This window comes from Talpa occidentalis, unplaced genomic scaffold, assembly GCF_014898055.3.
Source record: "Talpa occidentalis isolate TD23 unplaced genomic scaffold, MPIMG_talOcc4v2.1 talOcc4.4, whole genome shotgun sequence".
In the NCBI taxonomy this organism is placed as follows: domain Eukaryota; kingdom Metazoa; phylum Chordata; class Mammalia; order Eulipotyphla; family Talpidae; genus Talpa; species Talpa occidentalis.
The window spans coordinates 17,630,263-17,774,441 of NW_023604295.1; the positions used below are offsets into that span (position 1 = coordinate 17,630,263).

At 35.9% G+C, this 144,179-nt stretch overlaps 1 long non-coding RNA gene across 11 annotated transcripts; it reads left to right on the forward strand.

Moving 5' to 3' along the window:
• The first annotated feature begins 11,116 nt into the window (after positions 1-11,116).
• Positions 11,117-86,228, forward strand: LOC119257266 (uncharacterized). Of its 11 annotated transcripts, XR_008553783.1 has the most exons (9): positions 11,117-11,336; positions 29,361-29,447; positions 35,162-35,284; positions 56,168-56,228; positions 56,564-56,730; positions 73,173-73,253; positions 78,147-78,269; positions 83,965-84,088; positions 86,135-86,228. It is a non-coding gene; the product is annotated as an uncharacterized LOC119257266 (long non-coding RNA). The 11 variants fall into 11 exon arrangements; XR_008553785.1 differs by lacking the exons at positions 83,965-84,088; positions 86,135-86,228 and adding an exon at positions 83,801-83,926; XR_005127987.2 differs by lacking the exons at positions 83,965-84,088; positions 86,135-86,228 and adding an exon at positions 13,128-13,205 and having other exon boundaries at positions 78,147-78,600.
• The last annotated feature ends 57,951 nt before the right edge of the window (positions 86,229-144,179 follow it).

Genomic DNA, 144,179 nt, shown 5'->3' on the forward strand with positions numbered 1-144,179 from the left:
AGCAAAATCACAATATTAACATTGATATAATACCATTAACTGATTTTTCAGATCTTACTCAAATTTTGTCAATTTCTCTGCTAATGCTCTATTTACTGGTCTATGATGCCATGAGGGGCAAACATTGTGGTTGGTAGTCATGCCTCCTTAGTCTTCCCTATTCTAGAAAGTCCTACATCTAGCTTTATCATTCATGTCCTTGATACATTTTCAGATTACTGGCCTGTTATTTTGTATGCCACTTCCTAATTTTGGTTTGTTTGATATTTTCTCATGATTAGACTCTGGCTAATTATTTTCAGAAAGAAAAAAAAAAACAAACCTCAGAAATGATGCTGTAATCTTCTCAGTGTATCCCATTATGAGGAAGAAGTTGTTGTTGTGTATCATTGCTGGTGATATTACCTCTATCGCTTATTTAAAATAGTATCTGCCTTTTTCTTTCCTTTTTAACTAAGAAGTTTGCTGGGAAGGGGGTATCTTACTTCATGCTCAATGTGTTCTACTAATATATTTTCAACTTTATTGATACTTTTTTCACTATTTCTCTCCAGTGTTTTTTTTTTAATTTCAACTATTGAAATTTTCAGTTCTAAAATTTCCAACTTGTAATATTTGCAGAGATACATTGTTTGCATTCACTATAAGTCTAATTTTCTTTATGCCATGGAGCTTAATTATAACTTCTTTTTTAAAGTATTTGTCAATTATTCCAACATGTGTTAACTTCAGGGTTGGCATCTGTTTATTGTCTGTTCCCTTGAGGTTGTATCACATTTTCTTGATTATTTATATGTGAATAATACTGGACTATGTCCTGGACATTCTGAATATTAGGTTGTAGAGAATCTGGATTCTGTTATATTGTTCCAAAAAGTGTTGATGCTTTTCTTTTAGCAGGCAATTAACTTGGTTAGACTCAAAGTGCAAACAGGCATGTGTGTGGTGTGCAGCAGTTTAGATCTCAGATCATTTCCATAAGTCATAACTTTAAGCTGCTTCCCTTTGTCTGATTCAATGTGTAGTTCAATGGTCAGAAGTTGCACAAGTTTAAGTACAGAAATTGATTCTCTTTCTTTGTCTCTCTTCTGATTCTCCTCATTCTTCAGTCATTCTGGTTGTCCTGTGCTTCATGCCTTACCCTATTTCCTTTAGCCAGTAGACTTCCTGTCAGAGTTTGAACCATTCCTACACAAATATCTCCTCACCTGAGGCTTCCTCAAGGCAGAACTGAGGGAAAAAATTTTGAAGTGAGGAACCCAATCTGTTCTGATTGTTTTCCCCAATAATTGCCTTTGCTCCTAAGTCTACATATCATACTTCAGTTTCCAGAACCCTTAGGTAATTATGATAATTTTTTTTCGAGTTTGTAAGTACTTTTTCCTAGGAGGATTGCCTTGTTAGATGATCATTTCTGCAGTTAACATGAAGACTAAAGAGATGAGTTGGGAGCTGAATTTTGAATGGTGAAAAGATTTTGTCATAAAAATTAGAGTAAATATGAAGAATGAAGAGATTTTTAGTCAAAACTTCACTTATATTAAATACTGAACTCCTTTGGCTATTTCCTGACTCATAATGACTTATTCCTACTTAATCATCCCCACACCCTTCAGATCCCTCATATTCATACTGTTGCACCTAGCAGTCTTATTTATACAGAGGAGCCTAGAGTTCATGGCCAGAATTGATTGAGAAATGATTGGACACCCTACTGTGTTTGGCCTCTGTTACTTCCTTAAGAAGTAGGAGTTAGAAGGAAAGGAGTCTATCTTTCTACCATGACTTGAATTCTATCATGTGTAGTGTGTACCTGTTCTTCTTCTGACATCATGTGAGTTGAATAAGAGGGAGAAAAAGCAGTCAGCTAAAATGGAGAGAGAAAATAAATGCAGAGAGAGAAGGAGAGTCAAGAAGTGGTGAGAGAATGGTCTCAGTGTCCAATAATTTTTAATATCCTTTCAGTACTCCCTGGCATTTGGCAGCACTGTTTTCTTTAGCTACTATTAGTGATTCCTCTATCCTTCTAAGAAATCTTCTTCCTCTGTTAGCTGACTTTTGCAATGGGAAAATCTAAGTATTCTACTACTCTATATAGTTTCCATAGTAAAAGTATTATGAGATTTACATAACTATAGTGAGTGGCATATACAGAACAAATGTGTCAAGGGATATGAAGGTGGCAGGAAATGGGCTACAATTCCATAGTATTTAAACTGAGATTATACTTAAATCCTATGCCAAGATAGCTATAGAGATCACAGGCAAAAATCCTGTTAATTTGAATATAATCAGAAGAAAATAGGAGCAAAAAACAATTAAAAGGTGTTAGTTTTTGCCCCATTTTTTCAATTAAAGGCTAAATAAGATAACATTGTTGACTATAAACTCAGTTCTGGTGCTCACTCCCTACCTCAGGGTCAATTCCATTACTATAATTAAGTTTCTGCTTAATCAATTTTATTTTTGTACTTAATAAAAAGAGGCATTTTTTTCTAGATGTTCTGTTTTTCCAATTATATAACCACTAAGAAATCAATTGCTTAACAGAAGTTAAAGTAATATGATTTGAGCATGAATTACTCTCTGACAGAAGGACATAATGAGCCAGATGAAAAATTAGTGCCTGTATCCCCATCCCCCCATATAAATAAATAAATCTCTATAAAAGTAAATCTTGGGATTCTTTGGATTTGTCAAACATTTCATGGATCTTCCAAAACATTTTGGCAGGATAATTCCCTAAAGTGATTCATTATCCATCAATTCATATTTCAATGTCACTTAATATTTGTTGAATATTCACAACACGCTAGCATTGCACAGCTGCTGAGAACATGCTTCTCTGTCTCTCAACCTCACACTGCATTTTTTTAAAGATGGAAAAATAACATATATTTTAAAATTTGTTGCAAGGATAAGAGAAAATTGGTCTGAAAACAAATCAGCACATCCCACCCTTTAAGAATTAATCTCCACATCCCCTTTATGAAGATAATCTTTGGTTCTGAATGCATAAAAATGTGGCTCTGTGTGTGTGTACACTTTGATATACTACACTTTAATTTTACTAGTACTTCTATAAAATTTTGTTTTATTTGCAATCTAATTTTTATTCATTCCCTAATGTTTAAACATGTATTTAGATATATGAATTTCTATTTCTTAAATACTAATTTTTTTCCTACCTTTATTTTTATCTGCTTCCTAATTTGAAAATCAGTACATACATAGTTCTATAATTCTATATTCTCTTGGTTCCCATAAGAGGACTCTGTTACTCTCCACTTGCCCCATAAATCTTCACACTTCCTTCTTACTCCATTCAAGTATCTGCTTAGAGAGTCTTTCTCAGGTCATGCTATCTAAATGGCAGACACACTCCCGGTCACATTCTTGATGCTTGGGATTTGCTTTATTTTGCCTTGTTTTATTAGATTCTATTGAATTTGTTTATTGTCCCTTTCCATCTACTATAATTCAAAGTCCATAAAACAGGAAGTTTGTTTTTATTCTTTCCTATAACTACATACAATAGAATACTGTGTAGTACCAGTATTTGTTTCCAAAGACTGATTAGTGAATAAGACTTCTCTAAGAAAAAGTATTATTTTCCTCTTTATTCAAATCTTAACCTCAAATCATACTCAATTTACAGATCAACCTACTTGCTATCTTCCATCCTCTCATTTTCCTCTCCTATATTAACTTCAGATTTATTCCTTTTTGTTCCATTTTCCCTTCTTCCTGATTATAGAAAACTTTCTGTGTCCATTTTTGTGAAAACATCTAGCTAGCTATGGTGGGAATTTAATCAATTTTTTTCTTTAAATTTAATTCCTTCACCAAGACTTTTTATAAAAAATGTACATGGTGAGTGTTAATAGTATAAGATAAATAGAATAAATTTCCCTGCAAAAGATATTTGGACTCAAGAACTTACACTCTAATATTTTGATAAATTCTAAATGGCTGCAAATAAGACTTTTTTTAAAAAGGTTTAAGAATGCTTATGTGAAATTTCTTTAGATATGAATGAAAGGTAATGTTTTGTTATATTTTATTGACCTAAAATATTATGGGCATATAAAAATGTGATTAACTAATACATGGTGCCATAAACTGTTATTTTTTCCTAATGAAAATAGACATTCATAAAGAGTATGAAACCCTACAAGAAAGTTGAAATGTAGGTTCTGGGGAAACAATGACTAAATGTATTTACTGTAGTGATTTCATGAGATAGAACAGATTCCATGTGGCTCCAGAAACCTACTTTTACCATTTTCCTTACTCCAGAATAATAGATCACCACTTCTCACAAGAAAGAAAAACAAAACAAACAAACAAACAAACAAACAAAAAACAAGAGCAAACTATGCTGTGGCAATTGGTTGCTTTCCTTTTGCTTCTTTCAAACAAAATATTATGTATTTCAGTCCAAGGTTTCCTTAAAATGCTTCATTTACCAGTGTGATTTACAGTGCCCAGCATATTTTAAATTAACATTAAAAAAACAATAGTAATGAGCATCATAATTATTCAGTAACAGCTCAAACAGCTGTCTTTCTTTTTTGTTCTTGCTTGGAATTCTTTTCATATTTTGAAAGAGTTTGGAAAAAATAACTTTTCTGATTGAAGTTGGGTGTGTTTTCTCAAAGTAGAAATATAAATCATATTAGCTAAAACTTTAGAAAACAGATTCTCACTGTTTCCTCAAAGAAGTATAGAAGAATAATAAAAGGTTAGGCAAATATATCAACACATTTTTGTTTTCCTGAAAGCAGAGTACTACTTAACAATACCCTTTTTTTGGCTGACAGAAACAAGTTAAGTGGATCATTTTTTATTAAGCAGCATAGACATCTCACTGTTTTTTTTTCTATTAATTTATTGACCTGAAAATCTAGGTAATAAGTAATAATTTGGCCATAGGTAAATATTGCTGCTCTATACTCTCATACTCTCATAACGCCTTATCAGCACCTTCTTTGTTGAATTTCATTGATTTATGAATTTAATCCTTATTAGAACATGTGCTTATGGAGGGCAGGGTTTATAGTCACATGGCTTTTTACACTGAGCACAGAAACAGAATCTTTGCTGTGAAGTCACTATATCTGAAACGGCAAGCTGAACGGGTCACACAAGTTTCCTCCCTGGTATCTAGCGACAAAATGGGTGCTGTTACATGACAAGTTCTATACCAGAAATTTAACTAACAGTTAAGTTTCTCCAAGATGCTTGCAAGCATAATCAACCATTTATTTTCTAGGATGATGTTTCCCGTATAATCTAAACATTTTCTTCAAAGTGCTCTGCAGGTTAGATAAGCAAATAACATGGGAATTAATTTTCTCTTCATTTGCATGGTGCAATACTACAGAGCATTGTGCTGAGTGTTAAAAAATGCATTTTCTCTTTTTCCTTTTGCTAATCTGCTGACTAGTTGTATGAAATTAGTCAATTTAGTCCTGTACAGTCTGGAAAATGAATTGGCTGTTTTAATTTTTTTTAATGATCCTGTTCGATTTCAACATCTCAGATTGATTTTTCATTTATCAGTTATTTGCTATAAACTGTTGCATTTGACCTCTAACTTCTTTGTAATAGATTAGATTTCTTGTCCCAAACTGTCTCTAATAAAATAATCTTATAACCTTAAAACCACTGTCTTCTTTAGATAAAATAATAGTGATAATAATAATCATAAACTACGTCTTTATCTCATTTTGTTCCTTTAAATCTTATTTGACTTTGCAAAATTAAACAGAGTAATTTTAACTGTGATTATAAGCAAAAGCTCAAAAACAAAAGCTCAATATTAATGCTATTAATGCTGCTCTTAATTGAGTGCTTAAATGCTAAGGAATGTGCAGTGAATTTTATATTTTTAGCCTCACATTTTGAGGTGCACATTAGCATTTCTATTGTTTCAACTATATACTTAGAAACCAAGTCTCAGAAAAGTGCAGTACATTACCTACATTTCCAAGGTTGTATATGCAAAAAATGCAACAGACACTAAACTTTGTTTAATTCTTAAACAATTCTTTTGTTTAATTCTTTTCTCACTTATAAGGGGAAAAAAGGCCAGACAACATTTTAAATCTAAAATATATGTGTCACATAAGTACCTAGAAGTCTACAGAATAATGATTTATAAAGGAATCACATAAATCAACACCTGTAGTCACTCAAAATTTAAAACATGAAATGGAGAGTCTTTAAAAAGTGAATTTGACAGGGTCACAGATAAATCTTTTCCCCAGGCTTTATTGTTATTTATATGTTATTGCACATATCAAAACTCTTACCAATTTTTCCACACATATCCTCACCTAACATTTTGGAGTCATTAGGAGATAATTGTGATATCATGTGCATCTTTGACAAACCCCTTTTATATTTTTATGTATCATATCATTTATATTTTCCCAAAATAAATACTTGCAATAGCAACTACTTCTGTAACCCAATCTATAAAAATAATTTTTATCTATGTGAATACATATAGAAACAATTTTTTTTTCAGAAGATAAAAAGATCACAGTACAGTCTTAATTGTTTTTGACTTTTTCTCTAATCATCTTTTTAACCATAACTCAAACAATTTAAAATAGAAATCAGGGCCTCCCAGGTGGTGCAGCGGTAGAGCGCTGGGTTGCAAAGCTGCCCGCGGCCTCTGCGGTGCCAGTTCAATCCCCGGCTGCTCCCCGGCCACTGGAGGAGGGTCCCACATGGCGCGCAGACCTCTCCTGCCGCCCGCTGCTCCCCTCAGCAGTGTACTTCGGTCCTTCTGCCTGCTCTGCTCCCTGCTCTGGCTCTGGTGAATTCTCTCACCCTCCCGCGCTTCTGACTGTACCCAGTGCATGTATAAACAAAACAAACAAACAAATAAATAAATAAATAAAACATGCCTCTATTTAAAAAATAAATAAATAAAATAAAATAGAAATCACATGTTGAACTTCAAATGGTTATTCTGTTTGTTTGTCTTGTTTCCATCCCAAAATGGGTGATTTTCCCAAATATTTCTGGAAGATATTTCCTGAGGAGCCTGAATTATACTGATGTTTAATTTTGGGATGTAACAAATTCATTAATACTGCAGTGAGTACCAGCACACTAATGTTTTTGATGACTTAGCATAAATTGCCATCCTGGGCAAGGAAGCAAGTGTGGAAGGCAAAGGAATAGGAACCACTTTGGTTGTGGACAAAGAAAATTTTGAACAGCAGTAAAAATTTCCAAAGTTGGGTTGTGTCTCTCTAATGCTTCCAATTAAAATGCAGACATCAGTGACCTTTCAGGAGAGGGATAATGAAGTGCAGACTTTAAATAAAAGACACAAATAAAAATCCTTGCCACTTATAACCTACTCTAACTCATTTTCTTAAAATGACTATCATTTTACATATTCTTCAGAATACAAGTTTTGCCATATTCTTATTCATCTATTCCCTCACGTACACTTACCATCACCTGTCAATCAGTGTAATAAAGTGGCATCAAAGAAATATATTACCACAGGGGATCAGTGATTTTCCTATGTAATCCTGTGAGCGAAAAATAAAGTCAGCTCCTTTTTGGAGTCAGTTATGCTAAATAAACCATAAGCATTGTGAATGACAATAAGTCATTCTGCTAAACTGTTGGCTCTCTGTTCACCTTTATGATCTACACTTGTTATCATTAGGAGGTCTAGCCCAGGTTGCCTTCAGAATATGTAGCTCACTGGTTAAGCAAATTGTACTATTATAACTTAAGTATACAATGAAAATCTATGCAGACATTTTAATGAGATAGATATTTATTGGCATAGGAAGATACTTATATATAATGTCTTAAGTTGGGTTCCCCAAAAACAATCTGGAAAGGAGGCATATATGCTGAGTATTTACTAGGGAGTAAAGAAATGAGAAAGGTAGGATTAGGTAGAGGGAAAATATCACCAACAATATAATTATAATTAAGCCTTAAATGATTTAACATGACATGTTAACCTAGGCTGGTCCCTCAGTATTCTAGCAAAATGTGACAAAGTGGGAAGAGATGATTGATCCCTGCATTATCTACTCATGTGTAGGGTAACTGAACAATTGTCAAAATTTTCTGCCCTCCCGCCATTAGCATTAATGATAGATCCCTGAATCCTACATTCATGCCGGATAGTGGGCACCTGGAGTAGTGTGTGAGCCTGTGTAGGGTAAGGAAAAATGTCAGGCTTTTCTGCCCTCCCGCCATCAGGATAGATGATGGATCCTTGTCCTGAATGCATGCCTGAGGGCGGGCACCTGGAATAGGGTGTGGGCATAGGTAGATGGGATTCACCTGGGCTAAGACTGGACTTTTAAGGGCAGCGTCACAGGGACGCCAGCAGAAGCCAAGAAGCCGAGAACGAACTGATGCCGAGAGAGAAGCAGAGAAGGCCGGAGAGCCCAGATAGAGTGAAGACTTGCTGGGGGCTGGGAGGCCTGCCAGTCTCCCGGCCCCCCAGCACCCCTGCCAGCTGTGTACCTGCTAAATTCCAATAGAAAACCTGGCTCAGTGTCCAGTCCTGCCCTTACAGCATGCATAGGTGGGCACACTTGGGCCGACATACTGGGCTTATAAGGGTGGCATCACAGGGACGCCAGCGGAATGAGAGCAGAACCAGCAGAGAAACAAAGACCATGAGAGAATGCCAGACAGCCCGGAAAAAGTGAAGACTCACTGGGGGCTGGGAAGCCTGGCAGTCTCCCGGCCCCCTGGCTCCCTGCCTGCTGTGTACCTGGCTCCCGCACTACAATAAAAGCCCAAGAAAGCCAACAAGGGCTCCAGGACTGTCTAGCCAGCTACCTGGATCATAGAGAACCTGCTTTGTGCCTTGCTGGTGCTACACCATGGTCTACCTTGGAAGGAAACGTAACCTTGGATGAGAGTATATCGTATAACTAATGCAATTTCCAGTTCAGAGTAGTGTTAAAACTGTCAGCAGATGATTTCCCTAATTTGAGCAAATTCTTCAACCCTGAAGTGCTCTCTGGACAGAGAACCACAGTATCCACTACAGCCTCCCTGCCACCACTGCATTGTTCAGATTTTTTCTTGTGGTAAGTTCACCTGCTTTGCAATCACTTCCAAAGGGATCCCGCTGCAATCTTCATTTGCCCTACATGAAGGGTAACAGGTCAACCAGTCTTAGGAGGCCCAACTTGCATGCTTTAGAGAGATTGCAGAGACTCTAAGCCACAGAGGCACAGCCAGAGAATGCCACTGCTTGGCGCCCATGCTAGAGGGATCAGGAGATTGAGGTTGGTGGAGGGGAAAGTGAAGAAGAGTAGAGACTGGAAGGAAGGAGTTAGTAAGGTGGTAAGGTCAGGGTACGAAGTATATCACAGGCAGGGAAAAGAGTAAGGGGTTGTCTGGGGGTTGAGAACTGCTGAAGAAGGGGTGGAGAAAAGCGTGATTGGTAAAGCAAAGACTCTGTAAAAAGCTCTGGATTATAAATAGTTATTTTGGTGTATTTGAAAACATTTTATTTTTCTCCATCACTCACATTGTGCTTTAGCTGGATACAACAGTTTAAGTGTATTCACTCAGCACATTTAAGATTTCCTTTTATCCTTCATGTTCTAAGTCTCATTACAATGTTCTTAGTTGGGGATTTATTTTTATTTATAATTTTATTACCAAGAGTGAACTTTCAATCTCAGGACTTATGCATTTCTTTTACTCTGGAGACTTCTCAGGTATTACTTTTATGCTAAGCACCTTATTTTCATTCTCTTTTTGGTCCTCATGTTATATGCATGTAACCACTCTTTGTATATTTAAACTCTTTGTCTCTCTGTGTTGAATTTGGGGTGAATTCCTCAGTTTGATTTTCCCAGTGACCAGTACTTCCTTTACTAAGTCATCAGAGTTCAGTCCATCTAGTATTTTTAAAATTCCAAGGACTAACTTTCCATTTGCAAGAGATCTATCTGGTTATTTTGAAAATTCATCTGTTCTTATTTCATTTTTTTTCCTGCTTTTCTTCCATAATGGTGAGCTCTTTTTATTAATGTTATTTTCTAATTTATCTCTTTGATCTTCTTGCTTAAACCAATTTATTACATTGTTCATTAAAATGAATTTCTTTATGGAGTGAATTCATGTTCTCATTTCATAATTTATTGACAATATTTTTTTTGGATCAGATTTCATGGATCTTGGGGTTTTGATTTGCTAGATTATTGTGAATTGAAATGCTTTTGTTATTTATCCTTTGATCTGCTTTTTTCTTCACTCCCTGTGTCTATTCCTCTATATCTATAGGTTTTGTGGTTGTCTCTTTACTTGCTCCCCTGAAATTCTATCTCAGAAACAAGTGCTATGAAGGCAGTTCAGGGATTTTGACCCTGGCTGTTTACATGCAATTGAGGGGGAATCAGGGAACCCAAGCTCTTAAGAGATGCATTCTCCATAAGGGATCCAATTACCTGCATGCACAAAGGACTATTATAGTGAATTTTTTTTTTAAATAGAATTAGTGTATATAGGGAGAATTTCAAATAATGGTTTCCCAATAAAACTAAAAAATTGCCCATCTCCTTATGGGCATATGCCCAGCCAAATAGGTTCAGCCCAAAGTAGGGCTGCTGAGACCTGAAAACTTGCCACAAGTTTAAGGCACCTTCTGGCAAGGAACCACAAGAAAGGGGTTAAGCAGAGCCCAGATGCTGGGATACAATCTACATAAAACACATAATCCAACATGAATTCAACATAACAACTGCCATTGTCTCTGTGAAGGACCAGGAGCGGCTTCCCCATGTGTCTCTCATGTCCGTGTCTTTTTTCGAAGTATCTCTTCACATATGTCCCTATATGCCTCTCTTCCACCTGTCTCTACCCACCCCCATTCTGCCTCCCTTTATATAGCTATCTCGCTCCTTTCCAGCTGCCTCCACCCCACTCAAGAAGTCCTGTTTTTGGCATGCTAGGACTTATACTTTATTCTGTTCATATAAGTGATAGCAGTGAAAATGGTCTCCATTCAATCTCCTTCCTCTTTCATGGAGATGCGTCTATAGTATGGTGACATCAGAGACATCTAAGTTCCAGTTTCCAGGCCAACATATGACTTGTTTCTTCTGGATGCAAAGCTGGCTCTGTGTTCCCTCATCTCCCTAGGTACATCTCTCCTAACTCATTGCTCAGGCAGCCTAATTCAGGTCCCTTGTCTCAAGCGGAATAGACTCCTGGTCATACTGCCATTACCACCTCAATCTGGACTGGGACACCAGCAGGTCCGTTCCTTCAACCCAACTCACTCTTTGATATTCTGATGCTTTTTCTCATCTATGAAGGTAGTAATTTCCCCCCTCCCCTTGAATTCAGCAGTGTTAGTTCTTCTTTGTAGTTTATTTTTTCCATGTGTTTGAGGGAAAAACAGCAAAGTCAAAGTGTGACCCTCCTGTCCCATCTTATTTTATTGTAAACTCTAGCAGCTGCTGTTAAAAATCTACTTTGTCATGCTTTCACTTTTCTGTGACTTAAAAGCAACCATTAATATCTAGGCCACTAATTGATGGGAATTTTATAATTAGCAAAGTTAGAATGATTTACAGATAATAAAAATAATAGGGCATGAGTTTCCCAATACTCAAACTGTTCTCACTGAATCAAGAGCTCTGTCACTGAAATTGATTTATAAATTCAGATTTGTGTTCTTTCAAGACCTCAAACCCAGAAAAACTTAGTATATTTACTCAAGTTTTTTTTTTTTTTTTTTTAATGAATGACATAGAATTTTAGAGCTTAAAGGCACACGTTTTAGGTCCCTCCACTTCTGAATCTGGAAGAGGAGTCTTAGAGTATTGAAAGGTCTTGTTCAATATTACATGACATATTGCTAGCAAAGCTAGAGCTTGAATAAATGGGTTCTTCTAGCCTGTTTTTCTCCAACAAATTTGTCTGTAGCATATATCAGAAGTGAAAGAACTAGGATGCTTGAGAAATGATTTTTAGTGCAATGCTTAATTATTTATAAAGTGGAGACATTTCGCAAAACAAATCTCATCCAGGTTTCTTAAGGTCACAATTTCAATCTACTGTGTGTTTTTCAAATGCAAATATGTGCATACCAGCACTTTTTGTTCCAGAAAGAAAGCAGAGGTGGTCAGAATGCTTCTTATTCTGTCTCTTACATGGCTATGTCCTATTAGATGTTTAATTGAGATAAATATAACAGAGTAAGAAACAAAATATAATAGAATAAGAGAGGAAAATAGAAGTATTATATATTTCAGGGTCTGTAGTTACAAATATGGATGGTTAAGCACATAAGGAATATATTGTAAGGGTTTTGTGTAGCTCACAAAATTGTGAAGGAAAATCAGGTCTGAAGATAAACTTCCAGAAACAGGACCCTCAACTTTAGAACTTTCCTGCTGACAAAACTACTAAGACTGCAAAAACTGAGCTCTCATGAGAGTTGAACTAGATGCTTATAGGAAGTTGTCTTTATTAAAACTGTCATTGCCACCAGTAGCAATGCCATTTCTGGGATGAAAGAGTTCCTTGACCTAATTCCACCATGGACAGATGGAAGCTTCCCCAGGCCAACAATAAATGCTTGGACACCTACAGCATCTTTCAGAATTCAATTCAATCTGACTCAGTTTTGATACTACCTGGAATAGTATTAGATTCCTTGGGTTAAGGGCTTAGTCTCAGACTACCCTCCACTTTATACCCTAGTTGCAAGCTCAGTTAGGTTTGCTAACTGTTCTTCTGACTGACTCTAAATCAGAGGTTCCCAGGACACTCTGCAGGTTTGATTAATTTGTTAGAATGACTTGCAGAATATAGGGAAGCCAATTCACTCACTAGATCTACAGATATATGACGAAGGTATTAATCAGGAACAGCCATTTTAGATAGAGGCATAGAGCAATGTCTGGAAAAGGGTGTGGAGTTTTCATGCCCTCTCCAGGAGTGTCATTCTCCCCAAATCTCCATATGTTTTCCCACACCCCCATAGTCCCCCAAATCCTGTTCTCTCAGTTTTTACAGTGACTTTGTTACATAAGCATGACTGAATAACTCAATTTCCATCAGTGATTGATTTAACCTTCAGTCCTTTGCCTTCCCCAAAGTTTGAGGCCAGGGGAGACACAGAAAGATTCAACTCTCTTAACTACTTGGCTGATTCCCCTGCCAATCCACTGACATGGGTAGGTGCTTCCCAAAGGTAATTTATTAATGTAACAAGGGACATGTTTATCACGTTCACAACAAGAAATTCTCAAGTTTTTTGGGAGCTGTAAGCAAGGAGCTGTTGAAGACAAAATGTATATGCTGTGAATGTGTAGTATAATGGTCATGCTCTAGCTGTGGAGCTCAAGCTGCAACCCCTACTGAAAGTCAGTCACCTCTCACCACCCCCTGCAGCCAAGTGGATTCTTGAAGAAGCTTCCTTCTTCAAGCTGGAATCTGGTGTGCTTGGATATGTCCAATTGATGTGCTCTGTCTTATGCATTAATAAGCCAGCTATAAATGAGGGGTTAGAGAAGCAAGTTTTATGTCTTCTGTCTCAGACAGGGCTCTGAACATGGAAACTTCCCCAAATATAACAACAATGTTCAGGTACCTGGCAAGTGGAAAGTTTGCCAATATTTTCTACATTTAATAAATTAATATTGGCAAACAAACAAGAAGTCGAAGTTCCCGAGGAGGTACATGTGGGGAAAGACCATTCATTATGTTAATATCCCATTGGCCCTTCTAAAGCATTCTTCATCCTTCTCACCCTGCACTGTCTCCCCAGAGGGTGACCTATAGGGTCAGCATCAACCAGTTTCTTTGCCCCCTGTCTCCAGTTGGATTTGGCTGGTGGGAGTGTGGTCAGGAGATGGGGAGGTAGCATAATGTTGATGTTTGAGCATTTATTCCCCCAGTTCCATCCTGACTGGATAGCAGGTTGTTTCTTTCTTGAAGGCACCCAATGGGTGGCCCTTGCCATTCCCTGTGGTCCTGGCTGCTTCTCCTTTCTCCTGTTGCTTCAGGCCTATTGCTTCTCATTATTAACTAGTTCTTTATCTCTTGTGGCTTCCCTTACTCTTCACCACACCTTATACATAGCTTCAGGTAAATTCTCTTCTATTTGTATACACTGTCATTTCCTCACCTGGATCCTGAGGTACAATTAGGTCCATCCCCACTGTGACAAATGTCCAGATCTTACTTTCTCATCTCACCAATCAAGGTGCTAGAATGCATTTTCTTCTCAAACTAAAATCAAACTGATTAATTGAATTAAAAAAGACATTATTTTAAAATATGATAGTAGAAGGAATAAGTCATTAACATTTCAAAATGTATTTTCTATAGTCATAGAAAATTTCTTTTTGGTCTTAGCCTTGTGTCATATAAAGCTCTTAAAAAAATCCTGAATTTGGCACTCCATGGGGAGGAAAACCAGGTCATATATATCTTTATGAAAGTGTATTGGCTGGTTCTGAGGCAAGCCACAGAACCACAGATAGATTTAAGGAGGAGTCAGAGAGACAACTCAAAGTGCTCTACCCTGATCTCATTTTTCCCACTATTCCAATGAATATATTGCTTCCTTCAAACTCAGAGAGGCTGAAATTAGTGCTCTGAGTAGATTATTTATTTATTTTTTTACACAGAGAAAAAACTGTATGTGACTGAATGCTCAGAAAACCCTAAAATGGGTTGCCTTTAAATAGCTGTTTTCCCCAGTTGTTTCTAATTGATGGATAATTTCCTCTCACCCTCTAGCAGATGTCTTAGCCATTTCTGCCATTTGTAACGTAAAATCCTCTGCACACAAAACCTTTACTAGTGAGACACAGGATACAATCATTGAAATTGTCACTGCACTCTGCTTTAAAAAAAAAAAAATCCAGGAAGGCCTTCCCTGGTGGCGCAGGCAGTTGAGCACAGCATTCTGAAGTTGTCCGCAGCCTCTGCAGCACGGGTTCCATCCTGGCCAGCCAGCGAGGGTCTCACATGGCGAGGCAGACCTCTCCTGTCATGCCTGCTGCTCCCCTCAGCAGTGTATTTCGTTAGTCTGCCTGTTCTGTTCCCTGCTCTATCTCTGGCGAATCCTCTCACCCTCCCATGCATCTGGCCTATACCCTGGTTCTTGTATAAATAAATAAAATCTTAAAAAAAAAATCTAGGAAAGCAAGGTCATATCAAGGGAAAAAATAAAAAGAATCAATTGGCAGTATAGGTTTAACCTCCTGCCCAGAATGAATCCTTGAAATTATATACATGATCTCACTGATCTTCAGAGTGAAGGATGCAGGAACTGCATTATCTTCAGCCTTAAACTTTGTGTTTCTGTGTTCAATGTTTACTAAATGACTTTTATATGTCTAATTCTTCAAGTTATATGGGGAATGAAGACATGTGATTTATGGTGCTTGCCTTTAATGAGCTAATAATATAATAGAAACAATAATGACCATTATTCACATCATGTTAAATGGTTGATTGTGTGGTATTCAGTGGAAATAAGTTCAGAGAAATCAGTATGTTCCTGTGTAGTACTGTAGGGTAAATAGAAGCTATCAGGTTTTTTCTGTCCTCCTGTCATCAGCAACTATGATCGACACCTGTGGTCTTATAAGCGTGCCTGGTGGGCACCTGGAGTGTAGTGTGGGAATGGGAGAGTGGGCACTCCTGAGCCTGGAGACTGAGCATATAAGGGCAGCAGCAGAGGCCCATGTGGGGCAGTATAGTGGAGAGCAGTAGAGGCCAGCAGAGAGAACGGAAAGAGTAAAGATTTGTGAGGGCTAGGAGGCCTGCCAGCCTTCTGGACCCCCAGGCCCCCTGCCTGCCCTGTACCTGGTTGCTGCATAACATGTTGGCTTAGAAAGATCATTAGAAACCTGAAAAAGCCCCTGAGGGCGCCAGGACTCTCCTTTACCATCTGCCCCATCCATAGAGAACCTGCTCTGTGCCTTCCTAGCACATCAAATACGTATCTCAGTGTTTCTAACTGATCAACCAGTTTAGGCCAGTTAATCTTGGTGAGTAACCCAGTTGACAACTGTGACCATCTTTCTCCTACCAAGATTTTTGTTAATATGGCTTGAAATTGTGTTCCATTTTTAGCATCCACATTACACCTACTTCTAGAATGTAATCTTTAAGATTATTTCCCATGTTTCTCTTCACTCCTGAAAATAGTTCATTTTACGGAGTATTGCACTTTTTTTCTGAAATTTGAAATTTGTTTTCCTTATTTCATAATATATTAAGAGACCCTCCCCTATTAACATGAAAAATATAACTCATCTTCTTAACCAATATCCTGCATTCCATTGTCAGACTATGTCTATTGTATGTGACTCTTTGGGTACATGTGAGTATTTCTCTAGGCTAGACACCTGGAAGTGTAATTGCTGCTTGCAAACATATGTGCATTCAAAACCTTGATAACAAATGCCAAAATTGTCCTCCAAAAAGGCCCACACTTTCAGTAATATTAATTGGGGCTAATTGCTTCAATTTTTACAATTCTGAATTGCTTCAATGTCTAATGAATTTGAACATCTTATATTTCCTCTTGTAAGAATTGCTTATTTTTATTCTTTTCATAACATTCTACTGTGCCTTCTATTGTCTTCATATGCACTACTAACAACTAAAAAAGTATTCAGTGACATGAGGATGTGTACAGAGCTACGAGTTAGAGTTTTAAATGTCTTTCTCTATCAGGGACATGGCTCCACCAACAGACAGTTTTCCCACAGTGGGGGTGAGGGATGTTTTTGCAGGAGCTTCGGGGTTTACTTATGACTTTGTAGGAGGAGAAGGGTTAAAGGGAGTTGTCAAAGGACTAGAAGAACACGTGGCTCCTCTCTGTGGTTGGGGGCTCGTGGAGAGTGTACAATCCATTATAAACCCAAATGCTCATGTAACCAGAATCCTCTAATTTTAGTACTTAAACTACTTGATCTGGCTGACACCCCATCACAATAGGTTCCCCTCTTTAAAAACTACGTATTTGGTGTTTATAATCTCACTTCTTCCTTCCTCTGTTCTGCTTACCTAATTTGTTGTTCCCTTTCTTCTGCACTTCACATTAAGCCCATTAATTTCCCTCTGTAAAAAGATAATATATTTCTGCAAAGGAATACCTCTGCAAAGGAAATGCTAAGGCAAAACAGGGGAGAAGGAAAATGAGGGCCCATGATTGACTTTCAAGGCAGAGAAGTATGCAAAACTTTTTAATTTAACCTAACATACGTCATTGTGGTTTCAAAGCTCATAACAATAGTTAGACACCTTGCCAACATTCTTGCAAAGAAGGAAAGTAAATTGTTGAAACAGGAATTGATTTTAATCAATTATCCAGTCTATTTGCTTCATTTTATATATGAGAAAAGAAATGTAGAAACATTTACTAAATTTCCTGTAGCAACACTGTCCGACAAGGAAAGAATTTTGTAATCTGAGGCATAAATTAGGATTGAGATCTGTATAGAAACTGGTAAGGTCAGACTGTCACAGTGACCTTTGGTCAGATACATAGGCCACTGAGGCAAAAACAGTGTCATGCACCTTCTCCCCTTAAAGAAGGTACAGGCAAATTATCTAAGGGACTTTTCCAAAATACATGAACAACATGGGTGTGGAGTTATATGCAGATTTTTAAAAATAAGTACAGTGGACCTTCTTATCCATGGACTTTGCTATCAGGGATTCACTCAGTCATGGATATTGGTTGATTAAATCTGCACATTCAGACTATACAGACACAGAGGGCAGCTATAAGAAACTAAAGTGTCCGTGAGTTTTGATATCTGTGGGGAACCTGATATCAAGGGATGACTGGTAGCAAGGGATGACTGGTAGTAAAGGTTTGGGGGAGTCAAAAGTTATATTTAGATTTTTCTTTTCCCAGAGGTTGGCTTCTCTTTACCTCTGCATTGTTCAAGGGCCAACTATCCACATTATTTGCTCATAGTTGAGCTCTATTCTTTTCCGATAATGTTTCTCAATTCTGGCTGTAGGGTAGACTTACCAGAAAGTTGTGAAATAACACCTAGGGCCAGCCCTCATCCCACACAAATTAAATCAAATTCCCTAAATAGAAGATGTAGATATTAGTATTTCACATCAAAGAGATTCTCATGGGCAACCAGATTTGAGAATTTGAGAATGACTTTCTAGAGCAATATGTCAAATTGTCCCCTTCTCAGTGAAAACCTCGACCATTTTGGGTCATCATTAGTCACTGAGGAAAGCTGAGCATAAAAATCTGAGCATATCACTTTTGTTCTTTAAGGATGAGGCAAAGAGTTGACTTAGAGCTAACATACCATTAAAAACACAATGTGCCTTACTATCTCAAGTACTACAACAGCAGTATTGAATAATTGTAACTACTACATTTTTCAGAAATAGGCTAAGTATGTAAACATTTGTATTTTTGTGAGAAAGTGGTCGGTTTGCAAGTAAGTAATAATTTTAATTTTGTGAAGTTATTATAACATTGTTATTGAAATTCACTTAATTTAAAAATTACAGTGATTTCAAAGCATAATCGTGACCACGGTAGTTATGCTAGTTTTAAATGTACAGAAAACATGATGGCAACAATTTAAAATTACAAAGTTCATATAAAAGTAAGATTGTTTAAAATTTACCTCTTCATATTAGGTTGGAAGCAGCAGATGTACAACTAGGTGCTAATAACTGTTGAGATAGTTTGCTTAAATGAGTTTTGTCATCATTGTAAATATTTTCTAAGCCCTAAACTTGGAAAATATATTTCAGAAACTCAGGAATAGAAAATTATCATAAAATAAAAATTATGTATTTTGTATGTTATTTTCTGTTGCCTAGTTTTATTTTTTTTCAAAGATTTATTTTATTTATTTATGCATACAAACTGGAGTGTAAGCCAGAGGTGGGATTCACCAGAGACACAGTGGAGAGCAGAACAGGCAGATTGATTGAAAAACACTGCTGAGGGGAGCAGCGGGCAAGACTGGAGAGGTCTGCTGTGCAATGTGGGTCTGCAACCTGCCCGGGAATCGAACTCCTGCTGCAGTGGCTGCCAATGGTTTCATAATGCTGAGACTTAACCCCTTGTGCCACCAGGGAGGCCCCCCTGTTTCCTAGTTTTAAAGTAGGATAGGTACTGCTTCCTTTTTGGCCACCCCTTCTATATCATTGTTTCAAAATGGAGATAACTTGGAGACAGTTCTGATTCTCATTGAGTTTGGGATCAGGAAATGGTGCTGACCTCTTGTAGGTAGAAGTCAGATGTGCTGTGAATATATTACAAGGCGTCAACCTCCCACACAAAAGAATGATTTGGCCCAAAATGTCAATAGAGTTGAAACTTAATTGTTTTAAATCAACTCATCAGAAGCATCGTATTTTCTTTAAGATGCCAATAATTATTGATATTTTAATCAATAAAGTAAATCAATATTTCTAAATGTCAGAAGGGATCAACTTGAATCTCTAAAATAATATCTGTATTTTCATATGAAACAAATAGAAATACATCAAATATCTTCTAGAATGTTCACAGCTTGTTATTGTCACAAGTCATATGTGATTTCTCTTCACTGGTAGAAAAGAACAGGAGAATACATGTGACAGTTATTATGAATAGACTCGTTCAACAAACACTCCAACCCCCTTTTAGCATATGAAACAAGCAAAAATAAATCACAAATTACATTTTTAGATAAGATTTACTGTCTAACAGTAAATATATATGCATATAAATATATATGCACATATACATATGTATATATATTTCAAGATGTGATTTATATAAATAGTTATAGGTGTAGCTTATAGAATTTAATCAGATGAATTAGTAATTTGGATGAATGAATTAGTAATCAAAATTTTGATTTCACACTAAATTATGCACCTAAGGAATCAGTAACAGAAATTCATTTTACTGGTGCAGATGCTGGGAAAATGTTGTAGCAACAGCTTCCTGAGTTCACATGCAATTTCCTGCTTTTATCACTTCACAAAACATCTAAGCTTCTACTCATCTTCTTTTTTTTCTGAATCCTTCTAGTCCCCAGGATTTTTCCTGCTCTTTTTAGCACTCTTGAACTGTAGGGTTTCATTTTTTCTACATCCTTGACAACACTTGTTGTTTCTAGTTTTTTTGATATAGGTAATTCTCATAAGTATGAGGTGGTATCTGCAATGATGATGATGGGCATTTTTTCCTTATGATGGAGGATTATGGATGCTTTAGTGGTAGATGTGATATGGCAACATACTATCTAAAGGAGTGTGAGCCTATATCTGTAAATCAGACTGCAATGGTGCCAATACCAATGTAACTAGTGTTACCTCAATTATATATATATTTGTATGTATGTGTGTATATATACATATATAATTAAAAAAGAAATAGCTAATTTCAACAAAAGACGAAATTCCCACTTAAGTTTAAAAGAAAATTCAAATATGTAATTATAACTACATGAGAACAGTAATTTTAGAGGACCTACCTATTTTTTCTTCAACAAAGTTTTTAATGTTTAATTTAGCTATGCAGAATAAAAAAATGAGAAAACAGATCTAAATAAAAAAGTTAGTAAATTTTGAAATAATAAAAAACTAAAAGAATGTCATTTTCAGGGACAGTTGAATTTTGTTGATATTAAGCTTATGGTAAATTTCTATTTCTATTTGGCTTTCACAAATGGAATTTAGAATGGAGTTCACCCACATGAAGCTCACAGTTGAATTTCTTGAATTATTTTCCTTTTTCTCCTCCAATATTCATTTTTGAATTATTTTCTAGAATTCATTACATTCAGGTATTCAACAATCCTTTTTATTACCCCCCCCCTTTTTTTTTATTTCTGTAGCATTTAAGTAAAGGGGCAGGGATATAGTAGAAACTCAACAAAATCATGCTAACTGACAATGAAAAGCACTTTCCAATTCATACCTACTCTTATGAATACTACCTTTCCTTATAATCGACAACAAACTCAATCTCTAAACAAACCAAGAAGGAAAGTTTTCTCAAAATTTCTATGGTTTTTAATTAAGCAGTCTTCATAGTTTTTAATGTAACAAAACGTTTAAAAGAGAATGTAGATGGAGATAAAGCAGGAATAGAAACCAGATGTCAACATGTAAGAAACAGTGAAAAGAAAACATATGCTTTGGATATAAAGTCTTTCAAATAATGTTGTCAGCAAATAATTCTAGTCTTTCAAAAAATTTGTCAGCAAATAATTCTATCAACAGGAAAAAGGTAGCTATTGGAAGCCACAGGTAAAATGACATTTGTTTTCAAAAAAATAGAGTGGAAGGAATAGTGCTGAACTTATACTACAGAGTTAGCAATCAACAGCATAGACACAGAATTTGAAAATGTGTAAATAGTAGAATGATTTGAAAAGAGCACACTGAGAAAAGCAGAAAGCCAGGTCTTGGGAATGGGGGAAAAGCTCCATTCAAGTGATAGAAGAAAAACAGAGATATATGGGGAACCAAGATGATTTAAATGCCTCTGAGGTCAGAAAATTCTGGCATGCATGTCATCAGAGAAAACAGAATGATTTGAGAGTTGTGGTCAGCTATAATTCTCAGGTTTAGACAATAGTTGAACAGCCTCCCACTTCTAGTTCTGTATTCCTTTTCAACTTAGAATCACATACAGGGACCTGTGTTCATACACTATGTGCCTTGATGGTTCTTTTGCTCATCCAGAGTTCTTTATTTCATCTCTTTATGCTTCTGAGTCAATTTCCAGTCAAGGAGGGGCCCCTGAGCACAGATAATGCTGTAGCATGGTACTTTAGAAGTCTGGCCAAGATCAGGATAGAGCTCAGACTGCAGAAATCTAAACTAATCATATGAGAGGGAACAGAGAAAGAAGTAACTTAGGTCAAGTCATAATCTGCTCAACTGAGTCACTGTTTGGAAGGGGCCATGCACAGAAAATTAAGAATCTAGGCAAACAAAAGGTGAAATGATTAACATAACTCAGTCATATAACTTCTCAACTATCTTCCTTTCTTCCTTATACTCCATAAAAATCAAAAATTTCTCATATTCTGTTTGTCCCAGACAGCACTGGATTTCTATTTAATAGTTGCTTTTGGTTATTATGGGTTGAATTTTGCCCTACCCCTCATGCCCACCTTGATTCATCTGTTAAAGTGCTAACCCCCAATATCATACAATGGGAACTTAGTTGAAAGTTGGGTCATCACAGAAGAAATTAGTTAAGTTAGGATGAGGTCATATTAGAATAAGGTAGGTCCTTAATCAACATGGCTGCTGTCTTTATTAATAAGAAAATAATTATAACAATAAAAATTAAAAGCCAGGTAACATGTTTGAGGTGGGGAGCTAATGAGAGACTCAGTGAAAAAAGAATTGTTTCATAAAGTATACCTTGGGTTTGCAGCATGGATATGCAGGGTTGCTAAAAGTCCAGACTGACCTGATTCCCTACTGTGTCTCTTGCTCCAAAATTATCTATTCAACCTTGCTTTTCCCCAATTATCCCAGCTTTATATTAGAAAACAACAACAACATAGGATTATCTGATTAAAATTTATGATGGACTTATCTTCACTAAGGAGCCTAAGGAGTAATTTGTAAGTTTAAAGAGAATGTTTTCTCCAAATCCAAATGAATATCTCTAATTAGCAGAATTTGTTGGAGGAAGTGAGCAAAACCCTGGTCTGAATGTTAGTAAATTGGATCAGTTAACTTGTGGATTCAATTTAAATAAGTTTGGAATGAAAATCTGTATTTTATTAGGGTAATCTGTTCTAATTTTGATTGTCTTCCACTTTAGTGCTCAGTAAAGTTATATTCAAGTTTTAACTTTTCTTTTTTATGCAAAGAGCTGATTGGGAATGGAGTTTTTATCCATTTCTGGGTCCTGCATCAAGGAGACAACTGTGTACCCCTGGGGTCTGCAGTAAAGGCAAAAGAAAAGCAAGTGGGGTGTATAAAACCAGGCAGAGGAAGTCATTCATTTACCCATGCTTTTATGCATATGATTACCTCTGTCTTAGTCTATCTACACTGCTATAACAGAAAACCATAGATGAAGTGACTTATAAGCAACAGAAATGTATTTCTTGAAGTTCTGGAGCCTGGGAAGTCTTACATCAAGGCATCAGTGGATTCATTGTCCAGTGAGGACATCCTTCCTGGTTCATAGATGATGTCTATTCACATGATGGAAAATGGCAAAGGATCTCTGGGGTCTCTTATAAGGACACATATTCCATTCATGATGGCTCAACCCTCATTACTAATCAGATCCCCACTTCATTGGGATTTAGGTTTCAACATATAAATTTGGGGGGGGGTGCACAAACATTCTATAGCAATCTTCCACATGGGTGTTTCTCTTTTCTTCACAGAGTTCTTGTGTATTTATTTCTAAAACTTGGCCCTCTGTAGTATTATTTTAGGAACCTGGCTTCATGGTCTTTCTAAAATAGAATCTCCAAGATCAGGAATCAAAATCTGCATATTAAGCTCTTCCATGATGCTCAAACTGCCAACAAGTATGCTCTCTGTGGTACAGTGAAACAAAGCTCTAATTTAGTCTGGTTTGGTTTTACATGTCCATCAAACTCTAGAGAGTTGGGAAGATTCCACTTCAAGAAATAAGACTTCAGTTATTTTGTCAGAGCTAGGAATTTCCTAAACAAAAAATAACTCCCCAACTGTTTTATCACTGATGGAAAAATTTCAAACAGTTGGTTTTTTTCCTTCTGAATTAATTTTCCCATGGTTCTTTCAAATGATAAAGAAAAGGGAACGTTAGTTCAAACAACTTGTAGCTTAGTTCAGTACTTGGTATCTGCCATGACATATCAGACATAGGAACTTGAGACTTCAGCGCTGGTAAATAGTGGATGCTCACCAAATGTTTGTATGCTGACTGATCAGAAAAAAGGAACACTCTAAGGAGGAACTGAAGACAAAATTGAATTATACAGTCACTAAAAGCAACCAATCTATAATTTGGTTCTGACCTTCACAGAAATGTTTCAATGTGTTACCTATTAGTAGCTTTCTGACATATAATTCCACTTATTTTAAAGCAAGCATATGGGTTTTAATTTTTGCACAGCGGAATACAGTCATCTTGAGTGTAAATTGTGAGACAAATACATAGACCTATGTTACCCACCACCTATCGTGTTACATAGAACATTTTCATCACCACCGAAATTTTATTCCTTCCTCTTCTCAATCAGTTAATCCCTCAAAGATAATTATTGTCTGATTTCTATCATGTGTTAGTCTTGTCTGTTGTAGAAATTTATATAAATGGAGTATTTGTTGAAATCATCCAAGTATTTGAGTATGTAAGTAGTTCATTCTTTTTTTTATTATTGAGTAGTATTCCATTGTATGGTTGTACAATTGTTTATCCATCTTACTGTTGATGAACATCTGTATTGGTTCCATCTGTGAGCTGTTATGATTAAAGCTGTTTTTACCATTCTTCTAGGGATCTTTTTTGATATGTTTTCATTTGTTTGGTTAAATACCAAAGAATGAAATTGCTAAATCAAAGGATAGATACTTTTTTAAAAAAGAAGATTTTATTTATTTATGCCTACAAGAACTGGGGTGCAGGCCAGAGGGGCGGGGTGTGGTGTGGGGAGAGAGGATTCACCAGAGACAGAGTGGAGAGCAGAACAGGTGGATCTACTGAAATACACTTCTGAGCGGAGCAGCGGGTGAGACAGGAGAGGTCTACTGCACTGTGTGGGTTATCTCCCTGGCTGGTGACCCTCTGGCTGCAGTGGCTGGTGATTGCTTGACAGTGCTGAGACTTAACCCTTTGCGCTACCAGGAGGCCTGATACGTTTTTAACTTCAGAAGAAATAGCCAAATAGATTTCCACTAGCAATCTATGAGAATTTTGGTTGCTCCAAAAAGCCAGTATGTCTCAAGTTGTCAAACAATTTAACTATAATCATTCTAGTTTGTGTGAAGTGATGTTTCGCTGTGGTTTGAATTTGCATTTTTTTGTTGACTAGTGATACACAGCACTATTTGACATGCTTATTTGCCTTGTGTTTATCTTCCTTATCCTTGTGAGGTATTTATCCCAATTTTATGCTCATTTAAAAATTTTTGGTTCTTTTATTGTTATTACTGACATATAAGAGGTCTTTGTATATTCTGAGTACAATTCCTTTGCCAGATACAAGTCTTCTGAATTTTTTTTCCCAGGCTGTAGCTTGCCTTTTCACTTTTTTATTTTTTTTTTTTAATTTTTTATTTTTTTTATTTTTTTTATAATGTTACATCTTTAAATGAAAATATTGAGCTTGCTTTTGCAAAATACACACACACACACACACACACACACGCACACCCCTGATGTACACTTCAAAACTGCCAAATGTAATTCCTGATCAAAATCTTCAATATAATATACCTTGTGGTTACCTGGGTCAGAAACTATATATTTACACAAGTGATGATGGTAAATAGCAGATTACAATTTTTTTTCTGCATTGAATGAAAACTGCTTTCTTGTCCTTTATCTAATAATTTGATCCTTGATCTTTGAATATCTTACTTCATAGGTTTACCATTTTTAAAATATAATAACTCCTTGACAAATGCAACATTAAAGTGTTCTGTGATAAGGAATGGATTTTGAATCCTTTCTGTACACAGAAGCTATTTTAGTTTTGATGGAGTCCATTTTTTTTCTTTTTGTGGTTTATGCATTTTGTGTTTTAAGAAACTGAAATCATTTGGAGAAATTCTTCAACAATTTCTTCTATGAGTTTTATGATTTGGGTGTGTACTTTTGGATCTCTAATCCATCTCAAATTAATTCTTTTGTTTGAGCTAAAGTAGTGATGTAGGAATAATTTTTCACTTCTTTCCATATGAATGCCTGTTCTTTTAGCATCATTTGTAGGAAGATTTTTATTCTCCATTAAATTGTGCTCGGTGTCTATCTTAAAAATTAATTGATTGGTAATAGAAATTGTGTCAAATTCTCAACTCTCCCTTTGGTTTCCTTGAATCTTTTTATTCATTGTCACACCAATCTAATTGTCTTAATTAATGTAACTTGTTCTAAGTCTCAAAGTTGGGTAATGGAATTCCTACAAAGTTGCCCTTAAGATTGTTTTAGACCATATAGGTGCTTACTATTTACATATACAATTTAGAATCACCTTGTCAAATTCTAGTCCCAAAATGGCAATGTTTTCAATAGAATCATATTAAGTCCAAAGACACATAGGGATTTTTAACTCCTTAACAATACTGAACTTTGCAATTTATTGTGTTATCTACCATTCCATTTAAATTATCATCAGCAAAGAGAGGCGTTGGTGTTATAGGTCAGACTGACATTAGCTTTCAGAAAGTTTATTGAAGAATCTTCTAGTGGACAAATACCAAACCCTAGTGTAGCTCCCATCCAAGTCGTGGGATCGTAATGGATGTTGGTGGAAGTTGCAGCCAGGAAAAGGGGAGGACTATTTGGATGGGTAGATTCCCCCCGGGATACTCTTTTTTTTTTTTTGTTTTTGTTTTTTAAATTTTTTTTTTAATAGAGGCATGTTTTATTTATTTATTTGTTTGTTTGTTTTGTTTATACATGCACTGGGTACAGTCAGAAGCGCGGGAGGGTGAGAGAATTCACCAGAGCCAGAGCGGGGAGCAGAGCAGGCAGAAGGACCGAAGTACACTGCTGAGGGGAGCAGCGGGCGGCAGGAGAGGTCTGCGCGCCATGTGGGACCCTCCTCCGGTGGCCGGGGAGCGGCTGGGGATCGAACCGGCGCCGCAGAGGCCGCGGGCAGCTTCGCAACCCAGCGCTCAACCGCTGCACCACCGGGGAGGCCCTACCCCAGGGATACTCTTGATGGGAGAAGAGAAGAAGGATAAGAGTTGATTGCTTTTTCCCAAGAATAAACTTCAACTCTTCTATAAAAAAAAGGAAGTGGGATTAGCCAGGAGTAGAAGTTGGACTTAAAATGCAGTCACAGGGCTTCCCTGGTGATGTGGGGTTAGAGACACAGAACTATCATGTTATCACCAGCCACTGCAACATGAGTTCAATCCCTGGCCAGGGAGATGACCCACATGGTACAGCAGACCTCTCCTATCTTGCCTGCTGCTCCCCTCAGCAGTGTGTTTCTGTAGATCTGCCTGTTCTGCTCCCCACTCTGTCACTGGTGAATTCTTTCACCCCCCGCACCTCTGGCCTGTACCCCAGTTCTTCTATACATAAATAAATAAATCTTTAAAAAAATAAAATGCAGTCACAGCAAAGGTGTCAGCTTATCTGACGGGAATAGACTTTGGTATAGACTTTGAAATTTGTCCTGAAGTGGAACAAAGTAATTGGCGTTTACAGCTTGTTCTGATCAGTAGTTGGTTGCACATTGCACTGGGACAGTTATAGCTTAGATGAGGTGGCCCTGTTTAACTGAAAGCTCACATTTGAGAGCTCATAGCCAACAACATGTGGGCAGTTAGGAGAACAATTCCATCAGTACTGAAGACCTGGGTTACTGGGATGCACAATTCTGCATCTACTATATTTCATCCTTTTTGCCACTTAAATCAACTTGCTTTATAAAATTTCTGGGAACAGATCCATCAAGCTTCTGATGAACCTCATTTACCAGAGGAAATGTGTTGAAGGAAGTTTAGTGGGATGAACTATATATAAACTATCACTGGTAGAGGCTCTTGGCCACAACTGACATTCACCATCTCCATGCTCTACTAGCCATTCAAGAGTCTGCTCACCACTGGCTATCCATTCAGCTTATTCAGGAGTTTTATTTGGTAACATTATGAAGAAGTGCATATCTGAGGGTTAAGGGACTGGTCACTATATCATTCATATAATGGTGAAAATGTGTTAAAGGGAGCACTAAAAATGTTCAAGCGTGTCTTCTGCATGCGAAACTTATTCCTTCCTTGTGGAACAGCAGTGCTGTCTCCTTGGCATAATCAAGGACAATTACCTCTCAGATCAGTGACTCCTTTGTGTTTCTGCCGGCTTCTTTGCGTGAATTCAGAGTGCCTCAGCAGTAGCTAGAGAATGAAATTCATTGAGACTTTTGCTGGCACCAAATGGAAGAGTTAACTATTTGGAAATATCTCCGAAGACCTTCATAGAGCTCAGTATTGCAAGGGCCAGGAGCCTGGGTTAAGAAAAGTGATAGTAGAAAGTTAAATCTATTTGTATCATGGATTCTGAACCAAGATTTCTACTAATTGAAGACATGGCATTACTGTGTTGGTATCTTATCCTAGCATAGCAACATGCATGAGGTGGTTTCTCAGTTGCAACTTGTACAAGTCACTTATTAGAAGGTCAGTCTGGCAACTTCTGGGGGCTGTGTATACATCAGGACCAGGGGTCCCATCATTGTCTACTCATCACCTGCTTCTTGCTATAAATAGAGTCCCTCAGTTTCATGCAGTGCTTATGCTTGTGGATATAACATTCTGAAAGCACTTGGATATTAATGCTACAAAGGTCCTACGAAGCAGAAGAGGCAAAGTTATACCGGATATATGTCAATTCCAGTTAAGATGATTCACTGTCCCTTTCAGGATAAAGGTATTCTAATGTCATCAAATTGCTGCTAAGTGGCTGTTTGGTTTCTTCCTGGCATGATGCCATGTTAAAGTAAGCATTGTTCTGTTTCTGGGAGGATGGATGTTATCTATCTGTTAATTGAAGTATTTAGTCTACTTACAGTTAATAAGATTATGATTGGGTCTAGGGCTTTTATTATGTGATTTGTTTTTCATACATTTGTTCTTTTTCCCTACTCTGTGGCATTAGGAGGTTGCTGCCTCATTAAATTAATTATCTTCAGTTGGATTATTCATGTACCTTTAGAAATTCACTTTATATTATATAATTAATTACACTTTATTTTTTAAATAAGATATCTCTTTAACTTATCACTATTGTACTAATGCAATATTCTATCACCTCTTATAAAATGTAAGAAATTAATGACAATATACTCTCCTTACCCTTCTATTTTTGTGCTGTTGTTTCATAACATTTACTTCTAAATATCTTAAAACCTTAAAAGATGTTATTACTAGTTACTTTGACAGTCAATTCTTTTAAAAATTAAGAAAGCATAAAAGCACATTTTATATTTAACCACATACTAATCATTCCTTTTCTTCAAATACGTTTGAATTTCTATATGCTATCTGTTCATTCAAGAGAACTTTCTTTAGTATTGATTAATTTTAAATCTGCTGGTGAGAAATTGTTTCAGCATTTGTTTAACAAAAATATGTGTTTTTCTCTGTTTTTTTTTTTTTTTTATCATCCTGGCTACAATATGGAGAAGGAAGACAGAGATGAAATGTGGTGGCAGCCGGGATCTGAGCAGTGGTGGTGGACATAGAGAGAAGGGAAGAGATGCCAGAACCATGTAAGAAGCTGGATCCAATAAACCATTTCTTCTTAGGTTTTTAACATGTAAACATGGGTCCTGTATGATCTGACCTGTGGATCTCATGAGAACTTTCAGTAAAGACATTTTTTAGCCTAATTGGTTGACACACCAGCAATAATATCCACTGACCCCCAGTTGATCCCTTCCTGCAATCTCTTCTGTTTAGGAGTCAGGCTTTGAACAATTAGAAATTACAACTGAAACTGAACAAATTATATAATTTTGAGGGTAGCAAATGATGCTAAAATTAAATCATGAAATTGAATTCATGAAAGATTTACTGACAACAGGAATGGGGTTGGGATTTAGGCTTCAACAAAGCTTCCACGTGCATCTAATTTAAATTTGAGTCATTTCACTAGTCATTGACCAGCTGTGGATCTTCTTAAGGAATTAATGCCTTTAATTTCAACTTCATGTGACCCATGTTTGCTCATTTCTCCTACCTCCCTTCTCATCATCTCATTCTTGGCCCCATGCCCTCCCCACCCCCTGACTGGGTTCACTGACAACCACACCTACTACTACTAGCTACTCTACTACTACTAGCTACTCACATCTAGCTACTCTCCTGCCCGTCACTTTTGATCTCTTAGCCTCTGTTGTTGTCTTTATAGGCTTATCTTTTTCTCTAGATAGAATAAATAGAGGAAGTATGTTAATTTGAAAAGCATTTTATTTATTTTTGTTAAATATATTTATTTTCTTACACCACTGTTCGTTGTTGGATAGTATTTGATTTCTACCCTCAGGTATAGTCCCCATATTTTATACTACCAAAGCACCTGAAAAAAGCATGACTATGTTGTTAAATAAATTTTGGCTTGAATCTGAGCTGTGTGACCTCAGGAAAATTTCTTTAATCTCTGAGAGCTTCAGTTTGCTCAACTCCATGGTATAGACACCACCACTAACTTTCAAGAGGTCATGCACGTGAAAGAAAGGGAAGATGAAGTACAGAGCCCAACACAGGTGTGGATTCCTGTAACTGCTCTTTCCTTGGTCTTTTTGTCTATAGTCTTAGCAAAGCATGTGCAGCTGAAATATCACCACCCTCTTGTGATTCCTACGTTTAAGGATTGAACCTTGGTTGTGTGTGTGCCCAACACCATTTTATAGCTATTTATTTGGGGAGAGTAATTCAACACCTGCTATTCCATATTGGATATAATCATTTTCTCTTTTCTTTGTAAGAAGAAATACGTACCTTTGAATTGTGGCATATTCTTTTTTGAGCACTTTCATCCGTTAACTCCTATTTTGCAAATGTATTAACATACATGACGGTAATCAGGGCAGAAGGGGAAATTTAAATTTTATTTTCCAATAAGGATTTTTAGCCTCAAGGAGAGTGATTTTGGCTTAACCATCTGGATTGGTATCTAGTTTTCAAATTTTTATTTTAGCATTCTGTCCACTGTGCAATGCTGTCTCATAGGAAAAAAAAATCTGCTCTTTAAGTATATATTTCTGGCTTTTCATTTTTGTTTCTGAAATTTGTTTAAGCATATGCTTTATTTTTGCAAGTTTCAATTTATCTGCAATTTCAAAATGTTTTATTAGTTTTTCCTTAGGCTTTTCCTTTTCTGGTTTTGTTTCTTTCGCACATTATGAGAAATTCAATGTCAGATGTGTCTATTTTTATAACAGACCTTATTAGCAAATTATATGAAAATATGAATGACCACTTTTATTTTAATTAAAATTTTGATATGGATGTTAAAAATACCAATACAATTTTAGATTTTATAATGTACTTAGAAAGATATTTCATATTGTTATGATTATAAGCTTCCCACTGTTGTTAGTATTAATATGGCTATCTCACCACAATCTCAGGATCATCTTAGACTCAAAGCTTCCAAGGACAAGTAATGACCACTTGTCTTGTTTAACCACAAGTCCATACTATAATAGTTGGTGCATAGTAGGTGTTTATTAAATTCTTATTAAAGAGTGAACCATGAATACTCATTAGCTCTTATATGGAAATCTACATAGAATTCTAAGTATCACATTTTAAGAAGGTCATAATAAATTAGACAAAATATAGATAAGTGGTGATGATGGACATAGAATGGTTGAAGTAGAGATTAAGCTAATATGAGACCCTAAAGAGGGCATATGATAACTACTTTACAACAGTTGAAGTTATGTTGGTTGGGTGGTCGACTTCCTCTGTGTTACTTCATGCTTTATGAATTATCACTAGGTCTAATGGATGATGTTTAAGAGAGGCAAATTTTGACTCGACACAAGTGGGAATTCTCCAGATAAAGATATCCAACTAGAAACAAAGGTCTTAAGGTTTTAGTGGGCTCCATAGCTTATCTTGGTTCTAGAGACACAGTTTGTCTCTGGAGCAATTTGTGTTATCATTTGGGATAACAAACAGGATGGGCTTGAAGTTTAATCTCAAATAAAATTTTAAAAAATGTGATTCTATCATTCAGCAAATGTTATAGAAATTCTGATATGTGAAAAACCCCAGTAAATTGTTTTACACTGTAAAAAGAGAGAGGACTATTATTCAAACTATCACATCGCAACAGATGTGGAAATCTATTTGGTATTAGGGATTCCTTTGAGCGATGATCTACCAGAAGTGATTGAGGCATGGGAGTACCTGCTCTGCTCCCATGCATATACACACATGAACACATGGGGAAAAAAGAACACAGAAAGCTTCAAAACACTGTTGACCTGGCAGGTTTTTGCAGAAAATTAAAATAATTCTTTTTCAAAGGACTGTCAAAGTTTCAGGAAGTAAATTATCAGAGCAAAAGATACTCAAAACAGAGACCATGGAAAGCAAAAAATACTTAGCTAAGGAAGGATTGATTGTTCCTTGTGACTTAAGCTAAGAGCAATCCACAAAACATTTTTATTTTTGTGTTTTTGTTTCTTAGGAAGCACATGGCTTCAGACTGTAGGAGATCCCAGGCCCAAGGCCTGGCCCACGGGTGCAGGTTTCCCCAGCAATCAGACATTGATACAGACGCCCTTAGGACTGACAGATGGGCTGGGGTGCACCGCCTTTCCATCTGAGGGTGATGGTTCATTGCTCCCACTCTTAACTTCAGGGCTCCCAGAGGATCTGGGTTCCAACTCTGGCCTCAGCTGCTTCTGGGACCCTCATTGCCTTCCACCTACACAGGCTCCAAGCTGGTCCCGCAGGACTGGAGGGAGAGCCAAGAAGAGCACCTCAGGGCAGCAGCATAACTATTTCCCTTGCACAAGCACTATCACTTTGCAAAATGTATGCATGTCTAAAATTACTAGTCCCAGGGAACCCTGATGGCTGATGGGCCTTGGGGAAGACCCCCAGCTCCCAGACCACCATTCCCATAAACAAAACCAATTCTGGGCCTTGAGGTCCCCACCAAAGCCTGGCTTTCTTCCTGGTCCTATCCAGGGGGAGACTGTCACCATGCTTTCTGTGATAGCTGCCCCCACTTGATGACTGCTCAAGTGGTGGGAACTGACCATTCTGTCTTGGGGAGAGAGGGCTGGGATTTTGGGGCCTCAGTAGCCCTCTTTATGAGAAGGCATCCCCATAGTGGGAGGCCTGGGAGAAGCAGGGAAAGGACCCTCTATTGTAGGACCTGGCTGGACCACCTGCCTATTCCATTCCATCTTCTGGCTTCTGAAGTTTCATGTCACAGCCTGTTCCCTGGCAGGTATTCTTCCCTGGGGAAAGCTCCAGTGCCCATCCAGTTCCTGTAAACTGGCTTCTGGGGCTTCATGAAGGAGCAACCGCCTCAATTTCTGTAGCCCATGGATACTGCAGGGCCTGATTCGCAGACATTCTTAGTTCCCTTACCATTCTGAGCTGTGGGGCCTGCCTGGATTCCCAGCCCATTCCCCTTCCCATGTCTAAATCCCAACTTTATAGTTTTATGTCCCCCCTCCACCAAAGCCTGTCACAAAACCATTTTGAACTGTGAGACCAGTTTGGGGAGCGGAGACAGGAACTGAAGTGGGGATATCCCCAGCTTCACCCTTCTACACCATGAGCCCTCTCCTTCCCTCCCACCTGCTCCATCTGATCTGGCCTGACCAGAATCACCCAAAGAACATTTTCAGAAAAAACTTTCAAAATATAATCTTTCCAAAGTTTCCTTGCCCTGGTGTGCTTTGCACACAATTTTTGAGGGCACCAAATTGCCCTTTGAACTGCCATTAGCAAGTGTGCAGCATAATTTAATACAAAATTACCTATTCATTTGAAAATGGTGACACAAAGAAATTTGAACTTTCTCAGCCTCAACAGCTTGTGAGTACACACAAGGTCATTCACATGTCTAAATTAGTAAGAAAGGTGATTACCCTTGTCTACTAATAACACATGTACTTGAATGTCCTGCAAAAACTCTGAACTAATGCATGTTGGTTTCTAAGGGTCTGTCCAATTTTCAAAAGAAAAACACTTACAGAAACATAACTCGACATTGTCAAAGTCTCTGTATGGCACCACCTCCTTGCTGTGTCCACTGGTCAAGCTGGGGGTCCTGAGATCTGGAATGTTCTGCCACTGTTTTGATCAGAGCAGTGGTCTTCTTATGACTACCCCAGTTCCACCTGTCATAGAGGGTGTATTTGCCACTCTCTGGCACGGTAGACTGCCAGCATCTCCTTCCCGATGGGATGGCTGCCTCCAGACTGACAGCATAGTGACCACTGCAGCTGCTCTTCTAGTGCCATGGCTCCTTACCCACTTTAGAATGTCCTAGCCTTGGGCCTCCCTGGTGGTGCAAGGGGTTAAGTATCAGCACTATGAAGTTAGCAGCAGCCACTGCAGCACAAGTTCAATCCCCGGCCAGGCAGCTACCCACATGGCACACTAGACCTCTCCTGTCTCACCCACTGCTCCCCCTCAGCAGTGTATTTCAGTAGATCTGCTTGTTCTGCTCCCCACTCTGTCTCTGGTGAATCCTCCCCACTCCCCTCTGGCCTACACCCCCAGCTCTTGTATGCATAAATAAATAAATCTTAAAAAAATGTCTTTAAAATGGACAAGCCTTCCTTGTGAGCTCACAAAAAATGGAGGGAACTTTTCTCCATAATCTCCTTTCCACACAACTTTGGAATCCCAGGGGGCTCAAGGAACTGCTAGATGAGAATGGCTCTGCCCAGCCAAGCAAGAAGGAAGGCACAAGTATGTGACAGAGTTTAGTAAGTCCACATTTTTAGTATACTTTGAGATTCTCTTTCCTGATTTTATGAATATGCTCTGAATATGAATATCAGATTTTTATCACAGCAGCAATGCAAAATTCAGAACATCCATTCCCTTCTGACAACTAAGGTCTTAAAAAGTTGGTCAAATTCATGGTGCCAGATCCATGTTACCTGAAGAATAGATCTTTCATATGGGGATCTTACTCTCTATGCAAATAGATGCTTATTAGTTTGGTAACATTTATAATCTCCCAAATGATCCATTGCATGTGAATGTCCAAGAGTAAACACAATATAGATAGATATGTGCTGTAGGGAAGGACAGGAACACTTTTGGAAAAAAATGTTTGGTGTTTGGAAATCATTGCTAAAGTACTTGTATTTCCTGGTATACATTTCAGAAATAATCTATAAAGCATGCTTGAAGCTCATGTTATGGAAAAATCAAATAATTGTGATTGATTGTATAAAAGTTACCTTAGCTTGACCATATATTTTTTTCCTTCTAGAATATCTGCAGTAATTTCTCATTACTGTCTAAAGCTAGTACTGATTGGCTAAAGAAGATGCTGTCTCATACCCTTTGTGATTCCTGTAATATAATTTGGAACATATACTGATTCTTCACACATGTGAGTAATGACATTGGGAAAGATTCTTATCTTCAATTAAATGAATTTCCTACTGTAAAATTTGATACTGTATCTTGATAACACTTTTTTTTTAAGTAAAACTTCAGTATTCATTATTAGGCGATCTTATATGAGTGGAATTATAGTTTAGATTCATTCTCCCATAAACATATACAGAGTGACTTTTTTAGATACTGTTGAATTTTTTGGATGTAAATGCATTAAGATGTTTTAGATTAAGCACAAATGGGACTCCTGACACCATAAAGGTATTTTCCAGGAATGGAATTTAGATAATGTCATATTCTCACTTCACTTAGGGACATGTTGGATAGGGCACATTGCTTCTGGATTCTTCTCTTCCATGTCTTATATAGTGAAGTATGACCAAATCCAAGTGATATGGACTGATGATTTGTGTTGCCCTCAAATTCATATGTTGAATTTTAATCTCCAAAGCAATATTAGGAAGTGGGGGGCCTTGGGGGTAATTAGATCACAAGACTAGAACCTGGTGAAGGGGATTAGTGTCCTTGTAAAAGAGACCAAGAGCTCTCTGTCTCTTTTTCTCTGCCATGTGAAGACTCAACAAAGTGTCTGTGTATGACCCAGGATCCAGCCCTCTGCAGACACCAAGTCTGCCAATGTTTGGTCTTGGATTTTTCAGCCTCCAGAATTGTGAGAAATAAATGTTTGTTGTTTTAGGCCTCTTGTCTATGATGCTGTCTCCTTCCTGGTCAATAGGAAAGTTCTGTTTTCCTCTGCTTTTGAAGTTAGGGGTGGCATATTTTGGGGAGTGAAGACTATGGGTGTCATTTTAGAGCAGAAATGTAAAGAAACTCTTTTGTCATAATCCCCCATTTCTTGCCTCAACCATATGGAATTGTTGTTGAGATGGTGATTTTGTCTACCTGAAACATTAATGTTCCTACAGTAACCTGCAAGGCATGGACAAGGTGAAAGAAAAATAACCCTTTGTTATGAAAAACTACCGAGATTTGGGTGTGCTTGTTAGAATACAGCCTAGCCTAGCCTGATTAGTATACTCATTAAAGTAAATTAAAAAACTAGTTTCTTGGCATATGATCCTATTTAATTTATAATCACTTATTGAAATCTTCTGTGTATAATGAACAGCACTAGGTATTTAGAATGCTGATATAGAAATTAGTAAGACTCAGTCATTACTCTCAGAATTTATTCCCAGAAGATTTTTATCCTTAATAGCAGAGTAGAGGTCATGTTATGCTAGGCAATTCTGTTCTTCATGATGGAGAAATAATAGTAAGAATTATCAAGAAGCAGGTATTTGCTCATGTGTATGTGCGTATGTGTGCAGGTATTTTTCTAGCCACCAATTCCTTAAGTGTAAAGTATGGAAAATGCAAATATTTATTTATGCATAAAAGAACTGGGTTGTAAGAGGATTCACCACAGACAGAGTGTGGAGCAGAACACAGGTGGGAGCATAGGGGGAGACAGCAGAGGCCTGCTGTGCCATATGTGGGTCAGCTCCCTGGCTGGGAATCAAACTCAGGCCTAAGCGATGATAGTGCTGAAATGTAACCTCTATGCCGCCAGGGAGGCCTTGGAAAATGCAAATTTAAATGGTTCAATATCCAAGGTATTAAACCAGTTAAACAAGACAGGAATTAACAGAATGTACTACCAAGGATTAGTTATCTACCTAGGAGAGATGATGCCAATAAAGAATCCCCAGGGGGACAGAAAGACTGAAGATACATTGGCAAAACTCTTAGTTGCTTCACCTGCAGTACTAGGGATCAGTCCACTTGTAAGTGTAAAAGGACGTCTGGGGTGAAAATCTAACATGGAGAAAGGAGGGCAATCAGAAGTATCTGTTATAAAAGGGTAAGCATTAGAAAGGGAAGCTGAGCTAAAACTCAAACATTTCAGGTATGAAAAGAGATCACAGTCCCAAGTGGAGACTGGGTGTTCAGCCAAACCCCCACAGTATGTGACAGTAATGTATAGCAGAGGGTCTATCTCGATTCTGCCATTTCCACATCATGCAAATTTGAGCCTGTTACATAGCTCCTATGTGCTTTAATTCCTTAATCTGTTCAATAAGATTAATTCAGGGTCTATCTTATAATTGCATGTGGACATTAAATAAATTAATCCCTATAAAGTTTATGTGATAGTGTATGTCAGAAATAAATGCTTAGCAAAAATAAACTATCATTTTTATGATGGCTACCATTATGTTTCTTTCCCGAATTCTAAGTGGTAAGTACATTGGTTCACAAAATTTGGGCAATTCTATTAAAAATACATATGAAATAATCTGAAGGCTTGATTTGGCAGAACCAATGTGCAAGGTTAAGCTTAGTAGCTGAATAATTATTTTCATCTTTATTTTTTTGCTAAGTTCAGTATTTTGGTTATATGAAAGCATCTATTTGACTTTCATAAGAGGACTTTCCCTATTCTAAGTGGGGAAAGAAAAAGCTTTTGGTGAAGTCATTACCAGCTGCTTTTTCTGATTTTGATCCCTCCTTTCTTAATCCATTACGCTTGTTTTCATTCATTCAGTGCACTTTAGTTAAATTTCTTTCTCTCCCTTTTCACTTTCTTCCAAAATGCATTTGCTTATTAAACCCATTTTGTAAATGTGATACATTGATATGAGTTTCCTTCACATTTTTATGATGCTGACACCAGAAAATGCTAAGAAGATCTTCAAATTGTTGGGGTTTTATGTGACTTTGATGACAGGTAGTTTTAAAGCTTTCTTCTCTGCTGTGTGATTTTAGTAGTGGTGTCTTTTTTTTCACAATGCAAAAAATAACTTTCCTATAATGTTAAGTGAAAGAAACACTGATTGTAGAGATAAAGCAGAATTCTTACTCTAGAAAATAACAACATTAGAAAAATGAAATGTACAACTTAACCAGGGATATTTCAGGGCGCATGTCTTTTTTGGTTAATGATTCTTTGGGTAATAAATACTTGATCCTCTTTTTTAACAAAGCCAGGCTTGCTTCTGAGTCAGCATTGTGGTAAACCATGAAATGTTTTTAAATATTCTTTGCTCTTGTAAGGATTGTGAACTGGGAAATGACATCTAATCTTGGTATATATTTAGTTTGAAGTCATACTACAGAAGAATAGTATTTGAAGGAAAAAAGGATTCTTACACGAGGAGGCAGAAGGGTAGACAATTACTAGGAATGGGTAGAGGCTAATTTGTGCAATAAGAAAAACACTAATATTTAGTAATGATACTCATGTTTTCAAAGCACTATTCCTCCTATGTCCATCCCCTTTCTTCTTTCTAAATATTAGTCATGCATTTTTATTTATATGCCTTTTTGAAATGCTCTCATTTATTTATATAAATTCTCAGCCCTTCCCCCACCTTTTATTTTCAATCCACTCAGATGTGTTGCATGCCTGTGAATTATACCCCAAGTGTGACAGATGATGACTATTCGGAGGATGCCAAGTAGCAGTTGCCCTAGCAACAATAACCAGGGGATGCTTCTCAGGACTTCTGCCCCCTCTCTTCCCCATCATTTTCCTGGTTTTGAGAGTTTGTTAAGATGGTGACCAGAATTAACCAAAGCTGGTTTCCCCCACCTGATCATAATGAAAGCAAGAGAACCTAGACAGGTCTGCCTTTTTTTCCTACTATCAGGGAAATTCAGCACATCTCTGCAGTCAAGACTGAATGGAGGGGGAATCTTAGAGGGCAGAGAACTGTGTGCTCTCATATGAATAAACTCTCAATAGTGAGGGAATTAATTGTCAGAACTGCTAATGCAAACCACTTGTGAAGAATGGAAAAATCATTGTTGAATTTCCACACGTGGGCTAAAAGAACAGTGTGTAAATTAGATTGCAAAATGCTTTGTCCTGTAAGTGGAAATTTTCTGGTCTGTTCAGAAACTGATGTGGCAGATTAAACTTTACTTTCTCAAAAGAAGAAAAACTAAAAAAAAAAAAATAAAATAAAAAATGGAAAAAAAAAAAAAAAAAAAGAAGAAAAACTAAAGAAAAGGGGACAATGTAATCTAGATAGTAAGATGGAAAACTTCTCATTATCAATGACTTTATTGATCTTATATCCCTTCTCCTCAATATGTATTCACATTAAGCCAGAGGATGATATTTAAGGGAAATGCTATTTGGTAGCAGAAACAGAGTAGATTTTGTGAGGTAAAAGATGTTTAAACTTCAGGGTTTCTTACTTATAAGGACTCCTCCCAAGGCTGTGTATTCAAGTTCACCTTTGAAAATATATTACTTTTATTCTTAAAAAAATACTCTCTTGTTATATATACTTTTAAGCTCCACAAATAATGGATCCACCCATGAAGAAAAAAGGAAATATAAATAATTCATTTATTCACATATTATTACTATTTTGTCACTTTTTATGGCATTCCGATTTTTAACATTGTAGTTAGAAATCTCCAGTCTGTTTTCCCTTTTTTTCTTCTCTCTCTGAGGTATATCATAGATCTTTCATTAGTCTAACTTTTGCATGTATTTAAACAAAAACAATAAAAAATTAGTTTGATACACTATTGTAGCTTCAAAACTATTTAATAAATTATGAATAGAAAATCAACACGTAGATAATAGAAAAGAACTAGAACAAGATATTTTTCCTCTTTCATTTACTTATTATTTAGTTCTACCTGTGCTATCTTACAACAAATTATTAAAGTCCAATAGTATCTGGAGTACATAAATGCTGTGTACTGGTAAATGAAATAGAGAGTAATATCCATTGTCATGGATATAAACATTGTTACTTTAGCTCTAAAATAGATTTTTTTCCATTTTGTTTCTTGAGATATTTTGGTTATTGTTTCCAGTTTACCTCACCATCTCTAAATTAGTGTCCATAAAGTGCAGGAACTCTTTCATGAATACAAAACTCACAATGAACTATATTCCTCAGTACTGTTCTCCACAAAAAAACTAGAGTTTTATCATATGTTTCAGTTGTGGCACTAAGAGTAAGAATATGTTTTGATTCATCTGGGAAAAAAAATGCACATAGCAGAAGTACAAGAATAAAACAATTAACCTACTTCAAGAAATGGTATAAGCTTCCTTTTATCTGTATGATAAAAGAAAATAAATATAGTTAAGATCAGGCAAAAGAAATAAATTCAACATCATTCATAAACATGACACAAGAGAGATCAAGTTAATTAAAAATGGATAGTAGTGTTCTATATAATTTAGAGTTTTATATAATTTCTGTGAAAAACATTTATGAAAAAAGTTTTTGTATAATCTTAATAAATATAATTACATAGGTTTCATTGAAATTCCTTGACCATGTCTTTTGAATGAATAGATTTCATCACATAGATGTAAATGATACTTGAATAATATGCTTGCTATATTTTAGGGGTTTACATAAAAAGTGCTATATTTTCTAAATAATGCACATGAAATATTAGTAATTATTTAAATCCAACACTTCACAGTAACTCTGGAAGAATTTTGAGAGATATATTGAAACTGAAAAGACTTTTTACTCCTATTAATTACCATTATTAATTTATCTTTTATAAGAATGTTTGCTTCCTCTATTAAAGAGTATTTTATTGAAGACAGGTGCTATATTTTAATTTTATATCCACAAGAACAGTAACTTGACCCTGAAAGGTTCTAATGTGTACTTTTTATACAACTTGGACTTGACATAATCAATGAATTTTTCAAGAACATTGCCATAAGAACATATAACTTATGGACTCAGTAATGAGAATCCCATAATAAAAACTACTGGGACTTTTTATCATTACAGTAATATTTAAATATTTAAAAATATATTCATATAATTCAAATTAGCAATGTACAATATGAAATGCGCATATTGAAAAAATATCCTTCCCACTAGACTTTCAGAAATATTTTAGGCATTTGGAAACAAAAATAATACATATTCTTATCATAGTATGCAAGTTTATATGGTCCTTTTTTTTTAACTTAATATTGTTTTGTAGATTGGTCCATATCTGAAAACATAAGCAAACAAACTGTTCTCATTCTCTATTATGGCTATATTGAATATACATATACATATATATGCATATGTAAATGGAATAATGAAATATATATTAAAAATATATATTGAATATATAAATGTATTAAACTGGCATTTTTGATGAATATTTAGATATTTTTCAAACTTTCTTGTTTGATAAAAACACATTGCAGTGAATAACATTGTACAAATAAGAATAAATTTGTGGGCCATTTATATTATTTCTGAAATAAGGGTCAAAATTTGTATGTTTTTGTATATTGAAAGATGTTGCCAGGTAACATTCCATACAGGATAAATTGACTTACATCTGCAATAAAATACCATTTTCCTTCATTCTTACTTGTAGAACGTGCTATTAAACTTTTTAATTTTTGTCAGTAATATAGGGAAAAAAAGGCTGTCACTGAAATTTTAATTGACATTTGTTTTATTTTTCGGAGTTGAGGCATTTTTCATAAACTTAAGAGAATTTAAATTTATATTCACTTTTTCATGACCTAGCTCCTTCTTTGCATTTTATACTACATGTAATAATTTATTTATTTGTGTCTGCACTTTGCCATTGCATAAGAATATACGTTTTCAGGATTGTAGTTATTTAAATGATTAACTATCAATTAAAAATGGGCTCCAATAATAAAATGGATAATGATATAAAACTGCTTATTTCCACAGAAAGCATCATACCTATGTTGTGAAAATTTGTTAATCACTTAGAGATATATAGCAAATGTTAAAATACAAGGTTGATTTGTAGTGTCATTGGGTGACTAATTTGAAAAATGGATAAACATTACTATTTTTTAAAGCAGAACTCAACAAATAGTACCTAGGTATTTTTGTCATGTCACTATTATGATGGTGATGTAAAGAACAGGTGGTTTCAGGGAGACCTACTCTAATACCCTAATATGATTAGAAGATTAGAGTATTATGAGAGTATTAGAAGCATAGCAAGAAGTCTGACTCTGCAGTACATCACAGTGAAAAATGTTTCAACCCAAAGTTGACTCTATATAGGAAGTGTTTGCAGTGAAAGGTTTTAAAGGTCTTTGTTAATTATATACAAGTGTGGCTTCATCCTGAGCAGGACCTCTCCTCCCAGGTGTTGCCACATTAACTTTTGGGGGGTTCACATTGAGGGTAACAGAGAAAGGAGGTTGGAGATCTAGAGAGTTGGGAGAGAAGTGTCCCTGCTTCTAGTTGGGAGATGGAAGTATGACTTGGGCGAAGATCAGACATTGGGGATTTACTACAGCATACATGCTACTTTATGAACAATTTTAAGTTTCTTTTCCTTTGTAGTTTCCTGATGCAATCCTTCAGGCTTCCATTTAATCTGTTGAACTATTACAATCTCAGGTAAACTGTTGTAGGGAAGCCAAACTGTGGGTATAAGGCCACATCTTGGGGTGTAATTGATTAGACAATACAGGCTCAATAAAACAATCGAGTGGAAGGAAGTACAGAGGCAATCACTGAAGAATCTCAGCTTTATTGTTAAAATCAAGAGGTTAGCAAGTGACGACGACCTAGATATATAAATGCAGTACACATTGTGGGACCCTCAAAATGGAGATGGGATCTGGACTTCTGGTATTAATGAGAGTCAGATTTGGCTTACAATTAAATGGTAATAAGTAACTCAGAAGACTGGGAAAGTTAGGAATATAAAATGTAGCTTAAAGAAATTGCTTATGGGTATTTGTTACAAGTCCTATGTAGTTCTAGAATGGTTCTTATCTCAAATTTCAGTGCTTACATTGTGCACTTTCAGTTACTGCTATACATTCATGTACATTAACATCTGCTGCCTAACCAGAAAATATACTCCTTGAAAAATAAGAATTTATTTTTATGTTTCATTCTTCTCTCTCATAATAACTAACTTGTTACTGAATCAATATTATGGTGCTGGCATATATTTATTAAATGGACACTTTGTTAGACAATTCTTTTGACAACTATATGGTTATACTCGCAAATGAATATAATCACATGAAATAGGATCTTAAATATGTTTTACATGTCCTTTCTTTTTGGAATGTGTACTTTTCACTTAGGATGCATTTTTTTTTAAGATTTATTTATACAAGCACTGGATACAGTCAGAAGTGCGGGAGGGTGAGAGAATTCACCAGAGCCAGAGTGGGGAGCAGAGCAGGTAGAAGGACCAAAGTACACTGCTGAGGGGAGCAGCGGGCGGCAGGAGAGGTCTGCGCACCATGTGGGACCCTCGCCCTGTGGCCGGGAATCAAACTGGTGCTGCAGAGGCTGCAGGCAGCTTCGCAACCCAGCGTTCAAACTCTGAGCCACCGGGGAGACCCCTAGGATGCATTTTTTTACCCCTGTCATTATCATCACTTAACTTTGAATGGCATATACTCCCTCAGTAATACTTTATTTTCAGGGATCCTTGTAAAGAACATAATAACTGGATTATTCTCTCATGCTAAAATAAAATCAACAATCAATTCACACCTCAAAGCTATGCTCATGTTCAGTTATAATTCATAAGTGCTAAGCAATGTCCATATGTCATATTGCTGTCCAGCTGTTCATACAAACATGAAATACAAACATGTTTTGAAGCTCTGAGCAGACCTGTGACCAGTTGACACTTCTCAAAATATCATTTTTTTCTCCAAAAGAACGTGCTCTCAGTGTTTCATAAGCTTAACTTATATAACTATTTTCAAGGTTATATAAATTGAACTTGTTTCTTGTGATGGTGAAAACCTGCAGATTAACAAGTGTCAGGAACAGCAGTGAATAAATAACACACATCTCACCCCCCAGCTCATTCTCTCTAAGGGGTGGGGAGGATCGAGTGGGGAAGAGAGGACAAGAAAGCAATCAGTAGTGCAATCACATGTGCACACAACCCTCTCACTTGTGGGAGTGCCAAGTTTGATCAGAAATCCAGCCTGCTTCAGCCCATGAGTTAAGAGAACAAACCAGTCATTTTCAGTTATTTTACTATTGGAGCTTTCCATCAGGCTGGACCTTTCAGATGGCTTCAGCAAAGTTTTGAATAGTGAGTTCCAGGCTTGGTAGCTGAGAATAGCTCTTCTCAACAACAGCAACAAAAAAATGGAATTGGGTGGGGGAGAAGCAGATTAGGGCTTAGTTGTTCCCTGTGCTGCAATTGCTGCTGCTGCTACTTCTGCCCTGCACATTCCAGGGACTGCAGTTGATGTGCACAGACTTTTAGTATTTGTTCAGGTCTGGTTTTGATCTGCAGTGTTCAGGGATGAGCAATTCCTTTCAAGTTATTTGCAAACCTTGTCAAAGCCTGATTGTAGCATGACATTGATGACAGACTGATTATTACTTGTCTCAAAAAGCTGTGTAAGAACATATTGGCTTTCATGCAAACATCCAGCTTGTCATTAGCGTACAGTGCAAATGGCAGTGGTTTTATACTGGAGTCCTGGAAACACAGGCCAAAAAAAAAAAGGAGTGTCTGTTTCTATTGGTTCTGGAAAGACTTCAATAATATTTTTGGGACAATGTTGATTAATTGGAATTCCTACAGAACCAAGACAAATGGGTTAACTTTGATAGTTCATTGCTTCTCTTGAGAGACATTTATTTCAGTGGGCAGAGAGAAAGATATTAAAAATATACATAAAGTGATATTAAGATATAAACAACTTTTTCCCCAGTAAAGCCAATCAACTTCTAGGCTTAGAAGTGAGTTGAGTTGCAATGTTCTGCCTGTTGGAAATATTAGGTACTAAGTTTTGATAATTACCCAATATCTCATATCAGCTCTAAACAGATGAAAAAAATTAGCTTCTTTGGATGTGAATTAGGCATTGCACTGGGTACTTATCCTTTCAAACCCCAGGAACTCAATTGCATAAAAGCAGCAAATGTATTCTGAAACCCTTTCCAGGAATTAAACACTCTATAATTTCAGTTTTAGTCAAGAGTCATGAAACTTACCTGCATGTCTACTTGATACTTAGGGAAAAGTTACCGGCTGGAAACTAGTGGTATCTGCAATTAAGCTCTTGTATTGCCTCCTCACATATATTCCTTCTGCTATTTTTGTGTTTCTTTGGGTAGAAAAGTAAGAGGATAATCTCATTAGGCCAGAGCTACTAACACAGAAGGAACAACAACCTCAATTTCTTTCTTTTTATAAAATATTAACTCTATAAGGAGATTATTTGTTTAAAGGTAACTGGAACTTTTACTTGGAAAAATTAATATGTAAATGGAAAAATTTAAATGTATAAATGGGTATTTGATGAAAAGACAGTCTTTCTTCCACAGCAGATTTCCAATACCTTATTCAAAGAAGCAGTCACTGATATGCCTATATGTTTATTGTCACCAATTTTGCAAAAATAAGCAGAACTTAACATAGTCTTCTTAACTGTTTTGTTCTCTTAGCAATATTGGAAGTTACGGAGATAGACATCAGGCAGTCCTTAACGCCTCTCTTATTTGGGATGGTAAGATAATAAATAAAAAATCAAAATTAACAGGCAACTATAAATCAGAGACATTCTGCAGGGGAGGGGGAGGGAGAGAGGCCAAAGGAGGGGAGGGAAGAGCACAAGGGACTGTGATGATGGTGCATAGGTGAATTGGTGAGGGGAATTGTTTTTTAATCTATGTTTTTTATTTTTTAAATTTTTTAAATTTTTTAATTTTTTTAATACAAGCACTGGGTACAGTCAGAAGCACGGGAGGGTAAGAGAATTCACCAGAGCCGGAGTGGGGAACAGAACAGGCAGACCCACGAAATACACTGCTGAGGGGAGCAGCGGGCGGCAGGAGAGGTCTGCTGCACCATGTGGGACCCTCACCAGCGGCCAGGGATTGAACCGACGCTGCAGAGGCTGCAGGCAGCTTCGCAGCCCAGCGTTCAACCGCTGCGCCATCAGGGGAGGCCCTGGTGATGGGGATTTTACAGGGACTACACCTGAGAGGAGAAAGCATGCATTGTACAAAAATGAGGAATGATGTTTTATATATATATATATAATATATATGTGTGTGTGTATATATATATATATACACACACACACATGTATATATATCCCCAGAGGTGATTGGAATTGTCATTTGATTCATGTAAGTCTGATATATTGCTCATGTATATGCTTGAACTAATCCATGTTAGTTCAGAAGCTGCTAAAAGAGATAGATGTAATTATTCCAAAAATATACAGTTTCAAGTAGGTATTTCTGGACCACAGAAGATAAAGAACACTCCACCCTTACCCTGAGCAGAACATCAGTTCAGCTTTCTAGGATCCCATATGGTCCTCGATTTCTCATCTAACTCAATCATCATTCACAGAAGGGTAAATTGTAGGGCAGAGGATCTTATATTTCCAACATGGAGACCATAGCTGAAGCTTGAGGTGTGTACAACTAGCTTTATACAACTGAAAACTCTCTTTCCCTAAATTAAAAGAGCCAATATACTTAGCCCACTGTAGTCATTTAATCACCCTTACCTTTCAAATAATAATTCAGATCCTATACATCTAAATCAGTTTTCTCTCTAATCAAAATTATAAAACAGATACTTCCAGTTCAAGATGGTGATAGTGGAGTCAGTGTACATATCTAACACCTTGACAGCTCTAAATCCAATTGAAATAAGAAATATTAAACTATCACAAATACATTTTATAGGTTGAAAAAAAGCAGCCAGAACCAAGAACCAGATTCTTTTTTTTTTTAAGATTTATTTATTTATGCATACAAGAGTTGGGGTACAGGCCAGAGGTGTGGGGAATGGGAGGATTTACCAGAGACAGAGTGGGGAACAGAACAGGCAGATCGACGGAAATACACTGCTGAGGGGAATAGCGGGTGAGTCAGGAGAGGTCTGCTGTGCCATGTGGGTAGCTCCCTGGCTGGGGATTGAACTCGTGCTGCAGAGACTGCAGATAGCTTCATAGGTTGCGCCTTAACCCCTTGCACCACCAGGGAGGCCCAAGAACCAGATCCTTTCTGAAATCAAAGTTGGATTATTTTATGTTGATGGTTGTAACAGTTAATTTTATGTGTCTATGTGATAGGGCTATGGGTCAAATGTTATCCTATGTTTTTGGATAAAATTAACATTTAAATTGGTGGACTTTGAATAAAGCATATTGTCCTCCATATTTGGGTTGGACTCATCTAATCAGTTGAAGATGGGGGGAAAATTCTTCCTTAAGCAAAGTTGTATTCTGCAGCAAGAGACCTTTCAACTTGAACTGAAATATTGACTATCCTTAATCTCTACTTACTGATCTACCCAGCTGATTTTGGACTTATTGTCATAATTTCAGGTGCTAATTCCTCATAATAATAAATCTCTCTCTCTCTCTCTCTCTCTCTCTCTCCCCTTCCCTCTCTCCCCCCCCCACACACACACTCACACGTGTTCTTTATCTGTTCTTTGCATAATCTCGACTAATACAACTATAGATTAAAGCAAAGTTAGCAACCATCTTAAGCATGCACAGTGTAAATAGATGAATAGAACATATTCTTTCATGAGAAAACTCGGTTTTTAAAGTGTAAGTTCTTTTGAACTGATCTATATATTGAGTGTTCTTTCAACCAAAATTACAAAAATAACAGAGGAATATTTTCTTTTTTACAGGAGAGGGGTCATTGACTTGCTAAATCTGAAATCTGTATGGAAATGCAGAGAATTTAGAATAGCAAGGGAATCTTTCAAAAGGAACAAATCTAAGTATATTATTCTGACAGAGATAATTGTATTTTAAGGTGCAGTGATGAAAACAGTGTGGTTAAATATAAAAACAAATAGACCAGTAGAACAGATATCCAGAAAGTGACCCTCACCTGATTTCACCTGGCTACCTGATTTATCATAAAGATGCATAGAAAGGATGGTTTTCCAATAATTGATCTAGTCAGTGGGATATCTTCAAAAATAAATTAATATGTACCCTGCCTCACAAAATTAAATGTGCAATGTGTTTTATACTAAATTTGAAAGACAAACAATAGTTCTAGAAGAAATCATAGGAGAACACCTTTATGATGTGGTAGGAGTAGTTCTTGAATTGGACAAAGCTACTAGCAATAAAGGAAAGGGTTAAAAATTGGACTTCATTTAGGTTCATTAATTCTGTTCATTAAAAGAGCATTAATAAGAAGTGGGAAAAGTCAAACTACCAAATGGGATAAAATAATAGTTATATTTAATAATTATTATGTTTGATGCACATTATCTATATATACAAAATCAAAGGAATCATATGCAAATATATAAGGAATGCCAACAAATTACTACAAAGGAAATTTGTAAATGAGCAAGATGCTTGAATAATCACTTAGCCAGAGAGAATACTGAAATGGACAGTGCATGTATAAAAAAATCAAAATCAATAGCATCAAATAAATGCATGCCTCTATAAAAAAAAATGAAATAAAAAAAAAAAAAAAAAAAAAAAAAAAAACATTATACAAATTAATACTACAATTGATAATTACTTTATTGGATATTGTTTTGTAGTATCTACCCAAGCTAACTAGTTACAAAACCAATTAAGCTCTGAGTTATATACTCAGAAATGAGTGTTTATTGCAAGAGCATGTACAGAAATAACCCCGAACTTTATTCATAGTAGCCCCCAAACAGGAAGTAATCCAATTATTTACAAGCAGGGAGATTAAATACATACTTTATGCTATATTTATATAATGGAAATCATTAGCTACAATGAATAATAAAAATTACTGTGCATACTAATAATGTAAAATGATGTAAATTACTTGATAGAAGTGTGAGAGTCTGTAGAAAGAGCTAGAATTCTGGAATTCTGATTTTTCATTTAAACTGTAGGGAGAAAATAGAGATTTCTAATATTGATGTTTCAATAAAAAATGATATTTCAGAATATTATTTAGAGTAATTTTACCAGAGAACAGTAAAACAATTGATTAAATGGGAATTTTATTGCTTCATTTCTTATTTTTAAATAATATGTATGTATTATTTCATATGAACTTTGTAAAATTATAAAACATGTTTCATATTAAGCTTAATGAATATGAATTAAAAGCTGTGGGACTCCTATTTTGCTAACATTGATGTCTAGGCAACAGCACAGCCATTAGGAATATCACAGAAGTCAAACTAGTCCATGTCAAGATTTCAAATAGAACTCAGCAGAAAATCTTCTCACCTACCAGCCTCAGTAGGACCATTCCCTGGAAACTTAACATAAACAACCATATGCATTAGTCAGTTCAGTGGGAAGGACTTGGCAGAGAGACAAAAAAGAGTCTCCAAACTTCTTTGGAAAGTGTTTTGCCACTTATCCTAAAGCTATTACTCTGCCAACTGGAGTCAGTGGGCTATTATAAATTTATATATGCATTTAATCTGCCTGGAGAATTTTTTTTTTACTTATATGGTACATCAACATTTCAAAACAACCTTTTAAGATACAAAATCTTCCAAGAGGGAGGCTCTTTACAAGTGAGAGGCAGCTTTCCTTCTGAGGGACAGCAATGACTAGTTTGTTTGAGTACAAAACTGACAGTTGGGAAAGTCTGAAATAAAATTCTGGCTTTTCTACTTCTTTAGGTTGGCCATACAGAATAAACATGAACTGGTTAAGCAAGCGGAATTTTGGAGGAGGTGCATATACATATTGCAGAAGAGCTAGGAATTTTACTGTAATAATAGTTGGGGAAATCTTTTGACCCCCAACTAAGTGACCTTGTCTCATTAGATCTGATTGCAAACCATTGGTAAAATTAGTACACAGATTTCATATAGGCTATGTGAAATGAAATGAGAGCAATGTATTTTTTAAATGCACAATTCTTTGAAATTGTTTTGCCTTTATAATCTGAAAAGATGGAAATTTAAAGTATTGTGAATGATTTGTTTTTGAAATGAGTGAAATTTAGTGAAAAAATTAATGATATAATGTAGTAATGTTATAGCCTGAAAGAAACATTCTTGTAGAATTTCACTTAGTTGCATCTTGAAGGAGGAATCCTTCAATCAAGATTATTTCCTTTGGTAAGCCTCCCATCTAGTTACTGTGCCCTACTTGGGTAGATATCTCAGAGAGATACTCATTGCTAATTGTCGATAGAGGTACAATCTGTAAAAATGACTATTTGTGGGGAATATCTATAGTCTTCTAGTTAAATTCACTGTAAGGTGACATAATTCACTGTAGAAGCTAAGGAAATCTACCTTAAATTATGTCTGATGGCAATAAAACAAAGTGACCTAAACTTTGAACAGGAAGTAACTGGGGAACTGTGGGATTAAATAGAGACTATTGTAAATGGATAAAGTTGTCAATTGAAAAATTCCAATATTAAGGCAAACTTCTCTTTCATAAAAGTGATCTGATTCCTGGCTTAAGAACTGGTAAAATTAATTAGTTTATTAGATTATGTGTCAGAAATTCAAGTTTCTTCAAATGGAACCCTGATCTCCAAAGGGATGATTACAAAGTCCATGTATACGAAATAGGATAAGAAACTGGAACCAGAAATGAAAACAGACATGATATTATTTGATTTTAGTAGTTATAAGTCCGTAACTTCAAAAAGGTACAGTTGTGACCCTTTTGCAAATCCTAAAGTAAAACATCATAATTTGATTGAGGAAGTGTACCAACTCAAAGAATCTTTTTAAATTTAGGAAAGGAAATTTGCTTGTGATGATTAGTCATGTTGTAGTCTTGCTCATATCAGAATAATTCCAAGCTTCTTTTCTTGGTCCCTATACTGTGTTTGTTGCAAAAGGATTCAGCAGAACATTGATAGCAGGTTTGAAATATTATGTCTATTTGTGAGATTACCCCTATGCCAAGATTTTCAATTTTCATCTTTTCAATGACTTCTGTCTCTGGGATGTAACCAGTAAGTCTAAGATTATACATAAAACCACTTACATCTAACTTCAGTATATCAGAGGGTTTCAGCTCATGATATTCAAACTAAACTCATATTTTATTCAAGTCTTGTCCTACTCCTTAATTTCCTGTCTTAGACTTTGGAACTGCCATTTTCCACAACTGCTTGGAGACCCTTTTCTCCCCCAGCCTATAGCTCACCTTATCCTCCCTCAACCTGTGTTCCCTTCTGTTACACTGGAAAGAAAATTATCCTTTGTTGTAGTGATAAAAGAAAGTTATCCATCTCATTTACTTTAAAGCATGATGACAAATTTTTATTTTTGGCATACACACGCATAGTATATTTAGTGGTAGAAAAATAACTAGAATACCATTAGCACAGGAAATTTCACAAGTGCTAGATACAAGAAGCCTCTCAAGAAAAATTCTAACTTGAAGAGATTTAATAATGCACATAGCATTTCAGGAGGAGAGGATCAGGTGAAGTTCAGGTCATTTCAGAGAAAGGTTGATCAAAGAGGGTTTTCAGTAGAGGAAAGAATTATTCTTGGGGAGCAACAGTTAGGGCTTAAGGTTATATGCAGAGGGGTAGGCAAGAACCTGTATGGGACATGGACATGTGAGCTCCACTAGGAAAGAAGCCCCTGGTGAATAAAGAATCACAAATAACCTCTTTATGAGAATATGATAGGCTAGCTCGAGGTGTCTGCTTCTTTGTTCTTTTTCACTTCCAAAGCTTTCTGATTTGAAATTTTCCTTGATTGTGGCTTCTACTAAATTAGGGCATGCTTGTATTTAAAAAAAAATACATTTAAATTGTTCAAATATACATTTTTTTTACAACTAAGAATCATGTTTATAAAACTTCCCCATAACATTTTAAGCAGTTGTGTCAAGAGCAGTAACTCCCAAAATAAGTGCACTGATATACTTTTATAAATGTTTCAGAATTTGCCAACAAAGCCCTCTGATATGTGATTGTACCTTTCATTCTAAATTCATAGGTGGAAAGAGAGCACAATGCCTTAGTTTCATTATTTAGTTAATGTTTATTTAAATTGTATTTCTGGTGGGTTTGGGATTAAAGTTAAGATGTTTCAGAATTTATAATAGCAAAGTTCTTGTATGTATTCAAAAATGGATATCTGAACTAGAGGAAAAATGTGCAATATGTTGAAACAATTGCAGTGAATAAAGGAGAAACACATTAAATAGAAATCTCTTAGCAACCAATATCAACACTGATTTAAAACTGGATTTCACCAAAACCTGGGATCTAGAATGAATGAGACACTGATAATTGAATAGTAATAAAGAAAACACAATCAAGTTAAAAACTGACATGTTGAATATCTGATACAATAGAGTACTGGAATGTGTCTGACAGAAGGATTGAGAGAAGAAAAATAGGAGAAAGAAATGTTTAATAGACTAACATATTCTAAATACAATAAATATACCTAAGCACAAACCCTGGAGTATTAATAGCCAGAGTAAAAAGAAAAGTTTCAGAGTAGAAGAACTATGATCTGTCCCCCTACTCTTCCATATCTGTGTTCTCTCTTTCAATTGTCATGTTTTAAACTCTCTCTTTTAGTGATAATCTCCTCATAGTCTTAAGTTTTACAGTTGTGCCTTCAAATAAAGGAATGCCATCCATCTTCTGGAATGCCAACCATCTTTGACAATTCCTTTCCACCCGCTTCATCTTGTAACATCTCAGCAGGTGTGTTAGAAAACACGAGGTTGAAATTGCTGTCAGGTGAGCACCATGAAAAAAATGATTTCTTTGCATCAAAATCACAGATAATGGAGGCAAGAATATCACAAAAATGATATTGTGTTCTTAGTATATCATATCAGGAAGCACATCATGGTATTTTGCCCATATTTAAGCCATTAATTTAGATCCTTTGACTAAGGTGGTATCTGCCAAGTTTTGCCAGATTGAAGTTATCTTTCCCTTAGTAATTAGGAATGAGTTGGTGGTGAGATTTTTTTTTTTTTTTTTTTTAGATTCTGACATGACCTCTTCTTCATCAGGTTTTATCCATTATTTTAGCATCCATTGATTATTAGAGTTTATTATCTCTATCATTCTATATTTGTTCGTTATTATCCTACTGTAAGGGAGAACTGCCTCCTGCTCTTTTACTTATCCCCGGACCCTTTCTATTTCCATTTGAACCCAAGGATTCTCATTTTATTCAGTGAGTTTATCATTGTGTATGTGGGACTCAAAATAGCCAGGTTTGTCTGATTTAAGTTCTTTGTCCTCCCAGTGTGTTCAGATAATTTTTTGAGAATTTCCTTATTTTCTAGGCACAAAGGTGTGCTAGAAAACTTTCTCCTTTTTTAATTTAAATTTTATTTTTATATTCCCCATACAATTACAACCCCCTTATTTTGACCCCAATCCCTCCTTACCCCACTGCCCACCCCCCATAGAGTGTCTCTGGTTCATAGTTGTTTGTTGATTTTGATATTTTCTTTCTTATAGTTATTCTTTTTCCTGGTCCCTTATTTAAGTTTTCTAGATTCCTGCTATGAGTGAGACCATCCGGTATTTAGAAAACTTTCTCTTTTGTGGTGTCCTGGCGTCCAGCCTGTCCTTGTCATGTGGAATGAAAGGGGATGATGTTCTAGTGGGTCTTCCTTATCCCTTCCTCCTTACTTGATGCTGTGTTCCAGACAAGAGAATACAAGTCTGCTCTTACATATCTATTGATAGAAATCATTTCCACTCAACAGTAGATTCCTTAGAGAATCTGGAAGGTTTTTGCCAGCTCTTTTAATTTCCTTAGAAAATATAGATTTTACTTGCTTTATGTTCTCTCAGCCTTTGCCATGGATGTCAAATGCTGAACAAAAGTTAGACAAACTCGCTCACAATGGCCTCCTCATGTCATTTAATCAATCCATAACTATCTGGTGTGTTATTTTATTCAAGTGACCATTACTTAGCATATAGGGTTGCTTTGTTTTATAGAGTCCTAGCAAGACACCAAATTTTTCTCAGATAGTTTACATGAAAAGTTTTGAAACAAAGAATAACCTATAGAATTGTACACAGGATGAGAGAACAAACACACATTGGTGAGACAGCAAAGCAGTAGCAAAATTAGGGAGGCTTGGCTACTTCAAGGACTAAATGGACACGGGAAAGACATATAGTGATGGTAGACTGTGGAGTAAAGACCATAGAGGGAGGACTCTGATAAAAGCAGGGAGGTAAGGGAGAGTAAATGCAGAATTTTCTCTCCTCTCATTCTCTTATTGATGTTCTCATTGGCCAAGTCTTACTGAGGTTTGCAATTTGTAGCAATCATTTCTAGGAGCATATTATTAAAGTTCTCCAGACAGAATTACCAGTAGTACTCTATAAAATAAAGCAACCCTATATGCTATGTAAATGGTCACTTGAATAAAATAACACACCAGATAGTTTTGGATTGATTAAATGACATGTGAAGGAAGCCATTGTGAGCCAGTTTATCTATCTTTCATTCAACATTTGACATCTATGGCAAAGACTGAGAAAACATAAAGCAAGTAAAATCTATATTTTGTAAGGAAATTAAAAGAGCTGTCGAGACAGACAGACAGACAGACAGACAGATGTTTATTATAAAGAGGCCCAGAAGTTTCCACAATCTGACATCTGCAAGCTGAAGTCCCAGGAAAGTAAACCTGGTAGTTTAATTTTGAGTTCAAAAGTCTGAGATTGGGGTTTGGGTGTGGGAGTGTAAGTTCTAATCTGAGTGCAAAAGCCCAAAACTCTGGAGTGGTGGTGTGTGGGCTGAAGGAGAAAGCAGATTTGTTATGCCTAAGCCCTATTGTTTTATTTGGGCCCCCGAGGGACTAGAAACAATGTCTACCTGCATCCTGGAACACCTGTATTCTTTACTCAGTCTACTGATTCAAATGCTAATTTTTCTGGAAACACTCTCATAAACACACCCAGAAATGTTTTACCAGCTATCTGGACATCCCTTAGCCAGTCAAGTGGATGCATATAATTAATCAGCACAAACACAGAGACATCAAAGAGGGGAGGAACACCACTCTTGTGGGCAATGGATGAAGAGCCGGGGCACCTGCCCAGACAGGGGTCTTGACCACCACTTGGGAGTCTGGTACAATTTATTCTTTAACGAGTTTGTAGATTCTGAGTTTCCTATGCTTAATGCCTCAAGAATATATTTTAATTCATTTCCAAAGACTCTACCATACACAAGTGGTATCATATTAACTTTATTAGAAGGAGTGTGCACCTCCCTCTGCTCTTGAAAAATCCAATTTGTTGTTCCACCGAGAGAAAGCATGTCAGGTGCATATGTGGATAAGGCAGTCATAAACAAGTCTACATTCAGCTCACACAATCTAACCCTGTTAGAAGCTATCAGTTAGGGTATTTTCAGGGGGACTGAAGTTGATTAGGAAGGAACAAAGAAGCACCAGTCATACTACATAATAAAAATGGAAATGACTTAAATTCTCAGCTCCATTTCCTGAGCCAGTGAACATAAAGTTCATGTTCGGCGCATCTGTTTGCTGAGATGGATCTGTAAACTAAAATAAACCCCAAATAGGTTTCTAGGATCATCTTCCAAACAGAAAACATACATCTCTTTCTCTCCATGGGCAGATTTAGGCACATATTCCTTGAGGTTTTTGTGCAGGTTGCGATTTCCTCACTTCTACAAGAACTATACAATTACAGCGTTTCGCATTCTGTTTTCCCTTTAAGCCCTGGCAAGCCAGTTGAACTGATCCGATGCCAACATTACCTCCATGAGACGCTTAACGCCCAATGTCTGCATTTCAGAAAATTTAATTGTAAGGAAAAGAAGAATTTATAAAAAGCCTGCTACTGATAGAAATGTTTTCATTAAATGTATTTTCATCCAATTATGAGCCAAAGCATTCTTTTTCTTTTCCTGAACCATTTTGCTGCTGTGTTTACAGCCTGGAACTGCAGCGCTGTGCAGCAAGGGAGACCAGGAAGCAGACGTGACCAGACACAAAGGTGATAAAGGCTTGTCTCATTTCAATGTTCAACCAGAGTGGAATGCAAATAGCAAGCCGTGCATGACAAAAAGTAAATTAGATCTTTAAAATTCTTCTTTTAATAATCTTACATGATATTGGCAGCTCAGGTAAGGCTTTTCTACAAATACAGGTTTTTTAGCTCAACAAAATCCCTTTAAAAAGCCAGATAAGAGGTAATCTAATTTTGTCCCTTCCATATAAATGGCATTTCTCCCTTTTCCACAATGCCTTTTAAACACACAAACACATGCCCACCTTTATTTTCTCTGATGGCTTCTTATTCTTATGTCGCTTAATTGCATTCTCTCATAGAACATGATTTGAATACCTACTGTGATAAGACACTACCCTGAGAACTGCCAGTCAAAGGTCAATAAGATACGAAATGTGTCTTCCAGGAGATCACAAGTTGCCTGGAGGAGTCATACAGGGAAACAAATAACAACCCAGCACAATCTGGCAGCATGGTTTATACAGATGTAAGTACAGAACTGTTGGAGCATCAAGGAGGGAACAACTAGTTCAGTCTTAGAGAATTAAAGTGTGTGTCCAAAAACATATGTCAGAACATGTTATGAAGAATCAAATGGAAGTAAATTGTCTGATAGAATAGAAAGAAATGCCTTCCTAACAGAACAAATAGTGCAGCTGCATGAAGTCCTAGGATTATAAAGTCCATTCAAATGGCATCGGTTTTGTTAATTTTTGAAATGACATGTACTTTTTTTTAAATTTATATATTTTTTACATCATTTTTCATTTGTGTACAATGTATGTATTTTAATCTTGGCTATTGTCTCTGTGGAATTCTCATCATCCATTCACCCCTGAACTATCCCCATGGTCCCTTGTTTTGATCCTACTCCCTTCTCCTGCCCTGCAGAATGTCTCTGATCCAAACAAGGGATCAGGAAAAAACTAATTATAATAAAGTAATTATAATAAAGTAAAAATCAAAATCAACAGGCAACTATAAGCCATTACACTTTCATTAAGAGTGAGACTTAATACTTTAAACTCTCTTGAGTTCAGATCAATGGAACTTCTAGAATGCCATTGAGATATACAGTGAGGTAGACCCATGTTTGAATTTTGATCCAGTGTTGGAGCAGCTGGCTGCCAAGAGTCTTAGTGTTCTAGGACATGGAATTTTTAGGGTAGTACTCCATTAGAGGACTCATTTTGTGTTGATTAAATGACACAGCTTGTAGAAGTACAGGGCACCCGAGAGATCCTTGCAAACTGACTAATTTATGAATTAAGTTGTAGCTTGGTGTAGTGTGATTAGCACAGGCTTTGGAATCAGATAACCTGCATCTAACTCCCTCTTGTATCAATTAGCTGAGAGAGCCTGGGCAAGTTAACTACTCTGAAGGTCAGTATTCTTATCTGTAAGATGAATACAATGGGGCTTAGTAACACTGTTGGGAAAATAAAAATATCGAAGGTGAGTCTTCCTGCATACTCCCTAGCCTATAACAGCTGCTCAATAAATGAGTAATGGGAAAATGATGCAGAGAAACATTTTTATTTATCCTAAAGCATGAGGCATGGGGTGAGGGCAACATTACATTGATATGAGAAGTCATCCATTCCTCTTCCTAAGTAATGCACACCATTCTATCTCCTGTCTAAAATACTAGTTTGTAGTCCCCAACACTTCTGGGATGGCATTAGCATCTATTGCCCACTCTATTTCAGTGTTGAGGGGAAGATGGTGATGAGCATTATAGTAAGTGCCAAAAGGATTTATCAATAAAGAGCAAAGAGTTGGGCAGGAGAGCAAGTTCTTATATTCACCATCGCTAACCAGTTTGCCCTACGCTCACCTTCAAGAGAACAGACTTAGGACATAAGAATACAACAGTTATGATGTAATAGGTTCCTAAAACACGCATCTGAGATCAATTAAAATCGGTGAAAATCTCCTCTCCTATTTTCCTCTTAGAGCAGGTTTCTTTGTCTCCTGCAGCCACGCTCAAGCTGAGCTTGTCAGCAGCAGCAGAGGAAGATTTGTGATCTGAATCTCAGCCTCGAAGTTGTTCACTATTGAATATATTCAGGCATCATTGCATTTTCTTCTCACTTTAATATATTACTGGCAGTCAGAGGGCTTAAAGTATCTCTGTCCAAATGGAAGCTTTTTTTGCTTTGTTCTGCCTTCCCTCTGCTGGAGACACATGGCCACCTGGCATATGCTGTGTGTTCTCTGCAGAAACTGCCAGCATGCAAACAAAGCCTGGGTGGACACGCACGGCCAGCGCAGTCCCAATGGCTGGGAACTCAGTCAAACCACTGGTCACTCAGTCAGACATTTAGATCCAACGGTTCCTTTGCCTGAATTAAGCAGAGGAATAGTAGACCTGTCATGTATAGACAGACAAGAGCAGTAGTAATTCACGAGGTCTCTTTCAAAGCCCCACATTGCTGAAAGGCAATTCCCTACCAACTTTGATATTTTAAAAATTCAAACTAGATCATTATTGGCTAAATACAGTCCAATTACTTTAGAATTTGCTGAGGAAAGAGAGGGAGAAAGCCAAAATACTTTAAAAGACGGTTTCCAGATCTCCCTAGAAATTACAAAGATTTTTAGAAAGCCTTATAATAGCTGTTCTGGACAGAACGTGCAGTATTCAAGGTTGGCGAATACCAGCACGCAATTTCCCTGCACATCTAAATCATGATAAAAAACCATTTGGAGAGAAGGGAGCAAACTCTCATCGAAGTAGCTAATAGGACTTTGTTAAGTGGTAACCACACATATTTCTGGCATTCTTTTTTTCTCGAGGTGATACTTTATACAGCGCAGCTTGCTTTCCACAAAGAGAAAACAGAATAAAGAGAGCATAAAAGATTCAGTGTCTTAATTCCCTTGTTACATTTTACTATTGGAAAGATAAATACAGTTTTTTTTTTGAACTGTAGATGGATGCACAATTGTTACTATTTTTGTTAAGAATAATTTGTTGGCCAACAGGATAGTCTCAGTAACTTTAGCATAAGACAGTATATTTACTGTTACAATAAGACAGTGCTTCCTCAAACTGGTACATATTTTTTTGTGTGCAGTATATGCAGTATGATTAAACAGCAGGGGCCACTGAACTATAAAAGAACATGGGAGCTGAGCCCTATAGTCTCAGTGCTTTCAACAGCACAGTGCATGGGTGTGATTTGTGGCCAGCGTTCATAAAATAGACCCCAGACAGGTAAGTGTAACAACGCCTTTGCCGTGGTTCAGGGGACGCACATTTCAAACAAAAGTCAAATGCCATAGAGAGAGAGCAGCCAGTGCATGCAAGAGGTTGCATTAACTATTCATCTGTGGTCAGATCAATTCAATTTTGTTGATCAGCTAAAATAGACCCTACATTCTGTTGGGGGAGGGCTTCAAAATAAATAGCAAATGGTCCTGCCTTCAGTAAACTTGCCTGGTTGGTATAAAGAAAGCAAATTAATAGGACGAGATAATAGATAAAAGCAGATTCTTTGACTAAATTATGTAAATTGTTCCTCCTTGTATTTTATAGACTGAATTGCAATTTTCCAAGTTTAGTTTGCCCAAACCCTTCTTCCACACTATGTCAACATTTCATTTCTTGGCCTTACATGTGCCAGAATATCATGTTAATCTCTGTATCTATGTCTACATCCACATCTATATCTATGTCTATAGTTATAACTATAGCAGTTTCATCTATTTTTTAATGTAACCATACTTTCTAGAGAAAAAACAATTGTATGCGAACTCTCATAATACCTTCCCTAACTTACTTACTGTTTAACTTATTAAAATTACTTGTGCTGGGCCTTCCCAGTGGTGCAGGGGTTGAGCGCTGGGTTGCAAGGCTGCCCGCAGCATCTACAGCACCGGTTCAATCCCCGGCTGCTCCCCGGCCACTGGAGGAGGGTCCCACATGGCACACAGACCTCTCCTGCCGCCCGCTGCTCCCCTCAGCAGTGTACTTTGGTCCTTCTGCCTGCTCTGTTCCCCACTTTGGCTCTGGTGGATTCTCTCACCCTCCCGCACTTCTGACTGTACCCAGTGCTTGTATAATTAAATAAAAATAAATCTTAAAAAAAAAAGTAGAAAAACTAAAATATTAAAAAAATAAAATAAAATTACTTGTGCTGACAGAGTTTAGGTGCTTACAGGTGTGTGTATGAAAAGACAAGGACACTTCAATATAACCATGTTTTATCCCTTAGAGAAAATATGTGAACTTAGTCTTTAACCAGATATTTATGACTTCTAACAACTAATTCTTCCAGCTAACTTTTGTTTTTCTTTTTTTTTTTAAATTCAAGTGTATAGCTGAATTTTTTAATTCTACCTCTGTATGCACTACATTTTGTACTACCACCAAAAATCTAGTCTTCATTCAAATTTGTATAACTGAGCTCCTTTGTGCATTTTATCCTTCCTAACCCATGTTCTCCCAGGTTACCACTATTCTGTTGTCTGAATCTAAAGTTTGATTTTATTTAAATAAAAGCAAGGAGAGTTTTCTACCTTATTTATTTACTACAGTATTTTTTCATTTACTCTCTATTTTTTGAATTTTTAAAATTATTTTATATATTTTTTGTATCATTCTTCATTTTTTGTACAATGTATGCTTTCTCCTCGCAGCTTATTCTCTATTTAGGCCAGTTTCTCATCTACAGGAAATTTTTTTTCAACTTCTTGGTATTGATCACACATTTCCCCAAACTTTTCTCACTTCCATTTTCTTTTTTTCAAATTCTGTGCATTGTTTTTGTGTTTCACTCAAGTACAACTTATACCATGAAACCTTTCCTGATTTTCTCAGCTTGATGTACACTGCAACTATTATAGCATTTTCCATGTGCTATTTTTGGTTATTATTTTATAAATGAATATTTCATTCAATATTTATTGAGACTGCACCAAACCTCCAGTATTACACTAAGAGCTGGGGAAAAGAGACAATAAAACTTATACTGTTCCTAATATTCCTACCCTGAAGATGTAAGCAATCTAGTGGGAAACAGACATGAGATCAACTACAACATTAGGTTAAAAGTTCTGAAAGTATAGAGCAATAGATGGTATTATATGAACACATGACTATATTTTATAATCTGCATCATTATGAAATAAAGCACAGAGCAAAAGTGCTTGGATGGACTGAGAAGGAAAGAAGAATAAGAGTTCACCTGGAGCATGCAGAGTACAATGGGGAGCACAGGGCATTTCAGATGTATGCACATGAACAAAGGACAACTGAGTAATTCAGAATGACTGGAATTTGTGCAGAGGGAAGTGGTAGTAAATAGGGAAACACAGTGAGAAAGTAGCGGGGCAGAAGACTGGTCTACAAAAGCATTTGGGGCTCAGTTTATAGGGTGCTGACAAGAAATATGATTAGATATGTGTTTTAGAAATGTCATTTTGCAGAAGCAATGAGATGAGGGAACCATCAGTGATTTAGGGGGAAACCATATTAGATTTTGACCCTAAACATGGGTAAACTATATTAGGTTTTCACCTCAAACAAGGGATAGAGAAGAGAATATGGAGAAGAAGTTAGGAAGGATGCTGTGTGGCAGGGGTTAGGAGATGCAAGACCCAGATTTGACCCATGTCAACTGAGGAAAGCTCAAATGGGTGACTTTAGTGTTCACAATTTACCCAACTCTTTGTATAGAATTATTACCTCTTTTCATAGACTATGAGGTCCTTCAAGGCAGGATCTAGAGTTTGTTCTTCTATATATTTGCACTGAACTTAATCCAGAGTTTTGAACCTAGCAATTGAATTGGGAATGAGTCAACACAGAAGAGGCTTATGCCGGTCTTAGGAGCTGTGCTGGTCTGGCTGATTAGTGTCTCTCATATCTACAATAGGCCATCTATCTCAGCAGCTACAGAGGCAAGGAAGGTTCAAGAATTTATTTTCTTCTGACTTAATACTTTTAGTTGTACTTAGTGATTCAGATGTTCCAGAAAAAGCTGTGTTCTCTTTCACACAATGTGGAAACCCCTGAAGGCATTTTGCTAATTCATGGGTCTTGTGAAATAAAAACGGTTGGTTGGTGAGCTAATGACTTTGCTAAGTCAGCTCACCACTTGCAGGGATCAAGGTCTCAGGAAGCACTAAGTAGTTTTAGTGATAACAATATTAATGTTCCAATATGTTTAAGAGTATATCCCTCTGGGAAACAGCAGGGTAACTAAGTTTAAATCCATAAATATCCTTTGAGCAACAAAATCAGGATAATTTTCTATTAAGTTGAAGAATAAAGAAGCATTAGGGATATGTCCATGCAATTGGTTGTCATGTATCCATCTTAGACTAATGTCATGATTAATTTCTGGATCTGATATATTTAATATTTTATCATTCAGTTCAACTTTTCCTGTGTTTGCTTCTGGTCTATTTTCTTAAATAACTGATTTTGGTTTTTATACCAACTTCTGTATACTTTTAATAAACACTGTAAAATAACATTTTGGTTTCAGCTATTTCTCAGGTTTAAATACAATAGTTTTTGAAATGGTGGGATTTCAATTTCCTAAGAACAAATAATCCAAATTATAATTTTAAAGCATTTTTTTCTACAAAGCTATTTATTCAAAGAAAGATATTTTCCAGTTCAATTTTATGACATACTTGAATGCTGGCAGAAAGAAAAAGAAATATAATTGAACAAATTGAAGACTTTTTTTTCAGTTTTAGGGAAAATCTTCTATAAGCTTGAGTGAAGGACAATTATTTTATCAAATCATTATTAGAGTATTATTTGTCTAGAGATTGCAACATTTCACTTATTATTCTGGTTTTCATATAATTGTTATGGGTTTTTACATGGGAATAATATGGTAATTTAACACAAAAAGAATAGAATGGATAACTATAAAGAGAATATTTAGATACCCTTTACATATCATTGATGTGCTACATGCAAACAAATAAATTCTATAATGGAAAATTAGTCAAGGAATAAGAGTAAGAAATTCAAAACAGGTGACAGCCATGATAACTGAGGGTAATGAGAACAGAATTTTTGCAAGCTGACCCACCCAAACTTTTGCTGGCTCACACACTAGTACAGCTGTTTCTGACCTACAAAGAAGTGAGATGCAATTTTATTGCCTTGACTGAATCTTGTTTTTATTAACATGATCCCTCTCTGGCTAAAGAGTGGTCAAACCTGCCCCTCTGATTTTAGGGAGAGATGCTCATGAAAAAAAAATCACAAAACACATAGTTTTATACATGGGTAATAAACAGCATATAATAATATAGGAATAGGGATATAGGGATATGTGGGAACATTTATTTTGGAAAAACTGATTCTGACTATAGTACAAAATTTTTTAAAAAAGATTATGCATACAAGAATTGGGGTACAGGCCTGAGGTATGGGGGGTGAATGGATTCACCAGAGACAGAGGACAGAGTGGGGAATAGAACAGGCAGATCAACTGAAAAACACTGCTAAGGGGAGCAGCGGGGTGAGTCAGGAGAGGTCTGCTGCACCATGTGGGTAGCTCCCTGGCTGGGGATCAAATTCGTGCTGCAGTGACTGTGGGTAACGTCACAGTCCTGTGCTTAACCCCTTGTGCCACCAGGGAGGCCCTGTAGTACAAGATTTGAAATAGTATTATAACTTCCTAGACACAGAAGGCACAGTTTCAGGAGCTCCCCAGTGAAAATGGAAGTGTAATAAGACACCCAAACAAGATGGCACACCAGTCAAATTCCATGTTTCCCAAGGACGTGTGGCGATGGTATCAAATATTGCAATCTTGCTCTCAATGACCTTCTTTCTATCTGAATTTTGAAGCAAAAGCTATTTATAAAAGTCACAGTCAGCTTTCTCTTGTCCTTAGGAAATCCCCCATGGATTGGAGAGTAAAAATCCCATTATTGTATTTTGCAACAATGCAAATATTTTCCTTGCATAAATGGTAGGATCTCCAACTTGAGACATTTGTTATCTTTGGGAAGAGGCTTTGACCTTGTAGATTGGAAGACTTTGAATACTTTGCCTAGTTTTCTTATTTATTCATTTACATTAGGAGAAAGGTTATTTAGAAGTCATCATCCTGTAAGAGGGCTGTACTGCCTGACCTTCTACCTCATACTTTTCCCTCATATCATGGGTCAATTAATATAGAATCATATCTGAGCACATATTTATACTGAAGTCTGTAGTGGGTGCATCATCAAGGAACTGAGTTCTTACTCTAGGGAATTAAATCCATTAATGCAAAGATAGGAGAAAGAATTTAGGTGCACAACTATAAGACTAACAGAGAGCATATTATAGCATGCATTGCCAAATAACATAGAGGAAGTAATATTTCACCCACAATTTTAATTGCATTTAATCTTGAAATGAATACAAAATTTCCTGGGGCTTTCCCAAAAGCCATATATCAATGTACAAAAGAATACAACATTTACATTAAGTGTAGTGTATATTTACATATTTAAATAGACTCATGATTTTATTATAATGATGATGAGCCTAAAAGGATAGTTTGGTATTATTTTTTAAGGGAATTTTCCTGTTGTCATTTAGTTTGAATCCCTTGAAAAATGCTGTTTCACAAGCCTTCTAATATTTATTCCTTACATGATTCGAATTGTATAATTTTAGAAATGGAAAAAGTTATTCATTACTTGTGTGTTGCAGGGAAGCAGAGGACAGAGATATTGATAAAAAAGGTTGAAGGATGGCTGGAATCCAAACCTATTTTCCTAGGGCACAGTTTGGTGAACACTATATTAAATCATAGACCCACAGAATATTAAAGGATGGAAGAATTTGAAGAGCACCTATTGCAGGCCCACTATTTTTACAGATCCAGAAACTAAACCCAGGGGATTAAGTTGCTTATCCAGTCATGAGCAAGATAGTAACCAAATCTGAACCAAAACCCAAATATCCTGTCATGGTTCAGTTTGTTTCCCCAAATCATGCTAGTTCTCTAAATAGTACATTTTAATTTAAAATCTTTTTCAAAATTACTATAGCCACTTGGTTCAAAATGTATCAGATGTATAGAGGTAAAAATTTGTTATTCATTCCTTGTCTCTTTTATGTACTCACCGACACCCTTCTCTCAACACATCCTTATCCAGGTAACTTCCTTCAAAACATTAAGATCTCCTTTTCACTATATTCAAATGGAAACCTATGTCTCTACTGCCCTTCCCAACTTTGATTTCTCCATAGAACCTATCAGCTGCTATCATATCACATTTTTTTTTTTTGCTTATTATTGTTTGTCTCTCCAAACCAGAATGCAAGGTATATGGAGGAAATACTATATCCCCAGTACTTTCTAGTGTTGGTTATAGCATCAGGCCTGGTCAGCTAGTCCACTATCCCTGAAAGGGTGAATACCACATAGACAAGACTCAGAGACTTGCATCCTGAAACAGAGTTGCCCCAGTAAAACTGCAGATTCTTGAGAATTAAAGAACACTGCATTAACCACTGAATTTTTACATTATTGTGGTAATAAATGGATATTTATGCATATATACATATAGAGTATATTTGTATTTTATTTGTCATCTGTTAGTGGTATTTTTGACTCCCAGGTATTTCAGAAGAGACAATCAGGAAATTTTTGTTCCAATCAGTCCTACTTTTTCTCTTATGGTCTCTTTACTATCAGAGAATATCTTTGCCTACTCTGACTTATCCCCTCCGATTTGTTTCACAGCTAAATATATTCAATGTTTTCTTCTAGTTCTTTTGTCATATTTTCAGCCATCTTTCCTTAATTAGTTGGAGTCTCTTCCTCCAGTGGTTTTCTTAAAAGGGTTTCTTGGGCATAAAATTCCATATTTCTTGGAAATTTAACACATTAACTTTTATACCCGAGTCTCACTTATCTGGATATCTAATCCAAGATTCATGCATTTTCTTAAGAAATTTTTGGATATTGTGCTCTTGCTTTTGGTGTTTTCACAAGAAATTTGAGAACAGCTTGATTTGTCCTTTACAAGTGTTCTGAAACTTTCACCACTCTTAAATGGCCAATTTTTAATTGACTAGATCTTGGCCTGTTCTAGGTCAAATTTTATGACACCAATGTTCCTTTTCACTATGGAAAGGTAAGTCCTCTTTCATAATCTACACATAAAATATGTAAACTATCCATAATCTAAACTTTACCCTTTTAACCATTTTTAGTGTATAGTGCGGCAGCACGACACATATTTGCTTTGCTCCACAGCTATCACCAACATCCCTCTTCAGGACTTTTCATCTTCCCAAACTGAAACCCCAGATCCATTACACAAAAGCTCTCCATTCCCTCTTCCCCAGCTCCTGACAGCTATCATCTAACCATTTTACTTTCTGTCTAAATTTGAATATTCTAGGTCCATCAAATAAGAGAATCATATGGTATTTACCCTTTGGTAGTCTGTCATAAATTTTTTAAAAATTATACCTTTCAATGTTTTTCTGGTTTTGGTTGTTTTGTTTGTCATTCTTTGTCAAAGATTACAATTATGTGTATTGGGAAGACCTCTTAATTTAAACAACTAACATTTGAAGTCTTTTTTTCAAGGTTTTATCTTTCATTTGTCACGTTTCTCTTCTCTATCTGTTGTCAATCCTCTTAGGAGCCTTCACAATTCCCTTTGTTTCTGCAACTGTTTTCTATTTCTTTACTGAGGGAAGATAGTTCAAGTTTCAGTTCACATTTTTTCTTGGTATTTCTTGCTGAGGAATATTTTTTTTTTCCTGGTCTAATATTATAGGGGCTCTTGTTTCATGAGGTGTTTTATTTTTTCAATTTATGCTAAGATATTTCTTCCTGATTTTCACAGGCACCTGGTGATGTGTTTACTCTGCGCGGTGCTTTATGTCTCATCTTGGGTGTTGTCTTTGTGTAGATGCTGCTCTCGTCCCCTTTGTATCACTCATCACTGAATGAGTTGGGAGTTTTCCTGGATGAGCTATTTACAGAAAGTTTCTATAACTAGTGATGCTGGAATATTCTTCCAGATTTCAAAATCTAAATTGTCTTTCATCTGTTGACAAATTCTCTCTAGACTGCTTCCTGCTAAAGTTTCTCTTCAGGGAAATTTTTTGGTGTATCCTACTTCCACTGCTTATTTCATCTGAACCTCTTCAGGTCCGGAGTGGGGGAAAATTTGTCAAGGGTGCTGCTCAGACCTGTGCCTAGTTATACTGCAAAGAGGGGGTACTCGGGCCTCCCCAGTGGTGCAGCGGTTGAGCGCTGGGCTGTGAAGCTGCCCGCAGCCTCTGCAGCACCGGTTCGATCCCTGGCTGCTCCCCGGCCACCAGAGGGGGGTCCCTCATGGCACACAGACCTCTCCTGCCGCCCGCTGCTCCCCTCAGCAGTGTACTTCGGTCCTTCTGCCTGCTCTGCTCCCCGATCTGGCTCTGGTGAATTCTCTCACCCTCCCGCGCTTCTGACTGTACCCAGTGCTTGTATAAATAAATAAATAAATAAATGTTTAAAAAAAAAAAGAGGGGGTATTCATTTCACAATTAATAATGAGTTACCACCTTCAGGAAATATACATTCACAGGTGCTTTCTGTAATATGGGCCACTGAGAAATTCTGTAACTTTCATATGATTTTCTACAAAATTTTGCCTGTAGCTTTTCCTTAGTTCATACACATCAGTTGCTTCCAAGTTTCCCTGAAATTGAAGTTGGAGAAGTTCCTACTATCATTACAACTTTCGAGTGATTTCTAAGAGGAGAAAGAGAGCTTATGGTGACTTATACAAGGATATTCCCTTAATAGTTTCTTATCTAAATTAATTATGTTTCAACAGCAAAGCAAATACAGACAGTTATAAATCAGGGACATCCTGCAGGGATGGAGGAGGGAGAGGGATCAGAGGGAGGGAGGGAGGAGCACAGTGGACTGAGGTGATGGTGCACGGGTGCATTGGTGAAGGAAATTCTATGGGGACTACACCTGAGGGGGTGGGGGAAGCAAATATTGTTTAAAAATGAACAATGATGTAAAAAAATTAATAAAAAAATAAATAATTATGTTTCAAATTGGGCAATAACCTGCATATTATAATATATACTGTTTGAGGCTAGGTTTTGTGACATTATTTGTAGTTTTCAGCATGGATTGCTTCTGATATATCTTTGCATTTAATTTTTTGTTTATTCCTGTATTCCATAAAGTGTTTATTATATAATAATAAGGATTTTACCCATATTTGTTGGACTCTAATACAAGTGTGAATAGTGGATATTACATATCAAAATAATGGTATGTTCATCATATCCAAAATATGAATAACTACCCAGGAATCTTTTGCTACTCAATTGACTCTAGTCAACACTTTATCAATCCAATGATTTCTTAAGTGATTTTTGAGTTAGAAAGCAGTTATTTCAAATATGACCATTGACACACAGTAAATTTGGACAATATTCTTGACATATAACTCCTATATACTGTGAGAAGCACATTTTACCTTACCATATAGATTTAACTGGATGTGCCAATTAAAACAGTGGTATAACAAATATTTCTAATTCTTGGATCCAAACCTCTGGATCCAAGAATTAGCATGGTTATTTATTGGCTACTTTTGAATTTATCTGTTCTCTTTTGTTTTGTTCAACAAGGTTCCATACCAGGGAAAATGAATTGACCAATAAGAATTGAGCTCTTTGTTATTTTCTTATTAGAGACACAATATGTCTTTATATGGATACATGATTATTTATTTTAGCTTTTTAGCTTTCTTGCTCTATCTTTATGTAACATTTAAATTGACATTATATTAGAGAACCAATTTGTGTAATTACAAAGAGGTTTTCTAATCTCTGGATTTATACTGATATGTATTCTTCTCAAGATGAAATAAAAGCCCTTGGTTAGTATGCTGTTTAAGAAGATGTCAATTTTCAATTATAATCCACTATAAAGTAACCCTACTGAGCATGAATACTATACTTTGTGTTAATTATCTTAATTTAATTGCTTTTTATTAATTTTAATACTTAACAAATAGTCACGTATCAGCAATGAATTTTTAAAGATGCTTTGCAGAGGTTTACTCATGCTCCTTCTTGAATTTTATTACAACAAATATGTAATATAAAAGCCTTTTATATTTAAAAACTATTTTAATTCTCATTTACAAGAATTGAAATGTTTTGCTGGGAAAGCTAAGAATATTAATTCTTAAGTGTAATTAGTAATATCTGTTATTCTTAGAACATTTACAATATCAAATACAAAGGTGCTATTAGACTCATCTCTATGTAAGAAAAAATACAGTGCTTCTATATACCCCGTATAGTCACATGGGCAATATATGCATATATAGATATTTAGCTGAACCTTCAAAGTAATATCACTTTGAACCTTCAAAGTTCAAAGTATCTATATCTATATATGCATATATTTCAAATTGAGGAATAAATAGCCCAGCTCTTATGTTAGAAATCATTAGAATTTAGGTCTCATGACATAACTGTGTGCTATAGAATACTTGTGACATTGTGTGTATGTTTGTGTGTGTAAATTTTAAAATTAATGTGACTTTCAAAAATTTAGCTGAGAGAATGTAGTATCTTCATGAAATTTATAATAATATCATTAGGATCTCTCTTGATTACTGTGGCAGACAGACTCTAACATAGTCCCTATTAATTCCTGCCTGCCAGTATTCTCAGCCTATGTATTCCCCTCCCTTGTAGTAGTCTGGGCCTACTGACTCACTTTTAAAAATTCCTGATTATAGAACTCTTTGTTTTTAAAAGTCTCGCTCTGTTCTTACTTTTTTTTTAAAGCTTTATTTATGCATACAAGAACGGGTACAGGCCAAAGGTGCCGGTGGGGGGTGGTGAGAGGATTCACCAGAGACAGAGTGGAAAACAGAACAGGCAGACTGACTGAAATACACTGCTGAGGGGAGCAGCAGGCGAGACAAGAGAGGTCTGCTGTGCAATGTGGGTCTCCTCCCTGGCCAGGGATTGAACTCATGCTGCATAGGCTGCAGATAGCTTCACAGTGCTGTGCTTAACCCCTTGCACCACCAGGGAGGCCCTGTTCTTACTTTTTCAAAAGCTAAAACTAAAGCTACTAGTACAGGTAGTGGTTTTAAAGTTTACTACACACATTTAGTAGAACCACCTTAAGTAATACAAGTACATAATCACTTAGCTCTGCCATTTTTTTCTCCTCTGTAAACCCTCTCCCAAACCTTTACTCTGGAGTGCTTAAAATTTAGGCTAGTTAAGCATTTCTCTTGCCAACAATACTACAAGTTTTCCTCATTGTTTTTAAGTTCAATAGAGATGTATTTTATTTTTATTTTTTAAAAAGCTTTATTTATGCATACAAGAACTGGGGTATAGGTGCAGGGTGGTGGTGTTGTGTGTGAGATGATTCACCAGAGACAGAGTGGGGAACAGAACAGGCAGATTGACTGAAATACACTGCTGAGGGGAGCAGCAGGTGAGTCAGGAGAGGTCTGCTGCTCTAAATGGGTCACCTCCGTGGTCAGGGATCAAACTCATGCTGCAGTAGCTGGGGATAGTTTCATAGTGCTGACGTTTAACCCCTTGCGCCATGAGGGAGGCCCCAGGATGTATTTTGTATACACATCTGATTGAACATTTTTTAAAGATATCCATCCTGGTGAGGGTCAAAAGAAGATGCAGGAAAAGAAATAAAAGCTAGAGAGAGACATTAAATATCAAGGAGTTAACTTCTAGGCTGCTTATGATTTTTTTTTTTAAATCTGTGAGGAAAACTGAATTAAAACCATGAATGTTTTTAATATTTACCCTTGAGGAGCCAAGTTCTACTTGCAAGATACTCAGAGGTTAAGGTCGAAAGACCCGTCAAGTCAGAGATTTTTTTTTGTGGAGTTTTATCCAGGAAGTAAGATTTCAAATCAAAGAGATGCTTCATACTACGTAAGCCTCTGTGCTGTACACCACTGGCAAGGGGCTCCAGTGCCATCAGGGATCTTTGACACTTATCCAAACAGACATTTGCTTCAATATCTGTAGAAATATAAGGCTATGTAAAACTATTTTTCCTAATTGCCCCTCAAAAGATTTTTTTTTGTTATTGCTGTTCTCTTACATACCAACTAGCCCTTGAACAACTATGGCCAATATCTTCCTCAATCACATAAGAGGACCTAACATTTCCTATGTCTGAGGGCAAGGTAATTTCTTTGAGTTACAGATATGATATGAATCCTTTTCTCACAAGACCATCCATAAGGTACTCTTTTTTTAAAAAATCTCTTCTTCAGGTACTATGACCTGAGCATTTTTTTATTATTTTTTTGCACTTTGAACATTTATTTATGAATCCGGTGACCAAGTACTGTAACCAAAGTACATAACATTTGTTTCTCTTTCAAACATCTGGGCACCTCTTTCACTTTGGATCAAAGGAAGGAGGCAGTTGGCAAATTTCAAAAAGCAATGATGGGTTAAACATTATCGGTTCCATCTAGTGACAAATGCTGAAAGAATTCATTGGCTAAGAAAGAATTTCAGTTACTATTTTTTGGATAAAATTTATGTTTTAATTTTATTTATCTGGACAGTTGTAAGATGCAATTTTCTTTGTGGTTCACAAGCAATAACTTTCCAATATATATGTTAATAGCAGAATGAAACATTAAAACTTATAGTACATTTTTTGGGAACCAAATAGCTGGTGTCCCGTTTGGTATCCACAGTTAGAAACCACAACTGCAAGATCTCCAATCACAAGCACAGAACAGCTTTTCTAAAAGACAGATAAAAGCAGTGCCATCATTCTAGACCTCAGCTTGCCATCTAACACAGTATCTGGAAAGCTCTAGGCCAAAGTAGTCAGCCATGTAACATATTTAAGTTTAAGTTTAATTCAAACACAAAATAAAGCAAAACAACCTCCCAGGGAGCTTCCAAATGAGTCACTACATAACATCTTCGATAGACAGGCAGTTGACTTCCTTCTGTTGTGTTTCTGGTTATATTTTTCCTCCTTTAATAAGAAGGAACATATTCATGAGCTAGAAGAAAAAAAAAGTTCCCCTTATTTAATTTTAATTAGTTGCTTTAGTAGCACGCCTGGATGTGATGTTCTATTGAAATTCACTCACAATGGTTAGATAACATTTCTCTCTCCCCCCAAACCCCACGTCTGCCTGGGAAAAATGAGTATCAATTGTTAGGTAAGCATTTTGGAGAAGTGGCAAAATACTTCATTTCCACTGTGTGCAAATTCTAGAGTTTAAAGTTCTAAGAGCCACAACAAGAGCAACAAAAAATCCAAACTAAAAGAATCTGTGCCCTCAGTTCATTTTAGAAGAGAGAAACTTCGATAGATGATACTACACAGGAGAAGATTTTACATGGTTGTCCAATTCTCTCAAACGCTGAAGGAAGTAAAAAAAAACAAAAAACAAAAAAAAAATCTATTGTACTTAACTGGCAGTTTGGTTGTCTTTGGAGTCAGAATAACCTGAAATCAAATCCTGGGTTAGCCCCACAAGCAGCTGGTATTGTCTAAGGGCCTGTTACTTATCTTCTCTAAACCTTTCTTTTTTTTACCCTTATAATGGGACTCAAAGAATGTTTTTCTCAGGGTGACTATAAATATCACATTGCTGACGTAAAACAAATTCTGAGTAACATGTTCTACACTACTAACTTTGAGTTTAAGTTACACAAGATTTCATTTAAGATGAACTGAAACGGACAACACCTTAGTGAAAATTTAATAACATCGTAATGGGAGATTGCTTGAATGTTTCCCAAACATAACTTTTGCTAAACTTAAATTGTCAAGGTATTAGAAAAAATATACAGTTGGCTAACTTGTACAAAAAATTAAAACCAAAACTTTAAAAGTGTTTCAAGATGATTGATTTTTATCTGATTGTTTCTGGGGCAATTTACAGCTACCATGGAGTGCTAAATTGAAGATATAGTTAACCAGTGACTAGTGCATGCCAACAACAGATGTTTGTAATCAAATTAAGGTAACTGCAACTTTCTGAATTTCCTGGGCTTACTGCACTTGAAAAATAAAATAATCTGAGATCTTGTTGAATGTGTGAGAATTATTTGGAGAGATATGAAAGGACTACAAAATGTAGCATAACTATGTCATTACAATTTGGATAAGTTATAGCCTGGATGTTTTGTGTATTGGTACTTAGAATTATAAGCAACATTTGCAAACTTTGTAAATACAAGACTTTGCTCCACATGATCTTCAAGGTAGGTGCTTTCCAATTGTCTGAAATATTGATTCTCTATTATTGTTAATACTAAATTTGTTGCATTTCAGCTTTAGTTATAAGATTATGCAAAACAGGTAAGAAATATCTGTGTGCATATATTCAAACTCCTGTAATGGATTAAAATTCAATATTGGTAATTCCTGTCATTAAAATAACAACAGGAAAAGCAAAATGGGGGATTGGATTTACAGAATTTTTTCTTTATATTCACTATGCTAAGTTGCACTGGGAAGTGACTGGAAGTATTTTTCAGAAAGTTTGTTCCTAATACAATAATGGTAACTAGCAGATTCAGCAGGCTCTTTAAACATATGAATCATTCTATGCTGCTTCAATCACCAGACAGAAATAATATGTGAGCATCATTCAGTAATAGCACACTACCCGTGGATACTTATCTAATTATAATCCTTATTAGCATACTACTTTTCCCCAAAGCTAGAATGGGATAAGAAACAGGGAAAGGGGAGGAGAATGACTAATGAACCATAAAAGTTCCTTTATGGTTTATTTAAATAAAATCTAATCTTATAACAAAAATTAAAGTTTTTAGATCTTTGGGGAACACTGTCATTTAAACACATGGCTTAGAGTGACAATAGGTAGCACTGGGGATAGAGAGAAAATCACTGAGATCAAAAAGAAGATGAGAATGAATTTTAAAATCTCATTAGGAAAAAGAAACAACTACTTAGAGAAACAGCAGTTCCTGACCTTAAAAACTGTCATCAAATAAAGCCCACTACTTCTAGAATTACTTACCTAACAATTTAGCACCAAGATGCTGGTTTGTTACACAACACTTCCCTGAAAGGGCTAGAATTTTTTAAATACACCTACCAAAAACAGAAAAAGAAACCAGTTTAAAGCAGATTTCCAAATGAAGTAGAAATTAAATAGTGACAAGTTGAATATTCAAAGTTTGATTTTGTCCAAAAAGAAATAAATGCTTTTAAAGCTTTGATTTGATTTATATAATGGTTGAGTTAACATTATAATATAAAATGTAGTTGTACTGTACAGAAAAGAATGTGTATAATGTGTGTACACATTTAATTAAAAAAGTAAAAATATTCTCTTATAAAATTACATTTATATCTGCTTATCAAATACAGATATAAATTTATGTGCATCTATGTAAGAATGATAAATATTCCCAAAAGTGAATAAGCAAACTAGTTCCCATAAAAATGTAGAAAATCAAGTCAGCAGAGAATAATCACCCCTGGTAGCCACATACAATAATCTGGTTGGAAAAGATTCCAACCATGTGTACCACAATGATGAGTTAGCTGTGTTAGAAAGATGACTGCATAGCTCTAGATTATCCACTATCCTTAGAGATGAAGTTCTAGAATAAGCAGGTTGATGGAGTTAAATAAACAAACTGAAATGGCCATCATTTGAGCATTTGTTGACATATCTGGCAATGACAAAAGAGTGTGAGCAGAATCAGGCAGAGAAAGTGAAAAGAGGGGCTGCTAGAACTTTGGGATGGAGAGAAGTAGGATTTCTTAGGTCAGTGATCTCAAAAAGGTTTTAGGCTTCTTAGTGGGCAAGGGAAGGAAGTGAAAATAGTTGCTGCTTCCATTTCTGGTTAGTATGAGAAGAGAGCTGACAATAAAATGTATGACAGGTGGGCCTCCCCGGTGGCACAGCGGTTGAGCACTGGGCTGCGAAGCTGCCCGCAGCCTCTGCAGTGCCAGTTCGATCCCTGGCCACCGGCAAGAGTCCCACATGGCACGCAGACCTCTCCTGCCACAACTGCTTCTCCCCTCAGCAGTGTACTTCGTCAGTCTGCCTGTTCTGCTCCCTGCTCTGGCTCTGGTGAATTCTCTCACTCTCCCGTGTTTCTGGCTGTACCCAGTGCTTGTATAAATAAATAAATAAATATTTAAAAAAAATGTATAACAGGGAAGCCATCTTGTGGTCAGGCTAATTTGATAACAGTGGTTGGAATTTTGTAAGGATTTAGTGCTGGGAAGAGATAGCAAACAAAGGAGGGTCAATCTGAGATATCATTTATGAAATACCTATTAATATTAATTCCTAGAATATGATAGCTAATGAGTATTTTTCCCTTCTCATACATGTACACATATATAATACATGTAAATATATATTCATTTATGCATATATATTCCGTTAACTTATATATTTAGCTATATATATTCATTTTGTATATTATATATTTAGTTCTAAGCAAGTCATCTAATCTTATGATCCCTAACTTACAAATTGATTATAACAATACTTATTTGTGGTCCATATTTCAAAAATCATATATATTTGGTGATTTTTGAGGCACCAAAACTTTAATTAGAAGTCGTGTGTGAAAACGCTTTATGTTCCTCCTAGGTAAGATTCACTTTAAAGTTAGCATTGTGTCTATTATATCTTTAAAGTGTCTTCTTGCCTCTGCAAGATTTTATATAAAGTACAGGCAAAAAAAAAAAATAATGACCTAATAGCAAAATAGCATTTAAGCTTAGCTCCATTACATTACTTAAGGATTCTCTAAGAATAATAGACACCAAAATAGTACAAAACTACCTTGACATTAAAGGATCATACAATATTCATTACTCTAAAATAAATGCATAATAGGAGCATTCAGCATTTTCTATCCTAGTTCACTTTTGATTTGGCTGATGGCTTTTGAGCCATTGTTTATGTGAGTGTACCAACTTCGAACAAGATAATACATATTATTAAGCCATTATTCGTGTATCTGTATGAGCCATCCACTCTTGAAAAATCTAGTAGTGCTAGACATTCCATTATTTAACCATTTTAGTCCTAATCTACATAGTAATTATTTGAAATATCAAAAACTGAACAAAGTTTTATTTAAAATTACTCTTTTACTTTAAAAACAAAGAAAGCAGTTGGGAAAGTTTTATGTTATCAATATGCTTTGGATCACAAGCTAGTAACAAACAAGAATCTAGCTCTATTCAGATACAGTGTTAAACATAAAGGAAAAAATGCTATAAATTGTTTGATCTTTACTGCTCTCTGTAATTTACCAAAAGAAAGCCATAGTAGGAGAAAGGATCATAAATGGGTTGCTGGCTTGCACAAATTGTCATTACAGATAGTAAATAATGATGATTCTTTCCTCCTTAAAATTAGAAAAATCTGCCATAATTTCTTTGTCACATACAGAATAAATTTCCTCTGCAACTACGTAAGTTCTGAAGTTTTACATTTTGTTGAATGGGTTCTAAACTATCAAACATTTGAATCTAGGTTTTAGTTCTCAGCTACAGAGATTGGAGCAGGTGATGACATAGTTTTTCTTTTTCTGAACTTGATGGAGCCCACAATTTATCTGGGTATTGCTTAATGAAATGGAAGCAGGGAAAGGACTTAAAATAAAGAGAATGATCATCTTGGCTAAATGGAAAGATGAATGACAATGTAAATACAGATGTTGGGGCTAATGAGAACCAACATAACTTAGTATAAAGAATAAGTAGGGTGCAATTTGTTGAAGTCAACATTTCAGGATCCAAATCTATGGCTTGGGGCCTGCTCTCAGTTCTTAATGTGATAGGTCTGACAGGGTTAGGGTTGTCCTGCTTTGAAGTATAATTAAATCTGTACAGAGCTAGCAAAATAAGTTTTTAAAATATATAGAGGGAGTGGGCTTCCCCTGATGGCACAGGCATTTGAGCACAGTGCTGTGAAGATGTCCGCAGCCTCTACAGCATGGGTTCCATCCCGGATGGCCAGCAAGAATCCCACATGGCGAGGCAGACCTCTCCTGTCTTACCTGCTGCTCCCCTCAGCAGTGTGTTTCGTCAGTCTGCGTGTTTGTTCCCCACTCTGTCTCTGGTGAATCTTCTCACCCTCCTGTGCATCTTGCCTGTACCCTGGTTCTTATATGCATGAATAAATAAATCTAAAAAAATTAAAACAGGGCCTCCCAGGTGGCGCAGCGGTTGAGCGCTGGGTTGCGAAGCTGCCCGCGGCCTCTGCGGCGCCGGTTCGATCCCCGGCTGCTCCCCAGCCACCGAAGGAGGGTCCCACATGGCGCGCAGACCTCTCCTGCCGCCCGCTGCTCCCCTCAGCAGTGTACTTCGGTCCTTCTGCCTGCTCTGCTCCCCGCTCTGGCTCTGGTGAATTCTCTCGCCCTCCCGGCTTCTGACTGTACCCAGTGCATGTATAAACCAAACAAACAAACAAACAAACAAACAAATAGATAAATAAGACATGCCTCTAGAAAATTAAAAAAAAAAAAAAAAAATTAAAACAAATTAAAAAATAAAAATATATATATCGGGAGATAATGTAATATCCAATGACAACTTAAACTAAGAGTGAGTTTTGTGCTCAATTTATGAAAAAATTAGGTAAAACATAGGCAATCTATGGGAGAAGATTATGGAGAAGATTATAATGGAGAAAAAAAATGAAAATTGACATGTGATATATTAGGTTAGCCAGCTTTCTAATGTCAAGATGAATTTAACTCTAATAAGTAGTAGAAGTACTGGTAGGATTTTTTCATTCATTTCAAACTTACATACCAATAGCGTGATTCAGATAAAGTAAAAAGTGTGGTAATACGTTTAAATACTGAAAAATTATATATTTTCTTAATTCTCCCTTCTTTTATTACAGAATTAGTATCAGGTCTTAGAGTTCCAAAAAGCCTATTTGTATTTGTTCAAGAAAACTCAAATTCATGACTGCTAATATGGCATGCAATTGTCCACATAAAATGGAGTAAAACATTACTGAAATGTAAGTGATACTGAAATGTAAGTGATACTTCAGATGCATAATGAGAAATATTGCTTAGCTAATAATGTCAAAGAATAGAAGATCAAAAACTCTTGGTTGAATTCAAGTGAATCTCAGCAAAGTGTTTGTTGGGCAATCTTATTTTATCTTCTTAAGTGTCTCCTTTTTAGCATACTGACCTTATATCCATGACTCAGCAAAAATGCACATTACAAAATAACATTGGCCTTCAGAGTTTGTTTTGAAGACTCCAAACCTCAAATATTAAATCAATGAGTGCTGTGGCCACTGCAAGGCATTGCATCTGAGAGATATTTAATAAAAGTCTGCTTTCCACCTCACAAGTCAGTCAATTTCTTATCAAAGTAAACATCCTTTGGGACATTTTATATTATTACAATTATAAAAAAAATGTGTTAAGTAATTACTTCCAAGAGAGCGGTGGGGAAACACTATATTAGTACAATGTTTATTTAGAAGTTTTAATGAAATGATCTGGATAACATTGTGTTTTACTTCTGTGTTCACAGTTTGGTGTTACTACAGGTACACACACACACATACACACACACACAATAGTTCTACTAAAGTGACGTTTGTTGTATGTATACTAAATAGTTTTTGTTCTCATCACATGTGCTGCCCTGTCCTTATGTCCCCTGAGTGTACAGGAGGAATGTTAGGAAGGTTTTTTAGTATTGCTACCTAGCAAGATTATAACATTTATGCCGGGTAGTTAGCCACAATAGGATAAACTATAGGAACTAAATGTCATAATCCCTTCCTCCTATCATTCAATCATCACTACAATATCCCAAGCCTTTTAATTCAACCCATGTTTGAACAGATTCAGTTTGTTTTCTCTGTCCAGTGAATCTGAAGTCCAGGAGTCTGAGGTCCAGTCACCAAACTCCCAGCTTCTGACCTTTTCCTTCTTTTGTAACAAGAGTGTGTGAGCGTAACAACTACTAAAATTTCATCTGACTCCAAATATGACTTATGAATACCTCACTTTCTAAGAGCCAGGAAATCTATTCTGTGCAGCAATCTGCACTGCTGTTGCTATTAAAAGGGCATTCCTTGGGTCCAGCTAAAACATATCCCTCTGTAATTCCTGCAAACATTCTAGTTGGCTCTCTTAGTCTTTAGAGTTTCAATTAGAGTCAGTCTTTACACTACTGAGGAACAAGTTCTAAATTCTAATACTCTTTTAGAGCCAGGGTATTCTTTCTTATGTTTAACAATGTTCTTTTGATGAAAGTGAAGTCAATCTTTGATTCTCTTCTTAAAGGAGCTAAAACAAAAGGGGCCATCAAATACACTCTGCTGGATTACACAAACTATTATGTATGATGGAGTAGACCCTCATCAGTAGGCATGGAGATCACCTGGAATGTCCAGATGGTGCCTCAGAATGGGGGTTTTCAAAAGACTATTGCTAGACATATGTGTCTGGTTAGAATGTTTAACCTTCATGGTCTTTAATCATGTAGCATTATGTGAAATGCCACTGGCTGAATGGCTTGATGAAGTGTTTTGAGGCTGTAGAGTTTCCAATCTCCTGACCACCACCAGAGGCTCTGCCGCCACTGGGAATGCAACTCTGGTCTAAGAGAGAAGAGGGCAGACAGAGATCAGCCTCTACATTATGAAGCATGGGCATAAGGAGCTGTGATCACACATATAGTGTGTGTGGGGGGGGGCAGTGGGGTGGAAAGAGAGAGAGAGAGAGAGGACTATTAGTACGACAGGAGAAATACCTGAAGTGCTATCATTCTCTTCCAATTCCCACATCTCAAAGATATTTTCCCTTCAAAATAAAATTAATGTCTAGAAGCTCCTTTTCTGGGTTTTTAATTCTTTAAGAGTAAATATATCAGCTCTCATGGAAGTTCATTGCTCTATGCTCTGAAAGTACTGATGAAACCAATAGAATGAACAACCCATGGATATTCATTTTAAGGGCAACTGAAGGATACAGAAAACTTTCACAGTAGGAGACAATAGGCATTAGGTTTTCATGACACTCAGGGCTGACTATGTCACTTTTAGTAAGTACCCAAATTTCTCTGAACTTCAGTATTTTCATTTGTGAAGCTGGAATAATTTCGGGACTGTGGTGAGAATTAGGGAAGAAAATGCAAACAAAAGGCTTATCACATTGCCCCAAACTTAGTTAAGACTCATACAAAGTGGCTATTGTTAATAATTTATAGGATTATAATAATCATATAGTGCTTATGAGGAATGTTGATAATGCTATTGCAGCAGAACTTGACCTAGGACTTTTCTCTTTGTAAATGACTTGTCCTGGATATGGTGATGATTTAGGTCATTTTGGCATTCATCTGTCTGACATGAAATTTTTCTGTTTCAGATTCTATTAAAAAACATTGGTTATCAGATTTCACTGTGGTATTCTGGAAGAGCACTAAACTGCCTGCTTGCTTTTTAGTATCCTAAATCTATCCAAAGAGAAGAGATGAGCTCTGTCTTTCATTTATTAGGGATCAGCATCTTTGTCACTTCTGAAGGCTCCGGGAAGAGCCATAGCAGGAGTTGGGCTAGGCAACTCAGCAGTCTGTTTTTCCAGCTCACTTGGCTGTGCACAGTGCTCTGACTTTGGGAAGAGCTGTCTGCTTTCTTCCTTTGTAGAGAAGGCTATGAGGAATGAGGCAATAGATATGTCTTATACAACAGCCTGGAAAAATAGGCCATGGCCTAACAAATAAGGAGGATTACATGGCCTCCTTCCAGGGAGTTCCTGGCTAGAGATAGGAGGACAGGTTGAGATGCCTCCTGATAGATTTTGCACCAGTTGCCCTCCTTCGGAAAGAAGTTCTATTTTAGATGGTAGAAGAGAGTTGGGTTAGGGAAGGCATTGGATCCTTATAGTATGAGATCGTATTAAGAATCAATTTTATGCAAATTGAGCTGTCACAGTCAAAGCATGTATCCAAAAGCACAGCAGAAAATCATGCAATTCTCATGTATGCTAGCAAAGTGTGAAAAATGGTTTGGATTGACCTAGCCCCAAAGCTCCTCATTTGAGAGTGTCCAAAACCATTTCCTAGTACTACAGGGGTTCTAATGACCACATGTGATCCCTTTTTGCTGTTTTATCTGTGCTAAACCCTTTGTCCTCGTAGGGTGTGTCTACTCCATAATACTTGTTAAATTTCTCTTCTGGCTTGCCTTTCAATCAGTGAGGAAGCCTCAGCAGCGAACTGTGAGTGATCTCTCTCCCGCTGAACTTGGCCCATACTGCCATCTTAATTGCCTTTTCCAAAGATGATTGAGTGATATCTTTTCTATCAGGCAGTCTTTGTCATTTTGGTTTAGAAATCGGGGAATGGGAGAGGCTCAATCATCAATCTCCAGAGGCAGCAGATCTGACTCAGCGACTGTATCAAAAATATTGCTGTGAAAAAGATGTGGTCCCCTCCTCACTGCTAAACACGGTCTCCAGGTTCCCTTGCATGCTGTTCTCTTAACTCCTTGCCTGCCGGCTTCCGTAGTGATGGCCAGGGACCGTGCTCCATTTCTTCATCTAAGAAGCGTGTTCCAGAGGTGCATTATGGAGCTATTCACAGCATGGGACAATAATAAGCTCAAGACCATGGCATCCTTTTCTGTATTCTGTGACATTCTCATCTCAGCCCACTGTGTCTGGCAGCCACACAATGACGCCCCACATGTGTCAGGGAGATGGATGACACCCGCAGTGTCTGCATCTCAACGTGGATTCAATGAGCTTCGCTGAACCTTACCTCAGGCTTGTGAGATTCTATGCCATTGAATTAGAAAGGCAAACTACCCACCCATCCCCTTCCATGTAATGTCTTATTTTTTCCCAAACAAATGCTTTGATGGCAATAATGACATGCATTAGGTACTCTGATGGATTACACATTGCACTTTCATCCTCCATATTGCTGGTTACAGGACACTTGTTTTTGTCTTGTTGCTGTGTCCTTACTTTTTCAAAGCTAAAACAGAGGCTACTAACACAGGTATTAGTTCTTTATGTGCCTTTCACACCTCTTGGACTTCCTCAACTGAATGCAATTGGAAAAAAATAAAATAATAAATTACAAGGGCTCTTTTTTCCTAATCAGGGAAGTGGCTCGTTCATTTTGGGAAAGTCTCTTTTGATCTTAATTGTTGGTTTCAGCATGAAATCAGTTCTGAGCTGGGCACAATTGTGCCACAGTGAAGCTTTTGGTAACAGGTTTGAATTATGAGCTCAGTGCTTGCTACTAGAGTCACTCAGGCAAATTGAATAAAGAGGGATTATATGGGAGGAAAACCAAAGGACTTTTCTGGACTGTTTTCATGGGCATATACCTTGTGTCATCACTCAGGGCTCCACATTGAGAAGAACAGTGCAAAGTTTTGCTGGCATCATCATGAGATTCTTAATAACTTGTGAGCAAGAGGGTGTGTATACTTATTTTGCACTGGTCCAGAATGATGTGATCAGTCCTGGTGCCAGGCACTACTCCATGCTTTATAAATAACAGAGTTCTAGAAGGGGATCCTGGATCAGTTTTGGGTAAGGTATGATGGCATAAATGTCATGGTAGAGGTGAGGATGCCAGTGATCATGCCCTTGTGATGTAAAGGGTCACACTGGAAGTGGCCATCAGAACCTATGTCTTTGACCCTTCAGCCAGATCAAGGGTCTAAACAAAAGATGATAGAGAGAAAGGTTTGTGAAGATTATCTTCAGAGAGAACAATTTCTTTGCTGAGTTTCTCCTTCCTTTTTTGGTTGGGAAGATAAGAACTTAAAATTGCTCTCTAGCTCATACCTAAGAAAGCTACTCTGATATAAGGGTTAGATGCAACTCACACATGGAAATCTAGAAGTTCCGAGAGGGGCTAAGTGGGGGATCAAAGGTAGGAGATTTAGTTTGCTGAAACAAGGAACAATTCATGAGAGTTTGCTGTGAGTTATCACGAAAATTCCTGGTGTAGAATTGTCTTAGGTCTCCCCACACCTAAAATGGGACTTCTGGAAGCCTGAAAAGACCCCAGGGGATGGATGTTCAGCTGATGAATATGATGGTGGCAACAGTCAAGGCCTTTGAACAGAGTTTCTGTCTGTTGGAATAAGAGAACATGAGAGAAATCAGCCAGAGTATATTTAAAAAGCCCCCACAAGGGCACGTGTCTGCTGTGACCATTTGCATGGCCTTCCACCAAAAGCTTCCAGCTTCAAGTCTTTGCAGACTAGAAAGCAAAAAAGCCACCCAATATTACTTCTTCCTCCAACTTTGAGCTTCCCTCCAACTTCGAATGTGAAATGCAGCAGAGGACTGTGAAATATGGTGAGCAAGAAGGGAGAGGTCCCTGAGTCCTTGCTGTCTGTACAGTCCAGTCTGCAACAGGTGCCAGCTGGTGGAAAGGGTAAGTTATACATTAAATCAGATTTGGAATTTTCACTTTTATATCAGACTAAACATTGTGGGACTGAACTGCATTTCTGGCTTTCAATTTTTAGTAATAGTTGGATCTTCTTTTACTTAGTGCTGAGAAGAAAAGCAGGAGAAACTGTCAAATGTTGCTTTCCTCCAGGGACAGAAGAAGGTTATGTTTTCTCCTGCTATCTCACCAAGCTCTATTCAGTGACCACAGTGCTCACATTTGTCAACTTATTGGCCACATCTTTATTACCCCTTTAATCTTTCTAGTGTTCTCTGGAAAGGACTTATCCAAATGTTTGGAAACAAGGAAAATAAGGAGCACAGAGATATAAAGTCCTTTGCAAATTAAATTATGGAGCTAGAAGTTGAAGTCTGGTTTATGCTTTTTAACGTGAGTTCTTTTAATTACTACACTGATTGTCCTCTCCATAATGAGACAATAGTACCATTTATTCAGTACTTACTATATGCCAGTAATAGTGCTAATGGCCTCACATATATTATTTACTTCATATATAAGCCATGAGCTAGATGTTATTCTTACCTATTCAATATAAGGAGAAACTGAAACCTAGGGTGATTTCAGTAATTAGTCAGTAGTCATGGGTAGGTCTTGTCTCCCTGTCCCCAAAATTTGTTCATTTATTGAGAGCGAGTAAGAGATTTTTCTTTCTAGCTTCCCCCTTACATAAAGCGAATCTTTGCTAAAATAAAGTGCCTATGGAGGACCTCCTAATTTATATAGCCAGTAGTAGGCACTAAAAACCACAAACAAGAACCTATTATTAGCTTGACTTAGGCTCATGAAAATGTTTTCATTAACACAGAAAGAATATTATCAGTCATGACTTCCTTGACCAATAATGAAATGATCAGTTATCAAGTATACATTACTCATTTTAAGTGAAATGAGAGACAAGAATACTCTGTCCTGTTTCAATAATAGTTTTATTTAAATAGACCAAAAACAGAAAGCATTCAGTTTGGGAAATGGCAGCAAAAACCAATGTCACTGGACTGGGAACAAGTACAACTGATACGAGGAGAAAGCAGGGAAACTTCTTTCAGAGATGTTCTTGTTTATTCCAGAAGGGCAGGGCATATGTTGTGGTTATACTATTTATTCAGAGAGCTGAAGTCAGGTTGATGTATGTGAGCATGAAGCAGTAGGAAATGAGAGTCCATGGCATATTCTTCATCGAGTAATTAAGCAATGAAAGTTAAATTTTCAAAATATTATCTGAGAGTGGCAAGCTGGCTGGGTTAGAGTGAAAAAGAGAACAGGATCAGTGAGAGTGACTAGAAATCCTTGTGTGATATATACTTCATTTTAGCCTTTATACAATGATATTTAGATTCTCCCAGCTTCTTCTCTACAAAGAGAATAGAAAGGAATGGGGGTGGGGGTAGAGATATCTGGAAAATAAATATCCATATCCCAGATACCTAAATTTCAGATTTCTATATACTGGAAAACTCTGAGAAGAATTATAGCTCTGAAACAATGTGGGAGGTTTTAATCATTATGTATTAAATTATGCATATAAAACTCCTAGCTCAATGAACCAAAAACACAGAGCACATGACAAATTTCCAATATTTAGAGTAGTACAGAGAAAAAAATCATTGTTGTGACTAGGAAGCATGATATGGTAGAAAACAGCAGTCACTCAGAATCAGGATTATATGTTTTCTTTTAAAGCAAAATATTGCTAAATGGAGAAAAATTATCTTTCCTTTTTTTCCTTAAACATTTAAAATCAGTATACAATTCTAGGTTGTTACTTGCTGCGCTTGTAGATGGTTAAATAATACTGGAAATCCTGAATGGACTGAACATTTATAGGTCAATGATTTCTATTTAAAATTCTCTAACGCAATTTCTGGAGTAGGAATGTTAAAAGAAAATTTTTAATCAAAAACTTTGTTGTAAAATGCCAGGGTGCCATTGAATAACGTAACATAGCAGGAAGAGGACTCTTAATTTGCCAGAACCTTCTCTCCAGTGTCTTGATAATAAGCTCTGATATAGTCTTGGCAGTGTGGGTAGAAGTTGGGTGGAGAGAGTCAGCAGTTGATGTGGCTCATTTTCCAAATCTCTTACTAGCAATATCCATATCATGGTTTCTATTTGAAGTGTTGACAATGGAGGAAACATCACTAAGAATGACTGTGATGAATCAGCCAATAAGGCAACCATCACCCCTCCCTTTCACAACCACTTGTCTAGGGTGCTCTGACATGAAACAGAAGCAACTCAGAGGGGTAAAGTAAGGTTACCTAGGATCCCAGACAAATTTCTTTTAAGTTTGGCTTATTCCTTTGAATGATTTCTTCAAAATTGACCTTTCTGTAGAGGCATTTTCTAGAACAGTAGGATGTCTTATTGAAGCATGCCTGTTGAGAGTCTTTGAACACCATTTTTTTCCCCTCACAGCTGCACATGTCTGCTTCGGCTGTGGACCAGAAAAAAACAATGTGATATTATTTTTCCTCTCTTCTGGCATATTTAATTTCCATTATCATTAACTATATTTGAAATAAAGAAATATAAATGACTCTTTGAAATTAGATATTCATTTGTGTCCTCCATTTCAAAAACACCTTTTTTGTTTCTGTATGAGTTATCAGTCAATTATAACCCTGAGGGTCTAAAGCACATATGGCTGATTTCTTCAGGGATATATATCTGGAATAAATACATGCTGCCCTCACAAACCTGCTCCTGAATTGATAATTCGATGATTTGATATAAAATGTTGTCAGGAACATCATACGGTACTTGTCAGAGAGTTTTTAGTTTGAAATGATGAATCTCTCTGAAAGCCTTCTAACTGGCTGAAACATGTTGCTCAAAATGTATTTTTTTCATTTTTTTTAAATTGTACCTTTGGTTTATGATATTTATGTTTCAAGAGTACAGCTTCACATCTTCATAAATATATATGCCATATCACTCCCACCACCAAAGTGCTTATAATTCACTATCCAAATTTGACTGTTTACCTATTCTTCCCACCATGCATACCCTTCCCTTCTGGTAACTACTGGTTTGTTGTCAGAGTCTTAGGATTTGTTTTGTATTATTTTGTTTGTTCATTTGCTTTGTTTCTTTATATTTCACATCAATGGAATGGCACAATATATATATTTTTAAAGATCTATCCATTCATACATACAAGAGCTGGGGCACAGGCCAGAGATGCGGAGGGTGGGGGGTGAGAGAATTCACCAGAGACAGAGTGGGGAACAGAACAGGCAGACTGACTGTAACACACCGCTGAGGGGAGCAGCGGGAGAGACAGGAGAGGTCTGCTGCGCCATGTGGGTTTCTCCCTGGCCGATCGGGGATCAAACTCATGCTGCAGAGGCTGTGGATTGCTTCATAGTGTGGTACTTAACCCCTTGTGCCATCAGGGAGGCCCTGGAATGGCACAATATTTATCTTTTTCTGTCTTTTTCCCCTTAGAATAATGTCAATGGTAATCCATGTTATCACCAATGGCAAGATTTCATCTGTTTTCATAGCTGAGTAGTATTCCATTCTTTATATCATCATCTGTTAGTGAGCACTTAAGTTGTTCCTATGTTTTGGCTATTGTGAATAGTGCTGCAGTGAACACAGGGGTATATATTTCTTTTAATCAGTTCTTTTATATTCTTCAGCTAGATAACTAGAAATGGGATTATTAGATCAACTTTTTTTTCCCCCCAAATGAAATGAGCTATAATATTTGAAACTTAGTATGAGGCATCTAATTGGACAAGTAAGTATATGAATGTTTTCTAAGTAGCTAGTGGAAGAAGAGAGAATATAGTAGCAGTGAAGGAAGTAATCGAAACATAAAGAGTTGATCTAATGGTACAAAAACACAGTTTGAAAAGACATATGAACAGTTATATTCATAGTAGCATCATTATTTGTTAATATAACAGTCAAGATATAAAAATAACCTAAATGCTCATTGACGGATGACTAGATAAAGAAGTTCTGCCATATATATTCAATGGAATACTATTCAGCTATTAAAAAGAAAAAAGATGAAACTGCCTTTTATGAAAACATGGAAGGAACTCACATTATTATGCTAAGTGAAATGATTCAGAAAGGGAAAGATAATTACTAGATTGTTTCTCTCATATATGGAATATAAATAACCAATGCAAACAAGCTAACAAAACACAACAAAAATAACTCTTAGATGTGGAAGAATATGGTGGTTATTAGTAACAGAAGATAGTAGAGGGAGGCAATTTGTTAATGTGAATGCAATTGAATTTTGGCGATGAATATTGTGAGGCATATAAACATACAAAGGAGGGAAACTATATTCCTGAAATTTATGTAGTGGCGAGTTATTTTAGAAGGTATTATTTTTAAAAATTATTTATATATATTTTACAGCATTGTTCATTTTTGTACAATGTTTGCTTTCTTTTCTCAGGTTTAGTCCCCATAGAATTCCCACCATAAATTCACCCAAGCACCATCACCACAGTCCCTTGTGCTATTGGGACCCTTGTTTTGATCTCTCTCCCTCCCCCTGCCCTGCAGAATGTCTCTGATTTGTAGTTGCCTGTTATTTTTTTGTTTTGTTTTGTTTTTTATTGTTATTATATTTTCCCCTGATCCCTTATTTGGTTTCACTATATTCCTCCTATAAGTGAAACCATCATATATTTTTTCTTTGCCCTTCTGATTTATTTCAATGAGCATAATCCCTTCTAGCTCCATCCATGTTGCTGATAATGGCATGAGTTTACTTTTTTTGATTGCTGAATAGTTTTCCATTGTGTATATATACCACATCTTCTTGATCCAGTCATCTATTTTTGATTTGGGTTGCATCCAAATCTTAACCTATTGTAAATAGTGCTGCAATAAACATAGGGGTTCAGGTATCTTTAGGAGGTATTAGTCTTCTATACATATATGTGTTTTATTTCTGGGCTCTCTATTCTGTTCTGTTGATTCGTATGTCTGCTTTTATGAGAGTACTGTAACATTTAGATTGCTGTAGTTTTGTAATATAAATTGAAATTAGTAAATTGATGCTTCCAAGTTTGTTCTTGCTCAAGATTGTATGGGTTACTGAGGGTCTTTTGTGGTTCCCTGCAAATTTTAGGATTGTTCTCTCTATTTTTAAGAAAAAAACTATTCAAATTTTATAGGGGTTGCATAAATTTGTAGATCACTTTGGGTAGTATGCATATTGTGACAATATTTTAATCTCTGAATACAGGATATTATTTGATTTATTCTTTATTATTTAATGTATTCCATAAATATTTTATAATTTTCAGTGTATATATTTTTTACCTTTGTGGTTAAATTTAGTCCTAAGTATTTTGTTCTTTTTTTTTTAAAGATTTATTTATTTATACAAGAACTGGGGTACAGTTCAGAGGCATGGAAGGATGAGAGAATTCACCAGAGACGGAGTAGGGAGTAGATCAGGCAGATGGACCGAAGACACTGCTGAGGGGAATAGTGGGTGAGGCAGGAGAGGTCTGCCTCGCCATGTGGGTTTCTCCCTGGCTGGCTGGGAATCAAACCCATGCTGCAGGAAATGTGGACAGCCTCACAGCACAGCACTCAATCCACTTTGCCACCAGGGAGGCCCTATTTTATTGTTTTTGGTGGTATTGTAGATGGGATTGTTTTCTTAATTTCTGTTGTGGGTACTTCATTGTTAGTGTTTTAAAGTACAACTGATATTTATGCTAGCTTTTTATCCTATGATTTTACTGGATCTCTAGTAACTTTACTAAGAATTTTTTGATTAAATTTTTAGGATTTTCTAGATATAAGTTCACATATTATGCAATCAGGCATCATTTTGCTTATTCATTTCCAGTTCAGGTGTCTCATTTCCTGGAACATGATATACCAAAACTTATGGAAAGCAGCAAAAGCAATTCTAAGAGAGAGTTTTATAGTGATAAATGTCTACTGCACAATAAAAGAAAGATCTCAATATGACACCTAATTAAACCACAAAGAACTGGAGAAAGAAAAAATATATAAGCTTACAACCAGAAGAAGGAAGGAAATAATAGCTTTAAGAACAGAAATAAGTGGAGACTGGATCAATGAAACTGAGAGCTGATTTTTGAAAAAAATCAATAAATTGGCAAACATTTAGCTCAACAAGAAAAAAAAGATTCAAAATTATAAGTGAAAGTGGAAACATTACAAGCTCATACCACATAAATATAAAGTGTCATAAGTACAATGAATAAGATATACCACAAATTAGATTACCTAGAAGAAATGAAAAATTGCCTAAAAAATACAATCTTGCAAAACTGAATCATGAAATATAAAGAACGATCAGACCAATGACAAGTAAGGAGATTAAATTAGCACTCAAAAACTGCCCAACAAAGAAAAGCACAAGACCAGATGGCTTCACTAATGAATTCAATCAAACATTTAAAGATGAATTAGCCCAATCCTTCTCAAACTCTTCCAAAAAATTTAAGATGAGGGAACTCTTCCAAACTCATTTATCTATTACTCTGATACCAAAGACAGACAAGGACACTACAAGAAATTAAATTACATATTTTCTATAAAAAGTTACTTTGAATGATGGTATCCAGCCTATGGTTCATGATCATATTAAATCTTCATTATAATCCTTGAAAAAAAAAAATAATGCTGTGCCTGAATATATTATTTGCCTGAAATACTCCTAGTAATCAAGCAGTATGAAATACTCAATGTATTAAGAAACACTGACAAATTGTGAGTAAACAATTAGAAAGATTCTAGAAGCCCCAAACAGTAGTATTGACCAAGAGGAAATAGACCAAGATTTGTAGCCCAAATCTGCCTGGTCTCTGGCATCTGTCCACCAAATGAGTGTGTGTGTGTGTGTGTGTGTGTGTGTGTGTGTGTGTTTGGGTGTCATAACTTCTTATTCCATTTTCATGTGATTGCTGTAGAAAGTTCATTATTTCACCAAAAAGGTAAAGGATTATTTGCATTCACTAGTGGTCATTGTCACAGGTGTCCTGCTGTTTCTTTTTGGCTCAGATCAAATTCAAAGAATATCTTCTGAAATGATAATCTTGCTCAACATTGAGAAATCTGTTATGCCTGGGAAACTGATTTCCTTTCCACATTAGGATTTAGCATTAAGGATATATCCATGCACCACAAAAAGAAAAGCAGATTATTTATAAATATTTACCTACTATGCCAAACTTCTGTCTCATTCGCATGGAAACTTGAGAGTGAGCCTTTGGATTATTTTTAAAATTTATTTATTTTAATGAAGTACCATTATTTTACATCCTTGTTAATATTTTGACAGTATATTTTTAAAGAATGTTCACCCATAAACAATTTTGCTGTCTTTAATAAATGGTGTTAAATGATACTAAATTTTTAATAGAAAACTTCAGAGAATATGTTAAAAAATGGCTGTGTCTGAACTTAGAATATGGTAAGGAAATTAAAAACTTGTAAGTAAGGGCCTCCCCGGTGGTGCAGCGGTAGAGCCCTGGGTTGCGAAGCTGCCTGCGGCCTCTGCGGCGCTGGTTCAATCCCCGGCTGCTCCCCGGCCACCGGAGGAGGGTCCCACATGGCGCGCAGACCTCTCCTGCCGCCCGCTGCTCCCCTCAGCAGTGTACTTCGGTCCTTCTGCCTGCTCTACTCCCTGCTCTGGCTCTGGTGAATTCTCTCACCCTCCTGCGCTTCTGATTGTACCCAGTGCATGTATAAACAAAACAAACAAATAAATAAAACATGCCTCTATTAAAAAAAAAAAAAAACTTGTAAGTAAAATTAGAATGTTTAGTTATCAAATTTTATTTTGCAAGAGCCAGAAAAAATGGGAAGGATTTATTTAAGTTTCTACAGAAAGAGATTAAAAATTTAAAAAGTCTATCATATGGAGGCCTCCCCTGGTGGCGCAGCGGTTGAGCGCTGGGCTGTGAGGCTGCCCGTAGCCTTTGTAGCGCCGGGGTTCGTTCCCCGGCCACTGGTGAGGGTCCCACAAAAAAAAAGTATCATATGGAAAGAATTAATATCTTCATTGACCTCATGGGAGATTTCTATGATGAAATGAAAGATGAAAGTAGAGTTGTGAGGAAAAACAAAATCAAGTTGAAATTACTTTGTGGCTTAAGATGGGTTTATCACTGTAAATGTACTCCCTCAAGATGACTATTCAGCAGCCATATCTTCCCCTTCGGCCTTCACAGAAAAATCAAAAATAAAATATAATTTTCCAAATTTTATTGAGTATAAAATGCCAAAATTATAATTATGGGGGAAATATAAAAAGAGCAGCTAAATAACAAATCAACAATGTCTCTTTGAAAAGCACTGCTCGGAGTATGTAGAAAAGTAGCATTTGAGGTAAAAATAATATTTTATTATTTCTACCTCTCCAAAAGCTCCTTATTGGAAATCCATTGAAAAGAGAATATTTTAAAAAAGTAGTGAAACTATAATCCAAACAAAAATTTTCTAAATTTAGAAAGCATATTGTCTTATACAAAAATAAGAGTAAGCAAATGACTTATAGCGCCAGATAACTTACCTGAGTTTCTTATCCAGTCAGGGAAAAGGAAAAACAGGGTTCCTCCTATTATGGAGAGGGATATTCATAAAAAGGGGAGGTTCCATATACCCTACCTTAGCTATTGAAGGGTGGAGCTGAGTAGGAATGAGAAGCTGAAGAAGTCTTGGAAGGAGACTTGGAAGAAGTCTTGAAAGGAGACTTGGAAGAAGACTTGGAGGAGGCATATGGAGCAGACAGACATGTGAAGAAGGGTATGCTCGCTTCTCAACTTTGGACTTGCACCAAGGACTTGGGGGACATGGAAAGAGACATGTGGAGTAGAGATGTATAGAAACACTTGGAAAAGATGTGGGTGAGGGACCTGTGGAAGGCTGGCAATGGCAGCTGTTACACTGATTTATACTTTGATTTTTCTTCTTTCCTTTCAGATTTGCCTGGGCTCTTTTTTCCCTTTCTTATGGTTCCCCAACAGAAGATTCCTTAGACTTATGAGAAGCTTCTGGGTCTCAGTGGCCCCTCTTTGGGCCAACCTAATCCTGCTTAGCTGAGCAAAGGGATGAGTAACTTTGGGTGTTTTATTTGGAAACTAGTCCTCTTCTCTCTCTCTATGCACACTATCCTATTAGCTCTCTCACAGTAAGAGTACGCTTTCACTTTATACAATTTAGAGCATGTTATATTGAAGATTACACCGAAATACACTTTTATGGAAATTACCCCCTCCACAAAAAAAAAAAATGCTTAGAAACCAAATGATTCTAGTAGCATAGATTCTAGGAACCTAAGCCAAGTTTTCAAAAATAAAATGCAGTCCCTAGACACATTCAAGAATTGAATGCTTGGACAAAAGATCAACTTATAACTGAATCTGCAGACTTTGGTTAATTATGAAAATGTTAAAATTCCACAGAATATGGCATGGAAATCACCCCCAGACTTCATTAGACAAACTTATGGTATCTATTAGGCTACTAAAATGTCTCAACAGTATGGGGAAACACAAATTAAATATATTTTAAGACATATAATTTCATACCCCAGAGTATATATCATGGATTCCATTTAATCTGTATGAAAACCAGAGGACTATTACCAATTGAAAAGAAAACTCTATGTCCGTATAAATCCTGATTCCTACATATGCAATATAAAAATTAAATCAATCCACTACAGCCACAAGTTCATGGCAGCCAAGTAAATAAGCTGTTTGAGAATGTGAAGTTACAGCACTGCCATTTTCTTTGGCAGGGATGGGATGAGCTCTAAAATAAATACCAGTAAACAGTCTTCCCCATTAATTACATGTGTAACCACCAGCTGTTGGTCCAAATTAACATCTATTTTTCTTTGGTTTCCTATGCTTCAATCCCACAATCCCAAAATAACTGGAAATAATTGATGAAAGATAACACTCATACACAAACCCATCAGCATAACTCCAAACAGCAGTACCATATAACCTACACATATTCCAATCTAACTCTTCTTTCCCTTGGCAGCTAGTACATAAAAATGCAGACAATTAAATCCCGAGTATATTTTGGGTATTAGCTGAATGGAATACTAAGATGCAAGACAGCAACAGTAGTTCTCAAGGGGCTTTCAAACCACCAATCTTCATTTGAAGTTCTTGGGGGCCAATCTTATGATTTTGAATAGCGATTGTCTAGTTTTTTAATAACTCATTAGTAATCACAGGCATATTTAGAAATGAAGTCAGAATATTTACTTAGATACTGGCCAGGTGACTGAAACACTGAAAAATATCTGATTATATTAATTAAGAAATATGAAGTTTGGAGACAGCGTAGTAGAAATCCATTGTAAAGATAGAGGCTGTACATGCTAATTAATCTCTTTTAGATTTTCCCATATGAGAGCCAGCTGTAATATACACTATTATGTATACTGTGAGAAAAAAATTGGTCTCTCACAAATATCTGCCCTTCCCATCAAACCTAAAGTTTCTATACTTTTTTATTATTCTTATCACTTGATTAAAAACTACATCTATGAATTAGAATTATTTTAGATCAGATTCTCATATTTGTAAATGGAGATTTCCTCTGTTAAGCCTTTCCTGACAAATTATTCTCAGCAACAATCTATCTTTCCCTCATTTGTTACTACTGAGGTTTACGTTTTTAATGACTTTAGCTAACGTGTACAAAATGTCTAATATACAACAGACTATTCTTTACATACTTTATTTACATATATGTACATCACTTTGTTTCATTAAATCCTTGTTTAGATTATGAAAGATAAATGCATTATAATTTCCATTTTGTAGATAAGAAAACTGAGATAGTAAGGAACCAGTCAAAGGAACCCAAACTGCAAGTGGCACAGAGAGATTTGAATACAGGCAAATGACTCCTGAATACATTCTTTTAGGTACAGCTCTCTTGTGCCTCTGTCTGACTCTTGTATTTGCAGATGGTACTGAAATGTTGTCTTTAGCATCCTCATCTATACTGAAGGTTCATGAGAAAAACTTCCATCTTTTCACCTTTGTATTTTCAGAGTTAATTATAATATGTGATAGCTTATAGATTCTAAGCTTTATAATTATGGGTTATTGTTGAGTAAGTGAATTCCTAATTTTGATTAGAAGGGGCATCCTTGTCAACACTACTTAGTTTTTAAGATTTCCATAAAATAAAATTTGTCAAAATGACTATACTATCAAGATAGAGTATTGATTTTTTCAGCTTTTCAAAATTTATCTTTTATGAAATTGTGATTTACTCATGATCAAATGTAATAAATGATTAGATGCAATAAAAGGTGGCAGAAAAAGAAAATTCTGTGTATGTCCTGTGTTCTAATCTTTTAAATACTTGAAGATTTTATTTTGAATTATATTTTCAGTCTGGCACAAATAAATTTTTTCGCTTAAGTTCACCATGCATCCAAACTCTACTCCAGCATTCACTCTACTTTCAATCACTACAAGCCAGATTAGCTATTTTTTTCCTGTCATTGTTATTTTCTCAGTAGGTTACAGCTGGTATTTTGTTGCTTTCCGTTGTGACGTAAGTTTTCTATTCCTCTTGCCAATTGTTCTCTTTCTCTTCACTATGGGTTATCACTTGGCTTTTCACTGTCTATATTGTCTTAAATGTAAACTGCCTACATAGATTGCATATGTTTTTGAATCTCAGTTCTTCATTATGTGAGATCCTTTCGTAGAACGACGCAGAAGCTGAGCCAGAGAGACAGCAAGTCCTCCGAGAGTGTGTTGTTATGCAGCATTAGCTTTTGGTTCAAAGAAAGTACCTATGGAGTGTCAGTAACCATAACATTTCCATCACAGTTTTCCAGTGCAGTACATGGCTTCTTTCTCAGGGAATAAATGACTTTGCAAGCATGTTTTTTCCACACAAAAGTTGTTAAACAACTGCTTATTTTTTCTTAACACTCTCTTTTTATTTCTGTTTCTACTTGCTACATGAAGAAGACACAATTCTACTAAGTAAATATGCTCTTAGAGACTCAAAAATTCTGATTGTCACTAGGCATACAGTATTGTTTTGAAATCTGGTGAATAAGTGTGGTTTCTTGACCTGAAGTTGTATCACCAATCAAAAGTAGTTGAATTTGTAATGGGCCTTTCAGACATTAAATATATTTTATTGAGAAAAAGATTTTATAGTGAATGCATCGATTTCATAAGCTTGGGTGGATTCCTGGACAGTTGGACTATAGGAAAAATTCTGTTATAGAGTTTTTTATTTTTCTACTGACTTTTCAGTTGCTAAAATATTACATGTTCTTTGTAAAAAAAAAACTTAGAAAATATGGAAACATACAAAAAAACAAAAACAACCTACAATCCTACTACCCACAAATAAACACTGTTAATATGTTAATACACATTTTCTTTTTTTTTTAAAGATTACATATAAGAACTGAGGTACAGGCCAGAAGTGCAGGGGGTGAGAGGCTTCACCAGAGACAGCAGGAAACAGAATAGGCAGACTGACTAAAATACACTGCTGAGAGGAGCAGCGGGCGAGACAAGAGAGGTCTGATGAGCCATGTGGGTAGCTCCCTGGCCGGCCAGGGATCGAACTCATGCTGCACAGGCTGTGGATAGCTTCACCGTGCTGTGCTTAACTCTATGCACCACCAGGGAGGCTCAATACACATTTTCAAATTATTTCATGCATAGATAAAAATTATTCAAGCCTATATATATTATTATTGATTTTGTTCACTTAATATTATGACAAATTTCCCAATGTTTTAAATATTCATCAAAAACTTAATGTGGCTGCAAAATATTTTGTCAAGGAGACATTCTAATACCCAAACTCCATGTATTTGGTCATCTCCCAATTTTTATCATTTAAAATAACCACGCTACTTAGTTCTCAAATGCCTCTAATATCCCATCGTGTGCTTCAGACTCACTATGGATTCCAGTAACAACTATAATAGTTCTGGTTGGGCTTCAAATCACTGTAGGCTGACAACATTTCTCCTATAGCAGATGACTTTCACTATGAGGTCAAAATGCCCAGGACTCGATACTAATCCATTCAGATTTTGGGAGGATGGGGAACAGGTAATGCTTTTAGAGTAGTCATAAGCCAATGGGAGATGAGCCCTCAAGGCTGAATGCTTTTCCCAGTTGATTCTTGAGGGAAAAACTCCAAGAGACATTCTATAGGCTCTTGAAGAGATGCCAGGTGGGATGAAACTCCAGTTGGTGGTCTTGATACATTACAGCTTTTTCTCTATTCTTCATTTTTTCCTGTCCTCATCCCGCGTCCAGGTAGTACCACATAAACAGGTCCTTGTCTCAGGCTCTGCTTTGGAAGGGAAGGACAGGCAGAAAGTTCAACTGTTGTCCTTTTCATAATTGTTGTACATATTCCTAATTGTTTCCATTGGATTGATTGCTAGAGGTAGATTTGCTGAATAAAAACTAGCAATTAAAATAAGAATTTTGAAACATATAACAAATACACTGACAATTTTATTTAAACAGAAAAATACCACCTAAATAAATTAAAATAAAAATCAACAGAAATATTACCATATTTATCCTGAATGGATTTATTTTTATTTTTAACTTAAAAAACTTTTTTATTCTATATTTATTCAGCAAACAGCAATTTTATTATCTTTGGGATGATCTTTAATCTTAGAAAAGCCATGTAAGGAAGAGATATTTGCTGTCCAAACTCCATGACAGTGCCTCTGATTTCTATAAAATCTTTTTCTCAACGAAGAAGTCCACTGACCTTTCAAACTCGAACATAACTAATCTTCTCAGAAAGGATAAAATGCCACAGTTAAAGCTGTCAGCATTGCATTCCTACTCTTAGAAAATCAATGGAATTCACTTTTATTTGGAGACATCTATTGGCAAAATTTTCTATTTGCCAATTTCTTTTTTCATTTCTTTTATTAAATCACCAATGTGCTGTGATAACTTTGCAAATTAGGCAATTGTTTCTCCAAAATATATTTCTATTTTTTTAAATTGATTTATTTTTTAAATTAAGTACTATCATTTTACATCCTTGTTAATTTTTTGACAGTGTAGGATTCCTTCCCTCAGGTCTATTTTTAATCACTATTTGGTTTATAAGGTAATATCCCAATAAAATTGATTCAAAAGGAATATATCTATATGAATTAAATGAAACTATAGCTGCTGTGCTCTGTTTCTTTTGCCTGCAGGGGCCTAACCTAATCATCCTCTAGACAGCTAAGGTGCAACACTGTAATTTTTAATCCACCTGTTCTGGCTCCCATCCAGTGGTTCTGTGATTACATCACAGGTCCATAGTGATAAGCTGTTCTATGTATTCTGGTTAGGAGTATTTTATAACAGCTGCTGCTGGATCTCAAGGTTAATGAGTGTCTTTCCCTAAGAAAATTGTCTCTTTTTACTTGCAAGTGAATTCAACTGTATGTAGTCTCTTAGGTTTTCTTGAGCCTGATTTTTATTGTTGCTCTCGTTTCTATAGTTTTGTATTTTATAAGAGTTATGTGCACCTTTAAATAGTCTGTATATAAATGAAAAAGTTCTTATTTGATATTGTTGACAGGTTATATCTTTTCAGATAACATAATTGGACACACAACTTTATTTGACTAGGTCCATGATTATCTTTAATTTTTTTATGACTTCCTTTAACCTTATGATGGTGAATAATATTGATTACATATTTAATATTTCATCTTGTATGCTCTTTTTTTCCTTCAGAGATCAAAGATATCCATAGACAAGATGCAGGTATAAATGAGAATGGAAAAAAATTAGAACCATAGTAAAGGGACTAACAATCTGCTCCCCATAGTGGTTAATATGTGCGTTATAACCAGAGTTTGGTAACATTAAAGTCAAGGAAAAAAAAAGTGTTTCAAGAAGCAAACAATAGGGCCTCCCCTGGTGGCACAGGCAGTTGAGCTCAGTACTGGGAAGCTGTCTGTAGCCTCTGTGCTCTGGCTCGATCCTGGCCGGCTGGTGAGGGTCCCACATGGCAAGCAGACCTCTCCTGTTGTACCCGCTGCTCCCCTCAGCAGTGTATTTTGTCAGTCTGCCTGTTCTGTTCCCCACTCTGTCTCTGGTGAATCCTCTCACCCTCCTGCACATCTGGCCTGTACCCTGATTCTTGTATAAATAAATAAATAAATCTAAAAAAAATATTAAAAAAAAAACAAGCAATAGAATCCTTTTCAAGTGCTGTTAGGTCTTATAAGATGAGGTCAGAGAAATAATCCCTTAATTTAGCATCCTGGTGATTTTAAATGATCTTAGCAGGAGTAGGTTAAATGTCATCCTATGGGCCATGATTAGAAATGAAACCAGATTAGTGTAGATTCAAGAGTGAATAGTCGCTAACAAAGTAGACACAAAAAATGTATGTAACGCTCTTGAGAATGTTTACCTTGCACAGAATTAGAAAGAGATGAAATATGGTCAATAACTGTCATGGAGTTTAGGGCTACCTAGAATTAATTTTTAATTTTTTGAAGTACTAAAATGTGTTTGCATGAATGTGGAAATTATATTTGTTCTTAATGACCATACCTAAAAGTGAACAATACCTCTCAAAAAAAAAAAATTATTGAAGCAAGCATGGTAATCAACTAATTCTTATTTTAAGGAGAATTTAATATGCAACAAGAAAAATAAGTAAATTATTTAATTGAAATTAACTTGGAGAACATTTAGGACATACAAGGTAGGACATAGAAGAGGTCATTGAATAGTATCGGCCAACACTGTACACAGGGGAAGCATCACAGAAGGAAATATCATTTGACTTCCTTCCCATCATAAACATGCTATAGATCTATGATGTAGTTATTTTAGCTGACAGGAGTAAATGCCTGGTTTTAAATCCATATTCCATTTTTCAACTATTCACTGGATTCTTCAAGCTGTTACCCATGTGGTTATACCTTGCATGGTTTGCCTAGTCATTTCTGTATAGAGAACCAAGAAGATTTCTCTGCCTCACAGTCCAAATTTTCAATAAAATACCCATAGTGTAGCTTAAGATTATTTCTCTAATCTTTTCTCCTACTCTATGCCTAAGCTGAACTAAGCACAGTGGAATTCCCTTGCCTTTGTACAATCATCACTCTCTTATTCAAAATCACTTACTAATACATAGAAATGGATATTCTGACCCTTGAATCATTTCCTCATATTTCTAAGATCACCAGACTACTCCTGGCAAACTTTCTTTGCATTCCCAACCTACTCATTATGATTTCTACCATAGTCATGCAATGAACAAGAGAAAACAAAGCTTTACATAAATGATCTCTCATGCCAAGACTGTAATCTCCCTTGGCAAGAACCACATTTTATTTATCTCTGTGTTCTCTGAACTCACATAGAGTAACACTGAAAATATATGAAGAAATAAAAAGAAGAAAAATGTTTTTCAAAGCACTGTTAAGTATCTATAAAATGGTTATTTTATTCTTAGTCACTTATCTCCTTACTTAACCCACTAAATATATTTAGCCATTAATTTAACTATTCTCTATGATCTCATCAAATCTTTTGTTATTTATTATTTTTCTATTACAAAGCAATTGCTTTCTATCCTTTTTTTCTGTAACCACTATTTGCTCACTCTTTAATATTTTTATTTTCATAAATTTATAGACTATTAACAGTGACATTTATGTTTCAATAACTATCACGTAACACACTTAAAATAACTTTTTTATATTATCATATTCCTCTGTGAAGAAATAACCATGCAACTATGCACATATACTATGATCTGACTTTTGAAAATGGAATTAATCAGTACTATCTGGAGGTCCTATCTCAGAACCAGAGTTAGGATACTAAAATACTTAAAGATTAGAATAGCACTTAAGCTGGAAAACTGGCTTGAAAGAAGAGAGCATTCCATAACTATTTGTGAAATTAGTGCCTGAGTCCTGGTGCAGTAATGGGATTATTTGAAAGAATAAATTCAATTAAAATTGATACAGTAAAGCCACAGGAAGCAACTACGTTCTAAGCCTAATAAAAGTTTTCTTGTTCACTAAAAAAGGAAAAGAAAGTTAATAAGGTTTTCTTTAGTCAACTTAAAACAATTTTAAATAAAGAGAGATTGATAGGCACCTATCAATATGAAATACCAATAATAGTAGTTTGAAAGCAATGAGATTTCATCTCAAGTTCTGCTGTGATAACGTAATATTTCCCAGGGTAGACATCAGACCTGATACTTGCTTGTTGGGAAAAATTAGATGGGCTTCTAACAGTAAAAGGAAACCTTGAGGAAACAATCACAAGTTGATGAAATTGAATTCCTTTCCCTAAGGGAAAGGAATGGAAATGTCAGCAAGATTAAGAAAATTAACTTTAAGAAGCTAATTGCATCAAGCTTAAAGTAGAGTACAATGAATTGTTGGGCTTCTCTTTGAAAGTGGTGTTCAAGGAAGTTGGCTATCAAAAAGAATATAGTTCTCCCTCCTCGAAACAAATTACTCCAGGATATTTGAAAACCAAGAAGGGAGACATGAAGCCAATATGACTAAATCCAGAATTTTGGATAAGGAGGAAAGCAAAGGGCACACAGTTAAATTTAGAAAGACCATTACAAAAGAGAATAGTAGAATCTGAGCCAATGCAATACCTAGTAATCAGCATAAAATATTCCAAAAAAATTCTTCAGAGAAGAATAAAAACCATGAGTAGAGTGATACAAATATTTATCCCACAGATACCAAGAACGTACGGTGTGTAAGGTATTGTTTTAGGCACTGAGCATTCACTTGTGAACAAAACAAGTATCAACCTTCCCTGTGGACTTACATTCTTAAAATATAAAAAGACCATGCAAATTCATTCTATATCTTCCATTGTTTTCCTGATACTGTATTTAGTTCAATTCTCTGCACATGTTATATGTGTATTTTTTGTAACAATGTTACATACTAACCCAAAATGATAACCCCGGAAACAAAATGCTTTAAAAACTTTCTTCACTCAAGTAATAGCAAATACATTTTAAAATAATTTTCAATAACAAGGGGTGAAAAGCAAACTTTTGAATGGTGTTACTGCTATTCATTTGTTTAACCAGATAATCATGATATAATGGACACTGTATATGGCCGTTGTAATATTCACCTCTCTTTTCTCTCCCAAAGCACCTTCATTCACTTTTTCAGGTACCTACTATGCAGCACCAACATATGCAGATAGATATCTGGATGAGGTAAATCCCTTGTCCTCAAGGAATAGAAGATGATCCAACAAGTAATATTATTACCCCTGTCAATAGTTGGTTCAAGAATGAACATGTGATCCAATTATGTTTAATGAGGCATTTATTCACAGAAGACACTGATTTTTCTTTAATACTTAAATGAAAATATTACAATGGCACACTTGTGATTTTAAAAGAAAAATAAATACTTAATAGGGGAAATAAAACCCTACTTTAATCAGGACCCTGAAAATTATCAAGGCACATTTTTAAAACCTTACTCTGATGAATGTTTTGATGTGTCTTTTATCTCATATATAATTTTAGTTAAATTTTAAAAAGTGCAGCTAGTATGAGAAAGTCATAATTATTCAGTGGAACTGCATTTCTGCGGGATTTAAAATTGATTGGTGTTCTATTTGACAGTCCTTTCCTAACTGGTTTTGCTCACACTTCCCAAACTGTTCCCAGGAGACCGATGACTCAAATCCTAGCCTCCTCTGAAGTTTCATATTTACACCCTCAATTGTTCCTCTGCGTGCAAAAGGCAAGTGTTGCTCATACAGCAAACCTAAAATATCTCAAACGGAGTCTATTCTCTTTTTTCCCTCTCTTGCACCTACCACCTCTATTTTCCACCGTGGTTTATACAGTGTCACTATTCTCTAGATTAACCAACCAGAAATCACTCCTATTGCATTTATTACTAAAAAAAAAAAAAAAAAAAAAAAAAAAGGCTATTATAACCCATTATTTCTAAATCTAGGTTTTCTCTCAAATTAATGCACTCATTTCCTTTTCATTGGTCAATGTCTTATTCAGGAATTTAGTCATTCTTCCTTGGAGTTCACAGTAGTGATCTAACTGGTTTTGCTCCCTCTCACTTCCTCTACCACCTGGATGTGTGTGTGTGTACCAAAAACTTGACCAAAAATTATAGATGTCCATAATCCAACCTTTAAAACTCTTTCCATATTTGATCCCCATTAAATTTCTTCTTTTTTTTTAAGATTTATTTATACAAGAGCTGGGGTAGAGGCCAGATGCATGGGAGAAGAGAGGATTCACCAGAGACAGAGCAGGGAACAGAAAAGCCAGACTGATGAAATACACTGCTCAGGGGAGCAGCGGGTGAGGCAGGAGAGGTCTGCTATGCCATGTGGGATTCTCGCTGGCTGACCGGGATGGGACCTGTGCTGCAGAGGCTGTGGACAGCTTCACAGTGTGTGCTCAACCTCCTATGCCACCAGGGAGGTCCCATTAAATTCTTCTTTATGAACCCTGTACTATTGTCAATCTAAAACATTCTTTTCCAGAGCAAGCTTTTCAATTTTGCTTTGTTCACAGTATTTTCTGGATGTTCTTTTCTTAGGTTTCTGCTTGTTCAAATACTATCCATTCCCCAAATTTCTGCCCAACTTTAACACCACTTAGAAATATTTTTGATTTCCAAGGAGAATCATTGCCTTCCTCCTTGCATTACCATTATGTTTCAGTTGGGTTTTATCAGGCACTTATCTGCTTTCTGTGCAACTTATACTGGATATGAAACATTACTATATTGTTATTACATAACAAGCTAGGTGTTTCCTAGGAATATGATGTTTAGAAGCCAGGTAGAAATATTTACTCTATGTACTATGTTTTATAAAAATAATATTAATCCTTTATAACATTTTATAAAGATTAGCAGTAAGTCATGGAAATTAAAAGAAAAAAACATTGAAAGGTTAGAAAACAAAAAAAAAAAGATCTTAAATAGCTAAGAATTTAATGGAGTCTAAACTGGACTCCCCTTTTGAGTTTGTAAATTGATTAGATTGTTAGAAAATATTTTTTTTCAATCTGTGCTTGGGCCTCGCTGGTGTTAAGTCTCAGCACTATCACCGTGACCATTGGCCTGAGTTCAATCCTGGCCAGGGAGACCTTTCCTGTATATACTTAGCAGTATATTTTTTAATTAAATTTATTCAATTATGTACATTTTATATCATCATTCATTTTTGTACAATCTTTGCTTTCTCCTCTTAGGTGTAGTCCCCATAAAATTCCCACCATGAAGTCACCTGTGCACCATCACCATAGTACCTTGTGCTCTTCGTTCCCCAGTTCTGATCCCTCCTCTTCCCTTGCAGAATATCTCTGATTTATCGTTGCCTGTTAATTTTATTTTTTATTTATTATTATCTTTATTATATTATTTTCCTGAGTGTATTTCAGTTAATATACCGGCTCTGTTCCCCACTCTGTCTCTGGCAAATCCTCACCACCCCCACCCCACACCTCTGGCCTACACCACAGTTCTTCTATGCAAAAGTAAATACATGAGATCTTTAAAAAAATAAATAAATAGAATCTATACTTCCTCCTCCCACTCTCTTTATATGAGTTCTATATCTCATATGAGATACTGATAGCCTTTTTTGGTCTAGTTCTTTCCATTCCCAGAACTGAGATTCTTTTTTAATAGTTGTGACCCTCTGAATACTTAGGATGACTTTAAAGAAGATCTAGAAAGACCTGGCTCAAGAAGCTTACAATAAATGTTTATTGATCTCAAATGGTGTCTGTCATACAATAGGGATTCATACTGTAGAATTTCTCATTTGTGTATTTTTTTCCCACTCTCCTACATTAACAAGCATGCAATCTCAGTGAATAGAAGGCCTTTATTTTAAAGACAAACACCTAGGACAGTGCTTGTTTATGGTAAATCTTAAGAAAAATATATCAACTCAATCAGTGAATTAGCACATCATGATCCAAAGGTGGTTCAGAGAAATGAATATATTTGCGGGTATCTTATAAATTCTATTTGTTACTCCTAACCAAAATTTATGATCTCCTCACATCTTGACCTCATATCAGATATGGCTATATGAGTGAGTTCTCGCCAATGGAAAGTCATGTATATCATTTTAGGGACAAAATTCATAAAAAAAGAAAGACTATCCTACCACCACCTTCTCCATGCTCACTTTATCTGTTGGTTTGGAGCAGACCAAGGTGGAAGTTCTTAGCCTTTAGAGTTTTGTGGACAGAATTCAGGGGGTGTGGATTTGGTTGGGAAATATATATTAAGAGATAAACTGAATTTAGTGTTTATTTCATTTAAGATGGCAATCAACAAACCCTAATAATATTAGCAATACTTGTGATTTGTGTGTCTGAAAAAAAATTCATTTCACATCGTTGCTGCAGATAACTCAAATTTTATTTGCCATCATCACTACCACAAAATCATGGTGGTTTTTAGGATGGTGCTGTGAAATCTAGTTTTTTAATGTTAATTAAAAAGCACATATGTTTACTGCATCATAATTTCATTTTATGCTTATTTTAATAGACATGTCAATATCATTGCTTTCTTTTATAACCTTATATATTTTATGTACTTAAAGCTTTCTACTTTTAAAAGGGGTCTTAAAACTTCACCAGTATCAAAGGTAGATCTATGTTATGAAAGCCAAAGAAGAAGATGAAGAAGAAGGAAGAAGGGAAAAAGAAGAAGGAAGCAGAACTCTAAATCTGGACTGGCACAGTCACAAGATGATGGGAGATGGCAGCTGAAATGTAACCCCTTCCTTTAGCTGTAAAGGGGATGAGAAATGAATTTCTATCATTTTTCATCTTTTACATATGTTGGGGTTTATTGTTAATGCAGACTATTCTACCAAAACTAATGCAATAGTGTAATATTGTCTTCAGACTTTAATCCCTCTGAAATAAAGTACTATCAACAAGAAAGAATCAGGAACTAACAAAGATGGTCCAAAGAATTATATGAAATAAACAGAAGAAAAGGGGGAAAATGCTTATTAAGTATTCTAACTTTTCAAGATTATTTGTCTTGGGACTGATATATCAAATCCCATTTATAGGATAAGCTTTCTTATAATTAAAAACAGCTTCCATAATATCAAGTCTCTGAAAACTTTGGTTTACAATTCTCATTCATAGCTAGAATGAAGAATTTTATTTTTGTTATAAGAAAGATTTGTTTTTATCTACTTCAGTTATGATTGGAAAAGATCTGCCATTGAGTAATGTGTCCAACTTTCATTTCTAGTACTCTATTGATATTAAAATTGTAAAAATAGTGGCCATAATGTCAGGGTTGTATATATTTTCATATTCTTTTCTTCTGTGCCACTAAGCCAACTAAAGAATTTTTAATTCACATTTTGTATTGGATATTTTAATTGACCATAGTTTCCAAAAGAATCCAGACATGATTCATTTTGAACAAGACTTAAACATATAAATTTCACATGAGTTTGGAGGCCACTAAATTTATGGAAGAAGCATCTCATGGCTTGTAAGCACAACTCATTCTGCGCTTAAGGTGAAAAGGACAAAATAAATATCTGCAAGGGCTTAAGGTGAACTACTCTTGACCAAACTGTCAATTAAGTTTGCAACTGTCTCACATTATTTTTTTTAAAGATTTATTTATTTATGCATACAAGAGCTGGGGTACAGGCCAGAGGTGTGGGATTCACCAGAGACAGAGCGGGGAACAGAACAGGCAGATTGACTGAAATACACTGCTAAGGGGAGCAGTGGGAGAGATAGGAGAGGTCTGCTGCGCCATGTGGGTAGCTCCCTGAAAGTCTGGGCATCGAACTGGAGCTGCAGAGCCTGCGGATAGCTTCATAGTCCTGTGCCTAACCCCTTGTGGCAGCAGGGAGACCCCTGGCTCACATTATTATTAAACTGTTTTTCATTTGAAACATCAACATATTATTTTTTACTACTATCCTTTCTATAATCTTTTCAGGAGGCATCAGCCCATGTTTGCACAAAGTCCAACAATCAATCTTATTTCAGGCATTTCTTTTGACTTTGTGTTGTTCTTTCTCCACCCACCTGCCAAGCCTGCTTTACCCTGTAAGATTCAGACTTTTAAAATTTGATGATAATTAAGTTTCTTTAGACTGTAGATCCTTGATAATTTGAACATCAAACTACATTGTGTGGGGGCATGTGAACTATAACTATTTGAAACCAAATGTATTACGTGTTCATATTTGTGTGCACGTCTTTAAAAGGAACAATTTTATAACTGAGCAATCTATTTTGTAAAAAGGAGTACTATAATGAAATTCCCAAGCTGAAAAATTGACTTTACCTAATTCTATATCAGAGTTTACTTCTTCAAAAATAATAAATATATGTACACACATCTAACATATATTCATACATATATACATACATGCATGCATACTTGTATACCCATATGTATATAATTCTTAACTGGGAATTATTTTCACTTCTTAGCTGCATTGGTGTAAATTCAATTTATGAAATAGAAAACTGTCATTGTGAGAGAATTTACTTATAATTGGATTGTTTACTCAGCAGTCTGAATATTTTGGAGACATTAAATCTATCAGTCTGTTATTTCTAAATGCATCAGAAAACTCACTAGATCAAAGGTGTGACTCATAATAAGGGGAATTTTGTCACTATAGTTGTATATAGAAGTGGGTATGTTTCAGTTATGTTAGTCTCATAATATTTTCATTTGTTGAAATTTTTTTTTTTTTTTTTTTTTTTTTTAAAGATTTTATTATTTTTTATTTATTTATTTATTTATTTATACAAGGACTGGGTACAGTCAGAAGCGCGGAGGGTGAGAGAATTCACCAGAGCCAGAGCGGGGAGCAGAGCAGGCAGAGGGACTGAAGTACACTGCTGAGGGGAGCAGCGGGCGGCAGGAGAGGTCTGCGCACCATGTGGGACCCTCCTCCGGTGGCCGGGGAGCAGCCGGGGATCGAACCGGCGCCGCAGAGGTGCGGGCAGCTTCGCAACCCAGCGCTCAACCGCTGCGCCACCGGGGAGGCCCTGAAATTTTTCTTGATTCTAAATTTTTCTAACATAAAACAGGATACATGTAAGAAATAGTTGAAGGAAAGTTTAACTACCACAAACACACTAAGACTCCAAGTTGATTTGCCTCTAATGGTCTTTTGGCACAGACTGAGAGTGAGGCTTCATTGCATTAACAATAGGAATTGCCATTCCTTTGTGTCATTAAAACAGAAATAAAAAACTTATGTACTGATTAAATGAGAAATGGAACATAGTAGGGCTTTTTCTAATATTAAAATCTCATGTAATTAGCCTGAGGAATAATTAGAACTGCACCACTGAAGGATTTCTTAATATTTTAGAGCTGGAAGAATATTCTTAACTTTCCATTTAGAGTTATTTGCCAGCCAAAGCTATTGTTACATATTTTGAAAACCTTCTTTGTCAAGAATCTTGTTAGTCTACAGCTTTCACATGAATGCTGTGTATACCCTGAGTAAGAATGAGAAATTGTTCAATAAAACTTAAAACTTTTTGAAAAAGGGTTGGTCTGTGCCCACACATGTCTTCCTTTCAATTCATTGCTAGAAGAAATAGCAAAAATTTAAACAAATTTAGAATTCATTACTTAACAGCACCAAAGGGCATTGATTTATATGTGAATGAAGGTCAGGTATTTTATTTATGGCCATTCTTGCAATTAAACAATTTATTCTAAAACAAGTAATTTACATATGTTAACTTAAAAATTCAGAAGGCAATTAAAAGGCAAACATTTATTTTGGGTCAAAGACATATAGTTCTGGGCATAAAGATACAGGTAAAGAAACCTAGAATGTACCCTCTGGAGAAAAAGAGTCAGAGGATTCTATGGAAGGAAGAGAGGAAAATGAGGTAAGTGGTTAAAGAGTTGATTAGAGAGATAGAAATTATTTGAGTTTATGCATGATTGGCCACTGGTTCTGTAGAAGGGATGAAAAGAGAACTGACTGATTCTATCCTTTGGCTAAAATTAGTTCATAATCATCAGTACTTAAATAATTGTTAGCTTGCTGGTTTCTTAAAACAATTGTTTCTTGCCAGTCCAAAGGTCTTTGACCCAGTTCAGAAGTTCTTAGTCCAGTTGAAGGATATGTAGTAGTTTCTCTGTAATGGCTACCGGCTCCATTTTAAAAATGGCTTCACAGAAGTACATGACTAAAATTATCTCACTAAAGTTAACATATAGCATTGGGAATACTGGGAAATAAGTTCTGTTGATTGGGGAAAAACATGTTAAAGTCTTTAATTAATAATTGTTGAGTTATCAGTTCCTATTTATGGTTTTTTTCCATGACATTTTTATTACAAAAAAAATTTTCTTTGTATCTTTGGACTTCATGTGTATTTAATCTGAGGTAAATATTGCACACCCTAGAATTGTTTGTTAAATATTTGCTTGGTTTATTGCTTTTATCCTTTTATTTTCAATATAGCTTATAGAATTTTTCTCCCTTATTTCTACATTTTCATCTGATGGTTTGAAAAAATATATATATTATTTCCATTCTTCTTATTTCACTATTGAGTACAAATATTCAACACCAGTACATTTTTATATTAGCACTAACTAAAATCTTTTTTCAAATAAGGTAAGAGCTTTTTCATTTGCTTCCTATTTCACTTCATTCTTACTAACAGCTGTGTATAGATGATAATATATAAAAAATCCTAAACATTCCACTAAGAAACTATTAGAAATAATAATACAGTAAAATAGCAGATTACCAAATCAACATACAAAAGTCCATTGCAGTCCTATATGCAATCAACAACTTAGAAGAGAAAGAAATCAAATAAACAGTCCCATTTACAATTGAATCAAGATGCATTAAATCCCTAGGAATTAGCAAAGGAGGCATAAACCTATACAATGAAATTAAAAAGACAGTGCTAAAAGAAATGAAAGAAGATACAAGGAAATGGAAAGATACTCCATGTTCATAAATTGGAAGAATTAACACAGTTAAAATATATAGCATTATAGAGGTGTCATACAACACCTGTCAAATTTCCAATAGCTTTCTTAAAGGAAATAGAGCAAACATTAATGAAATTTGTATGAAACTACAAAAAATCCTGATTTGACACCTGATTGGACAAAGCAATACTGATAAAAAAGAACAGTTATGCTTCTAATACTTTTAAAGTTTAAATTAGAATGTAATTTATTTGGGTAGGATGTTACATTCCATAAAAATATTACTTCAACTGAATGTAGAACTGGTCCTGCTCTAGATTAATGTTCGTATAATTTGATAGCTCATATTCTAAAGAGTATAACAATAAAGAATGAAAGAGACACTGTGGACTTAATATTATTTACATAATAGGGATGCATGATAAGTAATACAAAATGTTTATGAATAACACTTGTCCCAATTTTTTATTTCCATCTTTATTTCCTATACATGTATCATGCAATGATATATTCAATAGAGTAATATATTAAGTGACTACCATTTTACAGATGTTAAAATAGAAAGCTTTAACTACAAAGAGAGAAAAATAAATCCTAAATACTTAATAAACAAAAGCAAAAAAATAGTTGCATTCAAGTCTTTCACTGTTAAACTGAATTTGCGATACTTACTTTTTTCACTTAAAAATGACAAGAGGTATTGTGCTCCATGAAAAACAAAAGAGAAAAATCACAAAGGCAGAAACTATATTTGGCAATGAATCCTTGCTGATCTGCACATAGTGCTGAAGTAAAATTGTTCATCATCAGTATTAGTTCTAACAGCATCTGCAGAAACCAAAAGAGGAGATGATGTGACAGCTCTTTTGAAAACATCCCTCAGTATCATCTGCTTCCTCTTGCCATGTCTTTCCTTTTCAAATATTTCCATCAGCCTGTACATCTGGAGGATCCCCTGTTCTGTAGTAAATTATTTTTGTTTCAAGAAATTTACACAATGATTGCTACATTCTCAATCGTTATTAAAATAGACAACATCCTGTCTGGGCCACATGATCGGGCACTGAGTGAATATTTATCACTCGTAGTCTTTTTGATAACAGGTAATGTCACCATCACAGACCTTTCAGTTTATTTCAAATAGGTAATATATCATATGGTCCTCAAATCAAAATGGCATAAAAGAAGTCTTATTTCTATGTTTTTCTACATCTATTCCACCTACTCTCTATAGCAACCATTTTGGTTGTGCATTTTTATAATTAATGAATTATTGCAATGCCATTGGTATTTTTAAATGGATGATGGTTAAAAAATATCTTTAATTTAAAATTTGGATAGTTCAAATCTTTGAAATCCACAAACTGAACGTCTAATGTCATTTATTTTGTGAACTGCAATAAAATAAAATAATTTGGTCTTAATTCTCTAATGTAATGAGAATTAATGTGGCTAGTTTTCCTTAAATCCATAGTAAAATATAAATATACCAGTGAAAACTAAAAATGTCAGCATAAAACTTTTGTCCCCAGAAGCCTCCCTCTTAAAAGAAGAAGGTAAATGTTTGGGTCCATTTTATATTGATATACTTGCCTTGGTTTCAGAAGACTTAAAATAAAAGGTTATGTGTTGGTAAGAATAAACTTTAAGACACTTCAATTAGTTCAGAGATATTTTTTATATGGAAAAGAAGTTTCAGAGTAGAAATAGAGTGACTAAAAAAATGTGAACTTGGAAAATACTAGTATAAAGTATTGATAGAAGGCACAGTAATGCTCAATCAACTCGTAAAATCTGACCATGAAGATCTACTGCTTGTTATAACTTACAACTACAGGGAGAAAGTGATTCAGGATAAACTATCCACTCTCAGACTATTTGAAGTAATACATCACCAGAAACATTTCTAAATGAAGTCATAACACAGGTAGCTGACGTTCTGTCTCATTTAAACTAAACAGAATCAATTACATATGTACTTTAAAACAGTTATTTAACTTGAGTCTTGAAAGCATGTGCATTCAGAGTGAAATTTTGTATCTTCAACTTCATCTTCAACGTTTCCCTTGTATCTCTGTATAGTTAATAATACAAATCTTAACACAAATCTTCCTCTTATACCAGACCATAATTTTCTTCAAGGTCTGTAATAGGAGGTCTCCAAAAAGCTGATTGACAGCCTTAATTGAATATGCTCAACATTAGATTAAAAATTAAAAGTATAATTCCCTGCACCTTGAAGGGATGTTTTAAATTTAATTATATTAGCCAAAGGAGGGAAAACAATCAGCCTCATCATTCATTAGAAATTGTTTTCATCATTGCCCATTATACATTAAGAATCATATCTTTTGATTTATTACCTAAAAATTTAGAAAGTTTTTTAAATTAATGTTTATCACTATATAGACTATATAAAAGATTATAAGATTAGTGTCTGCTATGGGTTTCAATTTAACATCTATATTTAAATAAAAGAAACAGAATAGACTTTCTATATGCTACATTATCATGGAAGAGTTGATGGGAAATGAAGGAGAAAATAGCCCTCTGTGCTAACGCATGGCTAGGGCTTAACTTTCTATACAATATTTGGTACTTCTTTTTGGTGCCTAAATACTCATTTGGGATACGCTTGCTTTTCAAATCAGGAGATATGATTTTTAGATTTTTATTATTCATTGTTAATGGTTAGAAAATTCTATAAAATTATCTATATATATATATTTAAAGATATTAAAATAGTTGTGATGAAATCCAGCTCTCTTCTGCCTTTCTGTCTTTCTAGTCTACTCCTCAAAACAATTGCTTTCAATGACATTTTTGGTAAAGAGTGTTATTGAATTCTCTGTGGTACTTCAAATTTGTCTAACTTGAAGTGTATAGAAAATTATTGATTGTATGGATTTGAAACTTAGGAGAAAAACCTTGGATATACTTACTGTTTTGGGAGGCCTTAATATATAGGTTGTATTTGATGCTATAAAAATATCTAAGGGTAGCTTTTAAAAATATGTATATGACAGTCCTTTGCAAAAGTACAATAGAAAAGTATTCTTAGAAATTAAATAGGCATACGTATACTAACACTAAGCTTAGTAGTGAATCAGATGATGAAACTTGGCAGCCTGTTGTCCATCTTAAATACATGGAGATGAGAAATGAGTAGCCAAACTGGAGAGAGAGGGATGAAGAAGAAACTAGAACCCAATCCTAGGTTTCCTGGAGGCCAGACCTAGACTCCCTGTTCTACAGCAGTTTAGAAGTTAGAAAGAGGAATTTAGGGGATAATTCTTTATGAAGTTTTGATGAATGTATCATAAAATTTGGCAAATACCAATGGCATATACAAAATGGCATAAACTTTCCTGTTGAAATCTTATCATTACTTTTGTCAAAATTCACCTGGAATTCTGATGAACTGCTACAAGAATTATCTTTCTTCCAAAAACATTTATAAAATTGGGCAAAATATTTAAAATTCCAAATTCACACAGTGGCTAATAAGCAGTATATAGTAATAATCTATGAGATTTGGAAAATAATGAGGTAAATTTCAAAATATAACCAGTTTACATTCAGGAAGACAGTTAGTGGATCACACTGCATTATGGGGTAATTCTAAGAAGGCCTAGAAATCTACCTGAGTTGAAGAAAGAGATAAGAGTTATGGGAGGAAGTTGGCTAGGTTTTGTGGGGCAAAATACCCAAAAGGAAGCCATTACATACACATATGCACACAGAGTTCTGTAGGTCTACATAAGGATCTTCTTTAATTTAAAAAAAAAGTATGAACTAAAAATCTAGAATGTATGGAGCAAAATTTCAGGAAAAAAAAAAAAAACTAGCAAGACAGTAGTAGGTTGGACGTTCCCTGGAGTTCGTCTAGGTCCTGGAAGAATTTATGTTCTCACCATGTAGGGTTGACCAACTTCATGATATAGGTTTCATTGAATAGAGTTCTTAGAAGAATTACACCAAAATCTATTTTAAAATATCAATAAAAAATTAAAAATCATCCATCGATAGTATCAAACTTATTCTTGGTAGCTTCATGACAGAAAAAATTTTCAAAACTATTAAAGAAAAAAAAAATCACCATTTGAAAAAATGCAATTCACACTTTCTTGCATCTAATAAAAAATAACCAGCATGCAAGAAAGAGATCAGGACTTAATGACTCATAACAATCAGAAACTGATAATCAATATTAACAAGATCTAGATATGTCAGAAATGTGGAATGACTAGACAAAAAATGCTTTATGTCTCTAGTATAAACCTTGTATACAGATGTAAGGGAGTTAAGAAAACACGCTGATATAAGAAAAGGAAGATATAAAAATAAAAATTTAAGAACTTAAAAATACAATATCTTAACAAATATACACTGGTTGTAATTAATTATAGATTAGAAATTGTAGAAGAAAGAATCAGTGGGCTTAGGGGCACATGAATAAATACTCAAAAACAAAGAACAAAGAGAGTGGATAATGAAGACAAACACTGGTTCACCAGGATTCTGTGAGTTAACATAAAGTTGTCTCATAAAACTGGAATTGGAGTTGGGGCTGGATATTTGGCGAATGATCAACATGTTTTATTTTTTTTTTTTTTTTTTTTTTTTTTTTTGTTTTTTTTTGAAAGGTTAATAAAAGGTTTATTTACAAAGGAAGGGGAAATGAGGAAATGTACAGCTCTGGGAGAAAAGTGGGAGACAAAGTTTTATTTTTTTTATTTTTTTTTTTTTTCTAATTAAGATCACATCAAATATATCTGAGGGGATATTTTATTAACTTTTTTGGAGATAAATATGTGAAGGAACTGTATCAGTCTGGAAGCAGTCTTGACTATATATGGAGATTTTTAATAAAAATAATATTCATGTAATTCAAACTGAAGAGAACTATAATCTCAAATGCCACAACAGAAATGTTTCCCCATTATTTTTTTTTGAGTAATTTGAAACACTGATCAACATGTTTTAAATTAAAATACTGTTACACTGAAAAAAAAAAAACACCTAAACTGAATACAAAGAAAACTACACAATGACATAAACAACCAGTGTTTAAAACAGAAAGAGAAGTCAGAGAAATGGCTCATACACAAAGAAAAACATACAATCATTTTTCAAGTGAGAGAAAGGTTCTCTATCTTGACTGGAGTGATGATTACAGATATGCCTTTTCAAACCCCATCACACTATATAAGAACATGAGTGAAATAACCTTATGCATACTATTCATCAATAAAACAAATTACTTGAAAACTTTTCCTTAATATGTATTCAATCTCTTATCTACTTGACAAATTACAATTTGTATTAAGCACTAATAAAATACAAATAAGCTTCTTTTCAAGGGTATATTTATTTTAAAAATAATGTTGGAATGAAGATTTTAACCTCAAAGACAGATGCTTTAATGATAGCCATTTTAAGTACCATGATGAAAGAATTTGGGAGCAGAATAGAGTTCCTTGCAATTTCATCATAGGACTAATTAAATAGATCCAGTCCTGCAAAAACAAGCTGCCTAAATTTAAAATTGTTAGTTTAGGCAATCATGGAAGAAAAACCTCAAATATTAGTTATGGCAATTCAGCCACTCTCAATAATTTAATCTAATGAAGAAGTACAGTGCACTAGCATTCCATAACAGTCTCAAGTCAATGGAAAATTTCTAGCTGGCTTTATAACACACCATATTATCTTTACCAGAATGTTTCTCAAAATTCAGTTTTCTATTATAATATAATGATATCAAACACAGAACCATTAAATATCACAGAAGAAAAGGTGATAATACAATAAACTTTTCAAATATGTTCAACAATGTAGTTCTGGGGAGGACATTGGGAGTGAAAAAAACGTATCAACTTAATTTTAGTGATTAGCCTAATACTTGACACCTGTCAGTCACTCAATAAATATAATAAAAACAAACTGTGTCTTATCTTGCACAGATTCTAAGAGTTATATTGACTTGGGTATATTGTATAGACATTTCCTTGGAGGACCCATCTCAAATTTGGGTGCTCCTTTTTCTTTTTAGTGTGTTTATGTTATTATTTTGTTCATGTATTTATTAATTGTTATTGAAGTACCATGATTTTACATCCTTGCTAGTGTTTTGACAGCATATGCTTTTCATTATGAATACACATTTCTCTTCTTGAAAAGTTCTGCTTCCCTTATATGCTCATTCCAATTAATCTAGCATGAAATACTTAGTTTAACAAATCTACAAAGTAGAACATTTGCATATGAATTCTTAAGAATTGCCCAAACAGCAAAATAAACTTTGATTAATAATAAACTTTGATTAAATAACGTCAGGATACATCTATCATCACAATTGATCTATACATCTAATAAAGAGAAAATTGATTAAGGTCCTGTCAACTTCTACTTTTATTTTTTTAAGTCTAGGATTAATTTGCAAGTGGTACCAACCTCACTGGAAGGACATGACTGACTAAATTTAAATGCAAACCCATAGCAATCTTCAAAGAGATGGATGCTTTATAGATTTTAGTGAAATAAGTTTAAGGTAAAAGTTGGCATTTATTTCTTCTAACAGGCTGCATCTAAAAAACTCATGAAAGAGAAAATATATGAACATTCTTGAGAAGCAATGTACGAGGATAACTTCTCTTGAGAGATTAAACCAAAGTAATGCAACAGAGAAAGAATTCAGGCAGATTAACATTGACTTGTAATTTAGTTGTAACACACTTCTAACTGAATCAGCAATCCAAGTGTAGGAGTGAGGACCTAAACCTTCACAACACTTATTAATAACAATAACCACATAATTAGAATTCCTATGACAAAAGGCTTTATCAGAAACTTGATAATAGCTTTTGACTTTACCATTCTGCGTCTCATAATATACCTAAGGACTTAAAGCAGTGACTTTCGACCCAAGTAATTTTCTTCTAAGATAAAAGTGAATTGGGTAGTGTGAACTAGACAGATATCACTAAATACATTTCATTTGCATTATTTGACCTAATAAGTGTTATAAATCTAACATTTTTCCTACTTATAGGCAGCAGTTAAATTTTTTAGATAAGTTTTCAGGGTACATATTGCCAATACAATGAAAAAGCTGCAGTTTTTCACTGTTTTTATCACTTTTCTACCCAAATGATTGGTCACGCTTCTTGAGAGTTTCAGCTGAATTTAATTTGGACAAAGTAAGCAAGTTGTAATTTAACCCACTCATGCCATAAATTTCATGGCAATGCTTACCCATATCACAAATGCATAGGCTTAAACATTCTTCTTTATACATTTGCCCTGCACAGTAATGGATGTAAAATGTATTCATTGGAATTAAGCTTAATGATCCAATGGGTATGTGTAGTACATTCTGGTTTTGTATAATGCACATCCAAGTTTAGAATATGTCTCAGACGGAAGGGTAGTCTAAGTTCTCCTGAAACCTGCTTACCAAAAAAACTTTATCATCATTTTCTTCCCTATCATGGTTAAAAAGAAACATTCAAGCAGTAAAAGAACACTGTATAATGCTAATTTTTAATAATTGTGGAGAAAATAGTTCATGTCAGTTTAATATTATTCTTCTACCTATCATTTGCTCTTCTTCCTCGCTATCTCCTTCCGTCTCTTCTTTCAACACCCAATCAAATAAGTAAAATTGTGCTTAAATGTCCCTAGCAGAGTTTCACAATAGACACGCTGATAATCATTTAACTTTATCACTTCTTTTAGTCTGTCATGCCACAATAACTTTTGCTTTGAAATGGTGTGGTGATGTGTTTATGTAAGCACACTGAAGCATGAATATATGTACTTTTAGATAAGCCAGTAATGTGAGAGTGGCCCAGAATTTTCTTGATTTATTACATTTTTGTCATTACTACTAGGTATAAAAATACCATTTTCAGCAACCAGGAAACCCACAAACAGGGTGTGGTGTGCTCACATACCTCTGAAGATGTGTAATCCTTAATCACATACAGTGACATAAAGGGATCATAGCTCATTAAAAGTGATACAATTAAAAAATACCCACACACAGTTGTCTGTACACTTTGTTCTAAAATTCATACATTTGTTTTAACGTATTTTCAGGCATCATCATCAAAGCATGTATCTGTGTGTGCAAAATGGTGAGGTGAGACAGAAGAGCATATAATCCCTAGACAAGAGAAAACAAGTAGAAGATGGGTCAAAGAAGGAAAGGAAATGCAATTAAAGAGAAAAATTGAAAAACATTTTTGCTTTATATTATATTTTTCACCATGATATTATTAGCTATTTCATCACTCTTCAAGTCAGCCTGCTTTCAGAACTGAAGCTTCTCTCTCCTTATACTTACAAAGGAGGAATACAGGTTATTTTTGTATCTAATATGTGCAACATGTTGCATTATGTTTTTTATAAACTTTGTGCCATTTAATTTCATATGCAAACTTGGGTAGTTTCATTATTTTTGCTCTATAATGAAGAAAATGGGACTTCAAGAAATTACATAATTTTCCCACTGTCAAGTAGCTGGTAAATAATGATGTTAATATTCATGTCTGGGTAATCTCAAAACTCATGCTCTTTCTATTGATAAAACATTTCCAAAATGATTGGACTAATTCTTAACTCTTATGTTAAGAAGTAGTATACACAGCTTCATTTCAGATAGTTATTATCTTTTTCAAAGATTGAGGAACAGAGCAGTCATATATAGTGTTGGTGACCAGTATCTCCAAAATTTACGAATTGTTCCACAATCACGCTGTTTGAATCATTTATGTGCAACATGCCCCACAGTTAAGACAAAGATTCAGTTAGGGCTCCACAGCCTGGCAAACACAATAATAATTAATTAATTCATTTCATTGAGGTAACACAGCTTTACAACATTGAAAGTTGTGCTTGAAGATCATAGTAAGAGTTTCCATTTATCATGAAAGGACAGGTTTTCTAATACAGAGAACTTCTCTCAATTCATTGAGGTACACACTGATGAAAGCTTTAGGAAGTCACTGCTACAGACACTTATCTCCAGAAAACAAATCCAACCTAATGAGGGAGAGAATTAGCAAATCTCTGTATGAAGTCAAGGATACCAGTTGTTTTTGGCTGATGATGGAGAATCTTGGTTAAACGCTTTGCCATAGTTATTCTAGTTTCTTGAATGATTTCAAACTGAGTTCATACATTTGCCTTTGATACAAATGATAGCTCCAGCAGAGAGAATGATCTTGATTAAAATATGGATGTGTTTTAATTCTGTTTGCATGAAGTTTGATCATTGAAATATGCTTAAAATCAGGGGGTAGGAATTTAATTACTTCCATAATTTCAAAAGCGAGTCGAGAAATGATTGTACTACTCAGCTATAAATAAAAGATGAACTCTTGTCATTCACAACATGGATGGAACTGGAGGGGATAATGCTAAGCAAAATTAGTCAGAAGGAAAAAGACAAATACTGAATGGTTTTACTTATATGTGGAACATAGAGAAACAAACAAACAAAAAAGGGACAGAAAAAACAAACCAATAACAAACCCTAGAATCTGACTACAGAATTCAAGCTGTTAGAAGAGCAGAGGGAGGTTGAAGAGGAGGGTGTGAAGGGCTCCCAATGGTCTGTGGGCTCCCAATGGCACGGGTACCTTTCTAGTAGGTGTGCTGTGATCACATACATCTGAAGAGATGTGATCCTACATCTCTGAATCATATCGAGTGTTGTAATTCTATGTTGTTAAAAATAGAGTAAAAAGAAAAAAAATCAAGCAAAATAAATAACATGTTATCTACATTAAAAAAGGGGGGGCTTTCCTGGTGGCACAAGATGTTAAGACCAACCTATGAAGCTGTCTGCAACATTGTAGCAGGAGTTTGATCCTCAATGGGCCAGGGAGCTACCCACATGGCGCAGCAGACCTCTCCTGTCTCGCCTGCTGCTCCCCTCAGCAGTGTATTTCACTCAATCCACCTGTTCTGCTCCCCACTCTGTCTCTGGTGAATCCTCTCACCCCGCCCCCTCACACCTCTGGCCTGTTCCCCAGCTCTTGTATGCATAAATAAATAAATCTTTTAAAAAATTTTAAAAAGTTTAAAAAAAAACCTTCAAGATCCAAAGATCACATATACAACAGTGGTCTCAATAGGTTTTAAGAAAATCTTTATCATGGTGTGTGTGTGATGTAGGATCCCTGCAGAAGGTACGTGTACCTACATATACTCTTGAGGGCAAGATCGTGATTTTGATGTCACATGTAGAAATAAGTGCTTAAGAATATGATAGATCTATTTAGCTAAACTCTTGGTTTTGCTCTATTTTTAATATATAATGTTCATAGCCCTTCTCACCAAGGAATAAGAAAGTTTACTCAAAATTTAATTTGCCACATGTTTTGGAATTAATGTATCTTTTACATTGTACTGAACAGGCAATTTACTTGTTACAGAAAGAATAACAGAAAACATATTGGACATGTCTACCTATATTATCATGGTTGAATATAAGTTATATCAAATATTATTTGGACATATAGAGGAACAAAAATGTTAAGGGGGAAAAGTTCATGGTTATTTTGGCTTTCTATACTAGCACATTTTAAGAAGTTGACCTGATTGTAACTTTCCTTTGGAATGCTTGTTGAAAAAGCATAACTGTAAGTTTTAAAACTTGGATTGAAACTCAATCTATATGATAATAGAACTTGGAAGAATTCAAGCTCAAGTTAGAGTAAATTTCAGAACCATTTTTAAAAGTAGTACATCATACACAACTTAAGAGTATAAATATATAAATTCTCAACAGTTTTTCAATGAAGGATACAATTTGTGTGGCAAGGAAATAAATGTTTCATATGCTGTTCCTTTATGGTATATTTCATCTGTGGAAAACATAATGAATGAATAATATACTATGCTCCTTTCCAATTCTAAGGAAAACCTTTCAGATCTTCATTAAGCATTTTTTTGTTTTCATGCAGAAGTCTGTTACAGGTCTTTCACCTTCAATAAAAGTCAGGTTGTAGTTTAAATGTCTTTAAATATTCAGAATCTACAAAATAGCATGTGCCAGAATTACAATGGTATTCTTTCTCTTCCTGCCATCTCTCCTAATACCTTCTATTTCATAAAACTGAAGCAGCATGTAACTTAGTGTACCATTTTATCTAAACTGACTTTAAATCTAAAGCTCTAGGGCCTCCCCAGTGGCGCAAGGGGTTAAGACACAACCTATAAGGCTATCCAGCAGCCACTACAGCACCAGTTCTAGCCCTGGCCAGGGAGATACCCACACGGTGCTGCAGACCTCTCCTGACTCGCCCGCTGCTCCCCTCAGCAGTGTATTTCAGTCAGTCTGCCTGTTCTGTTCCCCACACTGTCTCTGGTGAATCCTCTCACCTCCCACACCTCTGGCCTGTACCCCAGTTCTAGTATGCATAAATAAATAAATCTTTAAAAAAATCTAAAGCTCTAGTTCTCAAACTTGGCTCCACATTGGAATCATATGACCATTTAAAATGTGCTGTTCTCAGTTTCTTCTTTACCTGGTTTGGTACGGAGCATGGTTTTGCATTTTTAACTTCTTTCGATAATTCTAATGTGCAACAAAGTGAAAGCCACTAGGTTAGAGTAATGTCTCGGCCTTGCTTTCACTTTGGAAACGTCCTAGGATTCTTAAAAATATTAATGTCAAATTCCCACACTTCCATTTGACGTAACTGGTTGTAGGGTAAGGTAAAAATATCTGGCTTTTCTGCCCTCCTGCCATTAGGAGAGATGATGGAACCCTGTGGTCCCGAATGCAATGCCTGATGGCGGACACCTGGAGTAGGGTGTGGGCATAGGTAGATGGGATTCACCTGGGCTTAGACTGGGCTTTTAAGGATGGCGTCACGTGGACACCAGCAGAAGCGGAGAAGTAGAAGTCCAGAGAGAAGCAGAATGAATGGAAAAGCAGAGAACAGAGCCCACCAAAGAAGGCCCGAGAGCCCAGGTACAGGGTAGACTTGCTGGGGGCTGGGAGGCCTGCCAGCCTCCCGGCCCCCCAGCACCCCTGCCTGCCATGTGCCTGGTAAATCTAAATAAAAAGCCTGCAAAAGCCACCAAGATCTCCAGGACTCTTTATCTTTATCCTCTTTTACCTGGTCTGCATGGGATCATAGAAAACCTGCACTGTGTCCATTTCCTGCCCCTACATGGGTTCAAAATAAAACCAGAATAAGAGGTGTTCTATCCTCCCTGCAAGAGTTTCTAATTAATTGCTGAGTCTAAGAGCTAACAATTAGCATTCCACCTTTTTTTCTTCTTAAAAATTTTATAGTTTTATTTATTTTTTTTAGCATTTCACTTTTTATTGGATCAGAAGACCAATATACTTTTCACACTTAAAATTATCACATTAAATACTTAAATATATAATATGGAACATTTGAGTTTTAAAATAGGCTTCTTTGATTGTAGTTTAATGAATTAAGGCAACAAATAACTGATAATTGCATGTGGAGCACTGCAGAAGAAAAATCTTAACCTCATTGTAAAAGTGTAAGATTCAAGGACAAAGTTATTAGTATTTGAAGAAAGAAAATTATGAAAAAGTGTAATCCAAGGAAGTTATTTTTGATGCAAGTACAGCAATTAAGATCATCCTTGGAGGACACTATTCGTCATCAGTAAAAGTTGGAGAAGAGAACAGGCTTCTTTTTGTTAGATTCACCACTTTCAAAATAAGTGTCATCAATTCTCAAGTAAATATTTCCAGGTGTGTGAAAGTCACTTATAAATGTTTATTCTACTTAGAATTTTCTTAAAAACACAAGCTCTACACAACTGCTGTAAACTGTCAATTGCTTAAAAGTAGAATATAGAAAGGAATATCTATTTAAAGACTATGAAGTGCTTCTGAATGAAAGGTTCAGCATTGTTTTTTTCTTTTAATGAAAGACTTGATAACACATTCAGAGAGAAGCCAGGTGTAAACTGTTAAAGATTTTCCACATTTGTGCAATGAGCTTATGTGATTCTGTTAGTGTATTTTGCTGAAGTGTTGTAAAACACCGGGTGAGTTATTTTTTTATAACTTAATTTAAACATGCTAATGCTTAATGTATTTCTCTTCCAAAAGCATATCTAATTGCTTACATTCAAAATGATTCAATAAAAAAAGATTCATTTTTCAGTATAAACAGGAAAATTCTCCCGAAAAATATATATTTAATATTTGAGTGGCGTGTGTGTGCACATGTGTGCCTGTGTGTATTTGTTGGTTGGAACTTCCTTTTTTTTCTAACCTGATGATTTTTCTTTTTTTTTTTTTAAGATTTATTTATTATTTATTTATGCAAGCCCTGTGTACAGTCAGAAGCGCGGGAGGGTGAGAGAATTCGCCAGAGCCAGAGCGGGGAGCAGAGCAGGCAGAGGGACCGAAGTACACTGCTGAGGGGAGCAGCGGGCGGCAGGAGAGGTCTGCTGCACCATGTGGGACCCTCGCCTGGTGGCCAGGGATCGAACCGGCGCTGTGGAGGCTGCGGGCAGCTTTGCAGCCCAGCGCTCAACCGCTGCGCCACCGGGGAGGCCCCCTGACGATTTTTCTTAAAAATTGTTTCTATAATTATATCATCTGCATGTAAGATAGATGTTTTCTTAGTAAAGCTAACAATACCCATGAGTGATAAAATAGTGATAAAATTATATAAGCAGTGTATAATGCCTGGGGATATCAAGAACTTATTTGTCATTTACTAAAAAGGAAGAAAAATAGTTTAAGTGGAGAATAGAGTGGCACTAGAGTTACCATTTAACTAATATTGGTAAAAAGAAACTAGATAAATGCTTTCATGTGTCTGGTAGACCTAAGAGACTCAATTCATAAAGAAATTTTCTGAACTTGGAGACTTTCTTAAAATAAAATTTTAAAAAATTAAAATAAAAGTAAAATAAAATAAAAACTATGAATTAGTATATAAAGTGCAGTCAAGATAATTCTAGTATTTAAATATAAAATCAGTCTATTTGATTTTGTAATTTTTTAAAAAGTTTATCTTTTTTGTCTTTTTTATATCACATTATGGAATCTTTCAATTGATCTGTTTTAGTTATCTGTTCTAATTGGGCTATATAAATGAATAATTAATAGCCTGCTTTCAATTTTACAAAATAATAAACACCTAGCCAACTATTGGCTCTATAAAAGCGATTTTGCCTCTGTAATTAAGTTTTCAAATAATTTGACTTTAATACAGGAGCTTTGTTCTGAGTTGGCCAAACCTAATGAGGAGAGCTGTCAGCTCAGGCTTAGCTCTTAGCAAAAGAGATGCAAAGTATGGGATCAGTTTAATGAGAGAGAAATACCCTCTTGCTGGCTTTGAAGATGGTGGGGACCATATCACAAGGAAAGTGGGTGGCTGCTAGGAGCTGTAAGTAGGAAAGAAACTGATCTCAGTCCTAGAATTGCAAGAAACTGAATCTTGCCCAAACCATGCATGCTTAGAGGAAGATCCCTATTTCCTTATGAGAATGCAGCCACCTGACATCTGCTTTTAGTCTATTGAGATGCTCAGCAGAAAATGTAGTCAGGGACCATGGTCATATTTCTGACTTACAGAACTTTCAGGTGTTATTTTATGCTGATAAACTTAACCAATACTTGTTACATAGCAACAGAAACTAGCATAAGGGGGACAAATTATTCAAAGAAGAAATTCCTTTTATAACAACATACTTTGCAGAGTCATTTACATTTATCATCAACAGCATTTTATCGTGCAAAAATTAGTCACAGCACACATTAAAAACAAAAAAGCCAAAAATTTATTCAGGTGACTCAATTGTTTACTGTATTTTGGGCTATTTCTATCATGGATTTACTTTTAACATTGAGGATGATCAAAGTTTTTAATATTTTTTTAGCTGTCTTCTCTCTTCCCCCATAACACACATTGTCCTCCCTGGGAAAACGTTTCTAATTATATCAAAACTATAATGACCTTTTGTTCAAGAATCTGGATTACTTACCAACATGCTCTTGTTTCTGCCTTTAAATAAGACATTATATGAAACAAATTCATAACTATTTCTATCTTTATGACATTATTTTGAATGGCAGTACACATTTAAAATTTTGCTATGAAATGATAAAATCTTTATATATTAGATAGATGCCCATTTTTCACTTTCCCACTGCAGTCAAATTAATTTTCATTGGAAATATGAACAAATCGGGATTAATAAATACAAACAGTATAGAATTTGACCTCTAGAAAAAGATTGGCTTTCCTAAACTCTGCATGTATATTTTATTATTTTATAAATAATTATTACTATTTTCTTATTATTTGGAAGTTATATATGAGATACTCATCTATATAGATTGAAAAGCAATTATTAACTACTTCTGTTTTAAAATATATATGAAGTGATTTACTAAAACATTACAAATAAACTAATAGTCTCTAAGACTATGAGAATAGACTCTATGTATCTTTATATAAGAATAATTTCTAATATTTATCTTATAATAGAGTAATAGTCTCTGGAATAATCTTTATTGAGACATAGTTCTCTTGACTGCAATTTAACATTTTTTAAGATAGTAGGAGATTTTACAAATATATATGCTATTTCTTTGGTTTCCTTTATAATAAAACTTTTCTTCCCCCTTTTTTTTTGTTATCATTAGATAGCATCTAATGTCTGCCAAATACTTTGATACATTTGGTCATTGCCAGCAAATGAACTATTTTAAAAGTAGGCCATGAACTTCAAGTTATGACAAATAAGGTTTTCTTCTCTGAAAATATCAGACATTTGTATACTTGGGAACTAATATTATTAGAAGTTATTGTCTAAGAGAGATGCATTAGGCAAGAGATTTGGAACTAAGTAATAAAAATATATTTTTTAAAATCTGGAAGGATAATATCTTAAATATGTGATTAAGCATCACATTTAGTATTCTTTTTACTTTTGAGAAAAATGTGCTTTTAATTTGTAACTTTGGTCACTATAATTCATTTTATCAATGAGCTGTCACTGTATTTGCACATCTGGAACCCATCATGCTGAACAATGGCCAATGCTTGTAACCAATCAAGAAGCATTTACTCTAAAGGATAAACATTAGGAACATGATCCTAGTTTTGTTATACTAATTATGTGATGGAAAATATTCAGTCTCAGATCCTTATAATATCTTGCTGCCTGAAGAATTATTGCCACTCTCTGAAAACTTTAAACATCATCAATCATTTTATTAAAAACCTTAATTTATATAGATTTTTAAAGTCTGATTGTTAATTATGCCCTCCCCAACCTCCAAAATAAGGCTATTATAATTCTAACCAGAAATCTTGAGTGAGAGACTCCATGTAATTAATTTCTAAAATTTTGGCCTCAATACTTGAAGAAACCACTTGAAAGAAGAGAGCCTTTTAACTGCTCTCAACAGAATTCCATTCCACTTTTATCTCTGGAGAGAATTTCCCTATAATTCTAGTACTTCAGCCAGATTGTTTGCACAAGGTTGAGCAGAAATAACATATATTTTTACATCAGCATATTTAATATCACAGGTTCTTCAGTGTACTGACACAATGTTGGCAGTATTAACAATATAGACATCATTAGCTTTCCAAAAGATCCATAATTGAATAGGCAGATTGCTGAAAAATGTCACCTTGTGTGTATTATGCTAAAGGAATTAAGTTTTGCTAAGTCCTTGAAAGGGCAAATAAAGACTCAACAATGGCCTGCTTTGAATCCATATCACTAAATTCTGTTAACTTAGCATGCTGTTTGGAATTACCATATTTGATGAACCATTTCTCTTAAATTCGCAAAAAACAATTCAGTCTCTGTCCCACCTGTTTCTTACATCCTAGCCAAGTTAGAAAATTGCAAAGATTTCCACAGTAGTTTTGAAAATTGTATATTTCAATATATTAAGGTACCAAGTATATAGTTTTTGCATCTTAGAAGAAAAGTGACATTTTATAGGTTTGTTTGTTTACAGCATGTAGAATTCTTGGCAGAACGTATCTAATTGCTTTGCCAACTCAAGTACAGATGAGTTTTAGGAATTTAATTTAAAATTATGTTTTGATGTAATTTAAATTAAAATGATAAACTAAAACATGTTCTAAAGTGAAAAATTACTTTAAAGTATCAGTTCTTGTTTTTATTTCAAGCTATTTTTTTTCTTTTCCTATACCTTATCTTACACCAAAATCTTTGTAAAATGGAAAAATAGGTTGAAACACCACAGATTCAAATTTCTTCTCTTATGAATTCTGCAGTTGTCCCAGTTTGGTAAACTTTAAGTCAAAACTTGAGTTGTTCTTCTATTTCTGCCAGGGCCTTACAGAGGTCAGCGTGGTCTTGAACATGAGGTATGTCTAGACTGGGATGAGATGGAAGCTGCTCATAACTTAGGTCTACAATATGGAAATTGTCTCTACACCATTAGTTTTACTTTAGAAGACACTAACATTGACTTTTAAATTCATATCCCCATATCTTTTTTTCCAATCAGGGCTTCAAAAGTATATCTAAAACCTAGGAAAGATGATATAACATGAGCTTAAGTATTGTATGTCCTTTCCTTGACACTAAATACTGAAGGGAGATTCTTCAAATAAATCATCAGAGAACATTAAAATTTTTTTTTCTGAATTGCATATTCCGATGAATTCAATAAACCCTGTGTAGGGTAAGTGATTAACAGGCTTTTCTGCCCTCCCACCTTTAGCATTAATGATGGATCCCTGAGGTCCTACACGCATGCCTGAAGGCGAGCACCTGGAGTAGGGTGTGGGCATGCATAGGTGGGTGCACCCTGGTTGAGACTAGCGTTTATAAGGGCAGGGTCACGGGGACACCAGCAGAGAAAGAGTAGCAGAACAAGAGAGCAGAGCAAGAACAGAACCAGGACCTCTCTGGTAGCACAAGGGTTTAGGCACCCCCCTCCCCAGGTGACACTGAACTTATCTAGAGGTACTTTTGTCATAAATTGGGATGGGGAATATAACTGGCACCTAATATATGGAGGGTAGATGTTGCTACATGTCCCCAACACCCAGAAAACCTGCTCACAACAAAGAATTATCCCACCCAACACATCAACAGAGCTGAGATAAATAAACCTTGATCTGAATCACTTAAAAGAGAGCCCAATATAAACACTGAAAATTATTAAAGCTTATTTACTTTCCTTTAATGTATACAACATTTTCCATCAAATCCCACTTATCCAATATTCCTATATGTCATATTTACTTTTAGTAGTTAAATCTGACAGAGCCCCATGGTTTCTTAAGCAACTGATTTCAGAGTTGAAACAGCTCAATATTTTTCAGTTTACTCCAGAGAAATGCTTTTGTAGCACACTTGATAATGGATTTAAAGCTGCTAGCTGCCATCCTATGGCTTCTGTCCTAATCCCTCTACAATAATGGCTTCACATCTATGAAAAAAAGAACTTAACATTCTCCTTGTTGATACACAAATTCAGAAATGAGAAAGCTGGGAGAGGAGAGGATTGAGGGAAAGTAACACCTGATGCAGTAAAATCACCTGCATTACCTGAAACGTGGCTAAAAAAAGACATGCACCCTTCATAACTGATACTTTATAGGTAAGATATTATATCATTTAGGCTTCTTGATTACAAGTGACAGAAATTAACTCTGTTCTCAGCAGAAAGGAATATATTAGAAGGCTCTCTGCTAACCTACACCACAGATGGCAATGCCAAGTGAGCAGGCAAAGCAGAGGCAGCAGAAAAATCAGTGTGGTTGGGATGTCCCCCAACACTGCTGCCCTGGACGTGGGGTTCTCAGGACATGCAAGGCCACAGATGCTCTAGTCTCAACAGCACAAGTAACCCTGGGTCATGCTGTCAAGATTCTAAGTCTTCTACTCAGTCAAATGCTCAAAGTCGTAATTGCCAGAGACAAGGAGACAGAATATCTGGCTATCAGGCTTCCAGAGGAAGAGATGAAAGAAAATTGTACAATGCAGACTTTTAATAGATTAGTTAAGTATTTCCAGAAAAGCCAATCTAAACACTTGGGGTTTCAACGTGTAGTTACAGTGCTACTTCAGGGAATATGGCTCAGTATCCAACTACAGCCAATTCATTAAATGTGTTCCTGGAGAAAGAGAACTTTCTCAGACTGTACAAGGGCGTTGTGGTTTGCATTGGTTGTATTTTTAAGTTAACGGTTTTCCATTCGAGAATCTGTTTTGTCACTTGTAAGTCTGTATACATGGGCCAACAAAATTTTTAAAAAGACCCTAGATTCTTTGTTAAATAGGAATTTCAGATTGGGCAAAATTGTTGGCAGAATTTGGCTAACCACTCAAAGACATGAGCCTGCACATGCTGCTGACTCAGAGGAATGAAAGGAAAAAGGCCATGGAGACAATACTAGAATGTTATTTTCCTTTTCCATGTAATCTCAGTTTATAAGAGCCTATATTAAAGTTTTTCACCAACTGTAAAGTTTATACAGTACATTACTAACAGATGGAATTGCTGGACAGATAACACACTTGTGAGCCGTTTTTTGAACTTGAAAATGTTTCTCCAGGCCATAGTAGCTGTGACTTCAGCCAAGGGTGTGCACATCAATCATTATTAGTCTCATAGGTCACGTTAAAATGAACTTTGTAAGATTTTAGTTGAATTTGCAAGAGTAACTAAGGCTAGAATTTAGATTGTACTTTCAAAGGGCAATTCTCCTGGATAGGAGGGTTACCAGTTCCTCTTAGAAAAGTAATAGAATTGCAGTTTTGTCTGGTGAGAGTATAGGGGAATTATTTGTTTTTGCCATACCCAACCTAGTTTATAGAGTTCTTTAGGCACATTTCCTCATTATTTTGTGTGGGATTTTATTTTTTTAATTTTCTAATGAAGGGAAGCAACCTACATTTGATCATGACTATAATCTTAGGTCCTTGGCAAGTTAATAAATGGTTCTAAGTAAATAAGTGTTTCAGCAATTACAGTTTGATATTTGACCATTTTTTAAAATTCTGTCCTATTACCTTAAATGTTTTTTATATATTTATATTTTCCTGTCTTGTTATTCTAATATCTGATAAACCAAATTATTACCTGTTGTGTCTACTGTTTACAGATCGTGGCAACTTATTTCTTGTATATTTGACATCTGTTGCTAATTAAATCTAGTTGCTGACTTTCAAAGTCCTGTGCTACTAGGTTAAGTGTCCCCAGAGAGCAATTGAGATTATCTTTGCTAATATCAAAGGATGCTAACAATCTGGAATTTTAAATTAATTTCTCAACTTGAGGAGTCTCTGATCTATTCAGTTAGTATAAATTAATGAAGCAGGCTTATGCTTACCAGGTTTAGGAAATACATTTTTTTTGCTACCTCCAGAGCCATAGAAGGAACACACAAATGTCTTAGTGGTTCCATTTGTTGGCATAATTTCAGTGGTTGTTGCTGTTTAAATCAAGACTTTCAGTGACTTGCTCTTAATATTCAGGGAACAAAGTTAACTTAATATTAATTAGTCCATGTTCTAGAGAGGTGAATAAAATTACCCCTAGCTAAAGCATTCACATCATTTTCTGCAGGTATTTTCTCTAGGTTTTGATGATGATGCTATATCTTGATGATGCTATATCTTTTGGTACATAAAAAAATCATTTGTTAGATTTTTCACTGCAGACTTGACACTCATGATACAGTGTTACACTTTATGTTGTTTAGTGCTTTTCCCTTTGGATTTTATCTTTTTTGATATTAAGTTGTAACTCCTGGTTTATTTTTGTGCCAAAATTTTTTTTTAATTATTTTTGGAATTTGAAGTGCAAGTTCAGTCTTTATAAATTGCTGCTGTAATTCTAGTTATTTCTTACTAATGGTAACTCTTTTAATTGCCAGTGACTTTAATTATGACCGTAGACCTATATGCCTTCCATTAATATTTTGTTCCACACAATCTCCATTTGTTTTATCATTTGCTGATTCTCTGCCTTACCCTCTCCCCCATATATATATTTATAGAAAGAAATACATAATGCTAGGCAAGCAGATATTTTTCTCCTACCCCAGGGTTGTTTATGCATTATCATCTTCCCACGCAAATTACCCAGTCAACTAAGATAAACACCTGCGGGCTTGCTCAGAATTCAATTTCTCTGAAATCTTTCATCTCCCTCCCCCAGATTCAGCAACACAATCGACTACTTCCTATAAATAGGACTTGACCCTCCCTTTCTTGGTTTCTCCCTGAAATTAACTCAATATAGGAACTCTTAAGTATTGAAATTATCCTCAGGATGTCCTATTTCTTTAGGTAACATATGCTAAAGATCTTTTTTTTTTTTTTTTTTTTTTTGGTGGGACCCTCCCCGGTGGCCAAGGAACGAACGGCGTTGCAGAGCGCTCAAATGCTGCGCCAACAAGGGAGGCCCTGAAGAACTTTTTAAAAAAATGTCCAAAATGTGTGGTGAAACCAAGAGCTTTTTGTTCCTTATCTTCATTTATTTAACTCTCCTTTATTCTTATTCACAATTCAGAATTTCAACTAACTTTTAGTTTTGTTGATTTTGCATTTTTTCATCTTATTTTTGAAGCTTGTGGGCAATTTTTGAGGACAGAAGGGGGAATTTCTTACTTAAATCTGCCATGTTATGATCGCATACTCTAGAGCCACTTGTAGGGTAAATAAAAAGTATCAGGTTTTTCTGCCCTCCCTCCATTAGGATTGATGATGGATCCTTGTGGTCCTAAATGATGCCTGATGGCGGACACTTGGAGTAGGGTGTGGGCATATGTAGATGGGATTCACCCGGGCGGAGAGACGGAGCTTTTAAGGGTGGCGTCATGGGGATGCCAGCAGAACAAACAGGAGAGCAGAAAGCAGAACCATGAGAAGAGCAGAAATGCAGAGACCACCAGAGAATGCCGGAGAGCCCAGACAGAGTGAAGACTTCCTGCCAGCCTCCTGCCTAGCCCCCCAGCACCCCTGCCTACTGTGTACCTGGTAAATCCCAATAAAAGCTTGAAAAGCCACCGAGGGCTCCAGGACTCCTTCACCCATCTGCTGGAATCATAGAGATCCTTCTCTGTGTCATCCTGCCCTCACACCACTTTATAAAATAAGAATATTGGTAATGAAAAGGGGATGCTATAACCGGTGGCTGAAGCCAAAAGATTGCCACAGGGGGTTGCTGGTGAGGCTAGATAGCCCCAGGGAAAATACTAAAAAGTATTGCATTTTGGAGTAGAGCAACTAATAAGAAATACAAAGGACTGTAGAAGGAGCACAGATTATTCAGTCTTCAGAATTCAGTGTTCCGGATTCAGCTTTTGAGGTTTCAGTGTTTCGGATTCAGAAGGCTGTTGTGGGCCTCTGAAGGTAGAGGCCTCCAGCAGCCAACGTCGGAGAGGATTAAGTTTGGAGGCTTTGCAAGTAGCCTAGCGACTGTAATTGTTCCCGGTTTTGCTGCTGTTATAGCCTGGTAGGGAAGGCGAAGACCTGGAGTGGGTGCCTTGCTGATCTGTGAGTGTGGCCATTTATCAGGTCATTTGACTGCTGCAGCTGCCGTTTTGAGTGTCGCTTGTCTGGTAATGTCCTGGGCATCTCAGGGAGCATCTCCTATTGTGCTTTCTGCTGTCTTCGTGAATTGGAACCTAGCCTACAGTCTGAATGCCCCGTGCCCGCAATGGCAGGAAGATGCCATCTTGGACACTTGGACTGTCGTTTGGGAGAGGAGCTCCATGTTCTCAGTGGCACCATCTTAACTGCTTTTGTTTACGACTTAAAAAAAAAAAAAAAACCACTGGATATGGCTTCAGGTGAGGTAAAGGACATTTTTGGCCTCAGTTAACTCTTTGTTTTTCTCTGGTTTGTTAAATAAATCCCATCATTGGTGTTCCCTGAGCCTGAGTAGTCTTGCAATTGTGCACATGGGTGAAAAACTCAGACAGTGACCGGGAAACTATTTGGGCAGTGTCCTTAGCCAGTTTAGTGCCCCTTGCTGCCCTGTATCAATTAAGATGTGGACTATAGAGAAATGAAACAGAGGGTCAGAGAAAACCAAACCAATAACAAACCCTGGAAATCTGACTGTAAAATTAAGGGTACCAGAAGGTGACGGAGAGGAGCGAGCACAGTGGGGTTGGGGAGCAATGGACTATTGGGAATGACTTCCAGAGCTTGGTGGTGGGTGTGGTGTGGTAACATACACTTGAAGGTAGTATATGCCTGTACCTCTGAATCATATACAAGGATGCAAACCAATATTATCCCAATAAAATTAGAGTAAAAATTTAAAAATTAAAATAATAGCATAGCAGCCATAGTGCATACAGGTTTGTAACTTGATGAAATTCATAAACAAATTGCATGGGACAACAAGATGAAATATTCAAATGGTGAGTTTCTGGACAAACATTGCTCTTCCTTCACTTTGAATTGTTATAAGTAAATTCTTTAATCACAACTATGAAAGTTTGTTGGAAGCATTAGTTTCCAATAAATCTGACTTCAGAAGATAACTGGATAAAAGACCATGGGGCCATCAATTTTAATTGCATTGCTTATTTTTAAGTCTAGAGCACATCTTTTCAAATATGTTTGGAATTTTGGATTAATCCAGCACTCCCCAGTCTTCTGAATTATAGTTAAGTGAGCATTAATGAGCAATATTTCTATTTATTACTAGTTGGTCAAATGATTATTAAATTGTGTATACTAAAAATAAATTTTTCTATATTATAAAAGCTCTACTTATTCTTAAAATCAAGAACACACACAAGCCAGATGAAGTAAAGTTTTAAAATTCTAACTGATTTTCCTTCTTTAAGTCATTCATTTTCATAACACATCAGCTTAGGCAACGGGAGCAAAAAATAATTCTAGCAATTCTCAGATCACCTAATATAACATATTTCAGGTTCTACAGAAAGAAATTTCTACAGCACACCATAAAGCACTGTGTAATTTTTGGAAGTTAAGGATATTTCATAAATTTTGTAATGGATGTTTTATCAAGTCCTAAATGCATTGTTACTGTTACTTAGATTTTAATAACTAATAATATGTCTTTATCTCTGCTTATATCATAGTTTCAAGAACATTTCAAAAGCAGCTCTTTGTAGAAATATTCTTAATATTTTTACTCTAAAGGTTTAGACAGCCTTTGAGGTATAGGATTTTATTTTTAATTTGCACATTGGCTTGGTAAAAGTCATACTAGAATTTATGTTGCATTTAGACTTTACAATAGGCTCAACACATAATCTTAGGTGATTTCTACAGTAATTGAAAAAATAATATGGTCCTTATGATGGATTGTTTCTGTCATTATTAATATAGCTATTATTATTTTACATTTAATGAGAAGTAGTTTTCTTCTGAAAAGTGAAATGTGCTTAATAAAGTCATATGCAGTTTGCCACATTGCACAAATAAGGCTATGCTGGCAAGCAGACACTGAAGCCACCCACTGGCTGTAGTGAGAGCTCACCTCACACTTTATCTGTTAGCATTTATGAAAACAAGAATGCCAGGGCCTCCCTGGTGGCACAAGGGGTTAAGATGCAAGCTATGAAGCTATCCTCAGCCACTGCAGCATGAGTTCGATCCCCGGCAGGGAGCTGCCCACATGGAACAGCAGACCTCTTCTGTCTTGCCCGCTGCTCCTCTCAGCAGTGTATTTCAGTCAATCTGCCTGTTCTGTTCCCCACTCTGTCTCTGGTGAATCTTCTCATCCCCCACACATCTGGCCTGTACCCCAGTTCTTGTATGCATAAACTTTACCAATTGATTAAGGTCATATTTGCCAGATTTCTCCACTAAAAATTTACTATTGTATTCATTTCTGTCTCTGTTCCAGTCACTAAATTTAAATTACCCTCAGGTGTATGGGATTAGATGGAAATTAACCTCCATCTCATGAAAGGGATTGTGGAGAAGCTTTATATATTATTCAAAATAGTTCTGTAAGGAAAATTCGACTCTTCTATTATTTATATTAATATGGCATCATATATTCATTTTATATTTTGCTTTATAATCTAATACTACATTATTTCTTTTGTTGCTTAAGTTTTTTGATGCATTGTCTACTGGTGCCTTCAGGTGAAATCTTTTGTCCTTTTGACAAAACCCCCATTATTTTGTTTCTGAATACTTGCTTTCTTATACTATAAAAAGGTTTCCTGCATTAACAATAGTATCATCCATATGTGATGGTTCTAAGAGAGCATGGTGCGTAGAACCCAAGATTTTGGTACTGCCTGTGCTTATTGTTAGTGGGATGTCATTGCTTAAAGATTCTCTCTGTTTAAAGAGTTAATTAAGATCTAGTGAATGCATGCATATTTATAACTGCTTCCATATCTTTTCACATATAAATTTGTTAAGTTAAACATAACTTTACTAACTTCATGCCAGTATTTCCAACACCAGTCCAGTACACTGCTCATTCTAGCTTTCCTCTCATTTATCTGTATTTTATATCTGACTTTGAGGAATCTGACTCACTCTGCATCTCTTATTTGTACAACCACAATGTATTTGTATTAAAAAGTTTCAGAATCGCTAACTCACAACCCCTTGAGAAATAATTTTATCAACTAAAGTACAGTTAACAGGCAGTTCCTTTTGTTTTATCCTTAAAAATATCTATTTAAAACACTGTTTTATAAACTTTATTAATTCATTTCCCTTCTCTCCAGCTCTTGTGCGAGGCTATGCCATGTATTTGTAATACAGTTAGATTCATTTGTTACAGTCAACATCCTATAAGACACACCAACTTCCTGGTTGATGTGTTTCATACATTAACATTCAATCATGGCAAAATGTTACAGGTTTTGAAAAATGTGCATGACATTGTGTCCACCATGTCAATGCTGTGCAGAACAGTTTCCTTAGCCTAAAAATTTCATTGTGAGTTCCATGTGTAGCCAATCACTCCCTGGTCCTTACTGCCTAACAATCCCTAGTCTTGTTTCCATCCTTGTATTTTTTTTTTTTATCTTTTCTAGAGTGTCATATAAACGGAATCATACATATAGCTCTTTGTATTTGGTTCCTTTCATTCTGTAAAATTCATGGAATTGCATAAACCAACAACTTGTTTCTTTTTATCACTAAGTAGTATTTTTATATATGGATACTCCACAGTCATCTATCTCTTCCTCCTACTTTGGAAACATATTTTGGTTGTTTCTAGCTTTTAGTTATTATAAATAAAACTCTTATGAGCATCCATGTACAGGTTTTTATGTGGCTATAAATTTTCAAATCACTTGATTGCCTTGTAGTATTCTATTTGTAGTTGACTTTATAAAAGCTGCCAAGTTGTCTTTCAGAATAGTTGTATCATTTTGAATTCTCACCAGCAACAAATGGGAGTTCCCATCCTGTTGCTCTGCTCCATTGTCAGCATTTGTTATCTTCAGCCTTTTAAAAAATTATTATAATAAGTATGTAGTGATATTTCATTATGATTTTAATTTGTATTTTCCTTATACAAAAAATGATATACTTAATTTGTATGTTTATTTTCCACTTGCCTATCTTCTTTGCTGAAATATGTGCTCAGATCTACTTCAGATCTACTACATTTTACTTGGATTATTTTTCTTACTGTTGAGTTTTAAAGGTATTTTATATATGCTACATACAAGTATTTTATTAGAGAAGTGATTAGCAAATATATTCTTAGTTTCTGACTCTTTTAACTGCAGTAATGAGAACAGACATTTTTAATTTGATCATAGTTCATTCATGGATCATGGATTTGCTATTGAACACTTTGTTTTAAAATGTTCTGACCATTTTAATCTTTGGCATTGAGCTTGCCTGTCAGTAGGAAGTGTCTCCATAGAGGGTAGGAATACATCTCATGATTAAAGGTCATCTCTCTGGTCTTCCCTAGTGGTGCAAGGGGTTAAGCACCGCATTATGAAGCAATCCGCAGCCTCTGCAGCATGAGTTTGGTCCTCTGCCGGTCAGGAAGCAACCCACATGGCGAAGCAGACCTCTCCTGTCCCGCCCGCTGCTCCCCTCAGCAATGTGTTTCAGTCAGTCTGCCTGTTCTGTTCCCCACTCTGTCTCTGGTGAATCCTCTCACTACTCCCCCCACCTCTGGCCTGTAACCCAGTTCTTATATGCATAAATGGGTAAATCTTTTAAAAAAAAAGTCATCTCTTTCTAAATGAATATGTGAACATATTGGCTTATGAATTTGATCGTTTGCACCTGTTAAATAAGAATCAGTCCTCAGGATTGCTTGTAATCTAGACATTAGGCTTAGAGTTCTGACCTTTGGGCCAGTTCTGATCTGGGCCTCTCCTCTGACCTTTCTTCTATTGCCAACGCCAATGATCTGCCTGACACAGCAGTAGGATTCTTCTTGAAATCAGAATCTAACGTACCCTCTTCAAGGCCAATTTGCTCATCTATTAGTAGAAGGCATTGGTTTCAGTAAGCTCTAAGGGGTTGCTCAGAATTAGCTTTCTTTGACTTGTTCCCTGGTAAGCACTTGCCAAATTTTATAGCACTCAGCTAGAACATCCTACCTAATTCCAGTAATTTCTTGTTGTGGTCACTGAAATGTCCAGCTTAAGAAAAAAAATGTACTTTCATATGAACATGACTAGGGACAGTAATGAAATAGCTCAAAAGAACTAAAAACTGTGTCTTAGAGACTGGAATTAAGCAATCAATGCTATCATCATCCTCTGATAATCTCCCTGTAGCAGAAACAAGTATCACCTGGCCCCGGGTCTACATATTTATAACTTTCCATCCAAGAGGAAGCACGAGCCACCCTTACTCACTTTCTATTAAAATAATTTCAGGCAAACACTCTGGACTGAATGTGTTGATCTTTTAGAGTGATCACTGTGTTTATGAAATGCAGTTTTGCTTCTGACCAAGCCTCTATCTCTTGGCTTATTAAAAACCCTGAGGGGAAAAAAAAACATTTTGATTATAACTCTAATATGACTATATGCAAAAGGGGAGGAATTCCCTGAAGTTGACTGATATTGTTAATTCAAGGATTATGATCATAAAGCATTCTGGGTAGGTCAAAACAATTGCTGTAACAAATATTGTTATTACTGTTACCACTTTTGCTGCTACTACTATTGCTATTAATATACATTAATGCTGGGTAGTCATGTGGGTTTCTATGGGATGTAGATTATCCTTTTATAGCACTTTATATTTGACAAGTTTACATAAATGACTTTTTTATTAAATTACGATAATACTGTCAGGTTGTTATTATTATTCCTAGTTCACATATAAGATAGACAAAATTAAGTGATTTACCCAATAGCACACACATCAAGCCAATCATGTTCAAATAAAATACTCTCTGGGTTTTCACTGGCAAGAGTAGAAAAGAAAAACAGTGTTCTTCTCTTAGACTAGTTACTGGAAGGATATAAAGCTGGATTTATTAAAAGCTGTTAATAAATAACAGATGAATAAAAGAACCTCAGACAAAATCTTATGCAAGTTTAGAAAGAAATGGTGTGTAAGGTCTTCTTTTGAATCCCTGGGTCTATAGTCAGATTATCACTGGACTGTAAGTTCCATAAATCAGTAAATTACTTTCTGTTCATGAGTCTGGGTTTTGTTATTTATTTACTTTTAAATTTTTGTTTTTATTTATTTATGCATACAAGAACTGGGCTGTAGGCCACAGGCACTCCCAGAGGAGTGCCAGTGTAGTGGCAGGATGGCCACAGGGCAGGTTCTCTATGGCCCAAGCAGACCGGTAAAGGAGAAGTGAGTCCTGGAGCTCTAGGTGGCTTTTCAGGCTTTTATTGGGATTTACCAGGTACACAGCAGCAGGAGTGCTGGGTGGCTGGGAGGCTGGGAGGCCTCCCAGCAAGTCTTCACTCTTTCTGGGCTCTCTGGCGTTCTCTCACATTCTCTCTGCTTCTCTTGTGGTTCTGCTTCTTCTGGTGTCCCCATGATGCTGCCCTCTATAAGCCCAGTCTTAGCCTAGGTGTACCTACTTATGCATATCCACACCCTACTCCAGGTGCCCGCCATCAGGCATGCATTCAAGACCGCAGGGATCCATCATCAATCCTAATGGAGGGAGGACAGAAAAGCCTGATATCATTTAGTTACCCTACAGCCAGAAGCTTGATAGTGCTGAGACTTAACCTGGTTTTGTTATTTAAAATTTAGACAATTCAAAGTTATACAAACTGGTCTATGGTAGTTCTTTCCCATTTCTTCAGCTGTCCTCTCTTCTGATCTTCTCTCCCACTTGCCAACATCCCAAAATCAGTGGGATTACGTAATTAATGCTTCTTGCACAATGACCAGCTCCTAAAACTTTGCCTTAAACTAAATGAGGATAGGCAGCAGAAAACAAACAAAACAGATGACAGTTTCCCTGACCAAACCTGTATGCTTTGTAACCTCTAACTTTGGATGGGACAGTTTTTATGAAAGTTTATATCTTTTTCAGGACCTTATGAAGCAAAGGATTTAAATCTACTCCAAGAATTGACCATTTCCAGCTAGTGTCCTGTAGTTCCAGCCTGTGTAAGCACGCAAGACCCAAAGACTTAACAGGTAACATTTTAACCTGTTTCTGGGGCACAGTAGAGGTTGCCAACTTCTATCCTGGGATAATGGAATTATCCTTGTAATTCAACCCATCTCCACTCAGCCAATTTTCCATTTTAGGGCCTTCTCTGTCCAACAAAACTTCTGGCATTAATTTCCATTTCAGATTTGTTTTGGTTGCAGATAACAGAAATCCATCTCAAATGTTCTCAAACAAAAAGGATTTTATTGTTTTATGTCGCTGGAGGAGACATTAGAGTGGCATGAACCAGGAGCACAAAAATTGGAATTAAAAAATAGATGTCTTTGCTTCTCTACCTATTTCACTCCATCTCTCTGTCTCTAACTACTGCATATGTGTCTGTAAATCCTCTTCTCATCTGTACTTGTTTCTCTTGTTCTCACTGTTTTCCGCAAATTAGATTTTTCCATATGTCAGATGGCTCCAGAAGTATACACTTAAAGCTCACAAAAGAAAAAGGAAAATGTTTTACTGTTATAAGGATTCAGATAATTCAAACAAAGAATTCCAATTACTTTAGCTTGAGTTATTTATTAACAACTTGTATTAAAAACAGTATCTGTGGCTATAAATGATTGTTTCAGGTTAGGTCACATCATTTCCCTATAGACAACTCCCTAAAAATCACATGGAAACAGATAAAATTTCTTCAAAAGCCTGTAAGATACAGTCTCAAAAGAAAGGAATGGTTAAAAAAAAAACTCTTCTAACTCACATAATCTTTGTAATTTTATTGATTGATTAATTGGTTAAATATATGAAGATAGTATTTGTGAATGAAAAAGCAGCCTGGAAAAAATACATCTTGAAATGCAAAGACTTAGTTTTGCTTAGTCATCTCCCTCAGAACAGAATTTAAGAAGAAAAAGTTTAAGCACAAACAAAATATTCCAATAAATAAACATAATATCAAATACCTAATCCCTGCAAAGATACTCAGGACATATATGTTAGAATGTTGACAAGAGTGATTTTTGGTGATGGTTGTTGTTTTAAAGTAAAATTGTATGCCCCTGGAGAAGGAGTAGGTAGGTAATTCAAAAAATGATTAAAAAAAAAAGAACAAATCCATTTGCTTAATTTCAATTTTTCTGGAAATAATTCCTATGTATAAATATCAGGGTTTTGGGAAGAGAATTAGATCTATGCAAACCTCAGAATAATGTATGTAAAGCTTTTGAATATTATCGTTTCTAATTTTCTTTGGAAGATCATGAAAGAGACAATTGACATCTATTTGATGTTATTCTCAAATGTACATATATAATACATATGTGGAATAGGTAGACAGATTGTCGTGGTTTATAGAAACTTTTTATTTTTTTTTTAATATTTATTTATTTATACAAGAACCAGGGTACAGGCCAGATGCACAGGAGGGTGAGAGGATTCACCAGAGACAGAGCAGGGAACAGAACAGGCAGACTGATGAAATACACTGCTGAGGGGAGCAGCGGGAGAGACAGGAGAGGTCTGCTGCGCCATGTAGGACTCTTGCTGGCTGGCTATGATCAAACCGGCGCTGCAGAGGCTGTGGACAGCTTCACAGCGCTGCGCTCATCCACCTGTGCCACCAGGGGAGGCCCTATAGAAACTTTTTAAAGAGAAGTTATGGGGTTACAGAACTTTACAGAATTATAGAACACATCATTTCTTTGCTCAAAATTATCCAATGGTTTCTCATTGCACTCCAGTGTTCTCTAAGAATTAGGTCATCTCGCTTCCCCTTAACTCTGTGACCTCTTCTTTGCTATGCAGTTAACTCCTGATTCAGGGCCTTTGTACTTGCTGGACTCCTTGCCCAGAATGCTTCTCTTTCACATATACTCAGCTATTGTGTGCATGTGCACACACACACACACACACATGCACACTTATTTTTCTTCTAATCCCCACTGAAATGTAAGATATATTATGAAAGTGAGATTTTTGTTCTATTTTCTACTCTATCCCCATTAACAACATACCTGGTTCCTAAGGAGATGCTCAATAAATACTTTTTGTGTGGTTTTTTTTTTTAGATTTTTTTTTAAAGATTTATTTATTTATTTATACAAGCACTGGGTACAGTCAGAAGCGAGGGAGGGTGAGAGAATTCACCAGAGCAGGGAGCAGAGCAGGCAGAAGGACCGAAGTACACTGCTGAGGGGAGCAGCGGGCGGCAGGGGAGGTCTGTGGGCCATGCGGGTCCCTCCTCCAGTGGCCAGGGAGCAGCTGGGGATCAAACCGACATTGCAGAGGCTGCGGGCAGCTTCGCAACCCAGCGCTCAACCACTGCGCCACCGGGGAGGCCCTAAATACTTTTTGATGTAGATAAACCCAGGGCCTCCCTGTTGGCCTACAGGTTAAGTCTCAGTGCTACCACCTTGATGGCCCACATTGATGTCCTGATTTCGATCCCTGGTCAGGGAGCTAACCCACATGGCACAGCAAACCCCTCCTGTCTCACCTGCTGCTCCCCTCAGCAGTGTATTTCACCTGGTTCACCAGTGTAATTCCACCTGGTTCTGCTTTCCACTCTGTCTCTGGTGAATCCTCTCACCCCCTGCACTGCTGACCTATACCCCAGCTCTTCTACGCAAAATAAATAAAACGTAAAAAAAGCTAAATCCATACTAAAGAACCTGTCACTTGGGTACTATATGCTATGAACTCCTCTTGACACACAGAGGTCCCCTGAATCATAGTATCACATCATTCTGTCGTCATCAGGCAGAAATTTTTGCATTGCAGAATCAGTAGGTAAGTATTCACTTTATTTTGTACATTGTTAGGAAAAAATGTTCAGGATGGTGTGATACAATAGATACAAGAAACACTATAAATTATTGTTGCTTTGCAGTATAAATTATTGTTGCTTTGTAGAGACATGACATAGGTCAGAAATTTGTTACCCTGATCAGTGCAAAATCATGTAATGCATGCCTATGGGTGTGAGAAGCTGCCCAGAAATGGGGTGAGGAGGCCAGAGTTGGTCCTTTCATTTTAGATAGAAATAGGATGGTCAGAACGGAGAATGCAAAAACATTAGAAAGTAAGGGCTCAAGGGGACCAAAGGTATATCACAATCAAACATATTCTTTATTTTTTTCAGTGATAGGTAAAAAATAATATTTATTTTGTTATCTTTTTTAAAGTGATTATTTAAGGACCTAAGACATATCTAAATACATTATAAAGCAAACCATTTATTTCTTATTTTCCCAAATGAATAGATTTGCCTTTTTTCCAGACCTGTTATTAAAATGAGACTAGCAAGTAAATATTATGGCAATGTTAGCTCAAAAATTAATTAAATTTTCAAGTAAGATAATAATGATACATATTACTTAACATATTGTTAGGTCTCCAGAGAGACATTTGCTTCTGAAAATATGAAAACAAGAACAAATTTAAAATGTCTCCAAATAGCAATAAATTAATTTCTCCATCTGAGTGTAACCAGTGGCTGAAGCCAGACCGTTACTGGTGTCCCCTGGAAGAGGTGCTGGTGAGGAATAGATAGCCCCAGGGAAAATTTGAACCAAGTATCAGTGGGGATGAAGATTCTGATAAGAAATATAAGGGACTGCAGGAGCAGCCCCCAGGAATCAGTGTTTCTGATTCAGCATGTGGGCTTTCAGCATTTTAGGATCTGCAGCAATTCCAGCATCAGCAATTTCTGTCCCCACTATGCTGATCTTTTAGAAGGCTGTTGCAGGTCTCTAAAGGCCATGGGAGAGGCTTCCAGAGGAAAATTTTGGAGGCTTTATATGTAGTCCAGTGATTGAAACTATTCCCACCTTTGCTGCTGTTAGAGCCTGGCAGGGAATGCTAAGACCCGGAGCTGGGCACCTCACTGAGTTGCGTGAGTGTGGCCGTTTGTAGGGTCCTTTGCCACTGCAGCTGCTGTTTTGAGTGTCGCTTGTCTGGTGCTGCACTGGGGCATGCAGCAGTTCCATGAGCATCTCCTGTTGTGTCTTCTGTTGTCTTTGTGAGTTGCATCCCAGCCAGTAGTGTGGCTGCCATGTGCACCATGTCCACAGTGGCAGGTAGACACCATCTTTGGAACATTTACATTTTAGGCATTTAGAACACTGGATCCTGCTTTGGGTGAGGTAAACGGCCATTTTTGGCCTCAGTAACTTTGTTTTTCCCTGATTTGTTAAACAAATCCCGTTATTGTTCTCTGAACCTAAGTGGTCTTGCAATTGTACCTAAGTAGTCTTCAATTGTGCGTGCGTGTGAAGAACTCAGTCAGTGACCCGTAAACTATTTGGGCAGTGTCCTTGGCTGGTTTTAGTGCCCCTTGTTGCACTGTATCATAAGGTCTCAGATAATATGGTAAAAATAACCCTTAAAAGACTATATAATCTTTTATTTCAAACTACCAAATCATTCAGATGTCTAAGAAAGAAGATACAAAGAAGGTTGTAAGATTTGTTTTGTTATACAAAACGGTCCATTAAAGCTAAAGGCTTTCAGTCCTTGGAGAGTCCACAAGCACAGTAAACAAACCAGCAAATTCTCTTTTAAAATATACTAACAGGCCTCCCTGGTGGTGCAAGGGATTAAGATGCAATCTATAAAGCTGTCCACAGCCTCTATAGCAGGAGTTCAATCCCCCCGCCAGCCAGGGAGAAACCCACATGGTGCAGCAGACCTCTCTTGTCTCGCCTGCTGCTCCCCTCAGCAGTGTATTTCAGTCAGTCTAGCTGTTCTGCTCCCTGCTCTGTCTCTGGTGAATCCTCTCACCTCCTGTACCTCTGGCCTGTACCCCCAGTTCTTGTATGCATAAATAAATCTTAAAAAAATATATACTAACAGTTTAACAATCTACAGTTTTAATATTAGAGGGCTTACAAGTTTATGTTTTTGCA